The 135,707-nt window shown below is 47.4% G+C and overlaps 44 protein-coding genes across 44 annotated transcripts; 20 read left to right on the top strand and 24 right to left on the bottom strand.

The window, feature by feature from the left end:
- Nucleotides 1–55: 55 nt before the first annotated feature.
- On the bottom strand, nt 56–1,015 carry ARB_02295 (uncharacterized protein; the record flags this gene model as incomplete). The annotated part of the gene is made up of 1 exon (XM_003011399.1): nt 56–1,015. The coding sequence occupies one exon, from the start codon at nt 1,013–1,015 to the stop codon at nt 56–58; it is 960 nt and encodes a 319-aa protein (XP_003011445.1).
- A 466-nt stretch (nt 1,016–1,481) lies between these two features.
- Nucleotides 1,482–3,797, bottom strand: ARB_02294 (uncharacterized protein; the record flags this gene model as incomplete). Its single annotated transcript, XM_003011398.1, has 6 exons — nt 1,482–1,544; nt 1,612–1,886; nt 1,948–2,077; nt 2,139–2,399; nt 2,456–3,697; nt 3,765–3,797. The coding sequence occupies 6 exons, from the start codon at nt 3,795–3,797 to the stop codon at nt 1,482–1,484; spliced, it is 2,004 nt and encodes a 667-aa protein (XP_003011444.1).
- A 1,687-nt stretch (nt 3,798–5,484) lies between these two features.
- On the bottom strand, nt 5,485–6,473 carry ARB_02293 (uncharacterized protein; the record flags this gene model as incomplete). Its single annotated transcript, XM_003011397.1, has 2 exons — nt 5,485–6,281; nt 6,341–6,473. 2 exons carry the CDS (start codon nt 6,471–6,473, stop codon nt 5,485–5,487), a joined length of 930 nt encoding a protein of 309 aa, XP_003011443.1.
- Nucleotides 6,474–7,092: 619 nt separating this feature from the next.
- On the top strand, nt 7,093–11,395 carry ARB_02292 (uncharacterized protein; the record flags this gene model as incomplete). The annotated part of the gene is made up of 4 exons (XM_003011396.1): nt 7,093–7,632; nt 7,755–8,129; nt 8,202–9,692; nt 9,746–11,395. 4 exons carry the CDS (start codon nt 7,093–7,095, stop codon nt 11,393–11,395), a joined length of 4,056 nt encoding a protein of 1,351 aa, XP_003011442.1.
- Nucleotides 11,396–14,934: 3,539 nt separating this feature from the next.
- Nucleotides 14,935–16,242, bottom strand: ARB_02291 (uncharacterized protein; the record flags this gene model as incomplete). The annotated part of the gene is made up of 1 exon (XM_003011395.1): nt 14,935–16,242. One exon carries the CDS (start codon nt 16,240–16,242, stop codon nt 14,935–14,937), a length of 1,308 nt encoding a protein of 435 aa, XP_003011441.1.
- A 4,848-nt stretch (nt 16,243–21,090) lies between these two features.
- On the top strand, nt 21,091–22,987 carry ARB_02290 (uncharacterized protein; the record flags this gene model as incomplete). The annotated part of the gene is made up of 2 exons (XM_003011394.1): nt 21,091–21,100; nt 21,288–22,987. The coding sequence occupies 2 exons, from the start codon at nt 21,091–21,093 to the stop codon at nt 22,985–22,987; spliced, it is 1,710 nt and encodes a 569-aa protein (XP_003011440.1).
- Nucleotides 22,988–25,026: 2,039 nt separating this feature from the next.
- On the top strand, nt 25,027–27,111 carry ARB_02289 (ADAM family of metalloprotease ADM-A protein; the record flags this gene model as incomplete). Its single annotated transcript, XM_003011393.1, has 3 exons — nt 25,027–25,880; nt 25,935–26,700; nt 26,770–27,111. The coding sequence occupies 3 exons, from the start codon at nt 25,027–25,029 to the stop codon at nt 27,109–27,111; spliced, it is 1,962 nt and encodes a 653-aa protein (XP_003011439.1).
- Nucleotides 27,112–27,721: 610 nt separating this feature from the next.
- On the bottom strand, nt 27,722–28,586 carry ARB_02288 (uncharacterized protein; the record flags this gene model as incomplete). Its single annotated transcript, XM_003011392.1, has 2 exons — nt 27,722–28,186; nt 28,245–28,586. The coding sequence occupies 2 exons, from the start codon at nt 28,584–28,586 to the stop codon at nt 27,722–27,724; spliced, it is 807 nt and encodes a 268-aa protein (XP_003011438.1).
- Nucleotides 28,587–29,404: 818 nt separating this feature from the next.
- On the bottom strand, nt 29,405–31,060 carry ARB_02287 (uncharacterized protein; the record flags this gene model as incomplete). The annotated part of the gene is made up of 1 exon (XM_003011391.1): nt 29,405–31,060. The coding sequence occupies one exon, from the start codon at nt 31,058–31,060 to the stop codon at nt 29,405–29,407; it is 1,656 nt and encodes a 551-aa protein (XP_003011437.1).
- Nucleotides 31,061–34,802: 3,742 nt separating this feature from the next.
- Nucleotides 34,803–35,121, top strand: ARB_02286 (uncharacterized protein; the record flags this gene model as incomplete). The annotated part of the gene is made up of 2 exons (XM_003011390.1): nt 34,803–34,873; nt 34,929–35,121. The coding sequence occupies 2 exons, from the start codon at nt 34,803–34,805 to the stop codon at nt 35,119–35,121; spliced, it is 264 nt and encodes an 87-aa protein (XP_003011436.1).
- A 101-nt stretch (nt 35,122–35,222) lies between these two features.
- ARB_02285 (aminotransferase, putative) lies at nt 35,223–35,970 on the top strand (the record flags this gene model as incomplete). Its single annotated transcript, XM_003011389.1, has 2 exons — nt 35,223–35,624; nt 35,683–35,970. 2 exons carry the CDS (start codon nt 35,223–35,225, stop codon nt 35,968–35,970), a joined length of 690 nt encoding a protein of 229 aa, XP_003011435.1.
- A 452-nt stretch (nt 35,971–36,422) lies between these two features.
- Nucleotides 36,423–38,412, top strand: ARB_02284 (uncharacterized protein; the record flags this gene model as incomplete). Its single annotated transcript, XM_003011388.1, has 5 exons — nt 36,423–36,465; nt 36,588–36,827; nt 36,886–37,803; nt 37,863–38,020; nt 38,086–38,412. 5 exons carry the CDS (start codon nt 36,423–36,425, stop codon nt 38,410–38,412), a joined length of 1,686 nt encoding a protein of 561 aa, XP_003011434.1.
- A 731-nt stretch (nt 38,413–39,143) lies between these two features.
- Nucleotides 39,144–40,447, bottom strand: ARB_02283 (uncharacterized protein; the record flags this gene model as incomplete). Its single annotated transcript, XM_003011387.1, has 3 exons — nt 39,144–39,188; nt 39,351–40,114; nt 40,180–40,447. The coding sequence occupies 3 exons, from the start codon at nt 40,445–40,447 to the stop codon at nt 39,144–39,146; spliced, it is 1,077 nt and encodes a 358-aa protein (XP_003011433.1).
- Nucleotides 40,448–41,763: 1,316 nt separating this feature from the next.
- On the top strand, nt 41,764–42,603 carry ARB_02282 (uncharacterized protein; the record flags this gene model as incomplete). Its single annotated transcript, XM_003011386.1, has 1 exon — nt 41,764–42,603. One exon carries the CDS (start codon nt 41,764–41,766, stop codon nt 42,601–42,603), a length of 840 nt encoding a protein of 279 aa, XP_003011432.1.
- A 1,622-nt stretch (nt 42,604–44,225) lies between these two features.
- ARB_02281 (uncharacterized protein) lies at nt 44,226–46,475 on the top strand (the record flags this gene model as incomplete). Its single annotated transcript, XM_003011385.1, has 1 exon — nt 44,226–46,475. One exon carries the CDS (start codon nt 44,226–44,228, stop codon nt 46,473–46,475), a length of 2,250 nt encoding a protein of 749 aa, XP_003011431.1.
- A 256-nt stretch (nt 46,476–46,731) lies between these two features.
- On the bottom strand, nt 46,732–50,989 carry ARB_02280 (uncharacterized protein; the record flags this gene model as incomplete). Its single annotated transcript, XM_003011384.1, has 4 exons — nt 46,732–48,409; nt 48,479–50,439; nt 50,500–50,703; nt 50,765–50,989. 4 exons carry the CDS (start codon nt 50,987–50,989, stop codon nt 46,732–46,734), a joined length of 4,068 nt encoding a protein of 1,355 aa, XP_003011430.1.
- A 542-nt stretch (nt 50,990–51,531) lies between these two features.
- Nucleotides 51,532–55,911, top strand: ARB_02279 (nonribosomal peptide synthase, putative; the record flags this gene model as incomplete). The annotated part of the gene is made up of 3 exons (XM_003011383.1): nt 51,532–55,099; nt 55,231–55,549; nt 55,614–55,911. 3 exons carry the CDS (start codon nt 51,532–51,534, stop codon nt 55,909–55,911), a joined length of 4,185 nt encoding a protein of 1,394 aa, XP_003011429.1.
- A 244-nt stretch (nt 55,912–56,155) lies between these two features.
- On the bottom strand, nt 56,156–57,169 carry ARB_02278 (uncharacterized protein; the record flags this gene model as incomplete). Its single annotated transcript, XM_003011382.1, has 2 exons — nt 56,156–56,951; nt 57,006–57,169. The coding sequence occupies 2 exons, from the start codon at nt 57,167–57,169 to the stop codon at nt 56,156–56,158; spliced, it is 960 nt and encodes a 319-aa protein (XP_003011428.1).
- Nucleotides 57,170–57,900: 731 nt separating this feature from the next.
- On the bottom strand, nt 57,901–61,463 carry ARB_02277 (SNF2 family helicase, putative; the record flags this gene model as incomplete). Its single annotated transcript, XM_003011381.1, has 2 exons — nt 57,901–60,581; nt 60,641–61,463. 2 exons carry the CDS (start codon nt 61,461–61,463, stop codon nt 57,901–57,903), a joined length of 3,504 nt encoding a protein of 1,167 aa, XP_003011427.1.
- A 1,687-nt stretch (nt 61,464–63,150) lies between these two features.
- ARB_02276 (HMG box transcriptional regulator, putative) lies at nt 63,151–65,495 on the bottom strand (the record flags this gene model as incomplete). Its single annotated transcript, XM_003011380.1, has 3 exons — nt 63,151–64,644; nt 64,718–64,890; nt 65,024–65,495. 3 exons carry the CDS (start codon nt 65,493–65,495, stop codon nt 63,151–63,153), a joined length of 2,139 nt encoding a protein of 712 aa, XP_003011426.1.
- A 2,690-nt stretch (nt 65,496–68,185) lies between these two features.
- Nucleotides 68,186–69,563, top strand: ARB_02275 (uncharacterized protein; the record flags this gene model as incomplete). Its single annotated transcript, XM_003011379.1, has 5 exons — nt 68,186–68,461; nt 68,645–68,717; nt 68,888–68,986; nt 69,051–69,375; nt 69,467–69,563. 5 exons carry the CDS (start codon nt 68,186–68,188, stop codon nt 69,561–69,563), a joined length of 870 nt encoding a protein of 289 aa, XP_003011425.1.
- A 650-nt stretch (nt 69,564–70,213) lies between these two features.
- On the bottom strand, nt 70,214–71,460 carry ARB_02274 (uncharacterized protein; the record flags this gene model as incomplete). Its single annotated transcript, XM_003011378.1, has 3 exons — nt 70,214–71,013; nt 71,167–71,258; nt 71,390–71,460. The coding sequence occupies 3 exons, from the start codon at nt 71,458–71,460 to the stop codon at nt 70,214–70,216; spliced, it is 963 nt and encodes a 320-aa protein (XP_003011424.1).
- An 869-nt stretch (nt 71,461–72,329) lies between these two features.
- ARB_02273 (uncharacterized protein) lies at nt 72,330–84,678 on the bottom strand (the record flags this gene model as incomplete). The annotated part of the gene is made up of 6 exons (XM_003011377.1): nt 72,330–72,424; nt 72,486–76,598; nt 76,660–76,755; nt 76,793–80,587; nt 80,655–84,549; nt 84,631–84,678. 6 exons carry the CDS (start codon nt 84,676–84,678, stop codon nt 72,330–72,332), a joined length of 12,042 nt encoding a protein of 4,013 aa, XP_003011423.1.
- A 1,450-nt stretch (nt 84,679–86,128) lies between these two features.
- On the bottom strand, nt 86,129–88,653 carry ARB_02272 (uncharacterized protein; the record flags this gene model as incomplete). Its single annotated transcript, XM_003011376.1, has 3 exons — nt 86,129–88,314; nt 88,372–88,564; nt 88,624–88,653. 3 exons carry the CDS (start codon nt 88,651–88,653, stop codon nt 86,129–86,131), a joined length of 2,409 nt encoding a protein of 802 aa, XP_003011422.1.
- A 2,343-nt stretch (nt 88,654–90,996) lies between these two features.
- On the top strand, nt 90,997–92,134 carry ARB_02271 (uncharacterized protein; the record flags this gene model as incomplete). The annotated part of the gene is made up of 3 exons (XM_003011375.1): nt 90,997–91,036; nt 91,164–91,379; nt 91,500–92,134. 3 exons carry the CDS (start codon nt 90,997–90,999, stop codon nt 92,132–92,134), a joined length of 891 nt encoding a protein of 296 aa, XP_003011421.1.
- Nucleotides 92,135–93,072: 938 nt separating this feature from the next.
- ARB_02270 (uncharacterized protein) lies at nt 93,073–94,218 on the bottom strand (the record flags this gene model as incomplete). Its single annotated transcript, XM_003011374.1, has 3 exons — nt 93,073–93,303; nt 93,372–93,820; nt 93,927–94,218. 3 exons carry the CDS (start codon nt 94,216–94,218, stop codon nt 93,073–93,075), a joined length of 972 nt encoding a protein of 323 aa, XP_003011420.1.
- Nucleotides 94,219–94,705: 487 nt separating this feature from the next.
- Nucleotides 94,706–95,617, bottom strand: ARB_02269 (uncharacterized protein; the record flags this gene model as incomplete). The annotated part of the gene is made up of 2 exons (XM_003011373.1): nt 94,706–95,368; nt 95,438–95,617. The coding sequence occupies 2 exons, from the start codon at nt 95,615–95,617 to the stop codon at nt 94,706–94,708; spliced, it is 843 nt and encodes a 280-aa protein (XP_003011419.1).
- A 192-nt stretch (nt 95,618–95,809) lies between these two features.
- Nucleotides 95,810–97,370, top strand: ARB_02268 (uncharacterized protein; the record flags this gene model as incomplete). The annotated part of the gene is made up of 4 exons (XM_003011372.1): nt 95,810–95,953; nt 96,027–96,246; nt 96,301–96,848; nt 96,906–97,370. The coding sequence occupies 4 exons, from the start codon at nt 95,810–95,812 to the stop codon at nt 97,368–97,370; spliced, it is 1,377 nt and encodes a 458-aa protein (XP_003011418.1).
- A 950-nt stretch (nt 97,371–98,320) lies between these two features.
- ARB_02267 (uncharacterized protein) lies at nt 98,321–99,023 on the top strand (the record flags this gene model as incomplete). Its single annotated transcript, XM_003011371.1, has 2 exons — nt 98,321–98,500; nt 98,604–99,023. The coding sequence occupies 2 exons, from the start codon at nt 98,321–98,323 to the stop codon at nt 99,021–99,023; spliced, it is 600 nt and encodes a 199-aa protein (XP_003011417.1).
- Nucleotides 99,024–99,517: 494 nt separating this feature from the next.
- ARB_02266 (conserved membrane protein, putative) lies at nt 99,518–100,796 on the bottom strand (the record flags this gene model as incomplete). Its single annotated transcript, XM_003011370.1, has 2 exons — nt 99,518–100,654; nt 100,761–100,796. 2 exons carry the CDS (start codon nt 100,794–100,796, stop codon nt 99,518–99,520), a joined length of 1,173 nt encoding a protein of 390 aa, XP_003011416.1.
- Nucleotides 100,797–101,125: 329 nt separating this feature from the next.
- ARB_02265 (uncharacterized protein) lies at nt 101,126–101,943 on the bottom strand (the record flags this gene model as incomplete). The annotated part of the gene is made up of 2 exons (XM_003011369.1): nt 101,126–101,163; nt 101,226–101,943. 2 exons carry the CDS (start codon nt 101,941–101,943, stop codon nt 101,126–101,128), a joined length of 756 nt encoding a protein of 251 aa, XP_003011415.1.
- A 674-nt stretch (nt 101,944–102,617) lies between these two features.
- Nucleotides 102,618–103,517, bottom strand: ARB_02264 (uncharacterized protein; the record flags this gene model as incomplete). Its single annotated transcript, XM_003011368.1, has 1 exon — nt 102,618–103,517. The coding sequence occupies one exon, from the start codon at nt 103,515–103,517 to the stop codon at nt 102,618–102,620; it is 900 nt and encodes a 299-aa protein (XP_003011414.1).
- Nucleotides 103,518–104,226: 709 nt separating this feature from the next.
- On the top strand, nt 104,227–105,880 carry ARB_02263 (MFS transporter, putative; the record flags this gene model as incomplete). The annotated part of the gene is made up of 4 exons (XM_003011367.1): nt 104,227–104,373; nt 104,394–104,846; nt 104,908–105,187; nt 105,384–105,880. 4 exons carry the CDS (start codon nt 104,227–104,229, stop codon nt 105,878–105,880), a joined length of 1,377 nt encoding a protein of 458 aa, XP_003011413.1.
- Nucleotides 105,881–107,551: 1,671 nt separating this feature from the next.
- ARB_02262 (uncharacterized protein) lies at nt 107,552–109,984 on the top strand (the record flags this gene model as incomplete). Its single annotated transcript, XM_003011366.1, has 6 exons — nt 107,552–107,635; nt 107,702–107,824; nt 108,020–108,343; nt 108,393–108,748; nt 108,808–109,218; nt 109,276–109,984. 6 exons carry the CDS (start codon nt 107,552–107,554, stop codon nt 109,982–109,984), a joined length of 2,007 nt encoding a protein of 668 aa, XP_003011412.1.
- A 414-nt stretch (nt 109,985–110,398) lies between these two features.
- On the bottom strand, nt 110,399–111,744 carry ARB_02261 (uncharacterized protein; the record flags this gene model as incomplete). The annotated part of the gene is made up of 4 exons (XM_003011365.1): nt 110,399–110,640; nt 110,723–111,098; nt 111,172–111,397; nt 111,584–111,744. 4 exons carry the CDS (start codon nt 111,742–111,744, stop codon nt 110,399–110,401), a joined length of 1,005 nt encoding a protein of 334 aa, XP_003011411.1.
- Nucleotides 111,745–112,592: 848 nt separating this feature from the next.
- Nucleotides 112,593–113,189, top strand: ARB_02260 (uncharacterized protein; the record flags this gene model as incomplete). The annotated part of the gene is made up of 1 exon (XM_003011364.1): nt 112,593–113,189. The coding sequence occupies one exon, from the start codon at nt 112,593–112,595 to the stop codon at nt 113,187–113,189; it is 597 nt and encodes a 198-aa protein (XP_003011410.1).
- Nucleotides 113,190–113,246: 57 nt separating this feature from the next.
- Nucleotides 113,247–113,849, bottom strand: ARB_02259 (uncharacterized protein; the record flags this gene model as incomplete). The annotated part of the gene is made up of 1 exon (XM_003011363.1): nt 113,247–113,849. One exon carries the CDS (start codon nt 113,847–113,849, stop codon nt 113,247–113,249), a length of 603 nt encoding a protein of 200 aa, XP_003011409.1.
- Nucleotides 113,850–114,736: 887 nt separating this feature from the next.
- On the top strand, nt 114,737–115,258 carry ARB_02258 (sister chromatid cohesion protein Ctf8, putative; the record flags this gene model as incomplete). Its single annotated transcript, XM_003011362.1, has 1 exon — nt 114,737–115,258. The coding sequence occupies one exon, from the start codon at nt 114,737–114,739 to the stop codon at nt 115,256–115,258; it is 522 nt and encodes a 173-aa protein (XP_003011408.1).
- An 805-nt stretch (nt 115,259–116,063) lies between these two features.
- On the top strand, nt 116,064–117,617 carry ARB_02257 (uncharacterized protein; the record flags this gene model as incomplete). The annotated part of the gene is made up of 3 exons (XM_003011361.1): nt 116,064–116,938; nt 117,010–117,174; nt 117,233–117,617. The coding sequence occupies 3 exons, from the start codon at nt 116,064–116,066 to the stop codon at nt 117,615–117,617; spliced, it is 1,425 nt and encodes a 474-aa protein (XP_003011407.1).
- Nucleotides 117,618–118,768: 1,151 nt separating this feature from the next.
- ARB_02256 (uncharacterized protein) lies at nt 118,769–121,754 on the bottom strand (the record flags this gene model as incomplete). The annotated part of the gene is made up of 3 exons (XM_003011360.1): nt 118,769–118,834; nt 118,995–121,628; nt 121,719–121,754. The coding sequence occupies 3 exons, from the start codon at nt 121,752–121,754 to the stop codon at nt 118,769–118,771; spliced, it is 2,736 nt and encodes a 911-aa protein (XP_003011406.1).
- A 1,559-nt stretch (nt 121,755–123,313) lies between these two features.
- On the bottom strand, nt 123,314–124,608 carry ARB_02255 (geranylgeranyl transferae type II alpha subunit, putative; the record flags this gene model as incomplete). The annotated part of the gene is made up of 4 exons (XM_003011359.1): nt 123,314–123,618; nt 123,768–124,368; nt 124,431–124,541; nt 124,600–124,608. The coding sequence occupies 4 exons, from the start codon at nt 124,606–124,608 to the stop codon at nt 123,314–123,316; spliced, it is 1,026 nt and encodes a 341-aa protein (XP_003011405.1).
- Nucleotides 124,609–127,672: 3,064 nt separating this feature from the next.
- Nucleotides 127,673–128,455, top strand: ARB_02254 (uncharacterized protein; the record flags this gene model as incomplete). The annotated part of the gene is made up of 1 exon (XM_003011358.1): nt 127,673–128,455. The coding sequence occupies one exon, from the start codon at nt 127,673–127,675 to the stop codon at nt 128,453–128,455; it is 783 nt and encodes a 260-aa protein (XP_003011404.1).
- Nucleotides 128,456–129,104: 649 nt separating this feature from the next.
- On the top strand, nt 129,105–131,726 carry ARB_02253 (cell cycle regulatory protein, putative; the record flags this gene model as incomplete). The annotated part of the gene is made up of 2 exons (XM_003011357.1): nt 129,105–130,035; nt 130,111–131,726. 2 exons carry the CDS (start codon nt 129,105–129,107, stop codon nt 131,724–131,726), a joined length of 2,547 nt encoding a protein of 848 aa, XP_003011403.1.
- A 675-nt stretch (nt 131,727–132,401) lies between these two features.
- ARB_02252 (small nucleolar ribonucleoprotein complex component (Utp5), putative) lies at nt 132,402–134,944 on the bottom strand (the record flags this gene model as incomplete). The annotated part of the gene is made up of 2 exons (XM_003011356.1): nt 132,402–134,313; nt 134,370–134,944. The coding sequence occupies 2 exons, from the start codon at nt 134,942–134,944 to the stop codon at nt 132,402–132,404; spliced, it is 2,487 nt and encodes an 828-aa protein (XP_003011402.1).
- Nucleotides 134,945–135,707: the final 763 nt, after the last annotated feature.

The following is a 135,707-nucleotide window of genomic DNA, read 5'->3' as shown; positions in this document are numbered from 1 at the left end:
ATTTTTTTTTTATTTTTATTTTATTTTTATTTTTTTTTTTTTCGTGGTTCCGTGATTAGAATAAATGATTCCAAGAATCATCTCTTTCCGCAGAATGCCCACGCTCCAAGTCTTTAACCCATTGTTTGTAGTAGCTTTCCCACTTCGACTTGATGGCCATTCCAGCCTCCGGATTCAGTGAATTCCATCCGTATACACTCAATGCAGTAGTTAAGTTAGGGGACATTTCCACTCGGGCCTCCCTCACTCCCCTCAACTGTCGAAAAATATCCAAGTATGATGGTAAGGCGTCAATAGCCCGCTCGAGGCCATAATGACTATGCCACCATATCGTATAAGTAGGGTCAACAGAGAGTTTCATGCAGGTATCACGAATCAGCGCTACAATAAGCGTAAGGTTGTTAATGGTTGCCTTCTGCATTTCATCATAGAACTGGAAGTGAAATTGTTTGAAACGTTGCCACGAGCCAGGTCGTACTGACAGACAGTGTTTTTTGAGTATGGATATATTTTCGTTCCGTAAAGAAATGTTGCATACAAGTTTTCGATGGAGGAGGTCGCATGCGTCCTGGTAAATTTGGCGATTTACTTGTGCCATGTGCAGGATACTAAAGTACGTATAGAGTGGAACATATTCTTTCTGGTACTCATTGAGAATATATGAGAATATCTGTTGGCGGAGTTCAATCGGTAGACGGATGATGAAGCATGGCAGAGGCGAATCCACATGTTTGGTGCAAACTTGTCGTCTTTCAGACCAGGGTATCTTTTTGAGGCACTTGCGATTGTTCTCGAGCACTGCCTGGCAGCGAGTTACGGTCTCCCCCTGTTTCCGATGAGCCCAGCAGACGGGAATCTTGCGTGAAGCCTTGGTATTCGCTCGGTTTTTGCATGGAACGAAGGAATGTGTCAGAGCTTCACAGGGGGGTGGTATTTTCTTCTCCCTAGGCGTTGCTCCTAGGCTCTTTTTGTCTTTGTGCCCGCGGCCAGTTCTGGAGGAGCTGGATCGTGGCATCCTGGGATCTTTATCGCAGTAATGGGAGGGTATAATAAGAATACAGGATGGGGGAGCCTAGAGTACATAGTACTGCGAGAAAGGACGCTGGAGCCTAGGGCCAAGAAGGAGTTAAGAGCGCGGCTTTGACTAGTTAAGTGGGAGACGCGCTTCAGTGAGACGACGCGGTTGTTTAGTTAACTACTTAGTTAACTAGGCAACTGACTATTGATCATAGAGAGGTAATCTATTTGAAATATCCATGATATGATTGGCTGAATGAGCTTAGGGGGCTATTCTCTTGAGCTACAACGTCAATATTGAACATTTGATAAGGACCAACAAACAGCAACAAGGCTTCATATTCTTGGGTAAATCTTGCCCAGGCTATTTGCATAGTGTATCGCTATTTATATAACGGTTTAAAAGGCTCAGCAGTGCAAGAAAAAGACGATACCTACCACAACAACATCAAGAAGATTCCAGCTCATTTTTTCTTTGTTGCCTCATACATCTCGATAATCTTGGGAACCACGGTTGGATCCGAAAGCTAAAGAGTCATCAGCCACGAGTCACCGACAAGCTCAACGTCTATAGAAGCCTAAACGTTTACTTACCGTCGAGATATCACCCAAGCTGTCGGCTTCGCCGCTCAAGATCTTCCTGAGAATACGTCGCATGATCTTTCCGCTGCGAGTCTTGGGCAGGTCTTCAACGACGTAGACCGCCTTAGGAGCCGCAAAGGGTCCGATAGATTTTCGAACCTGCATTACTAACTCCTTGCGGATCTCCTCACCGATTTCGTTGCCTGTCTTGAGGGCAACGAAGGCGTTGACTGCCTGGCCGGTGAGCTCATCGTGTACACCGACGACGGCAGCCTCGGCAACGGAAGCTACATATTTGTCAGCTTAACTACTTTATACCTCCCTCATCCACAGAAATGGAAGACTTACAGTGTGTGATGAGAGCAGCTTCTATTTCGGCAGTAGAAAGACGATGACCGGAGACGTTCACAACGTCGTCAACTCTTCCTCTGATCCAGTAGTATCCGTCATGGTCTCGGCCAGCACCGTCTCCAGTGAACTATTTCTGGAATTAGCATGGAAAGAGACTAAACTGGCCTTTGCTTATTCAATCTACTCACGTAGAATCCTGGGTAGACATTGAAGTAGGTGTCCATGTATCGCTTGTGGGCACCCCATACTGTGCGAGCCATGCTTGGCCACGGCTGTTTAAATGCCAACACACCCTCTACATCGTTACCCTTCAGTTCTTCACCGGTAACTGGGTCGACGATGGCAGGCTCAATGCCGAAGAATGGCAGAGAAGCACTTCCCGGTTTGGTAGGAGTGATTCCACCCAGGGGAGTAATGACGTGAGAGCCAGTCTCGGTTTGCCAGTATGTCTGTATTTACTGATGTTAGATGCCTGCTTTAGAAAACAAAAGGATCCAATACTTACGTCGACAACTTGGGCCTTCTTCTTGCCAACAACTTCATAGTACCATTTCCAGATCTCAGCTGCGATTGGCTCACCAACACTTCCCAACACTCGGAGATCCTTCATCTCGTGGTGGATATGCTGGTCACCGGCACGCTTGAGAAGTCTGAGTGCGGTTGGTGCAACGTAGAACTGCGTGACCTTGTTCTTTTCAATGACGTCCCAGTATCTCGAGAAGTTCGGATAGGCAGGAGTACTCTCGAAAACGACTGTGGTCGCACCGAGAAGTAGTGGAGCATAGACAACATAGGTATGTCCGGTAATCCAACCAACGTCGCCACCGCAGAAGAATCGGTCTTCCTCGTGGATATCAAAGACGTATTTACCAGTTGCAGCGGCGCCAACCAGGTAACCAGCAGTGGTGTGCATCAGTCCCTTGGGCTTTCCGGTTGAGCCTGAAGTATACAAGAGGAACAGAGGATCTTCCGAATCCATGGACTCAGGAGCAATGTAGCTGGGGTACTTCTCAACCTCCTCGTGCCACCAGAGATCGCGTCCTTGAGTCCATGGAACCTCTGCTCCAGTCCTCTTGAACACGATGCAGCTAGTCACTCCAGGACACTGCTTCAAAGCCTCGTCGACAATCTTCTTGGTTCCAATGAGTTTTCCGCCTCGCTTGCCCTCGTCAGAGGTAATGACAACCTTGGAGTTGGCGTCATTGATACGATCACGCAGCGAGTCGGACGAGAAGCCCGCAAAGACGACAGAGTGCACAGCACCAATGCGAGAACAAGCAAGGAAAGCAACCAGAGCCTCTGGAATCATAGGCAAATAGATAGCCACCGTATCACCCTTCTTCACCCCCTGCTGCTTCAAAGTCCATGCGAAGCTCGAGACTTGCTTGAGCAGCTCGCCGTAAGTGATGCTGCGCCCTTCGCCAGGTTCATCGGCCTCGTAGATGATAGCAACCTTATCCGGATTCTTGAGCGCATGGCGGTCGACACAGTTGTAAGAAGCATTCAGTCTCCCACCAACAAACCAAGCATTATCACCTCCCTTTAAGGAGCCGATGTGCGTCGTGTTGAAGTCTTTGTCAAAGGTCACTAATTCCCGCGCCAGCCGCGCCCAGAAGGTATCTGGACTCGCGATAGACTCCTCATAAAGAGTCTTGTATTCCTCAAAGCTCTTCAAGTGCGTTTTGGTGGAGTGCTGGTGGTACTCCGCAGGTACACCAACGGTCTCGACCTGGTGGGCTTCCACGACCTATGCGCCAGTTAGCTACGCCCTCTTTTGTTCGCTTTCTCGCTTGCATAACACATAATAAACGTACCACCGGGGCCTTAGCGGCGTCTACCTCTGCCATGATCGTCTTCTAACGCAGACTTGTTTGCGTGCGACCAGGGGTACAGATGATCGCGGGGTAGCGGGGTGTAGACAGCTAAGCCGGTGTCAAGAGGGCGTCTAGAGGCGAACACAGGGCCTTGCGCAGTACGACGAAGCCTTCAGGAGGAGAAACAGGAGAGGAACGAAGCGAAGACGGGAGATGGCCAATATAAATAAGAAGAAGAGAAAGAAGAAAAGGCTCCAAAAAAATGGACCGGCTTCTCCAGAGCTGAGTTTATCATACCCGAAACTCCGTCTTGACTTCACCATCTCACTAACCCTCCGCACGCCAAACAGCGCCAGCCACATAAGTCGCACAGCAGCGCCAGGGATCTCGCAGGCCAGGGATCCATGCCGCATACCTTCTCCATCCTCCTGCTTCGGCACCCGCTGTCACCTCCTGAGGATGGTTTCCCGAGAGCGGCTCCCTACTAGTTCGCCGGCTAGCTAACTAGTTAACTATGCGGGGTCCCTCCATTCAACCGAAACAACTCAAGTCGAATCATACTACGCCTATTATAACCGCGGAGCAGCACGGAGCAGTTACTCCGTCCAGCTTTTACTGATCACGATGAAGACAAGACGAAAAACACGGAAGCGCCGAGACCAGAAGATTAATGGGATACGCTTGAGGCCCCTTGCTGCAGTGACACAGGCAAGCCACCGAGGGGCCAGGTAGCAACACGGCATGCAGCAGGGTTACATACATGCCTGTTCAGTACGATGGACGGTTCTGTGAAGTATCCAGCTAGGCGCTCCGCAACCTTCTGCAACCCATTATCAGTTGATCTGTCAGTTGAAGCTGCAGTGTCTCTCTCGGCATTTTATTCCGCATACTCTCTACAACTCCAACTTTAGTCTGCCTTAGTTGCCCACAGCAGTGGATATATCTACGCCCTGACCACCTATCCCACAGGTGTTATTCGGCAGTGCGAGGGCAGAAAATCATCCGGCTTGTCATTATTCCTGCCGTGTTAAACATCCATGAGTATAGAGACTCCTAGTAAGATAAATAGTGGGAATCTTCTACATAGTCAATACCGCATACTAACTCCTTTTCTATGGTTATATAACTCAGAACAAGAATACTTATTGGCAAGATTCAGGTGATTCCCGCCTGCTCCTCCTGTGAATAAATTAAAGAAGTAATTTTCTAAACCATGCCCCTACACTAATACCCCCCACAGTACTCGTCAACCCCCCTATAGTTCTATTAAAATGCCACTATGCTAAAAGGGTGAAGAGGTGGAAAGATAAATTTCGCGCTTTTATGCAGGTTCTTCAACGGTCTAACTCCAGCTAGGGGAACGTATCAAAAAGGGGCTGTTTCTTAGGGATTGCTGGTGCTCTTCCATGGAGAGGTTAACCTACCTCTATATGCAAGGCTGACTAGGTCCAGACGAATAAGCCCATTCCTGTGGTTAGGAGAGTGAAGTTATATTTTGATAAAGGCTTGAAGGTAGACAATATCTACCGCATCCCTACATAATACTTCTTAAATCTAGTCAAGCTTTCTTGGCGGCAGTTTCGGCCCATCGAGGCGGTATTCCTCGAGGTTGTCATACGGCGAATTGATACACAGAAAACATTTCATGGAGCATCATCATCATATATCATAAGTCAATCAATCATAGGCCCTATCCGCCGATGATCACTACGCTCTAATCTTATTCTGTTTTGACCTTTCCCCAGTTATTCATCCATAGGGACCCGATGCCCAGTATAAAAATCATTATCTTGCCGTCCCTTAGAAGGTCAGACAGCACGCGTCTGCCCGTCTTGAGCACACCGATAACACCACTACCGGCTCCATTGCCATCATTATTCATAAATATCTCTCGTGTTCCAATAAGTAGCAACTCGCCCATAACGAGGATAAGAAACGGGTTCTGCACGGTTGCGGGAGGCGGTAGTCGATCGCCGCCACCATAAAGATTAATAGTTGACTGCAGAAGCATCAAGAAATATAAACTTGTAGCCGTTGCAAAGACAATATGAGCGGCTTTCCATATCGAGTTGTTCCGTTGGGCGGACGGCGAGGCGGGCCCAGCTTTGGCTTGCAGAAATATATTGGCCATGGAAGGGGAGATTCCAAGGGCCGAAGCTATGTCATTGGGAGAGAGCTCCGGAGCATCACCAGTCGTGGGCTGAAAGGAAGGTGTTCCCCCTGGGGTTGTCATGCCAGCCCCGGGTGGAGGCATACCAAGTAGATTGCTAAGAAGTTTTGTCGTTGGATCTGCGTTGTCTCCTGCCGAGGGAGGCGGCTGTTGAGATCGAAGAAGGGCCCTTATATACTCCTCTTGCTCCTTGATAGACTGTGGGGAGCTATCTCCGGTATTGGGGGGCATTCCTAGCCCAGGAGATGTTCCCAACGGCGGCTGTTGCCGTGGCGGCGATTGTGCGGGAGGAGAGGCATATCTTGGAGGGCTTGGAGTGTTTCTAGCAGATGGGGAGTCCTCACGAACTGTAACCACCACCATTAGCAAAGCTTCAAAGAGCGTAATTAAGCTGGGAACAACATACATGACATTGAACGGCCACTGATACCTGTTATCTTGTCTAATCGCGCATTTCCAGTGGCCGCTATCTTCGCAGCTCGCTTCTCCCGCCTTAGGCGAGCTGCACGCTGGGTCTTCGTTTCTTCTACCTCAGCCATCGTTACGCTTCTTCTCTGTTTTTCTCTCTGCTTTTCTCTCTGTCACTGTCACCTTTGAGACCCTTTATTATTTTATTTACTGTGAGTGACGTTAGTTAGGGCTGGACAAAAGAAGTGCCACGTGACCATCAAATTGACGCCGGCTCGGGATAATATAACCCCGAAACTGACCTTGAGCCGCGGGCAGGTCCGAGCGCAATATAAAAGCCGATAGGAGCAGATTGGAAGACGTCAGGGGAATATCTTCACATGGAAAATGGTCCGATGCGGAACATTTAACTGACTCTCGATCGTACCTTAGATAGAATCATCTCAGATACCACCGCCACAGCAATTGATCCCAAAAAATGACGATCGATCTCACATAAAGCCGGGATTGGGAGGGATTACTTCATAATGCGTTGTAGACGCGAGGCCACTCTGCCAGGTTTTCGGGGCCAGATCAGCAGCCTCCTTGACATGCCCATCTGCCGGATCCGCTAAATGTGGCATCTGCAGTCTTTGCCCAGTAGATACCAACCTTGGCCGTTTGTTTGGCTCGTGGATAACACGAACGGCAATGGCTCGCCACGTATGACGTCAGAGCCCAGACCTCCCTTCGAGTATCAATATCAAGGATATGGAAGGTCTTATATATAACGATTGCTCAATTAGAGTTGATAAGAAAGTATGCCTTCAGCAGGTTCTGCCTTCTCTTAAAGGCCCATCATCGACTCAATTGCTGTCATCGATCAATTCCATTCATTACTCGAGAAAGGATTTAGAGCTATCTACCTCAAATGATCGGCAGACCGCAAGGAATATTCCTACAATGACGACTCAAAAGAAGCCTGGAGGCTACTGGAGCGAGGCCAATCCCGTCCCTACCATACAGCAATTCATTGCTGAATTAGATGCTGGAAAGGCAGAGCGAGACAGGCAAATTGATGAGGAGGCTCGCAAGAAAACCACGCCGCAGAAACAACCTACAGGGGCAGCTGTTCCGCATAGGAAGCCCGTGCCAAAGACCAAAGCCAAGGGCCGGGTGGTGACTGATCCAACTACAGGCACAGAGGTCGAAATTGACGATGTAGATGAGAACTTCAAGAAAGCTGTCAGGGACCCTCAGGTACGATTTTACCTCTTTTTGTATCCACGGATAGTTAAGGAGAAGGTTTTGGTATGCTGATGATAATGTGCCGCTAGTTATCTGTTCCTAATGCAAACCTTGGATTGCCAACCGTAAGCATAATCCAATTGTATATGTTTTGCCTGCATCATCAACACTAATCCTGGTTTTAGTCTGTTCAAACCAAACCATCGCAAAAACTAGAAGAGTACAAGCATACTCAGGATATCGTATCTCCGCCAGAGCCAATTGCGGCTGGAACTACGAGCGATGTGCCCATTCATGGGGAAAGAACCAACATATTATTTCACCCGACCCCCTCAATCAGCTATGAGCCGATGTTCAAAATATTGGAGAAAAGGGCTGGTGTCCTATGCTCTGTTATCTTCGGCTCCATATTGGTTGCTGGCCGCTTTGCGGGAGGTGAATTGAAATGGATATTCCCGCTTGCCTGTTGTGTTGCAACGGGGGTATGGCTCTGGACTTATGATGTTATCCGTCGAGGGCGGACATTTGAATGGCATTCGGAAAAGCTCCGTGGACAAACAGTATGTTGGTCCCAGATCCTACACACTAGCCGAAGGTTCTTCATAGAATAGTATTATTGACATCATGGCCAGGCAACTGCAAATCTCCTTCCAGAGTCCGCAGAATGGCTGAATTCGTTTGTCGAGATATTTTGGGGCTTGATCAACCCAGATATGTTTGCTAGCGTTGCTGACACCATTGAGGATGTCATGCATGCATCGTTACCTGGAATAATCGAGAACGTCAGAATAGCTGAAATAGACCAGGGATCGAACCCCTTGCGCATAATCAGCTTGAGGTCGTTGCCGGATGGCCAATGTTCAGATTTAATAGAAGGTCTACGCAACTATAATCTGGAGAACAAAGACGAACAGCAAGCTGCCGCTGAGGAGGAAGGTGGCCAACCTTATAACCTTGAATGTACATTTGCGTACCATGCTAAACCTGGTGAAAACACCTCTTCTAGAGCACAAAACATGCACATGATGGTGGTTTTCTATCTCGGAGTCAAGGGTTTATTCGGTGTCCCCTTTCCTATTTTCGTTGAATTGTCGGAGCTCGTCGGCACTGTCAGGCTTCGTTTGCAACTCTCTCCTGAAGCACCATTTGCTAAGAGCTTGACATTCAGTTTGATGGGGATGCCACATATCCGAGCAGGCTGTACTCCCATGATCAAACGAGGAATCAACATCTTGAACCTCCCATTGATATCCAACTTTGTCAACTATGCCATTAGAGCGGCAGTGAGCATGTACGTAGCACCAAAATCAATGTCACTTGATCTTAGTATGATGCTTGGAGGCGATGATATCCAAAAGGATACCAGCGCACTGGGCGTTTTCTGGGTGCGAATCCACCGTGCCAATGGCTTAAGCAAGCAGGACAAGAGAGGAAGCAAGGGCGGTGGCAGCGATCCTTACATCAACCTGTCGTTTTCAAAGTACGGGAAACCGATGTATTGTACTAGGGTTATTTGTGATGATCTCAACCCAGAATGGGAAGAGTCTGCGGCCCTTCTTGTGACCCCGGAGCTTATCAAGGCCGACGAGAAGCTCAGCGTCGAGTTGTGGGATTCTGACAGGAATACTGCCGATGATATCGTGGGCAAGGTTGAGCTGTCTATGCAAAACTTGCTTCAACATCCCGGAAAGATGTTCCCTATTACTTCTAAGCTTCAGGGTATGGATGCAGGCACTGAGATGCCAGGAGAACTTTTCTGGGAAGTGGGATACTTCCGCAAACCACATTTCCGACATGCTCTTCGCACTGATGGCAAGGATGAAACACTCCCTAAGGACTTGAAAGACCATCCTGCTCTCCAAGATGAGAAGGGCAATGTTCCTGAGCCCGAGGATGATGCTGAGGCAGTTACGTGCACCCCTCCTGATCCTCTTTGGCCGAGTGGTATATGCACAATCGTCATCCATCAAGTTGTAAACCTGCAAGTTCAAGATATCAAAGGAACTCTCAAAAACCGAAAGGGCAACGAATATGAGGCCGCTAGATCTTATGGAGAGAGTACTGGTGAGGAAGGAAAGCAATTCCCAACAAGCTACTGCACTGTCCACTTGAACGATGAGCCGGTAAGTAGCAAGTTATCTCACAGGACTGTCAGATAATCTAACTGTTATTATAGATATTCCGCACCCGAGCCAAGGCAGTGTCCAGTAAGCCCATATTTAACGCTGGAACGGAGAGGTTTGTTCGGGATTGGAGATCAGCTATGGTCACCATTGCCGTCCGTGATCAAAGAAACCGGGAACATGATCCGATTCTGGGTATTGTGCCCCTTAAGCTCTCTGATATCCTCCAGGCCAGCTCTCAAGTCACTAGATGGTATCCCCTTGATGGCGGTATTGGCTTTGGACGTATTCGGATATCCCTCCTATTCCGCAGTGTTGAGCTTAGGCTCCCGCCGAAGCTACTTGGATATGATGTCGGTACCTTTAGCATCACATCAAACAAAATCATACTGAAAAACTGCGCGTCTCGCGGTAAGTTGAAGATCAGGACCAGTGGAGTTCATTATTCGGTGCCCCGTTCTGCGTGGAAACCGGATTCCATAGAGGAAAATGGAGGTTTCTTCGACCTCACATCCGACTTGAAGGAGGAGATCATATTGCCTACCAAACATCGTTATCGGTCTGCGATAATATTCGAAGTTCAGCATAGTTCCGGCACCGCCCACGCCCTTGTATGGCTCCAGAACCTTGTTGACAACGAAGAAACGCCCGTCGACTTACCTGTCTGGACAGCTAAAAATTCCTGGCGACTAGTTCAGAACTACATGGCAGAAGAGAACTGGGAGGAAGCCAAAAATAGTCCTGGTTTGGAAGACCTTGAGATGGTTGGACGAATCCAGTTCAGCTGTCGTTTCACCCCTGGTTTCCATCAGACCCATGAGAAGCTGGTCAATAACAATGATTCCAGAGAAGCTTTTGAAACGTGGGAAGCGAGTGTATCTGAAGGTGTACGGGGAGAGATCCGCTCAGAGGTTCCTCCAACGGTGCAGAGGTTACATGAGAAGTCCCTAGTCCAGGAACGGGATATCCTCCGTCAAGCCAGCGCCAAACTCCGAAGGCCTAGATCGAAGGACAGCAACTTATCCTCAATTGATGATATTATCCGACAATCGATGACAGGAAACGCCAGCTCTCGTATCGAGGGGAGTGCAGCATCTGAAGGCCAACACGAGAACCAGAGCAGGAATCAATCTCGTCCAACAACAGCCGGGAGTGCAAATGCAAATGCAAACGCAAACACAAATGCAGATGCAGGTGTAACTGCGAATAGAACCGTTCCAGCGCCCATGACGGTGGGCGGAGATGGCATGCCTGAAAGCCACAATAATCCTCAGATGATGGACTACGCCGACGGCCCTACCACTACTGAAGCGGTTGATAGACCCCTCGGAGAAAGAGAAGTAGCTGGAGCTGAGACTACCGTTGGTGGAGCTATGGCTTCTCATGAATATGATCTAGATGATGGTAGGGTAGATGGCCATGGCGAGAATGACAACAACGATGACAACGCCGACGCTGCACTTGTTGACGGGGTCCTCTCAGAATCAAGCCACGAAACAACGGAGGAGAGGAGAGAACGAATTGGCAACAAGGAGAACCGACGCAGCGAATGGCGAAAGCATCGTGGCGTGATGCAATGGCGCCCAGCTCGTAATGCCGCTTTCGTCAAACACGAAGCTTCGTTTGCGATGAAGAAGGTGAAGGACAAGCTTATGGGCGACATGACGGGCCGCGAGCCAGATATTCAAACCGAAGTCGGCTGAGCCAGATTCGAGTCGGACATTCCGGGGCTCTTTTTGCTTCTTTGGACCGGCTGAGGGTCTTTGCTTCTATCCCCACACTCTTTTAACTCGTTCACGGGCGTGTGCACATACTCCAGATTGATCGTGCAATGTATTGTTGGGCTGATAGTCTTGACCCCGTGGTGCTATCATAAGTGGTAGGAGATCTGATGTCCTCCGGATGTTGTCCGTATAAACTAGTTAACCGTTAGTTACCATGTCAACAGCACTAGAAGTGAATGCCCATAGTTATACTCCGTATACATTGTTCCAATGCTTTCCTCTCATAACTATGGACTGGTGATGCCGGATGCAAGCTTCATCTTAGTATGCCTGCAGCCTCCATTCTTGAAGTGGACGTTGGATATATTGCATATTTGCAAAAAGGAGAGACCGTAAGAGGCGGTCGAAGTACATACTCGGTAGCCCCCAGATATCGTCATGCTTGCTCTCCTTATTCTATAAATAAAACGTCCGGGCTTCTCGCCTCGTATTCTCTTCGCCTTTCTCTCTCTCGAAGAGATGTCTCCCAACGAGCAAGCCTACCCGGCGAGACCTATCAAAACGTTTTCAAAACAGCCTACTAACGCCCTACTTGTCCCTTTTCTGTCGTTTCTTTTGATATCTCTTCCGCCTCTGTCGGTCTGTCTTTGGCCGAATCAAGCAACTTGAACCGTCCGCAGATAAATGACGGCTCATCCAGCACAGACAGTCTGGAGTCCCGTCGAGAGTCCCGTCTGGAGTGATTATCATCATGTGTTTCAGCCCATGGCGGCAAATTTGCTCTGGCTCTCTGCCGTTTTCGTTTCTTTTCTTTTGGATGCTCATGGTTGATGTTCAATGCTCGATCCCTGGCCTTGCATGGCGCTTATCTTTAAACACAGACTTCCCCCTGTCCCTGTCTGTGTAGCAGAAGGCTGAAACGTTGCACCATCACGAGTCAATAATAATATATCAGACTAATTCTGGCTCTCTGGGCTGTCGAATGGAAGGAGTTCAGACAGAAGGATTCTATCCTTCACTTCCAAGAGTGAAGAAAAAGCAAGACGGCCGCCAAGGAGGCCCTTTGCTTCCAGCCGGCCTTCATCTCGTTTCTTCTTCGGCTAAAAAGCAAGGAGAGCCAGTCAAGTTCGGATTTGAGGGTCATCTATGGTGGCTAGCCGTCACTTTCGGGGGCTAGCATTAGCGGCTTCATCGCGGGGGCTGTCAACATACGAGAGCACGGTGAACTGTATGGAGTAGGCAGCGAGAGGATGATAATTTGCTCCGAGCAGACAAATAGCAGTGTTGCAGAGTAAGTAGGCTTAAATATGCACGGAGTAGGTGTGTATTAGTTCTAAGCACCATTTAGAGGGTGTAGGTTGGTATTACACCCTCCGTCCATCCTCATGTTTGTTTACTACCCCTGAAGGAAAAACCTGCCTGTAACTACTTGATAGGGACCTCAGATGGGGTATAGTCGCACCTGAAGAGGCCTATACACATTCACAAATGCAGTACTATGCGCAGAGCAGCTGGTATCATCAGTATGCTCGTCACTAGACATCATTCACTACCGATGGCTTCACAGAATTGGCATTAAACTCCAGACCAACCTTTTCAACCTGCTAAAAACAACATCACCAGTCATATTTAACTATACCATGTACTCTATTTCATCTGCTCGGGAGCACTCATGATCTAGCTTGCACAACTAGGGGTCTGGTTGACTATCCATTGGGTTAAACTCCAGCCTCTCGTACTCTCTGGAGTTGTCGAGCGGCCCTTTGCCAAAGATATAACATCATTCTTGCTTATGTATGCCTGTGGCTGCGTCGTTTTTGATACCCTTGTTATCTCTCTGCGTCAATTCATCGACACGGCAGTTACTCTTATTAAAAGACGGTAAAAGCCAATCGTGGTCCCATCAATATTTGTTCATAATATGAGTGGATATGAACGAATATCCCTAACCACCCCTGCAGTCCACCAAGTTGATCAAACTCAACTACTCAATCTGCCGAGCTTGGAGGTTGTTGGTCGGCCAGAAGACTTTAGTTTATCATAGTCGGACTCCAGTGTTAACTCAACAGGCTTAAACCTGAAGAAATCGCTCGGAAATGCTGCGATGTGAAGTCCGTTTTGTAGAAGTGTACGGCCATCTGGGTATAGTTATGACTGAGAAATTCAGGCCCACTGCTCATAATTTGCGTGTAGTGATTGTATAATCACTAGTAAGCATGAAGATTGCCGTGGGGATAAATTTAGCAGGCTATCATCGATACAGCCAGAATGTTGATTTGAGAGATATTACCAACAGTTTGATAAGCGGCTGCACGGCTGGCTGCTATTCTTAGAAATGTGAGAGGTGGAGTTGGTTGTCAGCGTCTAGACGGCTGCAGGGCGAACTTAGAAGTTCGAACCGTTGGAAGTACTCAAGAGACTCACAGTTAACCTCTGTTCCTCCAACAGCTTGTTTGTTCGTGTTGTGTTGGGGATCGGGCGGTCGGACAGCTACCTGCGTGATATCTCATTCTCCCTTGTCCTTGCATTGACCAAATGGACAGAAACGCACATAAGCAATCCCGGGGTGTGATCCAACAAGAGGGTGTCGGCGAAGATCCGTCATTGGTCCCCTGAGAGGTCAAAGGGAGATGGCCGCAGTGCATCCTGCCCAGGCAGGCCAGTAGTGGGCGACATCAGATGCCACGAAAAAGTGCATGTTGGCTGTTCTCCCGAAGTTGCGAGGTGTTGGTTACGTGTTAGCTGGCTGGGTGGCTGCCCTTGGTGTTGATGCTGGAAACTACACCGAAAGAAGGAGATATAGCCAGGCCAGAAGTGCCTCATCCCCACTCCCCCCCTTTTTATGCTTCAGGCAAAGAACTCTGGTAGAACTTCGAGTAGCCACTTCGGAGAATACTTAGGCGTGATGGGGGAACGGTGCGAACGCCCTCAAAGCCGAATCGTAGCCCCGAGGTGAAGTGACGACGGAAGGTTGGCGGTAAGAGAAGTTAGACGGCTGTGGATGGATACGAGGCGACCGAGTCAGGCGAACTGAACTGTTAGGTGTTGATTTCTTTTCTTTTTGCTCTCTCTTTCTTTCTATATATATACACGTAACTCTTTTTGTAAAGAAAAAAACAAAAAAGTATACATAACGTCATGCGTGTTTCTGATTAAAAGTAAGGTAAATATCTTTATTCTCAATATGTCCAGCTATTGAAAATGTAAGTATGATATTTGGTATTCGAAAGGGAAAACGCTACATGGGTATACAAGCCAAAGCTTCGTTTTTGCTCCCAGACTCCCGCCAAAGAACAGCCAAAAAAACAAGCAAATGGGTGTTATGTTTCAAGGGCAGTGTGATGACAATGCCTCTCCCAAGCAGAGTGGTTAGAAGTAGATAAGGATGGAGAGAAGCAGCCAATCCTGACAGTTAGATGAATTTATATATATATAGAGAATTGTAAGTATGCACGGGTCGTCACGTTCGTTGGCATCGTTATTGAGTAACGGGATTCGACGAGGAATGGCTTCGGCCTTCAACATGTCAGCCTTAAAGAGCCCGGCTTGACAACCGGGCTGGAACATATCCCGGAGCCTTGAGACGGCGGAGGCGTCATGTCAGCAAAGGCTAGGGGGGCTTCATCGTTCTTCTTCTCGGTATGTGGCGTTGAAGGTACCTCGTACGATGCCTCTGCAGGGGGTGTTGCGAGATCGGAGCTTGGAGGACTCGAAGACTGAACATAGCCATCTTTTATCGGCCCCAGAGTCCACCGCCATTCCCGCTGGACGGTCCGTTGGTGTATAGGCGTTTGTGGAGGTAAGCTGTCTTCCCGAGAGGGCAATAGGCCATCTCGGACACCGGCTGCAAGGATTTGTCTCTCGCTGCGAAAACTCTTATGTTTTGATCGGGTCTGCTTCCTTGTTCTCTTAGGTGACTTGACTGCATTCTCTGACTCGTCTTCTGACGGAGTTGCTCCGCTGGATGCGGAGTCGCTGGAATCGGAATCTTCCTCCGACGAACTGTATGTGTATGTGTCGAGCGGGGAACTCGTCCCAGAGGCATCTGTCGATTCAATGTCGGAGTGTTTAGCGGTAAACTTGACTGTCTTTATGATCTCGTCAAGTGGGTATCGATATTTCACTCGTTTTGTAGATGGCGTTGACGCTGTCGCTTCTGGGCTCCCAAGTTGTTCTTCAGCCTGAGCGGGTGATGGGATGGGTGAGTTTCTTAAAATTCCCCGTATGCCCTTTGGAAGCTTGTAAGGCGGCTCTGCAGCCCGGACAGGTCCTGCCCTTGCAGGTGATGACGGCGCACGCTGGCGATTCCTTGATGGGCCTTTTAGAGGTGACCGACATACTGGTGAGTTGACACGGTGGAATGATTCGTAGGCGTTTTTGAAGGTGTTCCTGTTGGTAGGGGATTGACAACTATTGCTCGAAACAGTCAAGGATAGTGCAGTTGATGATTTGCCAAAGGTGACAGGAACACAGGACGTTTGGAGAGATAGTTTGGGTCTCTTGTTAATATTGGGACCAACTTGGTTTCGGATGGGTGTTAGAGGCGGTGCTATCGAGGGCACGCTTGGGTATACCGCTGGTTGGGTAGCCACTTTCAGCATATTGGTGTGAGGCCGGTGGTAATCTTCTGAAGGCGAGATGACGGGCGAGTATGCGGTTGCTGAAGAGTGAGATGAAGAAAAGGACGCAGGTGAGAGGGCGGTTGAAGAGTATGATGAGGATGATGAGGAGAGCGCTGGAGAACTACTTCGTCCAGGAGAGGTGGCTTCTGGTTCCACTGATGTGAGGTTGATGGGCTTCTCACTAGCCATTGGTATAGTGATCATGGCTATTCTTGGGAGAAGGAGGATGGTTTTAATTCAAATAGCCCAAAGAAGAGGAAAGTCAAAAAAAGAATATTGAATCTAGGAGAAGACTCAAAGTCCGACCGACCCGACCTCGAGACCACGCGAGAGGCGAAAACCAGGACAAAAATAGATGGCCCAAGGAACTTCGCTTCCTGCAACGGGGGGATCCGGATGTGGTAAGCAAGAGGCAGTTAAAACAGGAGAGTTGTCATGAGTTGGAAGTTGTCCGCAAAGCACGCGAGGTCAATGTTGATATAGCGACAGGGGAAACAATCTATGATAATGCCAGTTCGAGTGGACCCATGCATCGTGAGAGATGGCGAATATCTGGTGGCGGGTAAATTTCTATTCTTGTGGCAGCTTCATTGGGGTGTCGAATTTCAATAATTGTTTCGATCCTGCCTAGGCGACGATCAGAGCGTGGCAGAGGAGAAACTCTGGCTGGAGAGCGTTTTGTGAAGTGAAGAAGAGAAAAAGAGAGAGAGCAAAGGAAAAGGAAAATGGGAGAAAAGGTAGTGGGGAGGTTGAAGAAGCAGAACCAAGTGTTATAAAATGCAAGTTACCAGGGCGGTTAGCATAGACGGCCTCTCAACCGTCAAATGAACATGCATATGTAACTTAGAGAGAACAGGAATCCTGATCTCAATCATCTCGGAAATTCTTTTCTTTTTTTCTTTTTTTTCTGCTTCATTTTAATTTTCAGTTTGCCAAAGTAAAAATTTAAAAATAAAACGTACAAGATGGAAATAGACAGAGAGGGAGAAAAAGAAGTGTGAAGCGCCCTCACAGACGGAAAGGCACTGGGGCAGGGACAGGGGCCGGTCCTGGTGAAGGCGCACCTATCCGCCAATCGAAGGCAAGGGGAGCGCAGGTCTCTGAACGAATCATGGCGATCGCTAGCGGAGCCACCACGCGCTGCCTATTTATATATCGGCACCACTTGTGGAGGCATCCCTTTTTTTAGGCAAGCGTTTCAAGGCCTAGCTTATTGGTTGGCAGTGGCCCTGTTGACAGATTGAGGAGAAGATCGCTGATTTCCTGTAACACAACGCCAGTGTATCTGTGAAAAACCACTATTAGCATACTGATCAAGAGACAAGAGGAGATATAATATAAGTAAACGAGATATGCTCCCACGATACGAGGACGAGGTTATCCTTCTCCGATCCTTCTTGAGGAGATGCTACCTCTTCCACCATGTTGGGTAGCCACCAGCGGTTCTATCCTTGCAGAATACGAACTCCAGACTCTGTTGCGTCAATACGAGAGAGAGCCCTTATCCATATACGTACATACTCCGTCCCTGCTATTAACGCTCCAGACCCCGTGCATGCCCAGGTATTTCAGGAATCATTCTTTGCCCTCGCTCTGTGTGAGAATAAATTAACTGCCGTGTCTGATTCTGAATCTGAGACGACAGGTTTGGGTGAATATTTGTTTGGAGAACTGGCAGCAGAAAGGCTCTCGGGACGGTGGTACAGAGCGGGGCGATCCGTTCCCATCCACATGAGTTACGACTCTCGTCAGAATAGAAAAATGGGTGCTGAGAAAGGGATGCCTCCTTCTGTCTTGGCTTCTCATGTGCGGCCTCTCATCGCTCCCCACTCCAGAGGTTTGGTCAAGTTGGGTTTTGCTCAAGATCAGAGTGTCGTCAAGAAGGGCGGGCATCACTGGCAATGCTGTCAGAACGCAGAAAAGCGTCACCTGTAACAGGAGAAGCGCGAACGCCACCCATTTCTTTTTTCCTCTTTTCCATCTTACCCTACTCGCCTTTGCCAGTCCATAATATCTTCCGAACAACCGAGAGCTTCATGGAGTCTTTGCATGGAGGAAGTTGGACTTAACTCATCTGGGGGTGTTGGGATGACCGTCACGTCCAGAAACTTATGGTGTGGTTCCTCCCCAATCTGGACAAGGACCAGGATTTGTGACAGGTGCGTAAGCTTCACGGACGAGAGGCCCTATCAGGTAAAGGTCTCGAGCCAAAGCCCCGTTGCCTTTTTATTTATCCTTTCTCTCCCCCGCCATCCACATACATAATTTTCCCGCAGCTATATGCAGTGTGTGCGCATCCACCTTTGCGTCGAGAAGACAAATTCCCTTGGTCTTTCGGAGTCTCTCCACGGCTTAACTTGCCAATGGGGTGAAGCAGCCTGTCATGGGGGGTGATCAGTATCTGCTGCACAAGAGAGCATGCTGTTAAGAGAAACACCTAAATCACACCCATGTCTGAACCGCTTTTTCCTCCGATGGAAAAAGCAAGTGGCATAATTCTGCATACCACAATATATCCTCCTCATTTTCTTTAGGCAGTTCATTTGTTGTCCCCTCGGATCATACATCAGCCATTCCCACTAGGACGCCAGAAAAATAAGCATTTGCTTCGGGACCGAGAGCTGTCCCAGACTGCATCAGGAACTCGTCCGTCCGTCTCTAATTACAGCCCTGCAGTGGTGACAAGACGATGATCTGATGTATAATCCGCTATTTCTGGCTGACGATGATGATGATGATGTGCAATTGACGTTGTGTGAGGTTGAAGTTGAAGTTGTTTTTTCTTCGTTGTTGAAGCCAAAAAGAAAAATAACACTCAAAAAGTCTGTGCGTTGTCCTAATCAGGCAACTCTCAATGTCAGACGTTGTTTTGCACCAAAAATCGAGTCTTTGGCGAAATTCCATCGCAGATTTCGATTCTCTGGCTTTGTTCAGCTGGCATAACAGCGTGTTGCTGCATTTCTACATGTTCGCGCATCAGCCTGCCCTGACTCGGAAAAGAGATGCAGCGTCCTTGTCCCCGGAACCACTCCCTGCCTGGCCTATATTCTTACCCCTTGCGGGAGAGAGTGGTGAATCCATGGGAAGAAACGGCAAGTAAATTCGCTCTACGGGATACCAGGGTTCATCATTTATGCATAAATCTAGATGTTGGCTTTGACTCCTCCGCAGTGATGGTGGCAAAACAAGTAAAACAGTAAAACTCTCTGTCCTTGAGTCAGTATGTTCGATATATAGTTATATCACCCCAGAATCGGTTAGTGATTAATATGGAGTATTAGATGAGAATGATATCACTCAGCAGCAGCCCCTCGGTCATCATTACGGCGAGAGTCCACACCCCATCCACCTTCTTCGGCGCAACTGGCTCGATTCTAATAGGCCGAACGCACTCTTCGGCTCTACCCCTTGCCATCTCGTGCATCATTGTGCATCTGTTCACTCTCCATGGACAAAATCGCCCTATATGAGTGGATCAAGCGACGAAATAACCATCTCGTTGAAATGGAAGTTAGAACGAGGAAAATAATAATAATAGAAGGGCTCATATATATGCAATGCCAAAATCTCCACTTTGTGCACAGCATAGCTGTCGATCATATGAAGAACGGGCTTTCATTCGATGCTGTCAGCCACTGATTTTTGCATGGATGTGCTAGTCATCGACAAGAGTTTAACCCTTCCCCTTCATTTTTAACATTAAAATCCCCTCCTGTGCCCTTTGGGAGCAGATCAACATACAGGGCGGGACGATCGAGACGCTTTTCCCTTTTCTGATGGGCCCACGATGGAGATATTATTAGTATTTCACCCGACCTTAATCTCGGTCCAAGGCAGCGTGCGAGACTGAAACTCCTTGTCTGGGAGTGGATTTTCAGCAATAGCCAGCCGTTGAGACGTGATGATGGTTTCAACTGGCTTTCATTTCCAGGCTACGTCTTATATTTTAATAGCTATGATATTGGGGCCATGACTCGTGCGAGGAGAAATCAAGGATAGCGTGTGGAAAGGAATAGGCAGGGTAAAACCAACCTGGAAAGAAACCTCCGGTTGGCCGTTATGTTTGGGAGAGACGAATCACCAGAATATCATAATTCGTTTGACGAGAGTCTTGGGGCTAAGGATATAACTCCCGATGTTATACTCCGTCTTGGTGAAGCTCCATCCAGCTCGTCTTCCCATCCTCCCTACCCCCTGAGCCTTGCTAAATGAGCTTAGCTGCTTAAGTAAGAGGAGCCTTGCACTTCGGCTTTCTCCGTGCATTCGAAGGTTTCTCGGAATTCTCGACGTTTCATTTTCTAGCAGCCCAAGAGCAGCTTATATCTCCATTCCCTGCGAGGCAGACGGGAAGACATACCTTTCTCGCCGCCGCAGGGTGTCATCGACCTTCGAGGGCATGGTCCAAATTAGACACTTGACGCACACCAAGTCTCGCTACCCGTCTCGGCACTGCAGGAGACGACGAAGAGAGAGAGAGAGAGACAGAAAGGGGGTGGGAAGAAGATAGGCCGACAAGCAGCCTGGGGAACTAAATTGGTGGGAGTACAGTAGTAGTAGGTTGATCCATTCAACCGTGACTTCCTGCCATGTCTGTGTGCATGTAAGTAACCAAGTATATATGATGCATGGCCTGGTTTGTGTCGAACACTTTCCAGGCTACCCTCCATCCCCTTACCCTGCCCGCAACCGGGATGGAAGTTATGACAAACTAACAGGCACAAGGCAGTGGAGTAGGCCGGGGAAAACATCATGGCGCCCTCTGTGCAGAAGCAAGGGGTTCCACCGATAGACCATAGCAGGGTCATCTTACATTTTGTCAGCATTCCCTCATGCCAGATTGTTTGCCCGTTTGCCTTTTTTTTTTTTTTTTTTTTTTTTCCGCCGTCTTCATTTGCTTTGACTCCGTTTTGTTCAACTGGATTTGCCTGGTCTTGTTTACGTCTATTCATCACCTTGGCCAAGGAAAAGGAGGTGTCACGACTGTGTATTATTCCCCATAACTCTGCATCGCTGCAAGAGGTTGCCGGGTAGTGAGAACAAGACTTTTCTATCATGCCTCCCGGTGGACCTTATATCTGCATATCCTCTTATACCCAGCAGACGCAAATTCATTCCAGCATTCCCTATTTGTTCCTCCTTTTTCCGAGACATGAATCTTTCCCGTGGAGATTTTATATTCCCGTTCCCGGACAACCTTGACCGCTTGTTAACGCATTGAACCTAGGACTACGATTGTTTCTATGCCTCAGTCTTTGAAGCAGAAAATCCTGCTCTCAAGACTCTACCGCTAGCTGTGCAACAGAAGCAGATTGTAGTGACCTGCAACTACGAAGCGCGGCGGAGAGGGTTGCGGAAACTACAACTTATCAAGGATGCCAAAAGGATATGTCCCGAGGTTGTCATTGTACTTGGCGAGGACTTGACTAAGTTCCGTGATGTGTCCAAGGGTCTCTACTCCTTTCTGAAATCACTCATCTGGGGTGATCGAGCCGAAAGACTGGGGTTTGATGAGGTGTTTCTGGATGTCACCTCGATGATAGAATACAATCTCCAGTGGCTAGCGCCTAATGTCAAGAATTCTTTCTTCCTGCTAGATAGGGATGACTTTACTGTTGGCTTTGAGTATGATCCAACGGTATATTGTGGCCCAACATATCCTCCGTTGGATGACAAGCTACAGCCGTCGCGCGGGTCATCGCCTTCAGATCTTGGACAGAGATTAATTCTTGCCTCGCATCTGGCCAATTATATACGGAGACAACTAGAGGAGAAACATGGCTATACCAGCACAGTTGGAATATCTACTTCCAAGCTTCTCTCAAAGTTAGCTGGTAACGTCCATAAACCAAGGAATCAAACGACACTTATACCGCCCTTTTTGGATGATGCAGATCAGAGTGATAATTATATCACTCAGTTTATGGATGGCCATGAAATAGGTAAAGTCCCAGGCATTGGATTCAAAATCGCTAGCCGCATAAGAGCGGCAGTACATGGTCATGGAAATGACTTGGAGCTGTACAGAGAGCTCAGAGAGGATGATAAAGTGACTGTTGGTGCTGTACGAACCTTTCCTGGCATGGGTCCTCTGATGCTGGATAAGATACTATCAGGTGGAGGATGGCCAAAGGACATTGGAAGCAAAATATGGGAGTTGATTAATGGCGTTGACCATAGCGAAGTTGCAGCAGCCCGTATGGTCCCTACGCAGATTAGCATTGAAGATTCGTTCCGTCAGCTGGACACACTGGATGCTGTGAAGAAAGAAATGCTTCCACTGGCAAGCAGCTTGATACGACGGATGCACACTGACCTAATAGACGATGATGAAGAGGACAACGCAAATGATCAAGTTTCTGCGCTGTCAGAGAGAAAAAGACGGTGGCTAGCACATCCACGAACGCTGCGGCTATCTACACGGTCTCGGGTCCCTCCTGGCAGCACAAATCAGGCCCAGTCTCTATATAATAACCGCATCTCCAGATCCTGCCCAGTACCACAGTTCATTTTCTCCTTCAACGAGGATGTAAACGCCATAGCTGAACGCCTGGTCCATGAAAGTCTCATACCGACCTTCAAAAGACTTCATCCTGAGAAGTCGGGCTGGCGCATCAGTTTGATGAATGTTGCTGTGACCAATATGGTGGATAGCGCAGGGTCAACGAAGAACAGCGCTGGTCGAGACATAGAGAAGATGTTCAAATCGCAGAATCAAGTCCTTCGGGAATGGAGGATTCATGATACGGATGTTGATACTGCCAGTCATGAAGGGGCCTCCATGCAAGACGGACAGGAATTGCAGGAGCCGGCAGGTGATGAGATATGGGAGGACGATGGGGATTCCGTGATGGGTACAGGGACGTCTTGTAGCGAATGCCATATATGCGGTGCTTCTATACCCAACTTTGCACTGCAGGCGCATGAGACGTATCATTCAATTACTGATTAGGGATGATTCTACGATATGATATAGAATAATCTAGTTAGCGAGGCTATATGGTCTATCTCAAGATATAAACCATGCTTTCACCACTATCTTCTTCTCTGGGCCATATTTTTGACCTAAATTAAATATACCGTTGAAACACGGCATTGATCAATCCCAAGGCTCTATCGGCTCTTTTCTCAGTGGTCCCCGTAAATACAAACCTGCATGGTCCGTCTATGTGCCATCCGCTTTGATATACGGTGGCTACCAAATCGAACAAGCCATGCGTATAACCCGCCCCGTCGACTCGATATCGGCTAGAAACACCGTCACGACAGCCAAGAGGGAAGAGAAGGAGGGACGAGAGAAGAGGCGAGGCTTAATACTATGTCTCTAGCCAGCCTTTCGTCCGTCAATTAGTTAGTTAGCGAAGAACAAGGCTGGCCGCCGTGAACTGACTGCACTGGAAACCTCGTAACCAAATCCTCCCTCTGAGCCTCAACAGCGAGCTTTTGATTCTTCGTCCTCTTGTCTCGTCTGGTAAGTTAGCTAGGCGGAACCGCCAGCCAGGATGTAAGACGCAGGCGAGATGCTGGTCGCTGGTCCAGGAACCCGGGCTTGACCAGCCGGCATCAGTCAACAATCAACACCAGCCACCGTCATGGCATGCAAGCATAAGTGTGTATCTCCAGCACAAGCACCACCGCCGGCTGTCCATCTCGCATGTTGACAATAATCGATTCAGCGTCCAAAGCCCGCATAATTGCTTTTGGCTGTCGCTTTTTTTTTTGTGCGTGAGAGCAGGAGAGGAGGGTGTGGACGCCATGCGGTGCCACATCAGAGAAGGAGGACGCGCATCGCACTGGAGGGTCCAGGGCAGAAGAGAGCGAGCTGCGCCTCAGTGATTCCATCGCTACCAGGAACACCGTCAACCATCGAACACCCGGCCTGCCTCGTCGTTCGCTCGCAGCCGTCGGCTTCTTCTTGTCTCGTGTCTCGTCGAGCTCTTGTCTTGGTCGGGCTCGTCCGGAGGAGGCTGGGGGCTTGCTTTTGTTCTGTCAGCGCTTCTTTTTCTTCGTCATCGCCAGGCAAACGGACGGCGAGACATCCATCCATCAACAACTCGTTTGCGCGGCTTGACAACTTGGCTGCTGCTGGCTCTGGGGCTGATGGGCGGCTGAACGAGGGACGTCTTCTTATTCTCCTTCTTGTCATATTCCTCATCCTGTCGCTGCCGCTCGCTCGCTGACCTTGGGGGGGAGACGCCCGACGGAGTACTTCTACCGCAACATCGTCCGCTCTCACCAAGGGGTACAAACGGAGTACCATCGTCCATCTGCATCTTTCTCTGCCGCTGGTCCTATATCACGATCTCGCTATTATTAGGACTAACGCGTCATCATCTCCGGAGTTATCAGAGACCAATCTTTATTTATTTTAATTTTTTTTTTCTTTCTTTCTTAATTCCTTCGCACTCGTTGAGCAGGCCGGTATAACGCATAAACAATACATGAGCAAGAGGCCCTGAGTCTCGATAGCGGTTGGGAATGAAAGCTTTTAGCTGTCTGCTTTCTGTGATAGCTACGGCAGCCTCGCTCTTTCAGCATGTTGATGGTACTGACTCCCTTTGTCTCTTTTTCTCCCCCCCCCCTCTTGATGGAAACACTGCTGACTGTTAGTTGCACGCAGCTCGGTCTCATGCAAGAGACAAACTGAACAATATCTCCCGTGTTGAGCGGCCGGTCATACATACGCCATCTCGCCGTGTTCATGCCCATTCGCATTTTGACCTCACTTTCGATCTTTATCCCAGGAGCAGCCGGATAAAACTTCAACTGGAACCGAATCATGACGTTCTCTCCCACGATGCGCGAGTGACTTTTCTTGACACAGAGGGGAATGTTGACCGGACAGAACGGATAGAACGGAGGGATCACAGTGTGTTTAAAGGATGGGCTTGGACGCAGGCAAAGTCAGGGGCCTGGGAGAGGGTTGGATGGGCTCGAATCATCCTGCACAGAGACGGAGAGGATCCTCTGTTCGAAGGCGTCTTTACCGTCATGCATGACCATCATCAGGTCATCGCAAAGTCGAAATATGTACGCAAACGGCACCAGCAGGATCCGCCGTTGGACAACACCCCTGGCGAATATATGCTTCTTTTCCGAGGGTCAGATATAGCACAGACCCAAAGCACGGGGAACGTCGAGCGCTCGATCATGTCTTCGCCCTCTTGCGATGCAGATACTCTCGCATACGACTCTAATTCCAACTTTATGTTCCCTCCTCTGCCGGAGGAGAACAACACCAGTATATGGAACTATTTCATGACAAGCATAGGGAAACGCCAGATGACTGACACAGGCGGTGTCGTCCCCGGATCTCGAGATCTAAAGGAAACCATTGGAAGTACAAGCGGCTGCCCCAATACCCGAAAAGTTGCCTTGATAGGTGTGGTTGCGGACTGCACATATACCAACACATTTGCCTCGGAGATGGATGCGAGAGCCGACATTATTTCAGTCGTCAATGCTGCTTCCGTTGTGTACGAGCATTCATTTAACATATCCCTTACTCTTGGAGAAATCAACATCTTGCCCAAGAACTGCCCGGCAACCGCATCGTCCGCAACTCCCTTCAACCAGCAGTGTGATGACCGTGCTGGGGGCGGCTCCTTTACTCTCGCAGACAGGCTAAATACATTCTCTGCCTGGCGTGGAAAGAAGACGGATGACTTTGCGTTCTGGACTCTGATGACGGACTGCACTACTGAGAATCAAGTTGGGCTGGCATGGGCTGCCCAGTTATGCGTCAAGGGTGTTCAGGGAAACCCAGATAGCCGAAACTCCAGCTCTCAGGCTGTAGCTGGTGCTAACGTCGTCTCCAAGACGGATAACACCTGGCAAGTCTTTGCGTAAGTAGATGCCTATCTTCCGCACTAATATTGTATACGCTAACTTGTCAATAGCCACGAAGCTGGCCACATATTCGGAGCAGTCCATGACTGTGATAGTATGCTCTGCCAGAACCCGGCGAATCCAGATAACTCCAGATGCTGTCCTGCAACTGCATCCACGTGTGATGCACGCGGAAGGTTCATGATGAACCCAACGTCTGGAAGCCAGATCACCGACTTCTCTCCCTGTTCAATAGGCCAGATATGCTCCCGAATGGCAAGACGTACCATCCTAACCAGCTGCCTAACCACAAACCGCGGTGTTGATACTATCTCAGGTCAGCAGTGCGGCAATGGCATTGTCGAAGATGGTGAAGACTGTGACTGTGGTGACGAAGAGAGCTGCAAAGGCAACACTTGCTGTGATCCCAAGACCTGCAAATATACTTCCGGGTCTCAGTGCGATGACGCGAACGAAGAATGCTGTAAAGGGTGCAAGTTTGCATCCAGCTCGACCATCTGCCGCACAAGCAGCGGTCCCTGTGATCCTGAAGAAAAATGTTCCGGAAATTCCGGTGATTGTCCCCATGATATACATTCCAAGGATGGAGAGACATGCGGCACCGATTTGCAGTGTGCCAGTGGCCAATGCACCAGCCGAGATTTACAGTGCCAAATGCATCTAGGAAACCAAGTTGCTGGTTCTAGGACAGTGGCTTTTGATTCGTATGGCTGCGAGGTAGCTTGCAAAGACCCAGATAGACCCAATGTGCGGTACGAAGGTAGCCTCACTTTCCTCGACGGCACCCCTTGTGGAGGGGGTGGCACATGCAAGAACGTAAGTAGTTCTATATCCCTTATATATCTTCAAGTTATACATAAAACATGCGTACTAACTGTGTTACAGGGCCAATGTAGCGGCAGCACATTCGGCAACGAGGTATCTGATTGGGTCAGCCGCCATAAACCCATTGTCATCGGCGTAGCAGTCGGTGCAGGCTGTTTACTTCTCCTAGCCATCGCTTCCTGTATCTGTGGACGATCTAGAAGACAGAGACCTAGAAACAGGAAGATGCCACCAATTAACATGCGCCCTATGGCTCCAGTTTACAACGGATGGAATGGGGCACCTCCGAATGCTCAGCAATCGTCGCCGGGCGGTCATCCCCCATATAACAACATTCCTCCGCCTATCAATGCTCCTCCACCTGCATATCCAGGACATCTGCCATCGACACGATATGCTTAAGAATATACCCGTGATTTAGCCATCTTCTTCATCCACTTCTTGCTTCTGCCTATGTTTTATACAGCATTTTTTTATTCCTTTCTTCATTCCCCTCTTGTTTTAGAATGCATGGGCGTGAGTGATCGTTAGCGGAAGATGTTCATATAGGTGCCAAAGTGTTGAGAGCATATCTCTGCAACCTGGCCACTTATATTGATTTCTTCCTAACATCCTGATCCCATCTGATGATTAACGATCGTACTTACAATCGGCGTTCAGCGGAGGATTCATCGTTTACTTTCGCAGTGAATGTACATTCAAAGAGGGAAGAAATCACCTCCGTATATACAGCTGATTTACCAATATCATACTTTGACCTTTCATACACAGCCAGAAATAAGTTAGACAATGAAATATTAGGCATTTGCTACAAGGAACAACGAGTGTCACCTTTGCATCAGGTACATATAACTGTCCATAGAGATCCAACTCCATGCACAAACGAAACTATAATTCGAACCGGCTTTTCCCCCCTGCGCCATAACGTAAAAGCAGAACAAAAAGACAACCAAAAATGGAAGATAGCAACATTGACAACAGCAACAAAAAAAAAAACACCTCTACCAAAATATCACTGTAAACATATACCAACGAAGCCTTCCCTGGTCACACCGCCAACACCCTCCAAATCAAATTCTTCAATCATAGCTCTAAGCTCGTCCTCTTCCAGGCCTGTCTCGCCCAGTTCACGAGCCACGCGCCTCAAGTCCTCGAGGTCAATATACCCTTTCCCTCCTTCATCGAATAGTTCAAAAGCTCGTAATATCTCCTCTCGAGGGTCTCGTTCTAGTATCTTACGGGCCGTTATAGTCTGGAATGAAGAGAGGGGCATTAATAGTGACGAGGGATGCGGTGGAGGTTGCTGCTGTCTTGACTGTTGCTGTTGCTGGGCCGGGCTGGGTGTTCGTGGCACGCCGTATGTTGTTAGGAGAGAGATAAGGTCTGGTTTTGATAGCGTGAAGCCAAGTGCGCGGAACGCAACGCGGAGCTCATGATAGTCGAGGTGACGGTCCCGGTCGAGGTCGAAGAGAGTGAACTATAGCACGTTAGCAAGAGTAGGGCCTCGACTAGCTGGCCCGGGTGAGATAACTTACCGCCTCGTTGATTTCCTCCCGCTGCTCCTCGGAAAGGTCGTTTAATGGGTTGTTCACGTTATTGTTAACGTTGTTATTCCCGGCATTCGGTCCAACGCCCCCCATCACGCCGCCTCCTTGAAGCTGGCCTTGTCCCTGGATCTGCGAGTGTGCTGGAGGTGCGCCTGCCTGATGGCCCTGGGATTTGCCAGCTGTGTCTCCAAAGTCGCCGCGATCACGCCGAGATAGCACCGAGGACCCAAACGGCAGAGGGTTGTTGGTGTTGAGTGGTCTGTCTGAGAGCTTTCCTGCGTTGGCATATACGGAGCGAGGAGCAAATGAAGGATGTGAAGACGAGGCCATGATGTGCCCGTGGTTCCTGGGCTTGTTCGTGTCTCGAGCTGGGAATTAAGTGCTAAACGGCCGGAATTAATTCTGGGGGCTGGGCTGTTATGTATGAAGTGGATTCGGTGCGATGGCTTTATGACTAGGGCGCGGAGTGCCTCATGGAGATGGGGTCTGGGTAAAGTCGGAGCTGCGCGGACTCGAGTATCGCCGTAGACTTGTCGACTTGACGTCCCTGGATGCTCGTTCGCCTGGTCCGCTTGTTGTTCTTCTTGATTCTCGTCGTCGTCGTCGTCGCTTTTCTTTTTCGTGTTCGATGTTGAAGTTTCGCGGACGCGACGCGGATGACTAAGCAACTATTTAGCTGTGTTGATATAGGAGAAGAGGAAGACCATGCAAAGGGTCAGCTAGATATTCTATATTTGAGTCTCTAAAGTGGATGAATGTTATGTCTTATTAGCGAGGATGTACTCCCCGTATTATATAGCCTCCCTCTCTCATTATAGATTACCGTCCCAATTCCGCTAGCCTTGACCAGCCACCTGGCTCACAGCGACAACACCAGAAGTTCCCACGGCCTGGGGATCACCAAGATACTGGGATGTGGAAGATGCCGTCAAGCTTATCTGCTACTCTTGGAAGTGACAGCATGGTCTCTAAGGAAAGCTCTCATCAGCCTGGACTTTCCGTCATTCCAATAGCATCACGGACTCATGTAACACTTGAGACCGTTCCCGTGGTATGCCATTCTCCGGAACCTTGGGCCAAGGGAAGGGAAAACGGGGATGATGACGTCGTTGGCTGATCCATAAATGGGATCAAAACAACAATGGCATTCATGAACCAAGGGCAGGATCGACCTTAGTCCCAAGATCAAGGTCTTCCAGGAAAGTCCTTCCAATAAGCTTGTCAGGAAGATAGTCCTGCACCACTTTTCCATCTTTGTAGTCAGGGTTATATTTATATTCCTTTCCATAGCCGATTTCCTTCATCAGTCTTGTTGGAGCATTTCGTAGATGGATTGGGATAGGCAGACCTGCTATCCCTGGTTCTTCCAAGCTCGCCATCGCGTTAGCTAGGCCCCTGTAAGCCCTGGTACTTTTGGGAGCCAGAGCTAGGGCAACGGTAGCATGAGCAAGGTTGATTCGTGCTTCAGGAAGGCCTATCTTCTCAACGGCAGTATAAGCTGCTGTAGCCAGCGGTAGCATGGTGTTGTCTGCTAAGCCAACATCCTCGGATGCAACCACTATCAGGCGGCGAGCTATATACAACGGGTCTTCACCTGATTGAATCATCCTAGCTAGATAGTACAAAGATGCATCAGGGTCACTTCCACGGATTGATTTGTGAAAGGCTGATATGGTATCGTAGTGCTGGTCACCTGCTCGGTCATAAACCAGTGTCCGTGTAAGGGACTTCTTGAGCTCGTCTTTTGTCATGTTTTCTCTCTGTGACAGGTCCATTGCTAGCTCCAAGAGGTTCAAGGCAGTCCGAGCATCACCATCAGCAAAAGCAGCAAGGTACTTAATCAGCTCATCGTCAACCAGTGCAGAGGGCGAGTAATTGGGTCCCTCAACTCTCAATGCACGATTGAGTATGGCGCAGATATTCTCCTCAGTAAGCTTTGCCAAAGTAAAAGTTCGACACCGTGATAGCAATGCATTCTGGACCTTGAAAGATGGGTTTTCAGTCGTAGCTCCAATCAATGTTACTTGTCCACTTTCGACAGGCCCAAGAAATACGTCTTGTTGAGATTTTGAAAACCTGTGAATCTCGTCACAGAATATGATCGTCTTCCTCCCCGTCAGGCTCAGCTCATTCTTTGCCTCTGCAAATAGCTTCTTGCACTCAGCCACTCCGGAACTCGTACTGTTGATCTCCACGAACCTGCTCCCCACCATGGAAGCAATCACTCTTGCAAGCGTAGTTTTCCCCGTTCCTGCACTGCCCCAAAGGATCATACTAGGAACCCTGTCTCTCTCGATAAGACCACGCAACACCCCGTTCTCACCAACTAGCTCCTGTCCACACATTTCATCAAGTGTTCTTGGCCGCATCCGTTCTGCCAACGGCGCTGATTTTTGCAATGCATTTGACGATTTGACTCTCTTGGCCGAATGATCACTACCACTATCGTGAAGGGGTGCTGGTGAAACGGGGACCCTCAGAGAACCAGCTCCAGGCGTCGGTGTTCCAGGCTCCTCTTGAGAAAAGAGTCTTTTGCCCGTGCCGACCTTGGACGGCTGTGTCTGAGCTGCGCCGTTGGGTCGTTCCGTCAGCTTTTGCGCCGCAGCCGCTTTCCTGGAGCTTGCTGGTTGGAAGAAACTGGGTATGGAGCTGGATGGGCTGGCTTGAGACTGTGACGCGCCATCTCCAGCTAAGTTCTGGCTGCTCTGAGGGGAGTCAACAAAATCCTCACACCCTGAGTCAATGTGCTCGTTGATTTTGCTTGCGTTGACGGGCTTAGAGCAGATTGGACAGCTGGGTCCCATAGCTATCGCCTGTTGTCCTTGAGTCTTTTGTAAATACTAGCGGCCTCCTTGGTGGCCTTGATTGAGCTCCGAGACGAGACTAGGAGCTTGGCCGTTCTCTGCTTTGAATAGCTTTTCTTTGCGGGTCTGGACTCTTCTTGAGATATTGGACGGTATCCCTCGAATCGACGCTTTTATTCCTGGAAAATCGATGAAACCGAGGCTTTTGATCGACCCTCAGCTTCTTGGCTAAGTTAACTAGTTAGTTAACTATTATTGCTGCAAAGTTGGTGACTTTTGTGACTTCAGATCTCCAATCGCTGGAACAAGAGCGTCTTCCATTGACCATTTTGTGACTGGTTCGAGATAACTAGCACGGAGTCGAGGCAGAGGCTTCTCTACCAAAGCGGCAATCAGAGGTTATTAAGGCGCGCTGGTCGTCGTCATCTCGTCGCTGTTGAGCTGCCAATGTCTTTGGTGAATTGAAGTTGCAAAGCTTGCTTTTATTTTATAGCAATAATAACGGAGTCGTTATAGCCCTCTGATTAACTAGTTACGGCGGACTGAATGGACCATCGAGTCAAAATTAATTTTCATTATCCCCCTATCCCGACTAATATAATAAAATAATATGTTCGTAAAATTTTACATTTACTTGACCTGGATTTACTTTTTTCTATAGTTAGCTACCTCTTTTTTATTCTACTTCTACTAGTTAATACTTTCACGGTCAGGACTAAGATTGGCTGCGTGTGAGATTGATCCTGTTTCTTAGCTTAACCATTCAGCAGCATGCTCCACTTCAGGTTTTCGTTCGATGACTGTTATCGACGGACAGCGACAGTGAGACAGATATGGCGTCAACCACATCCTCGAGGAGGGGGAAAGAATGTAGGAGGGGGTATATATATGAACATCCACTGACTCGAAAAATTCACGTATATCTCCACCATTTTCCTTTTCGGCTGTCTGCTTTGAATTAGCTGAATCCACAAATTCTGTCACCGAGTTTCAAGTTCATGGAACCTGAATTTAAGACTGATGAAGCCACTGATCTTCCAAGAGCTGTCGCGCTGACGGCCTGTCTCGAGGGTCCAGCCGCATTATCTTTAGCACGAATTCCTTATCGCCTTGACAAATTTCCTTGCTGGTTGTAAGATGGAATGGTCTTAGGGTCTCGGCAGGACTGTTTTGCATAACCCACGTAAGAATACCCAATCTTTGTTGATCCGCAATTTCTTCGTATGACTCTGGAAACGGACCAAAGCATCTATGGTGTTTCAGGAGGATTTTGACATCGTATTCATCATGACCTGGAGGGACATCTGGCTTGAAAATATGGAAGCCTTCACCGTATATGAGACTGATAACCTGTCGAGTCGAGGTTAATATTTCGATCTCAGCTCGTCGATATCAGGTAAACACTTGCCATTGCACCAAACGACCAAATGTCCGTTGCAGTACCCCATTTCATTTCAAGTTGTGCTTCAGGGCTCCTGAAAATAGGAGTACCGATAGGGTCACCACGTTGGGCATGAATAGAGTTCTCGTGAACAGTGCTTCCAAAATCTGCCAACTGAACATCGGTAAATCGAGATTCGCCTTGACCATAGTTCACTAATACGTTGCTGGGTTTAACATCTATAGCGCATTCCTTCATATTAATATAGTCTTAGCAGAGGGGAATAGAGGCAGACTCGTCCCACCAGTGTGTATAAATCCCTCATCATGCAAGACCGCAAGTGCTCCTAGCACCTTTTTCGCGACGAACTTTACCTCCGGAGCAGTAAGCCTTTGTTTGTCGGAGGCGTTGAGAACATCATCATCAAGATATTTTAATATGAGTGTAGGAGGAGTATCGGAGTCTTCAAGCGCTTCGATGAGTGGGCGAATAGATGGTGTTCGGTGTTGGAAGCCAAGCAGAACATCTCGTTCATTCTGCAATCGAAAATGATGGACGCTCTTTGCGATAACTCTCTGGTTATGCTCGTTTCTGCAGCTGTTAGTATGAGAATATGATAATGCTTTAACACAGTATATGCAGGGCGCTGAAATACGTCGCAAGCCAAACACAGTCCTGGAGCTGTTTTATAATAGTGTAAAGGCCAGCTCGGCTCTTCAAAGTCCGGCCAAGATATAAAGTGGGCGCCATATTCAAGATATCTCGATGTCACTGCCTTGTGTGAACACGCCAGGTCGCATCTAGTGAGAAGAAGACAGTATGGGTTGGGGGGTTTGTGGTGAGAAGTGTCAAACAAAAATAAATCCTGAGAGGCCCTAACTAGTTAACTAGTTATGTATTTGACCCTGGTTTGCCAGTTAATATATGCTCGACGGTGTGAAGAGACCCGGAGGTCAATATTTGTAGCTTTTTCTCAAGCTCACTATCACCGCGGTTCGAAAAACCATGCAGAAGAATATACCTCCAATGTTGATAAGTGCAATGGCCAATTGCTGCAGCAAATCTCCGAGCCGACAAGTTGGTGGATCCGAAACACCCTCAGAAGATGCATAGATGCATGGCCGCACAATTCGAGATAGTATTTGAGGAAGGGTATGGGAGCAGCAGCACAACAAGAGGATTGTTCAACGCTTGCAGCCACTGGATAGTCAGGGCAGGCCCAGTTTTCTTATCCTCCACAACAATGTCCACGCTCGGTTATATCATGGTGTCTTCAAGAGGGTTTGGCCTTCTCTTAGGGGGCAGAGGTGGGTGCGTACTCGCGAGCTAGCCGTGGTTGGAGAGACATCCTACTTGGTGGGCTCAAAAATCAGGATCTTAGGACAGAACCTACATGCCTGCAGATGAGCTGCTATGACGATGTATTGTTTTCCAGCCAAGAAGAATAAATATTATCTTTCATTAATTTAAAAGCTATATCACAAGGCGCAATATAAGCATATCAACTGCCGAAATAGCCGCGGTCTTGGCATGCTCCACGCCCTCAACGAGCCTCAACTTCGTCTTCTTCGACCGTCAACACGCAAGAGAGAGGACGCTGCCGACCTAATTGCATGCTCTGCTACCACTACGCGGTATTGGCCATTGTCCATGCTTGCTCGCTCCGCTCTTTTAAGAAGAATTACACCTCTTCACCGTCCGGTGGTGTGTTCGGGACTAAACATACCTTTGCCATATAAGGCTGCCCCGCCAAAGTATCAAGCCGCCATGTCTTCAATGGCCGCAAGCAACGAGCCTTTCAAGCCGGCTAGGAGGGTCGCCGGTCAGAGACAGGATGTTTGGTAGGCTATTCCCTTTGGACGTATTTAGCCTAGTAGTGCATGATATTTTGGGACTTACACTGCGTCAACAGGTCAATTGTCAATGAAGCCGCGGCTGCATCGCCGGTTCAGCCAATCGTGAACATGGGGCAAGGGTTCTTGTAAGTATAGTGTCTTATGTCGCCGAGTGAGTGGTGTAGGTGTACTTGTGCAGTTTCTTATTGATGTATTAGTGGTTATAACCCTCCCCAGTATGTGATCGATGCCGCGAAGGAGGCGGTGCAGACCGTCGAGTCTAACCAGTATGCGCCCACGAAGGTGGGATCATTCCTATTTGTTGATTATTGCATGACCGACAATACTAATGAGAAATCTAGGGCCTCCCTCGTCTCAAGAAGGCAATTGCCGATGCTTACTCCCCATTCTTTGGGAGGGAGCTCAACCCCAATACCGAGATTGTCGTTACTAGCGGTGCCAATGAAGGTATTCCTACCAATTGACCCGCTTGTATTTCAATCCATGCTGACCATTGTAATTAGGAATGCTGAGTGCTTTCATGGGCTTCATTGAACCCGGTGATGAAGTGATCATCTTTGAACCGTTTTTTGATCAGTACGTCCCTCCTGAGGGAGTCATACCGATACATTGAAGCTGATGTCTCTACTAGGTATATAAGCAACATTGAGATGCCAGGCGGTAAAATAACATACGTGCCACTCCATCCTCCAAAGGACGGTGCTCAGAAGACATCTTCTGCATCGAACTGGACTATTGATTTTGACGAGCTGGAAAAGACTATCAACGAAAAGACAAAGATGATTGTACGTTTTTACTGCCCACAATATAGCTACTTCTGCTAACAGCCATATAGGTACTCAATACTCCGTGAGTAATTAATTGCTCTGTTTCTGCAATATTTGGAAATTCTAACGATATCAGCCATAACCCTGTGGGCAAAGTGATGTCCCGCGAGGAACTCGAGAAAGTAGCCGATCTCTGTGTCAAGCACAATCTCATCATCCTCTCTGATGAAGTGTATGATCGACTCTTCTACGTCCCTTTCACCCGCATGGCAACACTCTCCCCCGAGGTGTCCAAGCGAACTCTCACTGTCGGCTCTGCAGGTAAAAACTTCTATGCCACTGGCTGGCGAGTTGGATACCTCATTGGCGAAGAGCACCTTATCAAGTATGTCTCTGCCGCACATACCAGAATCTGCTACAGTAGTGTTGCTCCTCTACAGCTGGCAACTGCCGTTGGATTCGAGAAGGCAGACGAGATGGGATTTTGGGATGAAAGCCGAAAGGAGATGCGTGGCAAAGTCGAGCGGTTCTGTGAGATATTTGACGAGCTTGGAATTCCCGTATGTATCTGCATTTGATACTCGAGTAGCCTCAAGCAAAGCTAACATACAATCACAGTACTCCGACCCAGAGGGTGGCTACTTCGTCCTGGCTAACATGGCCAGCGTCAAGATGCCAGAGGACTACCCGTTCCCTCCTCACGTTGCCTGCCGGCCGCGCGATTTCAAACTGTCCTGGTTCTTGATCAAGGAGGTTGGCGTCGCCGCCGTCCCGCCCACTGAGTTCTACACTGACGCCAACGCCCACATTGCCGAGGACTACCTCCGATTCGCTGTCTGCAAGCCCGACCAAGTTCTGGAAACGGCCAAGGAGCGGCTCCGCGGCCTCAAGAAGTATATCCAGTAGCTACAGCATACACAGTTCCTATTTTGCGCATGTAGGATATCACTAGAGCTCTCATAGCATTAGATTCACCGTACCATCGACTTCGTAGCACCAGCTCTCCTCTTTGCCTGCTCCCGTCACTCCGGCGCTCCTCGCCGTCCCTGCTCTTCACTGCAGCCGCGGCTAACTTAGTCGAGCTTGGCGCTTGAGCCAGCCGCGGAGCAAAAGCAGAACAAAAAGAACATCCGCCGCTGCGAAGCACAGAAGGGCAGCAAAAATCAATGAGAACCACGAACAAGCCCCAGCAACTCGCCAGCTTCAGTCTTCCAGCCTTTACCCTAAGGGGGCCTGAGACCAGCATTATCCGCGGTGACGCCCAAGTCGGCCGTCCTCGACAAGTCTGACACGGAAAACTCTTCCTGCCCTTAACTATCTCCCAACGCCACGCTCCAGCCTATCGCAGTGCAATAGCTATGGGTGATCAACAGAATATATCGCAGATACTGGCAGCTCTAGGTACATTGTTTCCCGGTCTATTTCATACCTTCTTTGGTCCTCCCCTTTCTTGCGCTTAATCTGAGCCGTCGTTTTGTATCATGCTTGCTAACCGGGTCCGAATTTTTCGCTTTTTCGTTAAGCTGCCGTTCGGCCTGCTGCTGGCGCGCAATATGCTTCCCCTACCGGAGCTACCCCATCAACTGCTCCTCCCCCCTCTACGAATGCTGGGGGATACTCGCTACCTCAGCCAGATAACACCGGCAGCTTGAACATCGGCGGCGCAACTTCTATCAATGCAGGTTCGGTAAGTATAGCAGATGCGATTGCTAAGGCGCGAGGAATCGCTGCGGAGAAGGGCATCACATATAAACCTACGCCAGGTGAGTCTTTGCCATATCCTCATATACTTGAAAGGATATAGCTAACAGCCATGTGCAGCACAGTCTCGAGACACCGGTCGATCGTCCCATCGGCGCTCGCGGTCACCGTCCAGGACACCTCCGCGTAATTCCACTGCTCGAGATGTGTTTAGAGATGGATACAACCCCTATCGAGACGAACGTCGAGGTGCAGATAGGCGCGGCGCTGGTGATCGTGGATATGGGCGAGAAAGGTCATCCTCCCCGAGACCTGGCGCATACTCGCCTCCTTCAAACAGACATTACAGAGCTGGTGGTGATAGGTCACCTCCTCCACGGAACCGAGGGTCGGGGTCAGACGAGAACAACGAGACTATTGAAATAGACAACAAGCACGTTGGATTGATAATTGGACGTCAGGGAGAAAACCTTCGACGGATCGAAAACGAAACAGGTGCTCGTGTTCAGTTCCTTGACAGCGCAGAACATAACAAGACCATTCGGCTCTGCAGATTATCTGGCCCCAAATCAATAAGAGACAAAGCCAAGGCGGAGATAGACCGTATCGTGAGCGAAAATAACCAGGCTCGAAACGACGGTCGACCGATTGGTCAAGATGGAAGGCCTATTGACGCGGACGGCTCTGAGACCACGAAGATTATGGTTCCTGATCGGACGGTTGGTCTTGTCATCGGACGCTCGGGTGAGACTGTTAGAGACCTTGCTGAGCGGAGTGGATGTCGCATCAATATTGCCCGTGATGGAGAGAGCATCAATGGCCTACGACCGGTTACCTTGACAGGATCCCAGCAAGCCATACAGCGCGCCAAAGAACTGATATTGGGCATTGTAGAAAGTGACACAAGAACAAGCGGGAATCAAGGGCAGCGGGAACCCAGAGGACAAGGCTCGGGCGGTGAGAATGGTGGCGGAGGTGAGAAACTGAACGATAAGATGTTTATCCCTAAGGAATACGTCGGCATGGTTATTGGTAAAGGTATGCATCGGTTTCCTACTGTTATATTACATTCATGCAAAGCTGACATATATCCATAGGAGGAGAAACAATAAGAGAACTACAAACCCTAAGTGGCTGTAAAATCAACATATTGCCACTTGTTGCGCGAGAGCCCGAGAGAGAAGTCACTTTCTATGGCGTCCAGACTGCAATCGATGCTGCAAAGAAAGCGGTACTTGCCAAGGTCGAAGCTGCGGTACGCAATACATTGTCCGCCTAAATCCAATGTTCAATTCAACTTCAACTAACAAAATACACTAGAAAAACCGCTCGCAAGGACCTAGACGTGATGATTCCTACAGCCAGCAATCCCAATACCAACAGCAGCAGCAGCCGTATTCTCAAGACTCCAACACCCAGCAGCAACCTCAACAGCAGCAGCAGGGCATGCAAGCTGGTGTAGGTGACGGAACAGACCCGTACGCCATGTATGGAGGCTATGAGAACTACATGGCTATGTGGTATGCTGCTTTGGCTCAGCAGCAACAGCAGCAACAGCAACAGCAACAACAATACCCACAGTACCAAGGTGGAGGAGCGCCGCCTCAATCCGGCTCAGACCAGCAAGGACCTCCCGGAGTATCTTAGCCTACTCTTAGCCTACTGTTTCTCTCAAAGGCAAGAAGAAGGCCCTATATTTATGCCATTTCAATTTATTTTTTACCCGTCACGCAATTGTTGATTGTTTTCTCCCTTGATGAAAAAGCGTGCTAAATGGTTGGTTCAACTAGTTATAGCTCTGAGCATGTTTTTGCCATCTATATGATGTGTACGCAGTACATGATATGACATTGCCATATACCTCTTCCTGTAATGCTACCTACTCTAATTACTACAATATGATTCTCTGTCTTCCTGATCTAGTATTGCCCCTCGCACTCGCACAGGTACAGATAAGCTTGAAGAGTACTAAGACTTCCTCTCTTTGAGCTTCTCATGCAATACAAACGCAGTAGCTGTGTGGCTATTTGGATGGATAAAAGCTAGATAAACAAAACTATTTTATTTTTTACTTTTTAGGGGAGTCCAGCACCCGCATACGTAACTACAAGCAATCAACTCAAAATAAAATGCAGTTAGAAAACAGAGGAAGTGAGAAAATGGAAAGATACTGGAAACAAATGAAAGGTAAAGAGAAGGAGGAGATAGGAAAAATCACAAACAAGCGAATAACAAAACTTAACAGGTAATGTATAGGAAACAGGATAAGGGTCCTCCACTAGCATCTGAGGATACCCTCACCTCTTGAAAAATCTCCCATCTCGGAGCCCATACGTATGTATTAAGTGGGCGGGAAAAATGGGTAGGGAATGTAAGCCTTAAAATTCCTTCAGGTGTTTCCAAGTGAGAAAAGCCTTCTTGGCCTAAGCAAGTGTAGTGCCTCCAAGATCAGTCATACCATGCTGTGAGACTTATTTTTTCCCGGTTGGAGTATTGGGGCGCGAGTTGATGATCTGTAAAGACTTATTAGTAAAATTCGGTTTTCCTTGACTAGTTAAAGTGTGAGTAGAATGTTTTTAACATACCTTTTCCACAAACAAGCTTCGCTTATCCTTCTTTTTGGCCTTCTTCTGGTTAATAATTGCTCTTTCTTCTTTAGTAAACACAGTTGCAGCCTTGTTGTTGTCCGCCATCAATGCTGGGAGCAAGAATGAATGAATTGGCGGATTAATGGACCTGGCCCCTTCTTCGACTAGCTCGCGGAGGCGGTCCGTTGAAGGGTGGGTGGTAGTATTACCAATCCCGTGCCAAGTCTCTTCTCGGATCACATTAGCCATGTAACCCACAGTGAATGCAATCCAGTGCTTCGCAGCTTCAGGATTGTCGACTCCACGAGGACGACGGAACTCCGTGGTTCCGCTGCTCGTCAGGTTCTTGAGGTTCCAGGATACATGCCTGTCCGGGCACAATTCTGTCACAATTATAGCGACGAACTTGCGACCTTTGAGATGGTCAAAAACGTGACTCCACCCTTTTTTGGAGACGCCTTCAACTTTTTGCACGCAGCCGGGGATAGTCTTCTCATTAGCCTGTGCCCAGAGGTTTTCCTTGCGATCTTCGTGCATGATCCGCATCGTCGGTTGCTCATAGTAGATGGCTCCCTTGACAATGTTGTTTACCTGGGAAAGTGTATATTTTGCGCCAGCAGGGGCAACATGAACATGCGTTGCGCAGCCTTTGGTAAGGTGCACGTCGCAATGTCCAAGCAAATTTGCAAAAAGGTAATTGATTGATACTACCCAATCATCATCATGTGTATAGAAGACGGGGGAAATCAATTCGCAAGGCCCTATATTTGGAACAATTTGTCAGTAATTAGTTGTATCTCTTGCTGATGATACGTTGCAAACTTACAGTAACCACCTCCAATGTGGTCAAGAGCTGCCTCATGGGCTATCGTCCACGTATCGTACACACTATTTTTGTCGATTCCAGTTGGGATACCCTGGTCAGATAATTCTGTAGCCATGGCCTGGCGAAAAATACGTCTCTGCTTGGGCTGGTTTGTGTCTTCGGGATTAAATCCAAGCGTCTGCAGTGTATCTATTATCGATTGAGACTTAGGCTTGAGGTAGAGCTCCATTTCAATGCCGAAGGAGAAGTGTTGGGGGTAGGCTGGCATATTGAATGGGAATTGATGAGGAGTCAGGGCTGGCAAAGGTGTGAAAAAAAAAAAAAAAAAGAAAACAATGGTACTCTGAGTTTGGGAATGTTGTTCGATGGGATATTCTCGAGAAGGATGATAGGGAGGGGAGATCTGTTGGTTAAGGCGAACCTTTCACAGGTTTATATATCCCATTTCCCGGTATTTCTTTTTCCTGATATTAATCACATGTTTTGACATTCAGCTCTGAGCGTAGGAGCATCTCAGGTAGCTAGCATGGTGCTATTCCATGTCTCATCTAGATAATAGGCTATAGATAGCAATAATGGACCACAGGGAGATGATGCCGTTTCACATCTGTGTATTTATGCAATGAATGGTCGTAAACCATTGGGTAGAGTAAGATATCTTAGACAATAGGATCCATCGAAGCGTCAACGTCCTGGCGTAGTCAATTGTTGTAGCGTCTACGTGCATGATTGAGCAGGGTATGGGAGGAAGAAGACATCGCTAGATACCAGTAAATATATGTTGGCTGTCTCCACTACCGACTGATGGTCATATAATTGGTAGGTATGAGGATATCAAAGGGTAAAACGGGAAGTGGGAGTTGACATTATCCCTCCTAACTCCAGCCTAAGCGCTGTGCCCATATCCTCGGAACCCGCTAGCCCCCAAGGCGACGGGCTGGATAGGTATTGTGAAATGTCATGCACAGAGGTAGTTTATTTAATGCTGTCAAGGTAGTTTATCAGATATTCCATTCAACCTGGGAGTGAGCCCATATTTACCAGCGTCAGACAGCGTGATGGGTAGTTAAAGGAGAGTTATGTCGTTCGAGCTGGCTCCCTATCTTGAACTTTCTAAGCGCCGGAGCCAAAGGCTGACTCTGTTCCAAGAGCAAGTTATGTATCATGACCAATCGGAAGCTATAAAATACAGCTAGTTTGTTGTTTGCTAAGTAGCCAATCATTATTGCTGTTTCATTGTTATTAATAGTTTTACACGTGACTCCAGCGTCTCGCCGCCCCGCTCGCTGTGACTCTTGTGGTTGGCTCGTTTGGGTACTTGTGAGTTAGTTAGCCGCCGCCAAGAGCTTGTAGTCCGCAGCAACAAGATATACAGTTGGGGCCTGTTTCCTCGTCCATGCCACTTTACCATTACTTGCTTCAGCGATTGTGATATATTACTTTTACACCACATCGACCTCGTCGACTTCTTGTTATTTGCACCGGACAAACATACGGTCGAAAGATCAAAGTTGTCCACACACCTTTCACCCCCTTCAGCCACCCAATATCCTTCATTACCAATTGATACTCCAATCAACCACTATGACAAACCAGAAAGACCTAGGATATGGATGGCTTGCGAAAGCGAAATTTGAGCAAGACAAGGTGCTAAAGGAAAAGTCCGATAGCTGGAAGGCCGCAAGATGGCAGGCATATTGGGAGGATGTCCGCAAAGGAACTGTGAAGCGCATGGTATACCTTGTCCTGATAACTAAATCCGGCCCAATTACATCACCAGAAAAGTTACAGGAGATTGCTGGTCTTACCTCACCACCGGAGGTTTATACAACTGTGAAGATGAAAGATTTCGGTCAAGAGCCACCAGCCGAGCCACGGGAAGAGGAGAAAGTCCAGTACTGCACTGTTGGAAACTTGCAAGCTGTAAAAGCCGCGACTTATGGTGTGCACCAGCTAGTGTGGTTTCGAGATGCCCCGCTGGGCGCATGGCTAGCGTACTCTTTGAAGGCGGATGACCGACAGTGGGAAGATTTTCGCGAAGCATGCCGCACAGGAGCCATTCCATACACTTATGGCACCTATTCCATTATCATATCCAACGCAGGTCCCTTCACATCCCCAGAAAAGTTACAGGAGATTCTTGGTCTTTCAGCACCACCAGAATTGAAGAAAGCAGCCCGAGCGGAACTCTCCGAGGACATGCGGCCTTGGCCAAAAGAGGGGGATTTAATGCAGTATTGCGATGTTGACCTTTGCTACCTGGACAAGGTAGAGGAAGTCTCCGAAGGAGAGGATATCCTCATTTGGGCCAATAGAAAAAAAAGGTGTGGTTGGCTTGCCCACTCTTTGAAATCGAAGCTTGGGGGTGAATATGTTGATGCTAGCAACGGCAAAGAAAAAGCTGGCGAAAGAAGGCTTCGCTGACAGATACTGATACGGATTAACTGCTTTTGGTCTTGCAATTTGTGTTACTCGTACTACCCTCTTCTCTATCTCCAAACCCATGATTTCAGAAAACCCGTTTAATTGTTCTTTGACATATGTAAAGCTTTCAAAAGCTTCTCTTGAACTGTCAAGATGTGTACTCAACTGAAGCTACCTACGCCTTGGTTTTGCCTTGGCCTGACTCTGCGTGTGCAAATCTGTATCCACGTGATCGAATTAGAGCAAATAAGGGTGGTTGTAAAGTCTCGCCTGTAAATTGGTTATATATGGATAGTTGAACAGAGTTCTAGGGATCAACGCCATTGACATCAGTAAAACATTCAAAATGAGGGCAGTTTATCCTAAATTTTTACGGAATGCTTCACGAGTTCCGTATGTCTCCCGCCCAAGGACAGGGCAAACGTCATCAAGTTCTCAAGCATGGATCGTAATTCCCGAATCTCTTAGTATAGACACTTTCGTCAGGAATTGATAGTCGATAGCTAACCGCTGAGGGAGTTCACCAAATGGATATCCTCGGTGTGGTTGTTTCATCCCTAACAGCTCAGGCCCAAATGCTTTGCTCAGAGCTGCCCATCTTGTTGAAGCAATCTCCACTTGTGAGGAATAGCCCTGTCCAGTCACTGCAGGGACTTCATTTCTTCAGGCATCTCGCACCCTGTCGTATCGTGTCCCAGTTAGCGCCCGTCGTCCTGCGTCTTCCTGTTTGTTGATGTTTCTATCAGCTCGTTTCTCTTGCCGCCGGGATTCCAACCAATCAGGTGCCTCAAGCTAGCTAACTTCTCGCCAAGTCAAACATCACGTGATAAACCTAAAAACCTTTTGTCTATTTTTGGGTTTCCAGCGAAAGTTTTCTTCGACTTCAAAGCATCAAAGTTGCTGCTCGCGCCGTCATGGAGACGAGTTTGTGGATTGACAGGCCATTCCGTGGAGTGCCATGGGAACTGGCGGCGGGCAGTGGGCTGTTGCGCGGCCGGACGAGGTGGACTTGGGCGCGAAGTGAATCATAGCTCCCGCTTGGCTTGCGATGACAGCTGGAAGATGGCATTGACTTTGTCCTAGGGAGCTTGCCATGCCATGAACAATAATAAATGCTATCAGGCCCAGGTATTGCTAAATATCTGGCTCTTCTATTTTTCCTCCCTTTCTATTCATATATTTCATGCGTGTCCACTTGATGTGAATTGCGTGACGGATCTATTCTTTTTTCTTATTGTTCCTATTGTTTATTTATTTCCTGCATATACAGTGAAGATACCCCCCCCCCCCCCCCCCCTCTTTATTTGTATCCTTTTACTACAGTTCATTGGAACTATTCATTAATACAGGCTTGTGTTGATTGACAATAGCCTTCTTTTTCTGAGTCTTTCCTTTCCAAACCGTTTCCTTTATTTTTCGGGTCCGCTTAAGCCCTAAGACACTTCATATTCTTTCTCCTTACGTCTTCCTCTCTTTTGCAACGAATTCTCTCTCTCTCTCTCTCTCTCTCTCTCTCTCTATCTTTTGACCCGGGAGGCAGATTTCAAACTTGTTGGCCTACGTACTTGAACCTGCGCTGGTCGCTTTACTACCTTCACACTGCAACCCTCACAGTCGATATCATGCAGTTCTCACGGTTTATTCCCCGAGCAGGGACTCCTTCCCTTCCTCCATATGGCGCTCATGATGCCCCGTCTTCAGCGGACAGAGCTCGTGGTGCTGCTCCTCCCGACGCTATAACGCCATACCTGGGACTTAGAGCTCGACTCTCACAAGTCTGGATCAATAAATGGACTATTCTCATACTACTTGTGCTCGTTAGACTACTCATTGCGGTTGGTTCACTGGATCGCAACATGGCCTCTGCCGAGCGGGAAGCACTGTCAGCGTGCACGAGTGTTGAATCTATGGGCAGCGCCATGGCTTCGATGCCTCATTACATGTCCATGGGTGTCAACGAACTCACTGCCTCTGGAGTGGAAAAGGCAGTTAACGGACTGATGTCGATGCTATCCCTAGTCGTCACGGGCGTGGAAGAGATTGTTCTCTTTGTCATTCATGTCCTAACCAGCACATATCTTTGCCTTATTACCCTTGTCGTCCGTGGCAGTTTACACGTTGCCTTGAAGATCATCGAGGATACCACTGAGTTTCTAAATAAGACTCTCCACGATATCGGATCCGGAATTACCAAAGGCGTCGATGGATTCCAAAAAGAAGTGAACGACTTTATCAAGGGAATCAACACGGTCACAAGCATTTTCGGAGACGACAACAAGATTCCTTCTCTAGACATTTCTGGCGAGGTTAACAAGCTTAACGACCTGAAGTTGCCATCGTCTATTAATGACGGACTAGACAAGATCAACTCCTCAATTCCCACCTTCGACGAGGTCCAAGAGCTGGCCGATACCGTCATTCGCAAACCTTTCCAACTTGTGAAGAAACTTATCAATGAAACTGTTGTCGACTACCATTTCGATCGTTCCCTTTTCCCGGTTCCCGAGAGGGAGGTTCTTGATTTTTGCACTAAAGATGATGGCATTAGCAACTTTTTTGACGGATTAAGAGTTGTCATCAGCACTGCGCAAAAAATATTCATTGGCGTTCTTGTTGTAGCTGCAATTGCAGCCTGTATCCCCATGGCTTATGGAGAGGTTCGCCGATATCGTCGCATGAAGGAACGTTCCCTTCTAGTACGGAAAGATGCTCACGATCCGATGGATGTCGTTTACATTATCTCTCGGCCTTACACCTCTGCTGCTGGGCTGAAGATATCCAGTTGGTTCCAATCTGGTCGCAAACAAGTTCTCGTCAGATGGATGGTTGCCTACGTAACTTCTCCTACCGCTCTTTTCCTCCTCTCTCTTGGAATAGCTGGTCTCTTTGCCTGTCTTTGCCAATATATCCTCCTCCAAGCCGTCAAGAAGGAAGTTCCTGCTCTTACGGGCCAAGTAAGCCAGTTTGCAGACAAAGTGGTTCACTCTCTCAACAATGCTTCCAAACAATGGGCAATCGGCACTAACGGAGTTATCGACCACACAAACAATGACATCAATCAAAAGGTCCTGGGATGGGTCAACCAGACCACTGGCCCTGTAAACGACACTTTGAATGCCTTTGTTGAGAAGACGAGCGAAGTACTTGATAAGGCCTTTGGCGGCACTATCCTCCATGACCCAATCCAAGATGTTCTCCACTGCCTTATCGGGCTCAAGATCGAAGGTATCCAAAAGGCTCTTACATGGGTCTCTGACCATGCCCATGTCGACTTCCCTCATGTCCGTGAGGACATGTTCTCTCTGGGTGCTATCCAAAGCATTTCCAAGGATAACGCTACGAACCCGGATAGTTTCCTTGCCAATCCAGGAGACAAGACAGCGGACAAAATCAGCTCCGTCGTCATCCGTGTAACTGAGGCAGTTGAATCGGGAATCAAAACAGAAGCGCTCATATCCACTGCCCTCATCTCCCTTTGGTTCTTGCTCTTGTTGATTGCCTTCATCCGGGTTCTTACCCTTGCCTGGCGCCGAGATAGAGTACGTGGTGACGGCGGAATTGACGCCGCCTATCATCCTCCTGCTGTTGGTACTCGTGCCGTTCCAAACATTGAACTGAATAACTTCCACGATGTTCCGCTAAATAGTCCTGCGATCGGAACTGGTATGGCCCTCGGCGCAGCTCCCAAGTACAGCGCTACACCTAACCCCCCTGGATCTCTATATCCAACAGCCCCCAGCAATGAAGATGATTACCAGGCTCAAAAGCTTGGGTATGCGGGGCAGAGAGACTATGAGATGGCTTTACAAAAAGACATGAGAACGAGCAGCCACGGTCAAGTCGAGTATGGGACAGATGTGAAGCATGGTTAAACATAAACTGCATGCATAGCTAGCTATTTCCTTTGTGAATTTTTCTTTTTTATCGGAGCATTGAGCATTGTGATATGATTTCGTCTGGAGTTAGGTGCAAGTGGGTGGACGTCTATATGTCGATTAAATAGCTAGACCTAGAGCCTTCGAAGGCAGAGAAAGGACACGGCAGAATATACCCATAACTGCTTTAGTAAAATGATATTTACGTCATTCATTCTTTCAATCTAAATTTGCAAAATATATACATATACCTTTAAATAGACACAAAGAACCCATCACCCTTATCTTCCACTCTCCCTTTTTCAACAAGAGGGTCACAACAAGATATCCTAATCCTCTCCGGAGTTGCGGGACTATCCAAGCGCAATACTTCTTCTGAATTCCACTCCTTTCGAGCAGCCTTCAGCGCATCTCGAATAGCAAAGAAAACGGCACTTCCCATGAACAGAGGCGGCTCACCAACTCCCCGTGATCGTTGAATTGTTCGCAGGTCTTTCCACTCCACATCTTTCAGAAGGCTGACGTTGAATACCTGAGGTATATCCCTGAATCCTGGAATCTTATACGTCCCGGGTCCTCGAGTGAAAATTTGTCCAGACGCACGATGCCAGAGGCTTTCCTCAGTCGTGAATAGACCCTGCCCCTGAATAAATGCACCTTCTATCTGGCCATAGTCAATTGAGGGATTGATACTTTGGCCGACATCCATTTTAATGTCAGCACGTAAGGGAGTCCAATCTCCCGTCAACGTATCTATTTCAACTTCTGCAGCAGTAACACCCTGCGTGAAGTAATAGAACATCTTTCCTGTGTTCTCACCCCATTTATACCCAATCTCAGGAGTCTTGTAAAAGCCCTGCGCCGAAAGGTTCACACGGTCAAAGTATGCTGCCGTTGCCAGCTCCTTCATAGTAGCGTTGGGGTTCGCTTCTCGATATGGACGTAGACGTTGATTGAGTTGCTCACATGCATTGAAAATTGCATAGCCGTTGAGATCGGAGCTTGCTGAAGCAGCAGTGGGAGATGTGTTAGCCACAGTGTTAGTGGCTGTTTCGGAGATAAAGACACTAGATTGAGGGACCTTGAGGGCCTCGGCAGCAATCATGACCATCTTAGTATGCAGTCCCTGACCCATTTCAGTACCACCATGAGCCAAAAGGATGCTACCGTCGCGGTATATATGTACCAATGCACCGGCTTGGTTCAGGAACAGGGCCGTGAACGATAAACCAAATTTGGTAGGTATTATGGCAATTCCCCTCTTTGACCATTTGTGAGTTCTATTATACTCCTCCACAGCCTTTTGACGAGCATAGTAGTTTGATTCCTCAAGGACCTGCTTGTACATCAGTGGTACATGCCAATCAGTCAGTGCCTGATTGAAATGAGTTTCCTCGTGGTCCTTGTACATATTGATCTCCCTCAGCTTTTCTACGGGTATCTTCAGATGGTCTGCAATCTCCGAGACAAAGCTTTCAGCAAAGAACATACCCTGAGGCCCTCCAAAGCCTCTGAACGCGGTGTTTGAAACGGTGTTTGTACGACAAAGGTATCCACGGACGTGAACATTGGGTATTTTATAAACTCCATCAATATGGGAAAGGGCTCGTTGAACAACACCAAGTGAAAGGTCCTGTGAATGGCCACCGTTGGCGTAGACGTCCGCATCAAGTGCCTGGAGTTTACCATCCTTGTTCACACCAACTTTCCAGTAGCACAGGAATGGATGGCGTTGCCCGGTGGTAGCAATATCTTCGTCGCGGTTAAGCATGCAGCGGACAGGTTTCTTAGTCTTCTTCGCAGCAAGAGCACAGATACTAGCAATCTGCACGGATCTGGATTCCTTTCCACCAAAACCTCCACCTAGTCGTTTAACCCGACAAACAACTTTATTTTCGGCAACTCCGGTGACCTTGGCAACAAATGCTTGACTGTAAAATTAATGGTTAGAGAATTATAGAGAATCATTAGTTAAATATTGAAGGTGCTAATTGACTTACACTTCAGCGGGGTTTTGTGTGCTACTGAACACCTCAATCTCATCATCTTCTGGCTTCGGTACAACCACACATGCATGGGTTTCAAGATAGAAATGCTCCTGGCCTCCAATTCTAGTGGTGCCGCAGTAGATGTGGTCTGATGAAGCAAAGGCTGCTTCGACATCTCCTTTCTTAATAGCTGGCGTAATATGCTTGAAAAATGAGTTGTGTTCAATGGCCTGTTCAATAGTTAGGATGGCAGGAAGAACTTCGTATTCAACTTTCACCGCTCTAGATCCAGCCTCAGCCAATCTAGCAGACGTAGCAACGATCATGCCAAGGGGCTGGCCGTCAGTGATGACTTCATTGACTGCAAAATATACTTCATCGGAGACTGGCGCCCCCCACCAATTTGACTCTGGGTTGAGGAGATCCTTGGAGCTCACGTAGTCCACCACACCAGGGATATCTAATGCAGGTGTGAAGTCAATGCTTAAGATCTTAGCTCGAGCTTTGGTTGAAAGAACAAGACATCCAAATAATTCGTTCTTCTGTACCGGGATATCATCAGTATACTGAGCTTCTCCGGTGGTCTGCAGCAGTGCAGAAACAGTTGGCGTTGCTTTTCCAACAATCTTCTGGGTATAAGCGGCCGTTGCTTCGTGATCTTTAATACCGGAAGATAATCCACGTTCAATCTCTGGGACAGCATTTTCTTCACAATGAACCTGGACACCTTGGATAGATGAAAGAACGTCATGGTAGAACCTGTAAAAGAAACCAAAGGCTAAAGTTTTTCGATAAGTAGGCATGCCTCCTGGCACTGATGATGGAAGATCAAAATCTTGACCGAGAGCATCCATTACACCTTCAACTGTCGCAGGGTCTGTCCAATTTTTTCCAACGATATACTCTTCTGCTTTCTTTGCAGGTATGGTTGTTGGTGCCATACCTCCATATACCAAATTTGCACTCATAACGACGTTCGAATCAGAAAGCGATACACGCAAGGCAGCGTTGACAATAGCAATATCGTCATCTTTCCTCTTTGCCTGCTTGTACGCTCGTAGATACTCACCATTCTCCTGGGAAATAGGGATACGTAGCTTTGCAACCACAGCGTTGGCAGGGAGTGCCGTCGTTCGGTAACCTTTGAAAAACTGGTCCATCGGTATCTGAACCTCCTCCTTCAGTGACTTGGCAAAGAGTATCGTGCCTGTTGCGACAAATACTGGGTTGAGGTCAGAAATCGGAGATGCTGTGGCGATGTTACCAGCTGGCGATGCCACATTGCGAATCTGTCGTCCAGCAAAGTACCGTATCTGCTTCTTGATAGCAATGAATGGCTGTGCTTTAGTAGGCCCATACCGCTGAAGAGCCTCGTCACAGATCTCTTCTAGATCTGTGAGTGAAACATTGGCCCCCAGGTCAAGGTAGTCGTCAGTGAAGGTATACTGTTTCAACTCTGGAATGTCGCCAACATATACTGAGTGTGTGTATTGCCTGGCTTTGAACTTGATTTCAATTTGTGTCTCGGAACTCCCCCCTATCACTTTTGCCTCTGGATACGCATCCTTAATCTCCAGGAGCTGGTGCAAGGTTACGGGTCTATACCATCGTTTCCTTTTATTCCCGAAACTTAGTGGTTTCAGCTCATGTCTGTGTAGCTGGGGCGGGAAGATGAGTTCCGTTTCTGGATTGTAGGGGATGAACTCTGGAGTATTGAATGACTGTGGAATAGCCTTTGGAGTTATCCCGTCGGAATCGCCATTCTTTGCACCACCATTGCAGCTTCCACCGTTCTCCTTACAGCACCCCGAGCCTCCGTTTGCTCGTGCTTTGGCACATGATGGGGTGGAGAAGGACTGCGCGGAGTCGAGAATTGACCGGTATCCAGTACATCGGCAAAGATTGCCATCGAATGCTTCTTCAATCGCAAGCTCTGAAGGGGTAGGGTCGTTTCTTAGTAAGGCATATAAGCTCTGGAGATAAACGTTAGCTTCTCAAGCTTTTGCCATATATAGTCTTAGCCTTGCGCCCACCATGACTATTCCTGGAGTGCAGAAGCCACATTGACTCCCATTTCCAACTGCTATCCGTTGCTGGACAGGATGAGGATTTTTCGAATTCCCTATCCCTTCCACGGTGATAACATGTTTTCCATCGACACTAACCAACGGTGCCAAACATGCGTTGACTGAAGCATGGTATATCTTCTTGGTAGTAGGATTGCGGTACGAAACAACCTAATTAACGTTGGCAGGTAATTAGCTCTGCTCTTCTTGATGGATAGGTGGCATGACATACCACAGTACAGGCACCACAACCGCCCTCTGCACACCCCAGCTTTGTGCCAGTAAGTCCAATCCCTCGAAGGTATTCTAACAGGGTTGCTTCTGGGTCTACCGAGTCTAGAGTAACCTTCGTACCGTTTAAGTAAAATCGGAGTGTATCATCGTACTTCTCCGTCACCGCAGCTAAGGAAGCTTTCGATGCGCGCGGCTGTGGCTCCTCTACAATAGCAGGAGCCATGACGAAATGTAGGAATAAGTAACCAAAGGAACGTGATAGGGTAATGATAAATAAGAATATGATAAAACTCCTTTCTTCAGGGCTGCCCTGGCAGCAAAGAAAGAGAGATGGCTGCTTGTGATGGAACCATGGAGCAGCGGCGTTCCTCGTCCCTAAGTATCTCTTTTTCTTCCTCCGCTTCGCGCGGTTATCTTAAGCTTATCTGTCGTCTCTCCTCGGCGTCTAAGCGCTGCGGGGGTTGGGCGTGCGGGGAAACGCGGTCATCGCCACTCGCCGGTATCCGTATTACCAATCCTCATGGTCACGTGATGACTACTATACCGGCGTTTAGTTGATCCATATTCCGATGGCCAGCAGATGATTGGTTCGTATATTTGACTTAGTCAGCGCCGGTACCGCGGTGGTGGGTTGAGTCATTTCTAGATAAGGCAAAAAAAAATAAGTAGAACTTCAACCTCAACTTCGATTTCAACCTGCACAGCTTACCCAGTGAGAGAATAGGAGGCTCGGGCAGCAGGTAGATGAGCTGAAGGGCGTTTACAATGGGAATTGAGAGCGGTGCTTTGCAAGAGCGCCTTGAGAGATGGGCTCAGAGACTGAAGAACCTCACCATCTCACCGCTCACGCGAGACTATCCCGAATCCACGTCGGCGGGGTCAACCAAGCGAGCAATTGAAGCATTTGAGTCGCTGAAGCTCTCGCCAGATGAACAAGCAGCTGTGAAGAAGCTGTGTAAATCTAAGGAATCGACATTCCTCGTCTTTCTCACTGCTCTTGTCGTCATAGTTAGCAGGTTGACCGGGGATGAGGATATCGCTCTGGGAACAAGCTCCGAAAACGATGGCCGGCCGTTCGTATTACGGATACCTATCAACCACAACGAAACGTTCTCCCAATTGCTCGACAGGGTTACCAAGATATACGATGAGAGTACCTCAGACATAGTTCCACTTAGAAGTCTGCGAGCTCATATCCAAAACACCTCCAAGCTCGAGCAGGAGCCAGTACTCTTCCGCTTCGCTGCGTACGATGCACCTGCTGCATCCCAGGATTACCCAGCAAATACCTTTGAAACAACCGATCTGCTCCTAAATATTGCATCGTCTGACTATGAAGTCGGTGGCTACTACAATCAGCGTCTCTTTTCCAGTGTCAGGATAGCTACGATATTAGCACAGATCGTTCGTCTTGTCTACAATGCGTCAATTAACCCTGAAGAAACCGTTGGAAGGATCGAATTCCTCACTGAGTCGCAGAAGGCGCTGCTGCCAGACCCAACAATTGATCTGCACTGGTCTGACTTCCGTGGAGCAATCCACGATATATTTTCCCGCAATGCGGAGGCGCATCCAGAGAAGCTCTGTGTAATCGAAACCAAGTCTCGGTATAACCCACACAGACAGTTCACATATCGACAGATCCATGAAGCTTCGAACATTCTTGGACACCATCTTGTTCAGTCTGGGGTGGAAAGAGGCGACGTTGTCATGGTGTATGCCCATAGAGGCGTTGACCTTGTCATTGCTGTCATGGGTATTCTGAAGGCTGGTGGAACTTTCTCTGTCATTGACCCAGCGTACCCTCCCGAGAGACAAATTATCTACCTTGACGTTGCACGACCTCGAGCTTTGATAAACATTGAAAAGGCCACTCTAGACTCCGGTGAGCTGGCCAACTCTGTTCGCGCCTTTATTGACCAAAACCTGGAGCTTAAGACAGAAGTTCCAGCTCTTGTCCTAAACGATGATGGAACTCTTGAAGGAGGGTTGATCAAAGGCGTTCCCGTTTTGGAAAAGCAGATCCCGCTCAAGTCAACACCAGTGGGCGTAGTTGTTGGACCAGATTCTGCACCTACCCTTTCCTTTACTTCTGGATCAGAGGGCCGTCCAAAGGGTGTCAAGGGGAGACACTTCTCTCTTGCTTATTACTTCCCATGGATGGCGAAGACCTTCAAGCTCACCCCTGACGACCGTTTTACCCTTCTCAGCGGTATTGCACACGATCCGGTGCAGCGTGATATCTTCACACCTTTGTTTCTCGGCGCTCAACTGCTGGTTCCTTCAAGAGAAGATATCCAAAACGAGCGTTTAGCTGAATGGATGCGTGAATACAAGGCGACTGTCACCCACTTGACTCCTGCTATGGGTCAGATCCTTGTTGGTGGAGCTACTGCTCAATTTCCATCGCTGCATCATGCATTCTTTGTTGGAGACATCTTGATTAAGCGCGATTGTCGATCTCTTCAGAGTCTGGCACCAAATGTCAACATTGTGAACATGTACGGCACCACTGAGACTCAACGGGCTGTCAGCTACTTCGAAATCCCTTCCTCGGCAGAGCAGGTGGGATATCTGGATACCGTGAAAGATGTCATTCCTGCTGGAAAAGGGATGGTAGACGTTCAATTGCTTGTCGTTAATCGGTTTGACCGAACCAAGCTTTGTGCCATTGGTGAAGTTGGAGAGATTTACGTGCGTGCTGGAGGCCTTGCCGAGGGCTACCTGGGTTCTCCCGAATTGAATGAGAAGAAATTCATTCCAAACTGGTTCGTCGATCCTCAGACCTGGAAGGATAAGGAAAAGGAACAAGCATCTTCCTCTACCGAGCCATGGAGAGAATTTTATGCTGGGCCACGGGATCGTATGTACCGCAGTGGTGATCTGGGCAGGTACACTCCTACCGGCGACGTTGAATGCTCAGGAAGAGCTGACGACCAGGTGAAAATTCGAGGCTTTAGAATCGAGCTTGGAGAAATTGACACACATCTATCTCGCCATCCCCTTGTTCGAGAAAATGTTACACTGGTCAGACGTGATAAATTCGAGGAACCAACACTTGTCAGTTACATTGTTCCTCAGATGGAAAAATGGTCTTCATGGTTAGAACACAAAGGGTTAAAAGACAATACATCGGCCGAAGGAATGGTTGGAATGCTGACTCGGTTCCGGCCTCTTCGTGACGATGCGAGGGAATACCTTCGTGGGAAGCTTGCATCATATGCAGTTCCAACCGTCATCATCCCACTACGAAGGATGCCCCTAAACCCAAATGGTAAAATAGACAAGCCTGCTCTTCCATTCCCTGACACAGCTGAACTCAGCGCTGCTGCTCCTCGCCGCCGATCCTCGGTTTTGCAGGAGCTCTCTGAGACCGAGCAAGAGGTAGCAAAGATCTGGGCTAAACTTCTTCCAAATACCACTGCGAGAATGATCGGGCCAAATGATTCCTTCTTTGACCTCGGTGGACACAGTATTCTTGCACAGCAGATGTTCTTTGAACTCAGGAAAAAATGGAGAAGTGTCGATATCAGCATGAGTGCTATCTTCCGAAACCCTACACTCAGGGGTTTCTGTAATGAGATTTCGCGTATCCAAGATAGCCACTCCTTGACTGGTGACAGTCAGAACCAGAGTACAGAGGGAGCGCAAGTAGAGAAGACGGTTAATAATGAGTACTCAAGAGATGCGAAGGAATTGGTTTCTAAACTCCCTGCTAAGTTTGCCGTGTCAGCTGAGGCTGCTTTGGAGGAAGGTTCAACGGTATTCCTAACTGGGGCAACCGGTTTCCTTGGAGCGTATATCCTTCGCGATCTTCTCTCTAGGTCCAACCCATCTCTCAAAGTTGTTTGTCTCGTTCGTGCCAAATCATCTCAACTGGCCCTTGAACGAATCCAGTCAACCTGCAAGGCATATGGATTTTGGTCAGACTCCTGGGTTAATCAACTAGAGTGCGTTCGGGGAAATTTAGGTGATGAGAACCTAGGCCTTTCCGCGGATCATTTCAACGACCTTGCAAACCGTGTGGATGTGGTCATCCATAACGGCGCACTTGTCCATTGGGTCTACCCTTATTCCAACTTGAGAGGCCCCAATGTCCTGGGTACTATTGACACGCTACGCCTGTGTGCATCTGGTAAAGCAAAACAATATGCTTTCATCAGCTCTACTAGTGTGCTAGATACCGACCACTATGTGCAAGAATCGGAAAGGATCATTGCCGAAGGTGGACTGGGTATCAATGAATCCGACGACCTCGCTGGAAGCACAGAAAGTCTTGGCACTGGATACGGACAGAGCAAATGGGCTGGAGAATTCCTTGTGAGGGAGGCAGGTAGGAGAGGTTTACGAGGAGCAATCGTTCGTCCTGGTTATGTAACCGGAGACTCCACGACGGGAAGTAAGTTCTATATCTGACGATTCCTTGTATTAGCCTACGTACTGATGGATTGGCATTTTAAATAGATACGAATACCGACGATTTCTTAATTCGGATGATCAAGGGATGTATTCAGCTTTCGTCACGGCCGAACATTCACAATACCATTAACATGGTGCCTGTGGACCACGTAGCACGGGTTGTTGTTGCGTCGGCCTTCCACCCTCCAAAACCGGAGCTCTCCGTTGCACATGTAACCAGCCATCCTCGCCTCCGATTCAACCAATTCCTCGGCACATTGCAAACATACGGCTACGACGTCCCACAGGTCGATTATGTGCCATGGTCTAGTTCGCTAGAGCAATATGTGAACGATGCCCAAAATTCTGTTTCTCAGCATGCATTGTAAGGACCGCCAACTATTATTCTGAAAAGAGAATGAAGTTCGACTAACCGAAAGTTTCTTTAGAATGCCACTCTATCATTTTGTCACTGCAGATCTACCTTCAAATACAAGGGCGCCCGAGCTTGATGACACCAATGCCTCGATATCACTCAAATCAGACGCTGAATGGTCCGGTGCTGATGTATCCGCAGGCAGTGGTGTAACCGAGGAACTAATGGGTCTCTATCTTGCCTACCTTGTCGCTATTGGATTCCTTTCACCCCCAACTGCTGCTGGTGTTAAGGCTCTCCCAACCGTCAATCTTTCTGACGCACAAAAGGCTGCTCTTGCTGGCGTGGGTGGCCGTGGAGGTGCTTCTTGAGCTCTTAAGCTACTAATACTTGCATCCTCGGCTTCGTAACTATTAAATCTTGGTAAAACAAAGCCCTTTTTGCATATGGTTTTGATATAGAGGCCACGGTTCAGATTTTGATATCTTTCTACATACAAAAGCGCCTTTCGGATCCCCATATTCTTGATTATAATTCTTGGTACCCAAAATAACTAAAATAGCTGCTGAAGGAAATAAGTAAAAAAAGCATCTAATATATAACCGTCGCACAGAATCACTTCTCTATTTTCTTAATCTCCTTAACTTTGTTGAATATCAAATCCACTGCCCAGTCTAACAAGCGAGACATGGAACCCTCCCCTTTATCGGGAGCAACAACGATCCCTAGGTCCTCTCTGACAAAAGCTCCATCTCCGACGAGTTCCTTCATCATATCAAAGTCCATATTTTCATCTGAGGTAGACTCTGGTAGCAAGAGCCACGAACAATTTGAGACATATCGTGGCCAAACGATATCATCAACATAGCCTGGGGGATCCGTCCAGAAGTTAACGGGGGCATCATCCTTTCCGTTGCTATCTTCAGCTTCTTCGTCTTCTGGCTTATCCTGCGAGTTATCTTCCTCTCTGAGCACAGGAGTTGGTGCAGGTCCGATGGTAACGTATCCTGTTCTTCCTTCCCGGCGTTGTTTGAGCAGGGGATATGTCACCGGCAAGAAGATAGGGAGGTCAATCTGATCATGGACGGGCCGTAATGGGTGCGCAGGGTCATTCGGGGGAGCATATAACAGGAAACCATCCACAAACACAACAGTTAAGTTGGGGTCATGTTCCCCGAGTCCCTGACGCTGTAGTTGTTGAATTATGCGCTCTTGTAAGGCATGTATAGTGGCTTCATGAACCCCAGAGTCCGTAGCATCATTCAAGTCCTCCTTGCTTTTCAACTTGGGAGGAAATTCGCCCGTTTCACGAATGTGAGACAGACAGGAAACGAATTGCTTTATATCAAAAGCTTCTACTGTATCCCAGTCCTGCACCAATTTGCCCGAGGACGTAGTTGTTATTGGGATCCTGAATAGCTCTGGTTAAAAACGCACTACTAGACTTATTAAATAATTTGCTTACCTGTCGTCGGCCTTGTAGAAATCATCTTCGTGAACAAGAAGGGTCTTAATATTGATATTTGATCCTTGCGTTGGCGTAAACACAGATCGCAAAAGCCGTGCAAGCGTTGTCTTGCCGCTTGAGGATGGGCCGGAGATCCCCACAACGAGAATCTTTCCGGTCATTGTTTGTATGTTCCAAGAGTTATATCTCGAGTGTTTCTTCAGGTCCCTTGCCTCTCTGTTTTGGATATTGAAGACTTGGCTGGACTTGATAGTGAGCCCCTCACTGAATTAACAAGTTAACTAGTTAGTTAATAGAGTTAACCGGTAAGCCGGTTGTTCATGACTACCTGAGTACCCCCTTGGAGCAACCGGTTAGTTAGCTGGATGCCTCAGTTAACTAGTTAATATCTAGCAATTCTATAGTTCCTTAGACTTCCCATATAGATTACTCTTTGGCGCGGAACAGAATTCCCTTCGGCTTGTTGAAAATTTATGCCACATAGTTAAACCCACCTGCTCTCCCCCCTTATCTAGAAGCTCTTCCTTTAACATAGCTATAATAATAAATCTCCTCTCTTAGCTATCTTCTCTATAGCACTTCTCCCTAGGCCCCTCTCGCTAGAGGCTTATCTTACTACTACATGATACTAAGAAGTAAAAGAGGAGCAGCCTTAAAGAGTAGAGAGTAGCTACAAGAGAGAAGCCGGGCGAGTATATCCTTAACGAAAAGGCACTCAGGCGGAGTAAAGTATTAGTCTATAAAAGAAGATGATATCTAGAGTACCTTGATTATAATGAGCCATGTGGAATTATCTCTTACAACTCGAAAATGAACTTTGACCAGATCGTTCACTCATTCCGTCGGAAATCGTCCTACATCACAAAATGCGCAACTAACTAGCCAGGCTGCCTCATGTGCTGGGGCTGCTAGGACTAGAAGAGACGCTAGAAGGCCCTCGTCGCTGTTTGCGGGGTGTCCGGCTTCTAGGGGATATAAAAACTATGCCATTTTCGTTGACAACCTCTTCAGCGTGTGATTCCTTGCGTCGTTTCGGTGATTTTCTTCCCTGAGAGGCTGCAGGCGAGTCGAATTCAAGGAAATTAGCCAATCTCCGTTTGTCGTCAGCAGTCAGAGAGTCAGAAACTATATCTGAGGCGACAAGTTCTGGCTGATGGTCTTGTGCAGGCTTGGTGGGATCAACGTAGTCGTCGGGGATAGGGAGCGTGTGTCTATCAAACAATCCAAAGGGCTTGCTCAGGATAGCAGCGCTAGGGGATGCAAAATTGTCAGGAAGGGGGAGAAAGCCTTCACTCTGGATGATGGAGCTCATTGTCCCATCATTCAGCATGTCTTTCTCTGCATGTTGCATCTCTACGCTTGTCATGGCTTTTCTGCGCCTCAGCATTTTGTCTTCCAACGTATCCTTCAGCACCAAAGTTTCCACGTACACCGGCCGAGTCTGGGATATCCGATGGGCTCGCTTGATGGCTTGGCTCTCGATATTGGGGTCCCATATGGGGTTGACAATGAAGACCCTTGAAGCAATCGCTATGTGAAGACCATGAGAGGCTTGTCGAAGGTCCATAAGGAGGACCCGGACTGATTCGCCCTCATTAAATGTGGACAAATACTCCGACTTTTGGCTGGCCTTCAGAGTATGTGCATAAATGCGAAAATCAGTGCCCACCAACTCAAGGCCCTCGGCGATCCAAAACGCGGTATTTTCGCTCTCGTAGAAGATTATAATTTTCTCTGTGTCTTGAAACTGGAGCACTTTTTCTAGAAGGTAACTCAGCTTAGCCGACACGGTCCCGATGACCTTTGTTTTCTTTAAACTGGAGTCAGACGGCAGACTCTTTTTCACTGAGCTCTTTGTGTCGCTAATCTTCTCAGGCTTCGGTCGATGGGTGGTATTTATCACTTCCTCTGGCTTTTTTTTAGGGGAGGCTTTTTCAACTTGCGTAGGTTTTTGGTATCTCTGCCGTCTAGCTCTGATGCCGGCTCCAGCGAGTCCTTCTCCCGGATCCAAGGAACAGAGCTTCGAGACAACAAATTTCTGTGCCTCTCTGGCAAGGGAGAGGCCAAGAAGCATTGGTTCCTGATGCCCCGTTCTCTCACCTATTTCCCAAAAACCCTGGGCACACTCAGGGAAACCATCCACCAAGATTCCAACTTCTTCCTTTTCACATAGAACATTCCGAGTGGAGAAGCCCAAGATTTTCTCTCCAATGGATATCGCTTGATGCAACAAATTCAATTCCTCACCTGCCATCCGATCTATATTCTTCTGCAGATAGTCTTTACCTACTCGAAGAGTAACATTTTGGATCTCTTCGGTCTCGGCTCCAGGCCACCAAAATCCCGCTAGCCTCAGGTTGTTCATCAACTGGCTGAGATGCTTTCTGTTTTTGGGATGGAACAGGTAGTCATCGCCGGTCCTCTCAGAGGTTATTGCGTTAATCACGATCCGCAGGATGAACAAATTCAACGAGGCTTTGTCGTAACAAGTTGGTTCAAGATAAACAACTTCATTGTGAAGGCTTGGTAAGGGCAATTCCCGATGTAAGTCTTCTGAGCGATGGCGTACGACAAGTGACTGGAGGGTGGCTCGAAGAGACGGGGACATCGCTCGCCTTCCGTCGGGACCAATTGGGGTCATGTAAGTCGTCCAGCTAGCTGGATCTGCTGCTCGAGAATTCGCCCAGGGCTTGAGATTGAGAAAATCGATAACCATCGATCGCAGGCTGTCCAATCGCTTCACTTCGTCATTCAGTATGTTTCCGGCATGCCTACGAGCTTCCAATATTCCTCCAATTTTCTCCTCCTCCGATGTCGAATTAAGGCTTTGCTCGGCAGCAAGGGTGATTTCAACACCATAGAGTCCTTTCGATGGTGTCCCTGAAACAATCCATCGACGTTCAACTTGTAGTTTGTCTAGCATATAGACTGAATTAGTTTTTCCTCCACTACTAGCAAAGTTATGGCCTTCATCGACAATAATTCGGAGCCAACGAAGATATCTCAGCGGTGAGAAATATGTGGGACCTGACCCTGTATAAACACCAGATTCCTTCTTGAATCGGGGCTGTGAAAATAACACGATGTCATACTTTAAAAGATCAGATGCTGGTGGGGTTTTAGCGCTGCTGTCTCTGAGCACCAGGACATTTAAGCCTTCAGTATGTATAGCTATTTCGTTTAGCCAGTGATCGACCAAGTTTGGTGGGACAATTATTAAAGTTGCCGATGTGAGCTGTACTGTAACTGAGCTATCTCTCAGATACGAGCCGCTGCGGTTGCCGTACTTTGGGGCCAAATTGATAGTGTATGTTCCACGGTGTTTGTTGCACATATCGATACATTTGCCGAAGTACATTCCATTAGAGCCAAGGTTTCTAAAATGTGTTTCCCAAGGAAGGGACTTGGTACCGGCTGCAGCCGCAGCCATAGTCATGAGCGATCCAGTTTCGCTTCTAATTGGCGTTGAAGTAATGAATTCAGATGGAATAGAAGGCATGTGACCCCTTGTTGCTAGGATAACAGCTAGGCATATTAACGTCTTCCCGTACCCCATTGTTTCTGCTAAGATGCCTAAACACTTGTTAGCCTTCAATTAACGAGTTCCGGGTGTGTTTGAGTGGGATGTATACCTCCCGACACATTGGAATAGAACCTTGGCTCATCAAATACAATTCCTTGCTCTCCATCGTAGTAATATGTTCTTCCTGTCGGGCTCTGGAGAGCTTGGAGTCGAGGGTCAAGCGATAGCGATGGCTCCGCCTCTTTTTGGATCATTAGAGCAGCAGATCGCCGTTGGTAGGGGTAGAGCCTTGTCTTCAGGCCATCAATTCCGGAGCTGCCATCACCAGCGTCATCTTCATAATCGCCGGAATAAATAAGATTAGTAATTGCAATTTTAGACCAAGGGTCAGAGACATGTGTTGCTTCCGGCTTTGGAGATTGTAATGTGTTGAAGATATAAAAGAGAGATTCACAGCCAGAGCCTGCTTCGCTAGCATTGTTGACCGGTACCGGATGTCGCCGTCTTCCTTCCCATGCATCTGCCGATGCGTCGATTTTAGCCATCACAGCTTTCAAAGCACGCCGGTGGCGTTGGTGTCTGCGTGGCAGTCTCGGGATCCTGCTCTCTGGTATCAAATAGATTTGGATTCTTGCCCATATTTCACCGGGTTCCTGAGCAACGGACAATTTTATAAAGCCATCGTCCTCGAGCAGGTGTAGAGAATCTGCTTCTGGACGATACTCTTGTGGAGCATCTGGCCTAGTGGCATCAGGCAGCCTCCACCATAGTACTCCTATCGGTATGTAATGTTTTAGATCACAATCTGATTGATCCCCCTCTGCGTCAGCTGGGGATGCAGAAGTGTCCGACGATGAACATGCTGATATATGTGAATCCCCTGGAGAGCATGGTGCTGGAGAAGCGGGAGGAGAGATATCTGTTGAAGTCATAATGCTGCGAGCCCTTGGCAAATAGATAAAATTGCAATCGTCACCGTCCTTCCCCGCAACTCCAGCTCTCTGCAAGCTGGTTAGCCAGAGGCCAAACTGATGATATGGATATCAGAAAATGCATGGGAAAAAGACTTTTCATCTGCTGGGTAGCGACTTATAGTCCACGTTTTACATGTTGCTTCCAGCGGTGGCTGGGCAGAGTTTTCCTGTGTTGTATGTGTGTCGTTGCAGTGTTACTCCCCCTCGCAGGCGTTTCTTTCAGGAGGCTGAACTTGATATCACGCTAGTTCCAAAATAGGCAGGTGAGCCAGCTGCAGTTAAAACGGCGGCTATGCATGATTACATAAACATTCAGTTAAGCATGCATTATTTGTCAGCTGACCTGTATTTTTCCAATGGGATAACTTGCTTAGTCACTCGCGATACCAACCTGTCTGGATTAGTCATCCATCCACTGTTAGAACTCCCGGTCTTGGTCCACTTCCCCTTTGTGAACTTGGGGCAGATAGGTTCTTTTGTCCCATGGCCCTGTGGTTCATCTTCTGACATGTTATGAGCCTGGGGTTCCAATGTTGACGGACGAGAAAGACGTCGATCGCTGGATGACGTAGTTACGTTACAAGAATGCTAAGGACCCAACACCTAACGTGCTTAATCGACGGCTCAATTAACTATGTCGCCGCCAGATAGCGAGACATATCTTGAATGTTACAAATTGGCAGATACCTACGTTACCCGGTAGATAACGAACCAGATATTCTATACCCTCTACGAACGAGTAGAGAACGCCAATTTGTCGATAGGAGACTTGCGCAAAGACTAGAGCAAGAGCTCAAGAAGATAGGACTGTAGCTGCACCTGCATCTCCGAAGAGGCCTTCGAACACTCCAATAACCAACAAGGACGTTCGAGAACGAAGAACTGGCCCCCAAATGGAACAACGGCCGAAAAGCATCTCAAACACATCCTTGCTACAGACCCCAAAGAGGGAAGGGGCCTGAGGCCGTACAAGTCTGTCGCAAAAAGCCAGAGCCAGAGCCCGCCAACCAGCCAATCCTGTTCGTTCTAGGGGGTTATGGAGTGAGCCATTCCAACTTGTTTGCAAGAAGTCGGTCGCGTAACTGCTGGGTTAAAACTACTCCTTGGTATTTAAGTAGACTTACTGCTCATAAGTTACTGAGAAATATTAAAGCTCATGAAACTCTCATGCTTGAAGTGGTTTATCTCTTCCGGGGTGAATTCGAAACGACATGGGAGTTTGATAAGGAGGAACGCTACAGTTACAGCTTTTCTGACTAGTTACTTAGGCGTATGGTGAAGGCAAACAGTTCAGTTAAGTCAAGAGAGAGCAATCTATTAATATATTTAGTTGAACGCTGGATAGCTTCCAGTATATAGGAACCAGTGTCATCAGCTTGCCCACTGTCTAAGATGCATTGAATCATGGCTGAGAAAACAAAACTGTCCTCCCAATCCTGTCCCAAGTCGTACATCGTCCGTCTATCAAAAACAAAAGAAAAGGAGGGGGTACAAAATTCTAAAAACTTGATGAAACGCTGAAAATGATAAAACGAATAGAGGGCCTGGGATGATCTGTAGGAGAAAAGGCGACCAAAAAAGCAGTTAAAGAGTCGAGGTGCCGTGAAAGAGGCAAACCTGGCCACGATATACCGCAGATTCCTCTTCACTTTCTGAGGAATTCTTTGACTTCAAACCCAACTCTTCTCAGTGCTTTTTCATCGATCCCCTCAGTACTACCAGCAAGGCGCCTGATGACCAGCGTACGGACGTCATTTAGACGGTTCTCAACTGGGTTTCCTGTGCCATATTTGCTCAGCTCAATTTGATCGCAGTCCCGTATATATACGGTGATGTCCGGTCCGACACAGCTTCCCCACTGCATCGCCATGCGTTCCCAGTGATCAATGGCGTCGTGTGAGCTATTGCGCGGTGTCGAGCCGGCATGGGATTCCGTAGTGGCTAATTGGTAGTGTGGAACTAGAGCGACACGGAATGTCGAGTCATTGTTGCAAGAGGATGACGTAGGAGTATGCACAGCTTCTTCAGGTTCAGGTGTGAAGACAGTTTCATCAGAAGCGGACCGCTCGGTTGAACAAATACTAAGGTCTTCAGTTTTAGGCAAGATTGACTGCAATGAAGAATTAGATCCAGACTCTCCAGGCGTTGATCTTGTAGTCACGGGTAAAATGCGGTCATTGAGGAACTCGATTATGGTGCCCGATATTTTATACCAGGAGAAAATGGTCTCAAGGAAATTCCCAGCCGCCTTTCGTGTGTCCTCTGATGCCGCCGACTTGCCAGATTCTGGTCCTTTGAATATCTTGACATTCCCACCGTCGTCACATGAAAGAGAATTGTTCAAATATTTGGTAACACATGCTACTGATTCAGAATCGCAGCCTTCGATTGCAATGACGGCGCCCTCTGCCTGACCAGACATTGGGGTTGAACAAGACATGAATGGCGGAGATCCTTTGGATAATAGGTTTATCTTGTCTAAGAAAGAAACAGCCTTTGGTTGCTCTTCCAGGCTTGCCAAGCAATGAGGATGATTTGAGGCTGCTATTTTCAATGGCGGAAGAACCAGGCTTGGATCATGGGGCGATCCTGGTACTGAGCTTGAATAATGCGATTGAGAGCCCCAGGTGTAATTAGGCGAGTTAATGCGTTGAGTCAGATCTGGGCGGGGTAAGGTTGTTATCCTGGACAGGTAAGGGTTATCAGGTCCCATATGATGGCGGATCGACGGGTACATCTCCCTTTCTTCACTGCGGCGTCGTTTAATGCACGGTGATTGAGGTGGTATATTTTCATCATGAATTGGAGCTGGACGCCAGCTTTCTTCATACGTGACATTAATAGGGCTAGGTGCATTGTCCAATTTCAGGTGGTGGCCTTGTGTGCGTTGGATCTCTTCGGGGTGCGATGAGTGAACTTGCACATTGTCTATCGAATCATTGAAGTTCGGAATAAAAGGAGTCGACGGGGTTGAAGGGGGTTTCATTGGTTTCCCTCCACATCGACTGCAAATAGACGTGCCAGAGACGTCTACTTTTACCGTAGGTCCGGCAGTATTTGTGTTTCTTCTCTTGCGACCAGGCCGTCGTGGCTGATACCGGTAGCCAGGGTATTTCTGCAAGTGCCTTGCCTTCTCTTCCTGCGCGGCTGTATAAGCATGGGACCCACAAGATAAAATAAAATAAAATGAGAGAAGGGGTAGTTAAGCTTACATCTGCATGTTTCTTCCACGGCTCTTGTTCTTTCAATGGAAGCCCTTTCCAGATCTTTCCGATGATCTTCGATATATCGGGGTTTGGTAAGCCCGGGTTTTCTGCCACAACAGAGCTCTGTAAGTGTTGTCGGAACAGAATGAATGCTGGAAGATAGAAGTTAGAATGCATATCTAGTGGAGGGGTATGAAAAGCCAATTGATTGCTGGATACAAAAAGAGTTGTGTATAATTGGAGCCCAGCGCTTATGGTTGCGCTACACAGTGTTAATCATGTAGGTATATGCGAGGGAAATCATCAACGAACCATTTCTTGGACGAGGAATTTTCGGTTCTGGTCCACACAAGCAAAACTGAACATTGGATTCCTCTGTAAAATCTGATTTAGGGGAATTTGGTGAAGTAGAACACTCTCGATGAGCAGCTTCGGATTTGACGACGGATGCATCTATCTCCATAGACTTCCGAGTTGTGTCTGCTTGAGCAGCCACCGGCAGCGTTGATAAAACGGAGATGTTATCTTGATAATGAGATAGTGCAGCATGGGAGATTGCTTCCATTCCCGTCATCGGCAATGCTCTGGGGGATGGCATATTCTCTTCAACTTCAAAGCCAGAAGAGACTCCCTGGGTAATTACCCTGTGAGCCAGTGGTGTTGTAGACCCAGGAGTCGGTACATCTCGCCTCGAGTAATCATAATATAAGACCGGCTTTGGGAGAAGTCTATCGTTTGGCATAGAGGAAGTTTGAATATTGTCTGGATTGGTCCGGGAAAACATGACAAGAGACGTGAAAGGTAGGATTCGTAAAAGGTGTTCTCGTCCTTCTTGTTCTTGTTCGTAGGTATCATGATGTAGTTATGAATGTGGCAAAGGACTGCCACGACAACGAAGATACTAGAAGGAAGAAAGAAGAAAGAAGACGACAGCGAAGGGATAGAAGAAGGAAAAGAAAATTTCCTTTGTTAATTCTTGGTTTCTTAAACAATTCCGTCATGTTTAAGTAACTTGTTGGATTTGCGTCCTGATTTCCGCTCTTCTCCTTGTAGCTTTCTTTGTTGTCTTTTCGACGTACAGCAAGCTTCTCCTTGCAAACAATTGCAGGTGTCCGATGCATTCCATGGTGATGTATCAACCAGTTAAGGCTATGAATCTTCAGACCAGGGGTGGAGAACGTGAACTATTGTTTTGGGTATCCTTTGTCCCCATGGGCTGGCTGAAAGCGGCGGGATGCACATATTTCTTTACCCGAGACATCCAATGAGCGGTTAGTTAGACACCTGCAACAATGCGATAGGCAAGACTGCCTGGAGTCCCTAGGGCGGGTTTTATTTCGATTTGCCCGACTTCTCTCCATTTTGGAGTACAACGACCGTACAAACGGAACAACTTGGAGGCTCAGCAGTTAGTATAGCTCTCGGAGAGTCGGTGCGCAGTAGCGAGTTAACTAAAATGAAGTGCAAGCTAGCTCCATAACTAACTAATCAATAATAATAAATAACGAACTGAGCAGGAAGAAAGAAAAGAAAAAAGCAAAGAAAGAAAAGCAAAGAAAATCAGATGCAATGCAAGGGAGCACAGCAGGGCCATGCAAAACATTTTCACTCCGCTTACCTGCCACCAACAAAGAGGTTCGCTTCCTAGCCCTTTGCTTGATAGGGAGAAATGTTGGAATAGATTGTTTACTTATAGCAAGGCGGGTACATCCCTCGCTGCCCACCGTCAAGCGGGCATAAACTCCAACAAGCCACAAAGGTATCACACCTTAAAAATAGCTCTCTATCACCGACTTTTCTTGGACGATCATTTGAACTAGGAGCTTCCCGTGGCGCCAGGAGAGAAATGAGAATTGCTCCTAAATAGCTTGTTGAATTCGTAAACACTCTCCATACCTGTCCTGGGCAATGACATGCTTTATCCATGAATGGACCCCTCGGCGTCGGAGGGGCCATTTGCCATTACTCCGTCCTTTACCAGTTGGTTTAGTACATCCACGTACAGGGGTTAGTGATTGTCGCCTAATGATACTCCGTAAAAATCATTAATATTGTAGCGGGAAAGACAACATTCTGCAAGTGAAGAACTAAGGAGAGCCAATTAGGCCAGTGAAGCGGTTTCTTCATTTCCTCCGCCAATGTTACTATTGGTGTCGGTACGGGGTAGGCGGTAGCAAACGGAACATGGGTCGTTGCTTTGGGGCTGAGAGACAACAAACTCCCCACCTCGCGAGTGGGATATGGGAATCGCATTTAAACTGACTGATGTGTTTGAAAGAGACAGAATTACGGTGTTGTGCGCAAACCAGCCACGAAGAGATAAGTAAATTCTTCGCAGGTACGGAGTATGTGTCTCAAGATCCTTGATGAGTGATTTCTTCCGCATGTCTTACGCCACGTTGAGTTCCAAGCTTGCCGATTTAGGAACTGCATCCATTTGTGTTCGTTTTCTTTTTGAGAACCTGGGGTGTGATAGGCAATGCTATATCCATTTTGGTACTATGAGCGCGACCCGAATCTCCCATCTCGGGAAAAGGAGTTCTCCTTTGTAATGCATCGATGAGTGGGTGGTCATAAGGGCCTCTGGTGACTGTTTTGTGCACAACTTGAATAATTTTGTGCTTAGTGTTGTGGCGATGAGATTGTGTCCGATCCCCGGTGTAAACATGAGCATATACATGACCATTGGGATAGAACGAGCAGGCTGTACGGAGTATGGTTATTCATGCTTATACTCCGTAGCACGAGTCCTAACCGAGAAGTGGCTTTATAAACTGATACACCAAGATATAGTGTTCGAACTTATCTGTTTCTTCCTTGGTTTATTCCGGGGAAGTTGGCTAAGTAGAAGGGGCATCAATGTTCAGGCTGTCCACAGGTCAACCGTTCGCCATTATTGTCTGCTGCCGCACCGCTTCTCGAATGCAGCCAGCTAAAAGTAGTATGCCGGGACAGGAAGGGTAGGAATACAGCCGCAGAATTCTAGGAATTCAAGTGAGTGTCTTTGATTCCATTGTAGTCCGCACATACCATAATGAGCCATCGGAGAATATCAAGCCTTGTGCCTGATGCAGATCTTTGACAATCATGAGCCCTCGACGCCGCCCATTCTTTGTATTATTGAAGTACATACACGAGAGATGTGCGTTATGTCCATGTAACAGCGCTCGTGGTGCAACCGTTGGTAGTTGGAACCATGTAGGAGCACGATAACGCGTATCGATAGCCGGCGCGACTCTTAGTTATCGGCAAATGAAAACATATCAGCTTTAGGACACTTGATCCTCGTCCCCCGGGGCCATCATCCTCGTCGTCTCTCGGTGTCCATCTCTTTGCTGCTCTTTGGGGTTTGAAGTTGCTTTTTGGACGTCAAAACAAAGACTATGGCTTACATAACACATGGGTCATGTGATATTAGTCAGCTGACGAGCTAGGGCTGCTTATGTGATCAAGACAGTAACGTGACGCTTAGTCATGGCCCACACAGAAAGTTCGCTACACCAAAAAAAATATCCACCGGATTCAAATTTGAAGACAGCGAGAGAAAGTCGAACTTCTGCTTCACGCAACCGACCACATCGACCACCGCGCGCCCTTTTTTCTCTCCCTCCCGGCCATCTTGACAGCGAGAGAACTTTGGTCAAGATGAAGCTCAACGTTTCCTACCCGGCCAATGGGTCGCAGAAGTTGATCGAAATTGATGATGACCGCAAGCTGAGACCTTTCATGGAGAAGCGAATGGGAACTGAAGTAAGGAACAACAACCCGTGAATACCAGAGAAGAGGGGGATGGAATACGTCCATCTGGTCCTGGTGCTGCCTTCGTTTTGGCGCTGTATTTGATATGGATGGAATGGCCATTGTCGTCTCGATATTATTCCCGAATGGTCGGCAAATGCAGAGGAACTTCTTTGCTGATTCAAGGCTATCTAGGTTGCCGGCGACTCCCTCGGCGATGAATTCAAGGGATATGTTTTCAGAATCACTGGTGGTAACGATAAACAAGGTACGTTCTGCCATTCTTTTGTTTTCGGCGCGTTATGAGTAGATTTCCATTTCAGCATGCTAACAGTCGCGTGATTATAGGTTTCCCCATGAAGCAGGGTGGTATGTACGCCGTCAATCGAAGCATATATTCAATTCATACGATGGTTGTCTGACAGTAGTTCTCAACAGTCCTCCTGCCACACCGTACCAGACTCCTTCTTTCTGATGGCCACAGCTGCTACCGCCCCCGCCGAACAGGAGAGCGCAAGAGAAAGAGTGTCCGTGGAGGTAATTATATCCAACTGTTTGTAAATATGAACTGAAGGATTCAGTCTCTAACTTTTCCCTTCAGCCATCACCGGTCTCGACCTCTCCGTCCTTGCTCTCAGCATTGTCAAGCAGGGTGAGGGTGAGCTCCCAGGTTTGACCGACGTTGTCAACCCCAAGCGCCTCGGCCCCAAGCGTGCCACCAAGATCCGCTCCTTCTTCGGTCTCGATAAGAAGGATGACGTTAGAAAATTCGTTATCCGCCGTACCGTCACCCCTAAGGGTGAAGGAAAGAAGGAGTACACCAAGGCTCCTAAGATTCAGCGTCTCGTCACCCCCCAGAGACTACAGCGAAAGCGTCACAGAATGGCCCTCAAGCGCCGTCGCTCTGAGGCTTCCAAGGAAGCTGCGTATGTTTGACTCATACCCTTTTCTCACTCTTTAAATAACACATACCTCAACATTCGGAGTCTTTGATCATTGCTAACCTTATCCCCGCAGCAACGAATATGCCAAGATGTTGGCTAGCCGTGTCCACGAAGAGAAGGCTAAGCGTGATGAGCTCCGAAAGCGACGAGCTTCGTCGATGCGCAAGTAAGGTCGTCGTTTAGGGTGAAGGGGTTGGAGAGCGTGAGGCTTGAGTCAATATGGGCACTGCACGATACCATGTCAAATCCAAGGGGAAAAAGTCAAACCCAGCCATGTTTTCTTCCCAGCCGTCTCGATGATGAAGTAATGAAAAGAATACTACGACAATGAAAAGGTATATTCTTTTATTCTCTGCGAACGAGCGGAGGGAGAAATCGTGTGACTTATTATTGTGATAATCTTTCTCATTTGTTTTGTTCCTTTATAACGGGAGGGGAGTCAAATAGGGAAAATTATACATGGGTTTGCGACATAATCGAGAACCAATCAAAATTAACCATCCTTCCGTTCTTCGTGTAATAAATCTACGAGCGCTTTGCTAAGTTTTGACACTGGTAGTTATGTAGAGTGAAGTTCTATCGAAATATTCAATCTTATATAGTGCATGAAATGTTTAGAAGTGGTCATCAGTTGTGGTTATCACCTTGTGCTGTTGGAAGAGAATGTACTGCAACTTGCTTACAACACTCCATGGCTTCATTAATCCAGCAGACCATCAGAGTATCTCTATATTAGATGGCGACAAATATTCAGAATCAGAGAAAATAGTATGAAAAAGGAGATAAATAAACCGGAAATTTTCATGCAACCGTTGGATCATTACGAGACAGCATGAGAGAACAAAAAGCTGACGGATTCGCCGTTGTGGGTTCTCCTGCAGGCTTCAGCTAATACAGGGCTGATGTCGATAGTCTCAATTTTCGAGCATTGTTCCTTCTTTTCGTTGAGGGGAACAGTGTTGGTAACCACAATTCGACTTAGGCAGCCGTTGTTCAGGGTCTCAATAGCCTTTCCACTCAGTATACCGTGAGTGACAATGGCAACAACTTCCTTAGCTCCGTGGCCCATCAAAGTATCAGCTGCCTTGACTAAAGTTCCACAGGTATCGGCCATATCGTCAACAATGATGGCAGTTTTGCCTTCAACGCTTCCAACGAGGACCATACGGGAGACCTCGTTTGGTCTTGCACGCTCTTTGTGGATTAAGGCAAATTGAAGATCAAGTCGATCGGCGATGGCAGTAGCTCTCTTAGCACCACCAGCATCAGGACTGACGATGACACAGTTTGTGATATCCAGATTCTGGCGGATCCACCTCAGCATGCTTGGTTCGGCGTAGAGGTTATCTACGGGAACATTGAAAAAACCTTGGATCTGACTGGCGTGGAGGTCCATAGTGATGACATGGTTACAACCAGCGGTTTGCAGCATGTTGGCCATCAATTTTGCGGTAATTGGTGCACGGCTTTTATCCTTCTTATCCTGTCGAGCATACGGAAAATTGGGAATGACAGCGGTGATACGTCGAGCCGAAGCGGTCTTGCAAGCATTAATCATGATAAGAAGCTCCATCAAGCCATCGTTGATGTCATTGGGCTTTGTAGACTGAAGAATGAAGACTTGATAGAAGATGATTGTTAGCACTGCCTTTCATGGAACGCAATTTGTAAACAATCAAAATGAATGACTCCAGCAAGTTGATTCCCAAAATTTCTCGTATTATGAAAAATAAGAAAAGTAAGTCCAGCAGGTCAAGGGGGAAAGAATATTACCATCTTCATCTCGAACACTTTCGCCGATGGTCACACTAGTCTCTTGATTGGAGTATTGCAAGACCATGATCTTTGTCAACTCGATTCCTAGCCTATAGTCATGATATTAGCAACCACATCTACACAGCTGACACGGCAAACTACAAATCTGGTTTACCACCCCCTCCCTATAAACTTCTAGGAAACAAGCACAGGTCCAGGAGTCCAAATAGAAGTATCATACCTGTCTGCAACAAGCTGTGCCAGCTCCGGATGGCTATTGCCAGTCAAGAGCTTTATAGAATTGCTCGCCATCGTCAGAGGTATTGTGGATAGTAGTGTGAGGGATCGAAACAGATCACAGCGTGGCGGCTGAGTGAACAAATAGTTGGTGGAGATTCTGACAGGGAGCTAGCGCATTATCGGTGGAAGTCAAGCTGTATAATATGAAGGGACCCAGGTGGCCGTCTGTCTGTTGTTTGGCTCTCGTATCAACGCACAAAGCACATCATAGCATGTTTGTTTTCTCACCCGCCGCGTCTGCTTCCATCAAACCCGAAACTTCGACGTTTGCTGAAGTCTTTTTCGATTTTTTATCTTTGCCAAAAAGCTCCGACACGCTAGTCCTAAATAAGAAAGTGGCAGATCGCTTATCGATACCTATAAAAATAGTCACGTGTAACTGGTTTATGTAATCTTGACGACCAATGACCGGTCATGGACAATGACGGTACATCAAACTCCAGAGAAGAATTCAGGTAAGAAATGTATTTTTTAGTGGGAACCTAAGAGATGAGCCGATCTGCACTTCAGCTACTCAGAGAGCCCAGTATTATCAAACCTATCTAATGGGGAAAGGGAATGTAGGGGCACAATAAAACACAGTTGGCGGAAAATCAGGGGAAAGGGGAACGACAGAAAACCACCAGACGAGAGCCGGTCGGCCTTCGTTTGAGAGAAAGCATTGTCAAAACATTCTGAAATATACATGGGAATCTTAGGGGAAATGAAACCCTGAGCCAGAGCACGCCGTCCTGATGCCTAATGCTAGAGTTCACATGCGATGTATCAAGGGCAGTCAAGCTATGGGAAGTGGAAGGGTATGGTATGGGAAACAGAGTCATGAAAAGCTGATAAACAGTAGATTGGGATGAGGAGGGGTATGGGTTTAGCCACTGAATCTCTTAAGCGAACCCGAAGTATTCACTGCCAGCAGTCATAGCTGTGTATAGGCATTTGCGTAACGACTCATAGCTGTCATACTCGGGTAGATCGAGCTCTGCAAAATGATGAGTTAGCATGTTGAACAGCGGTAATATGTACTGAAAATGATAACTTACGGTTAAAACAGGTATGCGAGCTCGGAAGCCTGTCTTTGCTACCGTAGTCACGATGGATATTGAATTTGCTGAATCCATTCATTCCCTCAAGCTCTCTAAATCCGTTCAAGGGTACCTTGCTGGTACCAGTGACAAACTGAAGAAGTTTGGCTCTCTCTTCTTTGTCAAATGACCGAACGGCGCGCCAGAACCACTGAATCTGCGGAGAAGATGCAGAATAGTTGTGATACTCAGTGTTGTTCTTCCAATCATTGACATCGATCTCAGGTAACCCAGAAATGAGAAGTTCCAGTTCCTGTTCGTTGAAGATGGAGATAAGGTCTGCTGGTATAATATCGTGGAAACCACGGAGGAAGTGGTCCAGCTGCTCTTTCACAGACCCTGTCAATCGGTGTTCAACAACGTGTTGAACGTATTCTTCCTTGTTCTCCTGGGTGACTGGGATATTTCGGCCGTTCTCTACTAAGTCAATGACACGGGTTTCACCAAAATCTTCAACCTCAACAGAGAAATTCTCAGTAAGAATATCAGTAATGTCGTTTTCTAGCATCCACAAAAGCGACTTGTAATAGTCGAGGTCAAGAGTCTCCATGTCTTTAATGGAGACTGACTTTCCTAGGATTCTCTTGTACACTGCTCTACTGAAGTGACAATCAAGAACCCTACCTTCATACAATGCTTTGCCAATGATGCGTCCGATAAATTTGAAGAACATCAGGTGCTCCTGATTGACGCCACTAAGCCGGTTGGGGTGGAATGTTGTGCGATCAGATGCGACTGGAATGAACAAAGCATAATCGGGGTTGAACATTCCTCGGGCAAGGACCTGGAACCATTCCCTGCTTACGCCACCAGCATCAACACCTTCTTCGCCATGGAATCGAATGCTAAGTTTGCCATATTTCATTTCGTCTGCGGTTTTGAAATATAGAGACTTGAAGGAGTCGAGGAACACCTGGTCACGGCGGACAGAGAGTTGTAGTGGAGGATGGGGATGGCGAACCTCGGTTCCGCGGGAATGGAGCTTGCGGTTGAAGTAGTTACGTTTGTTGTCGAACTCCAAAACCTTTGGATTCTTGACCAGTAGCGAGAATGTGCCGCTCATAAGTCGGGGATTTTGCCGCACAAGCTCGTTGAGGATCTTGCGGTGATCCTCGGTAAAGTTGAAGAACAAGCCCTCCATACCAGAATCGGGAGGTGGGCTTGACACGGAGAACTCGCGGCCTTGCTTGGGGAAAAGGGGAATATCCTTCAGTGTGGTATTCTTGCAGACAACCATGAGTGACTCGATCAATGGGAGAAGGGTCGTCGCGACATTCAGCATCGATTCTTTGCGTTGAACAGCGTGGAGGCAATCACTAAGCTTCGTCCATAAAGGCCCAAAAGTAACACTCTCATAAAGCGCCTTCAGGGTGTTTGCTTTCTCAGAGGCCTCCGCTTCAGATATTTTCTCCTTGTCTCGACTGGGATCAAATAGATAATCAAGTGCTGTCAAAACTCGTAGCAGCTTAGCTTGGTCGGAACTTGCTGGCGAGAATTTCGCAAGAGCCATGCCCTGCACATCAGTACCAGATTCCGCATTGGTAATATGAGGTTTAAGTTCCTCCAAGTCGACCAATATCGATTTGCTCAAAGTTTGTGCTTGACCAACCAACTCTTTCCCAATAATTTCTTTTGCGCCCGGGATTGAAGACAAGTTATTGATGGTGGAAAGCGTTTCTCTAAATGTCCTACCATTGCACTCGCGGGCGGAGAGAATATGAACCACAAGTCGTAAATTGTACTCTGGGACCACGGGAGGGTCAATTGTTCGTACTTTCTTCTTTCTGTCTTCCTTGGAAGATTTGTCTCCCTCGGTATTTCCATCTTCACCTTGCTCTTGTTGGCCGGCAGTATCTGAAGTCGTCCCGGCAGTTGGCTCCGCCATAGTAGTATCTGGTGGGTTGCTTGCCTGGGTTTCACCTGCATCCTGTGGCTGGGTCACAGTTTCGGGTTTCGTCTCAGCCTCTTTAGTTTCGGAAACCTCTTGCTTGTCTGATTCTCTTCGGAGTAGTATTGTTAAAGGATGGGTAATACTGCTAAGTAATCCGGATAGCTGTTCCATGCAGTTAGGACTGTCCAAGATTGCTTTCCGGTCGAGAAGGGACAAAAGAGAATTCAGTGCAAATTTATTTGCCCTGTTTTCCTTTGTCTTCCCTTTACGTAGGGCCTTCATTTTAAGGGCTGAGATGGATTCATGCTCGGTGAGGAAAAACCATGGGATATGCGGGTTGTACTGAGTTAGGAACGAAAGAGCACCTAAGCATTGTTGAATGACAATCAATGGGGTCACATCATGGTTGGCGCCGGGGGCAGGGAGCGACAAAGCCCGTTTGAGGGATTGGGGAGTTCGCTGAGAAGTTGGCGTTTTGGCGCGCAATGACAAATGAGCGAAGCTTCGCTCCACTGCCGAAATATCAGCGCTTCCGTCTTGGAGGATCAGCAGAATGAGGCTGATCACTTCTGATCTATTCTGACGGTTCTGGCAAACATTATGTAGGATATCATTTACATGATGTCTAGCATTCGGTTGTAGTGGCATAAACATCAGTCGAAGTAGAGTGGCTACACCAGCTTTATCGACGACCTGCACAATCTGCCGGCGTTGAGGCTTCTTGGGCTCCTGGGTTTGACGAGCCGGGGGAGGCGGGTCTAGGACCGGGTCACCAAACCGAGGAAGTCTGCGGCCGGTCAATGCCCGAGCTTCCGTCACAAACTCTGGGCCTAGTGAAGCCAATATATCATCAGGTTGGTCAGCCAAGACAGTTTGTCGCAATGATGGTTCAAGTGTTGCTATGAAACTGGCAGGATCCATATCTTCGGCATGAGGACCTCCATTCGCTGCTGCTTGCCGACGAGCAGCTTCCCGCTCTCGACGACGGCGATCGGCGGCTTCTTGCTGTAGGAGTTCCTCTCGGATTTCTGCCGGCAAGGCTTCTAAAAATTCGGGGTTGATCTCACTTGGTTCTTCGCCAGCGACGGCTGCTTGAGAACGTTGTTCTGCAAGTTGTTGCAAGATTACTTCCTCGCGCATTTCTTCTGGGAGTGCCTCAAGGTATTCCGGATCGATTTCCATGCCAGTAATATCAAGTTGGCGGCCGCGTATGATCGTGTGAACTCTTTGAACAGGCTCTGACGGGCCTGCTTCAGGGGCTGCAGCTTCAGTAGAAGGCTGCTCCGCAGCACCAGCTGTAGGCTGCACATCTTCCATTGGCTCAGCATCACCCGCTTGAGCATTTTCCTCTGCACGGCGTTCTTCCTCCAATTTTCTAGCTTCTTCCTCTTCTTCCTTCCGCTTTTTCTCCTTTTCAGCCTCTTCTCGAGCAATGCGTTCTTGTTTCTCCCGCTCAAGCTTTTCTTCGTCCAAACGCTTTCGCTCTTCTTCCAATTTCTTTTGTCGTTGCTTGTCTTCCTCGATAGCTGGGGGAATTAAAAGTTTGAGAATTGATTGCACAATTCGCTGTGCCCTTTCCATATAGAGGTTGTTGAAATGAAGTCGAGCTTCTTCCTGCCAACGATTTAATGTCGAGCCGGTTGGGAAGGCAACAGCCTGGCCTGGATCGTCACGAGAACGTGGAGCAACCGCTGGGGCTCTTCCTAATCCAAGGAGATCCTGGAGACGGCCAGGGAGAACGGATCCACGCTCCACATGAAGGTGGAATCCATCAGGCCGGGGTATGATGCCAAACTCTGGTCCTCCTTGGCCAATTGCTTGCATAATTGCATTCATGAATGTAACAGGGCTATCGATTGACAAAAGCCTACCATGGCTATTTGGGTCCATTGCAGTTACCCAGTCACTAAATGCTTCCGCATTTGGCCCTCGTCTTTGGGCCGGCTGTTCATGTGGGCGACCATAACGGCGTAGAAGGGGGTTAACACCATCATCATTTCCCGGTTGTGTAACTTGATTCCGGTGAGTTCGATAGTCCGGTACTGGTATGATCCCCTGTCGGCTTGCCATCTGACCCGGGAAGAAATTCCAGGACGAAATATTCCGTGAAGGAACGCGGTTCTGGGTCAGAACTGGTTCATCCCAGCTCCATGGTGAGTTGGAAAGGTCCCCATCATCATCTAAAGTACGCTTTTGTCAGTCCTCAAAGCAAGGCAGTGATTGAGTAGTACGGTCACTTACGGTCGTATTCATGGTATATTGCTTGCTCGTCGTCAAACTCATCAACTTCTTCTTCCAGTTCGTCAACTTCTTCATCATCGTCTGGTGAAAAGTTAGCTGGATGCGAGTTATATATTGCATGACTGCACCATACCTTCTTCCTCATTCAAGTCATCCTCTACAAAATCTTCTCCAAGGTCCCTCATATCCATTCCATGGTCGATTTCGTGGTCCAGGCGCTCAACAGAGGCGCCAGTCTCTTCCAGGACTCTCAGAAGATTTTCTATGTGAGGCGGACCGGGACGATTGTGTTCTCCTTGTCCCATGCCACCCCCTAATTCAATCTCGAGCTGGTTCATCATGGCTAACTCATCGTCTGCCTCTTCGGAACCCTCATCACTTTCCCATTCATCTTCTCCATCTTGGAGACTGTTATTGTCATTATCACCGGTAATTTCACCAGCAACAATTCGTTCGTCCAGATGGTCATCGCCGTCGTCCTCGTCGTCGTCCTCGTCATCATCTGCATCATCTTCATCATCGTCGTCCACATCATCCTCATCCTCGGAGTCTCCGTCGATTAAGACTTCGATATCCATTGGAGTATCGCCCGGTAATCCTTCAATTGGACCTCGCTCATCCATCTCCTCCTCATCTTCGTCACTGACAACTTCTCCATCGTGCTCTGGCATGTCTTCTTCATACTCCATCTCTTCATCATACTCATCGTCGTACATTTCCTCGTCCTCTTCATCCTCGTCACTGGAAGTCTCTTCCTCATGTGGTTCAAACATGCCTAGGGTAGAGTGACGGAAAAGATCGGGCGTCTCTTCTCTTGACGACGAAAATTCAGATACCGAACTTGCTGACGATATTTCATCAGAGTCACTTTGATTCGGTTTCGCTTCAATCGAGCCGCTTTCGCTTAAAAGTACGGCAGTCTGAGATAGCTTATTAAGAGGTCGTAGGATATATTTCACGACGCGCTTGGATGATGGGAAGTTTAAGTCAATGTCAGCGATAGAGGCAGTGAAGGCATTGACAAAGTTCTTCTCAAACATTGTCTTAGCGATCTGGCGAGTAGCTGATGAAGTTCGTGGTGTGCCATCTGGGCCAGAACCACCACTGAGCATTTTATCAAAAAGGTCTGCCATGCACATGAGGCGAGCATACTTGGAGTCAAGTGGCTCCCGAGAAGCACTAGCATCCTTATAGGACTTCAGGGCGTGTTCCAGGACGAATTTTCGGACAAATACCAAGTCAGATTCAACCTCTTCTTCTTGTGAAGGAAGAGATCTCCGTCCGCCATATTCAATCGTCTTTGTACATAGGGCGATTATAACTTTCATTGCCCATCCTGAGGTATTAACGCGCTTTTTGAATGGAATGGATTCGTCATGTTCCATGGTTCCAATTGGAATAAGGCCGTGAAGTAGATAATTCAAAATACCGGACCGTGGCTTTGATGGGGTTGTTGCCAGGGGATCTGCCTTGCGGGAAAAGTTGATGAACTCCACCTTGGTGCGGTTATAAGATGACAGGAGTTCCGTCAAGCAATGGAGGAGGAAGCATCTATAGATATAGATAGGATGGTCCTCAGCCTTGAATTGGGGTTTCTCCGGCTTTTTCGTGGAAGTCTCACGGTTTGTGGCCTGAGATGAGGATGAGCTCTCGCCAGTGGCCATTTCGATATCCTCAGCTCGATTACCCGTTTTCTCAGGGGGCGGAGCAGGGGCGGACTCTTTGTCGTCAACATCTCTATATGAAAGCAATTCAGAAAGAAGATAGTGGATAACGCCATCTGGATGCTCAACAATTGGCGTCTTCAACTCCTTGTGTTTCTCCTTGCTTTCTTTAGGTTCATGTTGGTCAGTCTCCTTAGCTGCTCGCGGAGACTGCCCTCCCTCGGTCTTAGCTTCTTCCTGCTTATCTGTTTCTTCTGACGACTGCAAACCATCAATCTTCTTTGGGTTCTTTAAAACAAGTGTTTGAGGCCGCTGGTTTGCGTCATATCTTGAAAGTTTCAGCAGCTCATTTGTCACCTCAACAAAGAGTCGCGGGGCTCGTATTACCAAATGGCTATATTGGCGAACGAAATTAGTAGTGTCTGTCTGGCGAGAAGGCCTGGAATCGAAGCTGGTAATGATATCATTTCTTATTATTTGGCGGATTGTGTCTTCATCTTCAACGATATGTCGGAGGATGAGCATAAATGTATTTTGTAGCTTTTCGTTGGATGGATTGCTCAATTGTTTTATCATGACAAACAAGCGTTGAAGGTTCCTTCGTTCTCCAAGCCTTGTTGCGAGTACACGTTCTCGAGTGAGCATAACGAGCACCCGGGCAACAGACAGAGCGAGTGACTCATCTTTACCGATTCGTGGTAACACTTCCAAAAGGGCATCGAAGAGCTGCGTTTTACCTTCTAGAGAAACAAGAGGTTCCCCTAACTCGGCAACATCAGAATCTTCGGGGGTATCAGAATTTGGTGGATTCCATTGGATGGCCTTAGGAGAGGCGTCTTCAGCAAGTACTTTTTCAAGAATAAGCAGAACTTGACCAATCCAGGGGCAAGGCTCATCGGGAGATTTCTCTGATGTAGGAGGTGGAACTTTGACAAATCCAAGTAAAACATAGAAATTATCTTGGAGTGGTTCGAGAGTGGATTCGTAAAACTGTGGCTCCTGTAGGAGTAAGGCGAGAAGGCTCGCATGCGCTGCAATTTTCTTTCCTCCTGTCAAAAAATTCTCGTCCATTTGAAGAGAAGCTAGGAAATGCAGCAGCGTCTCTCCAATCTCTCTCCTAAAGTTGAAGGGGTTTTCAACCTTGGATGCAGAGTTAATAAGGTCAGCCAGCTCGAAGGTGACATCGTGATGGGCATTCAGAACTTCCAGGCATCGCTCTATTAAATTTGAGCGAATGATATCTCGTTCTTTGTCCAAATCATCTATTGTTACAACTTCTCGCTTCTTTGGCGATCCCGCAGAAGCAGCCTCACTGGCTTTGCTTTCCGTGCTGGCAGCAGCAGCCGAACTTTCAGCTCTAGCATTTGAAGGTGGCGATGCCTCAGAAGAGGTATCACCCTCTGTTTCCATGGCTTCAGTAGCCTCAGCATGTATCTCAGCCAAAATTGACGCAATAGGATCAACCAAATCTTGTGCCGATTGTGCAGAAGGACCTGGGCTGGTATCGTTACCTGTGCGGCTTCCTGAAACGTGATCGCCCTGGGAAGTAATGCCGGGTTTCGCTACTGCAGCTTCAGCATCATAGTCTGGAATGGCACTTCTAGGCGGAGTGCGAACACCTTTTTGGGCGTTGCAGTATTCCTCGGCAGCACTAGAGGAGTTATAGCAGCGGTAGAGCGCCTCTCTGGCAAGAGATTCATCGTATCCCTTTTCAACAAGTTGACCAAGGCGTTCAGGATGAATAGCAAATGCCCTGAGAGCTGCTACTTGAAGTTTCGGTATATTATCTCCGCGACGATAAGCATTATTTTCATGTTCTGCTTCAAGAACCAGGCGAAGGATCTCGATTAACGACTTGACAATGGAACTAGAGGCCGTCTCCACAAAATCTGACGTCCACATGCTTTTCACTAGAGGTAAGGCCTCCATTCGAAGCTCAACTAGGAATTGTTGAGGAAGGAAGGTATCAAATCGCTCTCTATCACGATCATTACTGGCCATTGCTAAAGTCTGAGCAGAGTCAAGAACATATCGAGCAGAAGTCATTTCTGAGAAGAATGTCAAGATTATTTTGATTCCTCCATATGCTGATGCAAGTCTGGCTGGCCGGTCTCGAGGTGATGAAGTGGAGTGCTCTAATGGGGCCAACTCCTTGACTTCTTGGAGAAAGATATCAGCTATTTCTTTCATTTTCTGTATGCCGTTTTGCCTCTTGAATGCGACAAGAATCATCGTCAGGCACTGAGAGTGTGTACGTTCGGTAGCTAATACGTTTGTTAGAGGTTTCATAAGTTTCACTAATACACATAGTAACTGGAAGGTGAGACTTACAGTCAAATATTAATCGCGAGAATGATGACAGTATCACAATAAGGTAGGAAAACCGATCCTTCGTGGATACACACTCATTAGGCCCTTTAAGCTCCAACTGCTGAATTACCATAGAAGCAATTGCACCAGCAACCACAGCTGCTTTCTGTCGTTGGTAGGTGTCGACGCGCCGTTTCGCCACCAGTCCACGACCGAGAGAGTGCAAAAATCCAGTTATGCAAGTAGGGACCGTTCCCAACAGCCAGCGAAGGGTCTTAACGTTCTTCACATTTGCCCCTTTATCCAACTGTGTAGAGGCAGGGTTGTCGACTTTAGGGGATTTCTTAGCTCGGCCGCCCTGTGCTGTCGGTGTGTCTTCAGCATGAGACTCAGCAGCAACATCACCTACTTCAGATCCTCCGTCCGCTGTAGTGGCCGGTGGGGTTTCTCGACCTTCACCCAGCGCTTCAAAGCTAAATCCAGGAAGCTTAGTGACCTCATTCCACGCCTCAGGCATATCTTGCTGGAGTAGTATCTCTTCCCAAACACAAGCAGCATGCAGCCGCCCTAAACGCTCGGAAAGTATGGCATACTTATCAGCAAGATTGACCTGGTGAAATGGTAGTGGCTGCTGTGCTGGACGTGTAGGATATATTGGTGGAGTATAGACTTCGCGGAGAATATTGGTCAATGTTCCAACAGCAACAAGGTGCTTGGCATAATAAGTTCCTTTCATCTTTAATTCTACCTCTTCAGGGCTGGACTCGAAAGCTTGCAGAGGGCTTGTAAGGGGGGAAAAGAAGCCCACTGATCCCAGATCACTGGACCAGAATGGCTCAAGCTTATCGAGCGCAGAGATGGTACGGTTGAGAAGGGGTGGAAGTACTAGGTGAGGTTTTGTCTCTGCCATAAGATGGATGACTTGAGCCAGTTGGTGGTTTGCTTCATTGTTGTGGAAGCTAAAGGGCAAGGACTGGAGGACAGCAAAGTCGAGGACGTATTCAACCCCTCCGTTTTCTATGAAATTGGCACAGATAGCCTGATTCTCGAAGAATGCACCCAAGAATTTCAGCACTGGAAAGATATAACCCGTGACGGCAAGGCCATCCGCATCAGTATCCTTGGTAGTCCACTTGCTGGTGTCTGGTTCCCCAAAGAGCTCTCGATAGCTAGTGCTGGCGTTACCTAGGTTAGGGACGGAGGCACTAGGCCAGTAATCTTCATTCTGAAAGAAATCAGAGCAGAGATCACCGATAGTAGCAGATACACCGCCAGAAATAGATTCCTTTCCATCTTGGTCCTCAACCCAGAGTTTCGCTCCTAGTCCCGATTCCCATGCCTTGTACTTGCCAAGAAGTCCGACACGAGCAACCATGCGCAGAACGGAGCTCATGACTGACGCCTTCAGAGCCGGGTGGTGTCTCACTAGTTCATCGAATGAATTTCCCAACAGTCGAAGCAAATTCGAGTCATTTTTCATGCATTTCACATGTACTGGACTTTCGAAAATATCGAAAAATCTTTCCAGTGCGTCAGATGACTGGAATAGATCGAGGCCGGTCGAATTCAAACATATTGCCCCAAATGCCAATGGTATACCGACAATAGCTTCTGTTGAGGGTAAGATTCCATCCGACCCCTTACGCTCTGGAGCCTTGGAAAGATGGTCCAGGAGATTCTTATTGTCCGATGAAGTAGATGCAGGGTTGAACAAATTTTGGGGTTTGGCAGGTTTCTTATCCCCTTCAGCCGACTCCTCCGGAACTTCTAGCGGCTTGCACATAACGGCTTCGAGGAAGCTTTTGCTGAGTCCGGCTTCAGCTATGACGGCATAACTGGTAGGCTCATTGTGGATGAAGTGGCTCATAATGTTAATGGAGCCGCTCCATACATGCGAGCCAAAGGTCTTTGCATTTTCGATAACAAGGCGAAGTGCACTAAGAAGAGGAGGGGAGTCTATGAAGTTGCGGATCAAACGTTCAAACCCGCCGCTATTATGTTGCATTACATGGTTGACAAATTTGAACAACCATCGTATGGCCTGTTGTTGAAAATAGGGTATGGAATAATCGGTAGATGGAGTTTTAAATTCCTCAGAAATCCCTTTACCCTCTCCCACCATATCAAATGCGGATTTTGTCTCGGTTGCAATAAGGTCAGATATGGCATCGAAGCCCTTGGCAGTTGCTAGAGTTGCCAAAGCATCTCGAACCGAGTGGACATAGTTGTCGAGAAACTCTAAAACTCTGGGGTATACTCTTCGGGCCTTTTCTGTTCGAAGATTCAACATATCCACAAACATGGGGATCAGGCCAGCGGGCATCAATGTTTCCGGAGCTCTTGTTCCGGAACTTGGAAGAGTTCGAAGAAGACCAAATAGGGCATCGCGCCAGTCATCTCCCTCAATGTCATCAACTAGGCCATCTTCCGCCGCCAGTTCGGTAACGGTTTTCCGGACCAGAAACATCAAAATGCCATGGTTGACATTTAAATTTAGGGCAGCACAGACGTCCGCTGATCGCGTCTTATGCTTAGCTAGAGCATCTAAACATGTTAAGGCGAACGACTGGTTTAACATAGATGCGCTGATATCGCCAGCAACCCCGAGATGCACGAAGTCAGAAAGCTGGTAAGCAAGCTGGAGTCGTTTGGGTTCGTCGGAGTCTTGCTGGAGAATTTTCTGTTGAAATATAGCTTCCGGGTAAATATAAGCCAAATTACTGAGAGCAAGGAGTCTGATGCCGAGTAGTTGCCTTCGAGTCTCAGGAGACTTGGCAAGGGCAGCAGCTATTCGAAGTCGGTTTAAGAGGTCATACGCCGACTCCTTTGGCAAGTCGCCCAGATTTTCCTTCAAAAGCTCTTCTGTGCTGGTAGATAGAACTTTAGAGTTTGAAATCTCCAGTATTTTCATTCCTCTAGTAGCCTCTTGTCTCGTTGCTGGTGATTGAGTTGTGGGTGTTGGAGAGTCATCCACGCTCGAGGTATGGAGCAACCTTGAGCTTTGATACTCAGAAGATCTGTGACGCAATGGTGTCGGTGTCATTTGAACCTGAGAGGAGGTATTTAAAGTGCCGCCAGATGTCTCTACAGTGGCATCACGTGGGTAATAAGCAAATCGCACCGTTCCCCAATCTTTCCATTCAGCAGTGCCAATCTCAGCTGCTGGAGAAATATCTGTCATCGTAATCTTGTCAGACGGTACTTTAGTCAGCGAAATCAAGTCGTTGGCATTGCATTTATCACCGGCTGCCGCGCTAGGTTGAGCAGACTTGTCCTTCCCTTTTTCCAACGAAGTTCCTTCAGCAGTCTCAATGAATGAAGGTGGGCGTGGGAAAGGTGACGCCAGTTTTTGGACACGGTCCAACTCAATGTTATAATGAGCCGCCAGTAAGCTTTGATGGAAGTGGGTGCTACTGGTAGATCGTTGGCGGAAATAGTATCGCTGTGCCAGACAGAGAGACAGTCGTAGAGTGCATTGAATTAGACTGAGGGATGTTGAGTTTAGAAAAGCGTTCAAACGCTCGCTGCTGCTGAACAAGCTGCGGTTGCCACACTTCTCTAATAGGAGCCGTGAGAAATCCAGTATTGACTCTACTAGCTCTCTATCACCTTCAGGCCCTAGCCCTAGTTGGTCAAGTTTCCGTTCGCCCTCCTCATCATTAGAAACTAGGCTTGTAGAAACAGAATCTTCGACAAGAACAAGTCGACCAAAGGGCTTCGTCTGAGGCCCCTCATCTAGTCCATATTTCGTGACGACACGCGCCAATAGCTCGTCAAATCGATTCAACACACCAATCCAGTGATATAGGTCCCCCCGCGGAAACGGCCACTGGCGAGGAAATGTTGCGAGGTACGACGGTAGTTCGGCGACAGAAATCTCAATAGCTTTCTTAGAATACTGAGCTATCGCCGGCGACTACAGAATGTGGGATATTATGTTAGCACCAGCACGAACCGAGACGGTTAGGAAGCTTAGGCGGAGAGCCGAATAACTTACAATCGTAGCCTCATGCTTAGAGCTAGCCACCTTCTCAATTCTCCCCATGATGATGGCGTGCCGTACTGGCAACCATGTGAAGTAAAAGGAAAACTATCAGGTTTCCGTCGAATTCAGGCGCAGTGGATTCGGCTAATTCGGTTTCCTTTCACTTTTTCTAGTAAGAGTTTGAGGGAATAAGCGAAACGTCGAACTCTTCGAAGTTGCAATTTTGGTGAAGTAACAGACTAGTTGCCCAGACTGCAGACTGTCTCTTATAAAGAGTGAATGGATATTGAGATAACGGTTCGGTTTTGGTAGGGTTGATGATGTAGGTTGGTGGTGAGGTGGGTTGTGACGAAGTAAGTTGTTTTAACACAACAGGTAACAGTTGAGGCAAAGAATAGGAAGACGAGTGCAGGTCGTCGTCCTATGGCTTTGCACACAAGCTTCCGTAATGGATACTTCGTAACTGTGGGTGAGAGGGTGTCGAAATTTTAGATGTTGTTTGTTGTAGTTCTTTTGGAGTTGAGTTGCGAAGGAAGTGAGAGGGCAAAATAATCGCCATATTGCATTAGGTAAGCACGCGCTTCGGAGCTTTGGCCATTCCAATTTTGCTGCCCGCCCGCTCACTCGGAACGGCATTACTTTATGCCGGTCTAATTTATGGTGGAAGCCTGGGCGCTCTGGCCCGCCAATGGATGTCCAGTGGTCGTATACACGACGAAATACAGGGATTTCAAGGATTTTTGGATAGGTAACTAATAATGATAAAGAATTGCGTATTAAGTCTATAACTTGAAAATAAAAGAAAAGGTCCCCAGGCTTCTTATCCATCTCTTCAAAAATAATAAAACCCGACCATACCCCAGGAAAATCAACATCCCAATTTTCATCGTCATAATCGTCATAAGGTAGTATTCTAGTTCTTACCTGTTTGCTCCCCTTTGGTTGGCGGCAGACTCCCATCCCATTGTACCTTCATGGAGACTGGGAATGGCGAATAACAGCTCTGATCCTCAGGCATGTACTGCATTAGGTCAGCTGGTCCAGGGACAGTCTTGAGATGACCTTGCGGTCCTGGGGTACGTCGGAGGGCTTCTAATTGGCAGAAGACCTTCAACATTGAGATAAGAGCAAGATTACACATCTCGGAACCAAGACATGTATGAGACCCATATCCGAAGTGAATATAAGATCCTAGACTTCGAGTGAGGTCGACTTTGGTAGGGTTCGGGAAAACTGCCGGATCCATGGACGCAGTAACCTTATTAAAACAAATCCCATCAGACGCCTGACGTTCCAGTATAACTATCACGCAGATTAATTCATAAGGACTTACCAAATTACATGTAACACGTTGACCAGGTTTCAGTAGTATATCCATATCACCGTCTTGGACTTCAGTCGTCACTGCAACGTCGCGATAGAGAGCGACGACGGATTTCATCCTACACCCTTCTAAAACACTACAGAATAGTTAGCGTACGGAATAGGATAAAGTCTATCAGTTAACTTACTATCGAAGAAGGATATCATCGGCCTCTGGAGTATCAAGTTTTGATAGCTTCCGAATCTCTGGCAGGTGCACAGAACCTTCTTTAGAAAGGTAGTAATCCAGGCACTGCGAAGAAAGTTGCCCTTGATTCGCAACCATACCTCCAGCGGTAGGCAAGAGATGTGACCAGACGATATCCTGAGGTGGAAGACCTGTATCCAGCAACCGCTGGATCATGTGTATTCCATAGTCGGCGAGAATATTGTCATGTCTATCAATCCGATCAATCAGAGGTGCCAGAAACCCCGTCCTCTTGATTAGCTCAACGTTTGTCATCACAAGTCGACCCAGAGTCTGGGAATTCTCCCGCGCTGCCTCATGAAGAGCAAAGCTTTTCGCAGGGTCAGTGTCACAGAATATGCATTTGAAAACAAGTGCCATGATGTCATAGAGTTCCTTTTCAGTATAGACGCCTCGTGGGTTCTCCTCGGTCTTCAAGGGCAGAGAGAACACCGCGGAGCAGAAATGAACGTGGGCCATGTTTATAACATCACGGACAATATCTACTTGGTTGATAGTGCCACCTAACTTGTATGCCTTGCTGTGGAGAAGTTTTATCGTAGTATCCTTATAGAAAGCTCTAACTTCTTCACGCCAACGATCAATATAGAGGGCGTCATGCAGTATCTTTCTAGATACTGAATTGGCCGGACGATCCCCTGAAAGCATGAAGTCTTTACCAAATGGATGGCCATCTCGCTTCATCAAGTATTCGATGGTTTCACCCCAGGTAACTTTGAAATCCCTCTTATTTCCAAGGACAGTTCGGCAGGCGGAGTGAGAATTGATCATAACAGGCGGGTTCATCCTTCCAGGCTTGTCCCAGGAGTATTTCCGAGCAATTCCCAAGTCAGAGAGGATTTTCGAATTTTCCCAGGGGGTAACGAATGGGAAATGAGCGTAGACAGAATTGCGTTTGAAATGCTGAGGGAAAGCCCTGAAGATAAGTTTGTGGAACACATGTCCCTTGTTGACCTTAAGGTCATAGTTGCATTCATTCAAGCCCCAGTTGGTAAGGGCCTTAGGGGTATAATCAGTAGTGTAGAAGCGGTCTCCACGAACGAGTGCAACCGCATCCGAGAGAATAGCACGAGAGATTGTGAAATTGGGGCAGAGCCCGCTTCCTGGAATCATCACTTCTTTTACCTCCTCGACAACGACACCAGGGTAAAGTTCAACATTATCGGGATGATCGTAAAGATGTCTCAGTTGGTCAGCAATATATGGGTCCGAGTTGATATCTTCGAATGTCTCGTGCGGTTTGAGATGGAAATGTTTCCTAAATTCATTGAGGGTTGCTAAGTTCCATGACCTTGCTTGCATAATTCCCAGAATCTCAACAGGCCGTAGGAGTTTTGGTACGCCCTTGGCACCAAAAGCCCCAGCGCAGTCCTCGATTCCCTCAGTCAGCATCTGAACAAGTTCATCGTCGTTAAACAGGCCGTCAGGTCCGCGTCTGAGGTGTCCCAATCCCCGCTCTTGAGGGTCGTCCGGAAGACTCGAGCTAAATTTTCCCAGATTTCGAAGAAACTCCTCCATTGGGATGGTTTCAGGGTTTCTCCCTGGAAATATCTTGCGGAATATATTTTCTGACCATTTGACATCACGCTCTGAAATACAGGCATGCCATCTGTAGATGAGATTGAATTCCACGGAAACCTGGTTTCCTGTTGCAGAGGCAATTGGGGAGCCTAGGAACGGCTTTGCATTCTCTGCTCGCGGATCAAGACTCCAATCACTATCGATACGGTTGATGTTAAGGATTGTTCGCACATAGTCTTTCAGGATGCAGTTGATATATAATCCACAGGTGATCAGACGACCGGTCTGAAAAAGATCGTTGTCATATTTGGCAAATGCCTTCGCATCTCCATCCTGGGGCTTGGAAAACCTACCACCTTCATTGATGGCGGCCAGGTTGCGAACCACGTAGTTGTGAAAGCGATTGAACATTACAAGTAAGAGCCCAGAGCCGGGGGGTAGCCCATGTACCCGTCTTTCGGCAAAGCTGTCAGGCTTCAGCTTCCCATCTTTGAAGGTTCTTACACTGTCTTGCTCTGTCTGATTTGATCCATATAAAGGAGATAAATCAAGATATGACGATGTTTTAGATATGGTTGGGTTCCGTGGATCAGTTTTGAATAAGTCTTTGGATGGTATTAGAAATGTCTAGAACGTGATATATACAGCGCAGGGAGACCTACCATGAATGATGATTGAAGCGAGATACAATAGCATACTAGAGATCTGGCTAGGGTGTGGTTCAAATCTCTCTCGGGCCATGAGCGAATCAAAAAGAACCCCTGGGTCTGGAAGGTTGACCGGTTGTACAGATTTTGGCTGAACAGTCTTTGCATAGCTCGACCCAGCAGCCCCAACACCCGGGCGGAATATGTTCTATACCACAAGTTAATAATCAAATAACTCATAGATTGAAGCGCCTGGGATATTCTTACATTGTAAGACCCATCCGCAGATCGATACATGTATTCGGACCCAACTGGTCTATCAAGTGCGTTAGTACTTTAGAGAGTAGATGTGTATTGAAACAGAACCTTACGTGAGTGGGGGGTGCTGTAAATCATTCCATAGTTGAGATAGCAAGTCTTCTGTTAACGCGCTGCCATTCTTAGACGTGCTAGGTAGGGATGCCGCCAGCTGTTTCATTCATTCTTCAGCGCGATAAGTCCCCTAATCATGGTATATAAGACATATCGTACCTGGATAATCCTCTCCATGATATAACGCTTATCATCAATTGGTTGGCCAGTCGCGGCTAGCTTAGCAACTTCTGCGAGTGTCCCTGCATCCCCTAGTTTCATGTGGGCAAGATCATCCAAAATACCCGTTGTATGCATCGTTGGAAGATAGGTTCCATCCCCGGACGCAACAGGTAGTGGGCGCAAGGAAGCACTGATAGCTCTACTAACATCTGAAACGCCTTTTTCAATCTCCTCTCGGAGAGTCAGGTGGTCACAAACGTCGCCCATGGCAGCTAGTGTATGATAAGGATGAGCACTTCTAGATAGATACCTAGGAGAAATAGGGACAAGTAATTATTAAGGTGGATGAGCGAAGGGCCCTGAGGCCCGGTCTCAGCGAAAATAGGTTGAGAAAACCAGAAGAAGAATAGTAATAATAATGATGATGATGATAATAATAAACGGATATCAAGGTCTAGAGAACGCGGGTATTAAGATAGAGGAACGGCAAATATGAGAATGAAAGCATCCTAGTCACATTCTTATATTGTCCAGACCTCCATCGCCATCGGCAATAATAGCTTGAAATCTGGCGCAAAAGCAGATGAAAACGTGCCTGGAAGGAAGATCCCGTGGACTTGAACCTGGGAAAGAGCAAGTGACGATTAGTTTATAATCAAACCCCCGTCGTTCTTGTTGGTGGTGGGAAGCTAGGTGCGATTTCTTTGCTGCAAAAGGTGAGAAAGGGTAAGAGGCAGAGATTTCTAGAGTTATTGCTTTTGGATGCGCGACTTGCTAGGCTGGCAAATGCATTTCCGACCCTTGGTTCAACTTCTGATACAAGCATCAAGCTACAATAATCTGATAACACAGATGACTAGCGATAGTGTTTGTAAAACACGACCAAAAAAGCAAAGAGCAAAGTAGTCAATAGAGAACCAAGAGAAACAGCGTTCACAAGCACAAGCTTTGCTGGGTTAGCGTTTCGGTATCAGATAGGCCCGGGGATGCTTTGGATTCTATACGGTCTCGTTTTATTGGTGCGCTCAAAGACCTTGTATGCAAGACTGCCATCCATGTAGCCAAGCTGGGAGCGGACTTGTTTGTGAAGAGGTTGTATATGGTCCATGGGTGGTGGGTAAGCAGGGAGCGTGCTTGAGCTTTTACCTGCTTGGGAGAGAGCACAAGTACAAAGGCCTAGTCAGCATGGATGTACGTAAATAGTACTAAAACGAGGGGGCCATCATGATGCATTTCAGGCTTGACTTTATCAATCTATGTGCAAACAATTACCCCTGTCGCGCAGCAGGCTTCTTTTGAGTTCACCAGCATCCAAGCATGCGTCCGTAAAATATCACCGACTCTGGTCCTTGTACCCGGAATCTCTGGTACGTCCAAAGAACGAACGATATTGTTGCAAAATGGACGGCATGGTTGGGGAGCGCTGGGTCTCCTGTCAGTTAGTTAACGAGCAGGCCAATCATGGAGGTAGTTAGATCGGTAACGAGACAGCTGCAACACAGAGCGTGACCTTCGTTTTGATAGAAAATGACCAGCATCTATGATCCCGCAGAGCCCTGTCCACGCAGCACATTATGGCTCCTGAAAAAGAAACGAAAAGAAAAGCGAGTCAGCGAGAAAACAAAACGGAAAGCTGAAGACAGATAGTTGAAAGATGGAGATGAGGTCGAAGTTGAGGCTGGCTGTTTGCCTAAACGGGACAAGATGCGGGCCGCGACGCTTATGTCATGCTTACTTAAGAAACCATATTTAGACCAAGGCATGCGTTGTTTGTAGATGCAGAGCGGCAACCCGCAGAAAAGGAAAACAGCCGGAAAGATGGCTATATAGTAAACAGCAGTTTGGGCATCTTCGCCCCATAACGAAGGAATCTAAGCAAAGCCCAAGAATCCTTTTTTACGCAAAGCAGACTGACGTAGTAGCCATGGATCAAGGGGCTGGTTAACACGTGATCATTAATCTTACATAATCACTAAGCTCCAAAGCTCCCGCATCCTTTCTGCAACTTCACGATCAACAGCAAATGCGATGGAACCTTGAAATATTTTCCAACTCCCCACATCCTGCGCAATACCTACCAGTAAACGGTGATTGGTACCTGGAGACATGGCAAGCCAAGGAATCTTGCTAGAGGTCAAGCCGAGAGGTAAGTAATGCTCGCGGCTGATGCTTCCATTTCCCCCCTCATCATGGCCATCGTCCAGCATATTCTACTTGTTTACATTCCAAGGTACAAGCTCACTAATTCATCTTGTTTTACTCCCTCTAATTAGGCAAGCCCATATCCAAACTTCCAGAAAAAATCTCAATTGGTCCTGAGGATAGCCTTGCCGCGCTTTATTCCACGGTTTCTAGGCGAGCTGGTTTCCCGGTTACCCGGCTTAGGATCACCAAGGGCAGCGATGGTAGTCTCCTGAAAAACGACGCCCGTGTTACAGTGTCGAGTACCGGAGTCAGAAATCAGAGTGTCATCTATGTCAAAGACTTGGGTCCGTTGGCTCCCCTCCATATCCTCGCATATTTGTGCAAAGATAGCTGTGCTAATACCAAGTAAAAACAAACAGGACCTCAAATAGGATGGCGTACGGTCTTCATTATCGAATACTTAGGACCCCTCATCATTCACCCACTGGTTCTCTATGGCCTACGACCTTACATATACCGAAGTCCTAAGCCACTGCCTCCTATATCTGACCTGCAGGCCTTGACCTGCACCTTGCTGACACTCCACTTCATCAAGCGCGAGCTGGAAACCCTGTTCGTCCACCGATTTAGTGTCTCGACGATGCCTTTTACCTATGTTTTCCGGAATAGTGCCCATTACTGGCTCCTTGGCGGTGTAAACCTCGCATACTGGGTATTCTCACCTTCATCGCCAACAGCCACTGACCACCCTAACCCAGCGTTGGTATATTCAGGCCTGGTACTCTTCCTCATAGGTCAGCTGTCCAACCTCTCGACCCATCTCACCTTGAGAAGCCTCAGGAAACCAGGTAGCACAGAGCGCGTGATACCCACTGGCTTCGGCTTCGATTGGGTGACGTGTCCAAACTACCTCTTCGAAGTGATGGCCTGGGTCGGGGTGTACCTTGTTAGCGGGCTAAACTGGAGTGTCCTACTCTTCCTAGTGGTGGGTGCCGGCACCATGATGAAGTGGGCTAGCCAAAAGGAGAAGCGATACCGCCGTGAATTCGGGGACAAGTACAAGAAAAAGCGCTTTGTTATGCTGCCTGGTCTCTGGTAATCTATGTGCGCTAGCCTTGCCGGTACTTTCTTCCTTTTCCCCCTTGTGAATCCTACTGGCGGATTGTCATTCCCGGCAAGCACCTGCCGTCGCTGCTACATCTGTATGGAGGTGCACAATATGTAGTTCGGGATGCACAACTTCCGGCGTTTGTGAAACCCGAAGCCTCCGCCGCGTCCACCATTACCATGCCACAAGACTATCAAGGGCGTTATCTTAGCCTTAGTCCTTACTTGATCATAACTGCATATCCTAGGACCTAGTCTAGTTGCATAGGACCCGAAAAAAAAAACTTGCTATTTTTAGTTTATGAGTTCTATCTGATTCCAAGCTCCGATTTGCCGGGCCGAACCGTCCCCATCGCCCCGTCAGTAACATCCTGTTTAAATACCCCTACCTAACAATAATACCCCAGCCTGGTTCACGACTGCTGGGTCGATCTAGTGACAGGAGATCGACTAGGTGATGACATCGTGTGGTAATGAAATCGAGATCTGCTAAAGTGGATCGATCAGTGCTGGCAAACTTGGATACTAGCCCCTACATTCTGTGGCTAGGGCTTTAAACTAGAGGCTTAGAAGGTTTTTCCCCATAAGCTAGAAGCTACGAAAGGTATTCAAATTTACCAGCACATATCAAAGGAAAACAAGGATTTAACAAGAAAGCATAAGAGACGTCTATCTCATCCAAGGCTACCAGCCTGCGGGCAAACCCCTGAGCATAACCATACTGTTACATCAAAGTAAAAAAGAAAGAAAAAAAATGGGAAAAGTGACATAAATTATATGATAAAAAAACCGATCCGACACGGTAAAAATTAGAAATGAAAAGGGCGAGGAAAAAGGGAAGAAGACGAACGACGTGTTAAATCAAGAAAGATACGCTCATAAATGCAGGTTACCACAGCTGCCTTACCCCCTAAATTTCCATTTTAGATATTAAACTTGGGCATAAGCCTTCAACCATTTATTCCAGTAAGGTTCCATTTCTTTCTCACAGTTTCGTGCAGGCGTCGTCTCGCATCCGCCTAGACGAACGATGAAATCACCTTCTGTGTATAACCCATTTGAACCGGGCTTCGGAGCTTCATGAGAATAGGCGTTGATAATTTTCTGGGGAATAAGAGCTAGTCTGGCCAGAATGGTCGGGTGCCATTGTACAATATGATCCTAAGGGGAAAGTTAGCTATACCACTCAAAGCATCAGTACCCCTCAAATGAACAAGCATGTTACTTACCAGGGCATGGTTTTCCGCCTTTGCAAAGTTATAGCTCCTGTACAGCGGATCAAACCAGGCGTCTAGGAAATAATTCGCCCACTCGCCTCTCCTGATGATAAAGCTCCCTGGGCAGAGGTTCTCTGCATCCTGCGTGATAATCAGGTCAACGTCGTTTCCAGACAGGTGAGTGAAGGTCTTGATGACACTATCTGGTGGCACAACAGGGGTGTCTTTAATCATGAGGGATTCCAGCTTTGATTTTTCCAGCACGTGTGACGTGAGTGAGATGGTTGGGTCCATGATGACGGAATGGGGGGAGAGATGAAAGAAGTATGTGCTGCCGGGATATTTGGTCATGGCATGTCGCATGGCCGGAACGAGTGCCCAGCTCCGAGGCACCACTGCGCCTGAGGGGAGGTTCATAACAGGGACATAGTCTGCGGTGCTAGCAAAGAAGTTGACATATCCTAGTAGAGATTAGAGATTGCGTGTCAGCTCAACCAACATCCTCCGGGCCGATATAACAATAAACGGAATCGGTCAGGTCATCCGCTGCAGGTGACAATGACATACCATGACGCTTCGCATAATCCTCCCTATTCTGTTTTATCCGCTGTATATACGTGTTGCTAAAGAAGTCCGTGTCAAGAACGGTGACAATAACGACAGGAGGCCCATTCGCAACAGGGGTATCGACTGAAGACGAGCCGGAGGAGAAAAGGTGGAAGATGAGGAAGAGAGCCGAGACGACAATGCAGCCTATAATGGCAAATGACTTCAACTGTCGCCGTCGAAGGACTGTAGGGGACGATCGAGAGTAAATGGGAGGACGAGACGTCTTTCGTGGCGGCAATGCAAATTGCATCTTTAACAGCTGAGAGCGATTCTCCCAGCGCTATCAGTGCCGGGAGACCAACGATATAAATCCTCCGATTCTGTTTCAGCGTTTCATAGCCGGCCCGGTGCGTAAGAAGCAGAAAGCAGTTGAAAAAGCACCCTCCTGGCCTTGTTGTTGGCCTTCTGTAAACACCTTAGATATCAACTTTGAAAGGGCTGAACCTCTTGGCCAGAAGATGCGGCTCGGGGAGAGGTTAATCCGGGGTACTTTGAGGGCTCCATGAGGTCCATCCAGTGCTGAGACATTGCACATTAGTTTAAAGGACACATAATGCGGTTTGGCCTGTCTGTAACTATTTGTCGTATGGATAGATTGATAGATCATCTCGTGTGTTATACAGGTTTTTTGAAAGTGAGGCTCTAATATACAAGCAATGGAACGTAATAAACAACCAGGACCTAAACCAACGCTCCGCAAGCAAAACCCATTGAACATATTTGATGCGAGTTCAAATCTAGGCCGGGTTCGTCCTGAGTTCAGGAGCATTCATCTCTCCCATTGATGCAGCAGTCAACGGTGTAGCCGCCTCGTGGGCCTCCTGCTGCCGTCTCAAATCGTGCTCGGTAGCGGCCTCGATTTTCTCGCTCTCCGAGTGTCGTGCCAGGAATTGTTCAAACGTTTCTGGCTCCTGTAGACCCAGCTGCTGTCTCTCCAGTGCGAATTTCTCCTTCATTGCCAGCGAGGTCATCACCCTCCACCGTAGTTTCCAGCCAAACATGCCCAATTCCTTTATTCTAGCGGGTTTGTCGCCGAGTAGGTATTCGTCCAGCCCTCCCACTTTATTGATCGTTCTCAAAACGCCATGAGTGACCTTGAGCTCTATCTCTTCATCCAAGGCCTTGCTGTAGATTTTCTCTTTTCGCACATTGGGCTTCCAGATTCTTCGTGTCTTGCCCTTGTTCCGGCCCTTGGAGATCTTGTTTCCGAATATTATTGTAGCGCCGCCGTAGAGTCCGCTGTCTGCCTGCTTGAAGGTGCGTCTGGGGCCATAAGGGTATGGGGGGATTTCAGCAGGAAGAGTGGCCGCCCGCTGTGTCGGTAGGGTCGTAGAGAAAGATCGGGTTGCTTGTAGGGAGAGGTTGCTGAAGGAAGCTGTGAGAAGAGAAACGCGAGGGAGCTGTCTGGCGGAGCAAACCGCTGCGTGGAGAGCCATGTTGAGTTACAGCAGTAGCATCGCAGGCCCTACGCCGAGTTCCAAAAGCCGTCTTCGTCTCCGGGCTTCGTCTGTCCAGCCGTGCAATGTTGCCCTGTTCTTCTTCTTCTTCTTCTTGATCTTCGCTGCTTCAAGTTTCTTTCGTTCGCTTTTTTTTCTTCCAGCGACTCCCGGCTTATTCTCCTTTAGGCTTAGCGCCAGAGCTAATCGCATCTCAACTCCAAAAAAGAAAAAAAAGCAGCTCTTCCGGGCGCAAAACAACGAAGAGAAAACCACGTCTTCTGTCTCTGCTCTGATAAGACGAACTGTTCTACTTACGTTTGCTGTGTATACGCTTGGGAGATAGAGGTACGCGGATTTTGGACCGTGCTGGTTTTGCAGATATAAGTTGCTTCATCCACAGCCATGGTGAACATCAGCGAGGTGAAGGGGAGCTCGCGCGAGAATAGGACCGCCGCGCATACTCATATCAAAGGGCTTGGTTTGCGTCCTGATGGCACCGCTGAGGTCTCCGGGAATGGATTCGTTGGCCAGGTCCCTGCCAGAGAGGTATGGATCTCCACCTTTGGCTTATTGTCTGGGATAAGAGCCTGCTGGCTAACATTTATGTCACCACTTCTAGGCATGCGGCGTGATTGTCGATTTAATCAAGAGCAAGAAGATGGCTGGCAGGGCCGTGCTACTTGCTGGAGGACCGGGAACTGGAAAGACAGCTTTGGCGCTCGCTGTCTCTCAGGAGTTGGGAACAAAGGTTCCTTTCTGCCCCATCGTTGCCAGTGAGATCTTCTCGGCAGAGGTAAAGAAGACAGAAGCGCTGATGGAGAACTTTCGTCGTGCAATTGGTACGTCTCACAATATAGTGGCTGCGATGAGATAAGGTTGCTAATACGTTGTAGGACTTCGAGTTCGGGAAACGAAGGAAGTGTATGAAGGCGAAGTTACAGAACTTACCCCAGAAGAGGCGGAGAACCCATTGGGCGGTTATGGTAGAACGATAAGCCACCTGATTATTGGTTTGAAGTCATATAGAGGAACCAAGAAGCTACGACTCGACCCCAGCATATACGAAGCTATCCAGAAGGAACGGGTTACTGTTGGAGATGTGATATATATTGAAGCTAACACCGGGGCATGCAAGCGTGTTGGAAGATCCGATGCCTATGCAACGGAGTTTGACCTCGAGGCTGAAGAATACGTCCCAATACCCAAAGGCGAGGTTCACAAGAAGAAGGAAATAGTCCAAGACGTTACACTACACGATCTGGATGTCGCGAATGCCAGACCCCAGGGAGGGCAGGATATAATGAGCATGATGGGCCAATTGATGAAGCAGAAGAAGACCGAGATCACTGATAAGCTACGGCAAGAAATAAACAAGGTCGTTAATCGGTATATTGACCAAGGAGTTGCCGAGCTTGTCCCTGGTGTTTTGTTCATTGATGAGGTATGCTCGCCCCCATTCCATCTGTCTGCTTTCCGGCTTTGCTAACTTCTCCGACAGGTCCATATGCTCGATATCGAATGTTTTACTTACCTCAACCGCGCTCTCGAATCATCCATTTCACCAATTGTAATCCTGGCTTCCAACCGTGGTAACACCGTCATCCGCGGCACCGATGACATAGTTGCAGCTCACGGTATTCCCTCTGACCTTCTTGCTCGTCTCCTTATCATCCCAACCCACCCATACAACTCTGAGGAAGTCAAAACCATCATCCGCCTCCGCGCCAAGACAGAAGGCCTCCAGATCACAGATGCCGCCCTTTCCAGCCTTGCAGAGCATGGAAATAAAGTCAGCTTGCGCTATGCTCTGCAGCTGTTAACCCCAGCTAGTATCCTTGCACGGGTCAACGGCAGACCAAATGGTATCGAGGAATCCGATATTGCCGAATGCCAGGACCTGTTTATTGATGCGAAGCGCAGTGCCAGCATTGTGGCTAATGAGACTGGCGCTTTTATCTCTTAAGATTTCCGTTTCTGGGTTTCCTTCTTGTTTTATCGTGTATGACCATGTATGCAATAGCTGCTCAAAAACCCTCTGCCTGTCCTCATTCGTCTAAAGACTCTGAATAATTAATGAAGTGCCAGTACTACGACATAGTTCCGTTTCCAACTAGGCTTCAATCTGCAATAAGGTAGTCAAATATCGAGATAGCCCTTGTAGTCTGGGAAACTTGGGGTGACAAGCTTAGCATAAGCTACTATTTGGCGATTGTATATAAAGTAAACTTCAACCCATGGGGGGTAATTTGAGCCCGGATAATGCCATTATTAACTAGGCTACTACGTATTAGGTCGCCGGATGTATCTTTCGAGAACGCCTGCACAAGTACTGATGAATCAAGCCATTAGCATGAACCAAAGACAACCATATATGCCAGTAGCCATAGGAGGTCTTTTAGTTTCCTCATATGCTGATACAAATCGGCCACTCCATTCAAGATACATAACCTTATACCTCTACTCTTAGAATCAAGACACATTGTTGACGTTGATTTTACACCAGGGATAAGTTACGAGCGCGTGAGCGATAATTGCGTGCTTACTTAATGGATCCATGGATCCATTGGTCAGATGTCACGTGCCTTTAATACACTTGGGTCCAAATACGGCTAGTAATGCAGAGTAACATCATCCGTTCCATGATGTAATCCAAAAATACACGACTTACCTTGATGCCTTTCAACATCGTCAACCATCAGCTGTCAGCAACCGACCGACGGCTTGATCAACATTGACCATATCTGCGGCACTCAACAACCCTGCGTAGTGTACAGTACCGTCTTTTGGGTCCTTGTTTCACTTATACTGGCTTATCTTTCCCCGCGATCCATTATCCGTAAAGTCTGCACTTCTCCTTGCCCCCAAACAACCAGCGCATTCCTTCGCAGCAAGACAATACCCTAGCCAACCGTTATGGCCAATACTCTCGACACAGATGCCGGCTCTGAGCTGTTCAGCAGCTACGAGGCAGAACTAAAACTTGTTCAGGCCGATCTCAACCAGAAGCTTGACCAGATCGCTGAAGCTTCCGGGGAGGAGCGGAAGGCGGCTATCAGGCAGGCGGAGAGGGCTTTGGAAGAAGCAAACGAACTTGTAAGACATCTCCCCAAGACTCCATTTAAATTTTATAGCTTGGCCATATGGAATGACTTTTGACTGCCTCTTATTACCGTCGCTAATTTAGGCTTCTGTATAGCTTGACCAAATGCGCATGGAGAAGGAAAACATCCCATCATCGACCCGTTCCAAGATAAACTCCCGCTTCAGAAACTACCTCACAGACGTCGACAACACAAAGCGGAAACTACGCTCGCTGTCGGATGACCGCAAAGCTCTATTCGGAGAACGCTATACCGATGATCCAAACAGTACCCATGACCAACATCTAGAGCAGAGACAGCAACTCCTTTCTGGTACAGAGAGGCTAGAGAGAAGCTCTGCCCGTCTACAAGACAGCCAGAGAGTGGCACTATCAACTGAGGAGATTGGACGGGATACCCTTGCCGATTTATACCGTCAACGTGAGACAATCGAGCATACCAGAGCAGGGTTGTTGGAAAGTGAAGGTTACGTTGACCGAAGCGTGAAGACGTTGAGGGGGATGGCTCGTAGGTAGTAACCCCTACATTCCCGGCTTTACAAATCTGAAGACGAAAACATACTGACTCAGGCTTCTCAACTAGGATGGCTACCAATCGGATAATCACTATTGCTATCATCACAGTGCTGGTCTTATTGATTATTGGTGTGATTTATAGCAAGTTCCGCTGAAACGCAAGGATTTCTTGACTTTTCAGCGTTCTCCCCTTTATGGTACCAGCGAACCCCTTTTATGATTGTTTGTACGAATACATTCCCCTAATTTCTTTTATTCCCAACATTTGGAATACGGTCCTGCTTTTCCTCTTTAGATTTCGAGTTGTGCCCAATGTCTTGTCATCAACTACCCCCGTCGTCCAATTGTTAATGTTTTCATTATACTATATTACTCTTATAAATCATATATATTCAAGTATCCTTTTCAATAGTCGCTCAAAACATGTCAGTCTGCAGGAAATTTCTCGATGGCATAATCATACAGTACCGCAGTGAAAGGCAATCAAGAGCCCTTCAACTCAACATCCTCACTGCCCCGAACCCAAAGTTAACTACCACCCCTACAAATACAGCTAGCCCTTTCCTCCAGCTCCATACCCCTTCTTCCCTTAGAAGCCATAAAGCACAGCCCACAGGCCAGAAGAATCCCATGACTGAGCCCCATAACATATCGTCTAGTGCGCGTGAAGTTCCGGATCCAAATGGGCCACTCCCACCAGTGCTATCGGTATTCATATCCCCAAATATGTTTGAATCTTCGTTATTTCCTCCTAAGCCAGCAACACCAGCTTCAGTTGAACCTTCATCCATCCATCTATCTTCTAATCTGCGCAGTTCTGTACCGGAGGGTAACGTATCTGGAGTATGCGAGAGGGAAAGCAGGGCCAGAAATTGGGACCGAAGAGATGACACCTCTGCTGGTGTGAATCCAGCAGATAACAATCTATCGAAGCCCTGTGGGGCTGGTGTAGGAGTAATATTAGACCCATCACCGCCTGTCGTCGAAGCATCGCCCCCGTCTAATAGCCGGCTCGGTCCTGCAGAGCTGTCCAGACCAGCTGAACCCGCGGAGTCATTAGCAGAGGTGTTCGACTTAAGCGCATCCTGCCCTGAACGAGCAGCACGAGCTTCGGCATCAAGCTCCGCCGGCGTAAGCGTTATATCCCCTATCGAACAATGTATATATATTCTAGGCTCTCCCTGGTCTCGGACCGGAGCTTTCCCTTTTCCTGACGGGTCCGGGGCAGTCTGAGATACGGTTGATGACGAGCCCGAAGTGGCATATCCGCCTTTCAGGAAAGGGGACGCTACCCTTGAACCGGGCTCCGAAGGCGAGCCTGACGAAGGTGCTCGTTGGCCATTCCCATGATGACCACGTAAATGACTATTCCTCCCAACTTTAATCTGTGTTGCTAGTGAGGTTGAATCGTCTAGTGACTTGCCGGCATGAATGAGTCTAAGGCGCCGCGATGTAAGGTCCGGAGGGAGCCTGTCGCGAACTAGACGCTTAAGCCCCGCGACAGTGGTGCTGTTGGGATCGGGTATGTCGAGAAATATATCTGGTATAGAGGCGGAAAATCGTATGGCGAGAAGTAACTCCAGCTCTAGAGGTAGCCGGTTGAAGTCCTCCATCTCCTCTCGTGGGCTGTTCTAGAGATCTGTAATATCTTTGAATCGAAACGTCAGCGTTTGCGGTAAAGGGAGAATACTGTCACGTGCGAGCTTCAAGATCTACGTCTATTATTAGAAGCTTTACCATGTTCTTGACAGATGCAGAGTTCTTGATCTTCATGACAGGCATAGTGAATTAATGTACTTGTAATTGCTGCCAGTATATAGTTATCGATATAGATAGCCACTATCAATCATATAATATGCCATGGTGGGAATTCAAAACATCTAATACAACCATAGTTTGAGAGTTTCTATACTCGTTATATGAGTGGGTATAAAATGCTATTGGAGTGTAATAAGTATCTAGAAATGTACAGAAAGTAATGCAAAAAGTATTGACCCAGCCCAGGCTATAGATAAATCTTCCGTCACCCAAACGCCAATCCAACGCTGTAAATAGCAGAGCAAGCAGCAGATCCAGTAGTATATATAGTGCGAATCCTACAGTTATACCATGAACGATTCACCACAGCCACATTCATCCTCTATATAATAATATGGTTAGAGTTGCATTTGTTCTATCTGGGCAACAAAGAGAGATACTTACTGATGTTTGGGTTGTTGAATACGAAGCGGCTGCTCAGTGGGTCTTCGTGCCAGTCCATTTCACTTCCAATTATGCTGAAAAGAGCCTTAGAATCAATCAAGACTTTAACACCGTCCTGTTCAACCACTTCGTCGAAAGGAGCTGGCTTCTCAACATATTCTAGATGGTATGATAGTCCCGAGCAACCTCTATTCTTCACACCTATCCGGATCAGCTTCGGGTCTGGCTGGGAAACAAGGTCTCGGAGTTTGGATAGTGCAGTTGGTGTGAGTGATACAGCAGCTTTTCTTGCTCGTAGTTTACTCTTTCGCGGCTTCGCTTTCGTCTCCGAAGGTGTGGCTTCGCTGCTGGATACCGGTTGCGACTTCTGGGCTTCGTTTTCTGGCAAGGAATAAGACGATATGGAGGCATTGCCATCATCTTTAGATGGCACCGTGTCCTTCGGTGGTGGGTATGTTGGCGTAGTGTTTAGTCCCGGGATTGCATGGGAGATGGATGTGTCTGGGGTGCCCGCATTCCGGGGAGGCGGAACAACGGACTCGGGCAAAGAGTATGGTCTATAAGCGGTTGCCGTCTGAAGTTCACGTTTCGAGGACGAGTATGTTGGACGGGTGGACGAGAATAGTCTGATGCCTCGTGAGCATTGTTGCTGTCGTCTGAGCAGAACCCGAAGCGCTGATGATGTCACAGGCTTCACGGATGTATGACACAGCGACATGGTAACTGAAAAAGCGGTGACAGCTAGAGAATCATTAACTAATCGCCTGCACGAACGCTCAGAGGGATGGAAGACAACTGCTGATAAAATGCTGCTATTGCACGGGGAAAGTCATTGAGCAAGATGTTTGGAAGACGGACTTTTTGTTATCGTTTTCGTCGCTCGAAGATTGCCGTGATTAGTCATCGAATATTGTCGGTAAAAACTCGGACCGGATCACATGATATAATTCTGACCAATAAGAGCTGTGCAATTATCAACCCTGCGGTAGCTGACTCATCACCCGATCATGCCACTTTTTTAAAGCGCCGAAAAAGGCAAATTGGACTACCAACAAGCAGACAGCGGTAGAAGAGTGTAGGATCAGAGGAACTGCATTGTATTCTTCATCTTGTTTTCTCGGGCTCTCTGTGAGCCATCTAAATCTTCCAGTTTTGCGGCTATGGGGTCCAATCGGCGTTCCAGCCAAAAGCCTCGTATCAAGGAGAGGACAAGTAGGCTTGGCTAACTAGCCCTGCATTCGGCCCGAAGCTTAGTTAGCGTCTTCTCAAGATCTATGCTTGACCCCATCTAACTTGAACAAGGATAAAAGGAATGAATAGAAAGAGAGAAATGACAGAAGGAGATAGAAATGGAGAAGGTACAGGGGGGGGGAAAGAGAACAAGCTACATGCTTAAACTAAGCCAACCTCCATGGGAAGAGAAATGTGGGATTTCAACGAATCGAAAGGATGTGATGGATGCCCCTCCACCACCGGCTTTCGGGTGAAGAAGATGAGCATATCCCTGGTGGCCGGACGGCTCGGGTCGATGGCATAGACTGGGGAAAGGCTGTGCTTTCGTTCGTGGTCGACGAACAGGAGCGTATCCAAGAATTCGCGGTGCTGATGGCTACCCAAGGTATGCTCCGGGTTGACTTCGTTCCAACGCAGAGCATTCTTTGCGCGCATGTCGTGCACAAACGTTGTTGCACTGTCACCGGCCATATTTTCGCTGCCCAGAAAGGTCGTCATGGTGAAATCCACCCCGTCACTATGCACGCCTTCAAGAGCCGGCTCGCCAAGTATATCCGGGCTAGTGACAGTCCGCAGGTTGAACAGGGTGCAGACGAAGTTCTCTGTCTCATAATTCAGCCTCGGGCGTTGCTTGAATGGGACCCCATGGAAGATCAATGCTTTGAATACGAACAGGGCTTGCAGTGTCGAATTGCCCTGGAGATCGTCTTCTACCTCTGCAAATCTCCTGACCTGACCTGAGTCATGCCTGACAAAGTCCTCCTCAGCCGAAAGAATGAAAGGCTGGAATTCAAGACGGCGGACTTTGGATTGCTCAAAATCGAAGCAGAATCGGGCGTTCTTGCTTTTCCGGAAGGGTAGGGTAGGGTCGTCAGGCAAGCTATTGCTAACGGTTTTGATCTTCTCCATGTCTTCATGGGTAGCTCCAAGAAGCTTGAGAATTGGGATCATCCGGTTGCTTTCCACAAAGATGAGTCTTTCCTTGACGAATTGCTCACGCAGCCTGATAAGGTCCGCAACGGCTGCGGTCGACTCTGGGCTGACTGCAGGTATCGCCATGTTGACTTGAAAACAGGCACTGGCGGCCGTATATAGAAGGATAAGGGCAATTTGCGTAAGAAGTATAGTCAGTGAAGGTAGGTGTCAATTGACTGACCTTTGACTCCAGGTCTCTAGGATCCTATCATGATTTTATACTTATTCGGTAGCACCGACTCTCAATGCCTTCCCCCAAGCTTGGTCGGTATTAACATACAGACCTGACATGCAATGCAAAGTTGCGAGATGTGCATGTGGCGTGTTCACAGATGCTAACGGCTTGACCCTTGACCAGGATGTAATTGTTTATACGAGTGGCTCCATATAGTTACGCGTTAAAAGGCTGTGATGAAAGGATCATGCACGTTAATTCAGCCTTCTTGAGCTTGCTCGTACAATAGTCGGGAGAGAAGCAGTATCGGCTCATTAGCCCTGTAACTTCCCTGTCTGGCTGCATTATATATGTATGTGGCCCGTATCCCACGTCGGGTATGGACACGGCCGTATCACCATCCCAGACTGAGCAACATTGATAGGCTAACCCGGGGGTAATATGCAAAGAAACCCCACACATACAACTAAGACCAGCCTAGTACTCCGCTCCCAAGCTTAAAGTAACGACATAAAGTTCCTGATTCCGTTAAACACTATTTAAATAATGGAAATATGAGGGAGCATCAATCTGAAAAATCGCCCACCAATTCCATATCTTGCCATAAAAAGGACGAGAATGGACCTCTCAAGAGAGGACCAACTTGATAGTAGGCTCCCCACCAGCCAATATATCCAGGAGCCTAAGGTCAAACCAGAAAAAATCGGTGGAGAGACTATGATGGGTATGGTAGAGAACCCTCTGGAACCTGCAACTTGGCCCGGTGTAAGTCAGCATCCTCCCAGCTTCCTAAGATTGAAGGACTCGCTTACATTACGCGGCAGAGTAAGAAAACCTTCGTGGCATTCGTCGGTCTTCTAACGCTCTTCAACAGCGTCTTTGATTCCACCATACCCAGTGGGGGAATTCGGTTCATTGCTGCTGCATTGAACGTGCAGGGCGAATCTCAGCTTGCTCTGCCCACTTCCGTTTTCTTGATCGGATACGTGACCGGTCCCCTGGCCTTCGGGCCCATGAGTGAAGTTTATGGCCGACGAGTGGTCATGATTGGGAGCTTTGTGCTCTTTACCATCTTCACACTTGCATGTGCTGTGGCCCCAAGCTGGTTGGCGTTGATCATATTTCGATCATTATGCGGTATCTTCGCATCCACCCCAATTGCAGTCACCGGAGGTATTTTTGCTGACATATACCGCTCTCCTCTGACTCGGGGTCGAGTTATGGCCCTCTCAATGGCGGTAATGATTTGAATCCTTCTCAGCTCCGATTATCCTGCATGTCACTGATTGATCGACTTAGGTCACTGCTGCCGGCCCGCAGTTTGCTCCAGTAATCGCAGGGTTTGTTGCAACTGCGGGATGGAGATGGATTTTTTGGGTGTCGCTCATCCTTGCTGGTGTAACTCTGGTTCCGGTATTGTTTCTCCCGGAAACGTTTCAGCCCGCCCTGATGAAGCAGCCGCAACGGCGTGGTGAGGGAGTCGTCACCAAGGCGCTTGCCCGCCCACTCTACATGCTTTTCTGTGAGCCAATCCTATCCTTCACTTGCCTCTATCTGTCATATGCAAGTGCAATATTCTGTGAGTGTCCACTTTTACCCTCGGAACTATACAACTTTGACTGATTTTGATGAAGTCATGTACTTCGAAGCGTATCCTCTGATCTTTCAGGGAGTCTACGGGATGAGCGATGGCATAGCAGGCTTGGCCTTTCTCCCTAGTATGTGCTGATGCCAAAAATTGAAACAGAGATTGGCTTGCTAACTCTAGTCCATAGTCGCTGTAGGAGCTGGTATCGGCCTGGGAATCTTCTTAGCATATGACTCATTTCTGCAGCGTGCAAAATCAAGAAGAACCAGCTGGTCATCCATCGAGGAATACCAGCGGCTTCCTCTGGCGTGTCTAGGAGGCCCCTTGTACATGGTTGCCCTATTTTGGCTCGGATGGAGTGCTTCGCCAGATATACATTGGATCGTTCCTATGCTGGCGGGTATACCGTTTGGGATGGGGTTCTTCCTCATATTTGTGGCTCTGATTAATTATCTGATCGATGCCTATCATGAATACGCCGCCAGTGCCATGGCAGCTGCAAGCTGTTGTCGCAGTATCTTTGGAGCCGTGTTGCCACTTGCTGCGGTCCCAATGTTTCGCCAGTTGGGTATAGCCTGGGGATGCAGCTTGCTGGGCTTCTTGAGCCTTCTCATGTCCTTGATTCCGTTCGTATTCATCCGATATGGCGATAAAATCCGTTCAAGGAGCAGGTATGGGCATTGAATGTTGCTGAATGTGCCAGGTGTGGGGACGAACGACCCGATATTTTGTTGGATCCCACACTTTGGCTTTTGTGGCTGAATCCTAATCGGCAGCTAACTCGGGGAGTAATTGAAATTAAACCCATGTTCATCGAAATCTTCCTTCTATCTGGTATATGTCACTGGGCCCCGCAACTTTATAGAATAGAGCCTAGATCCGTATCATTGTTTATTAATTCACGCATATAAGAAATATCATATCACATCAAAAATATCTTGAGGACGATAACTGCTAAATGCCAAGTAAAAGGCCTATTTGGCCCCTCCATGGCTAGTCTAATCGACAGAGGCAGGTTCTGCATGCACTAGGCTGGTATGTCCGAGGACACGCGGGCTAACGGAAGAATTTTTGCAGCATTGGAAAGGCTCTTGAGAACCAAGAGCGATAGCCATGCGAGGCTTTCAGTGCAATTCCTGTACAATACTTCATAAAGATTGATATTCCCCAGGCCATGCACAAACTAGTAATATCCTGAAACCATGGGCACCTAGGTATCCTCTCTCGAAGACTGACTCTTGGCAAATAGAGTATCTCATACTTAATATGGATCAAGTGTAAACTCAGACGATAATAGTCATCGGGTGGCTGCATGCTTTCTAAGTGATATATGGCAAACGTCACGCGGTTGAACACATATGTATTGATGGTATCTCCGTATTCAGGTTTTAGGGTATATATCTCAGGAAAGCAGCGGGTAGCTCGTAGATAACTGTATGGTTTAAGTGTAAGGAGAGGTCACACAGCCACGTTTTTGATCGAATCGGAGTCAAACAAAGAATAATGATCAGTAATTCTTGGATTATCTGACCCAAAGCAGTTGGAATCATGAACTGAAGTCTGCCATCCTAGCCTAGATTCGAAATGAAAACTAGGACGTAATATCTGCATAACCACCTCTCCACAAGGCATGGTGTCAATCCCCTCTTATACGCTTGGAAGTCCTAAAAGCACGGTACACGAGCCTGAAAAAGAATAAATATGGCCTGAATAAAGTATAAAGAGTAACTAGGGTACTCTGTAAACGGTGGGATATCATTGTTGTTGATGAATGCTGAGCTGCTTGACGCTTATCTTTTTGCGATGAAGTCGTTCAAAACTTATTAAATATTTATTGCGAAACAAGCTGACTAAGCAACTGAAGCAATCAACTATAAGCCAAAGATACGTTCGTTCATAAAAGAGCGACTGTTGGGAGTGCATCCTTTCTCGAAGCGACAATGGAGAATATGAGTGTCCATGATGTTTAGGTTGCTCCGTACGATAACTAGGTGAATATCCACCTCGTAAACTAATTGACAAGTTACGCGTGTTCCCCCTTTTTTATGCATGCTTATTCGTTTTGATGCTCCTAGCGACACTCGACCAATCAGCATTGCTGAGTAAGATAAAAGGAGAACACTTTAGCATCAACTTCACAAGCAAACGATTCGGAATCAGGCAGCTTGATGATACAGACTTGATGATACAGACTTGGGACATGCTGGCATGCATATCGCTGTGATGTAACTAGGGTTTCTCCACAACTAACTAACTAAATATTCACTCGGCTACCCAGCTAGCAAAACCCATTACAAGTTTGTTTCGAGACAGCGATGCTATCAAAACGAGGCGGATCAAACAAGCGACACCACCATGGAATCCTCTCCTCTAACTCAGCAGACCCGGCCTGAGACGTTTCAGCCAAAGATAGTGAAGCTATACGAGACCTTACTATTTGTACGCTACTATTTAACCTCCAAAAATGATGGTATTGCCGATGGCTGTGCTAACGTATTGTTCTAGAACTCAGACTATGCTCACCCAACAGAGGGTTTTTGGCGGGAGTTTTTCCTCCTTCAGCCAGACAGGGTGTATCTGTCGAAAATGATAGCTAGTATTAGCTCTCATGACATTTTACACCTTCAAGTAAGATGCTGGATCCTTTTTATGCATAGACTCCGGCAATGCTGACTTAACCTAGTCCCAAACACAACAACTCTTTGCTCGCGCCATCAAAGAAGCAGCCTCTGGGAATATTACGACAAGCGCGAATGCATTAGAGGTCAGGTCCGGAAATACCCTTATTCACTGAATGTTTTAATATCTAACGGGTTTTGACAGACTTTAACTGCTTTCCTGGCTAGTGCATTATCAAAGAGATATACCAATCCAAGCTCGGATATCATTGCAGTTCTCGTAGGGCTCGATGAAGTTGACTATATTTGCTCCGAGTTTGTAACCGTTCTGGATTCACTCATACGGAATGGCAGCTCATGTAAGCACTCAAATACCAATATACCTCACCTGAAGCACCTTGTTAACTATGGGGCAGTGGATGTTCGGTTAAAAGCAATTGATACTGCTATGGCAATGGTTGGTGGGGCGTATAAGACAGGAGTTATGTCATACTTTATTCATCGAGATCTTTTTCCATCGCTAATGAAGGTGAGCTCAATGTCAACAACTCTTTGCTGCTATTTCCCGTCGTTTTCAGGCTTTGTTAACGGATTTCAAGTTCATACATGATTCTGATACCCACACGCAAGTATTAAGGCCCTTCTTGTTACTTGGCCTCCTAGCCAATTACAACAAATTCGATTTTCAAAATCCTTATCAGCTACGGCTGAATGACTTCGTAAATGAAACTGCGATACGAAAGGTTGTTAGGGGAGCGGGCGTTGCATGCGCTTCTCTCAGGAATTCGTATATTTCCGTCCAAGATGATCTTCCTGAGGGCTGGAATTGGAATACGACTCTATCATTTTTCAGCTTTGGCTTCCTCGCCCCAGGACGAAGACACCAAAGTCAGCCTCTCACCGTGGAAGAGATGAAGGAGCGTTTCAAAGCCCTGTGAGTGAAGCTGGCTGATTTGCTTGTACGAGCTCCACTATGCTAATGCATTTTTTTAGCCCATCACCAGAAGCTGCTGTTTTGTTGGCCATCTATGATTTCGTAAATGCAAACAAGCTCTTTGGTCACACCTTAGTGACCACCAGCGCCGAGAAGAGATCTGAAGAGGCTCCATTTGCAAGTTTCCTTTCATTGACATCATACTTATTGCAGCATGCATACCGTTCAGCTCGAGTGGCGTTGTATGCAGAAGCCAATCTTTTCTCACTTCGAAACTTAGTGGAGGACCCTGTCATCTGTAAACAAATTTGCAGTGATGAGAATAATGCGAGGGTAAGACTTTGTCGTCAGCGAGCTCCGCACCTCCCATTGGTAAACGGGGAGAGAGTTCTAGCAACTGTCATATTTGACATTCTAGTTGATACCATAAACCATAACCTCCGCCGGAGCCTTGACACATATTTATACAGGTGAGCTCTCTATCTAGCGTATACTTACGCGAGTTGATGTTAACGCCAACTGCACAGCCACACGATCATCGTACTCTTCCGCCTTCTCACATATGCATCCTCCAACAAAGTTCGCTTTTCATATCACTGGTCCGAGCTCTGGCGAGCCCTACTTACGCTGACACGCTTCCTAACCACATATTCAATGGACCTTATGCATAGCCCGCATATCCAAACTGTCACTGCAGACCTGATCGATCTTATTACCTTTTGCATATCTGCTGGCGACACCTTCCTTCCTGACCCGTCATCTTATGATGACCTCTTCTACAAAGTTGTGGAAGCAGACTCCGTTCTCAAGCGTTTCCGCGACGTTTACAAACATCTCTCGGTCACATCCTCCCATTCCACCAATTCAACCCTCTCAATTAATGCCCTAATCAGCGTTTCAACACATTTTCACTCCCTGTTATTTGTGGCTGATTCAGCGGATGCATCCCGACCTGGTAGCAAGAGTGGTGAATCAACGACTGCTTCCTCTCCTCCGCCCGCAAGGAAGAAAAGGCTCAGTCCCAGAGAAGTCCATCAGATTATCAAAGAAGGCTACTCGACGCTTAGCATTCGAGCGAACGATGATTTGATCAACTGGGAAAAGTGGCGCGATGCGGATTGGAAGCCCCAGTTAAAGCGCATCACAAGAACCGCAGTGGAGGATGTCACCACCATAATATCCCAGCCAGAACAGCCAAACATTCTGATGGAGACGAAGCACACATCGGGTGGGTAAATGCTGTGTGGCTCCATTTAGAAATAATCTTCTACTTTCGAATAATTCTTCAATGTTTATATTTGCTCCTTAAAATGGGATTCCTATCAAATTGCCATATTAATTTCTACTTTGTGCAACAATGTATAACATTCTTGACCTCCTGCGCCACACTGTACAATGTGACAGGTATGAGGATAGATATATGGTATAAATAAGAAATTAGGCATGGAAGAGGACTGTTAGTTACTTATTACACAAGGGTCTGTAACAAATGCATTAAAGCCCACCTCGCTTAATAGAAAGAAATCCAGCGCCAGCTCACACAAACCCACAGAAGACCCAGACCAAATAGAACAAGGCCTCTCAAGAGAAAACAAAGTATAAGAAAGTAGAAAGAATTAAACAGCTGATTGCAATCTATTAAACTCAAGTCTAGTCGGATTTCTCTTGCTTGTCCATTTCAAAGAGGCGGGCCGTGGCGGTGCCAGGAGCATCCTGGCTATTTACCCCCTTGGCCTTGTCAATGTATTCTTTGCTTGGAGCATCATATTTGGCAGAGAAGTAACGGTCAGAATGTTTGCTAAGCCACATAGAGAACTTTGACAATTCCTCACGTAATCTCTGCGTAGCCTGCTGGCTCAGCCCTGTCTGAGCAATAAGCTCAGGTAGAGATGCTAAATGGTAAAGACACTTGTTAGCAGTATGCCAGATAAAAATAAATATGGCATGATGGCGGGGATGTTATACCAAACAGACGTGCAAGATGCTCAGCACCGTACACCTCACAGGGCCCTTTGTCGACGTATCCTTCAGCTCCAGATTCCCATTTATTGCTGATCATTTGGTATTGTTGTCTCTCAAACTGGTAAAGTAGAATCTTAGAGAGGGACTTTTCAAAGTATTCTCTAATCCCGGCCACTACCTCTTCGAGCACATCAATATCCGAAGCACTGGCCCGTTTGGGTTTTTCTTCTTCAAAGTAATGATCGAGTATGGTGGAAACCGGTCCTTTCGCTGGAAGCGGAACAAGCTGGTTGTTTTTAGTTACATATTCCCAGTCATCCACAAGGAGCGCCTTGAGGTTATCTGGTATTACTATGCGAATAGATGGGCGTGCATTGAATTCATCCTCCTGATTGGAACAATTAGCACAAAGGGAATATGCTAAAAAAATAAAGAGTGGCAATATCATAGAGCGTCCATACCTTTTCGATCTCCGTGTCTCTCCCCCGTTTCGTTCCCCTGGCTGGGATGGATGATTGTCTGTCATCGTTTCCGATGGTGGAACCCGGATCAGAAGCTGCTGCAGACTTTTTCTTTTTAGATTTCTTGCGCGAGGCTGCCTCTGCCTCACGTCTCAACGTAGCGGCGAGCTCTTTGTTGTCCTCTGTAGCTTTTCGAAGTCGATCTTGAAAAACCCAGTCATCCCATCTGTTTGTAATAGAAAAAAAAAAGTTGTCAGCTAATACCCCCAGCTCATCATCTCCAAATTTAAATTGAGAATTCTAATATTCCTGTCCAACGAGGTAGAATAAACATTTGAAGATTTCCCCTGTCGTTGAATCTATTGAATGAACTTCATAGTGCGTGCTGGCAGGGACGATAAGGGTAACATACGTATGTTTCCAGCCCTTGTAATGAACACGATATTCGTAAGGGCTCTTTCGATCTTCTGGATCACTAAGCCGCAATGCTATTATCTTTGCTTCGTAGAGGATATCATGGTGAAAGCATAGCACAGTCTCATCCTTATGGTATATCGGATGGTTGAGAGGCATTTTTGCGAATAGTGTAAAGTAACGAGGCTGCAAATCAACTCAAGTCGCAAAATCAATGCAGTGATACGTTCTTGACGAACTTTTGAGAAGCCAGCCTGATACTGACGCTATGATGAAAAATCAGGCCAGGTAGAATTCGCGCTCAAACTATAACGGTCTGAGCTACTAAACAAACTTGACAGAGCGCAAAAACAAGCTTTAGCTCGGTAGAAGCAAATTGCACTTTAAACTAGGGACAGATTGACAGCTCTATCACCACAGCGGCCTTTCTTTTGATACCCTTATGGCCTTGGGCTGGACGGATGAATGTCCTAAAAACCCAGTTAGCTCCAGGTCCAGAACAGTTCGAAAACAGATAGGGACAAGAGAAGGTGTACGGGGTATATCTATGACAAAAGCACTTGCCCGCTAATGCTTTGCAAAAAGAGGTATATATTTGCTGCGTCCAGGGGTGTTTGGTATCACTGATTGTGCCCCTTTCACGATGTTGCGAAGAGACGAAATAGGTGAAAATTACGCAAGTGTTAAGTATTCGAAATATTACCGTATTCATGCTTTTTTCGCTGCATAAAGATAGGTTCTAGGCTGTAACTACACCAGTCACGTGGAAATCGCGACGCGACGACCAAGGTTTGAGGCTTCGGCAAGTTGCATATCAAACAGAAAGTCTTTGGATTGATAAAAAGAAGGCCACGAATTAATTCAAATTAGCAACTTAGAGAACACAAAGATGGACTCTCGTTTAGATACGAAATAGGCCTAAATCTATTCAAGTCTTGGTAGACTCCGTTCCTTGGGGAGGAAGTGCGATCAATACCCAACACAATCATCCACATTCAATTTATACCATGGCACCGTCCGAGGAGTCTATTCTCACAAACTTCTTGTTATCCCCTTCTCCTTTACCAACGGTTCTATCACTTGAACAGTTTACGAAGCTGTTTCCGAGGCGGTTACAATCTCACCCGCAGATTAGGACGCTGTATCGTGACTTACAATACCTCCGTGCCCAGGATATCGATTTGGTCCAGGGAAACATTCAAAGAGAAATCAAAAACGGAGAGAAGCAGAAGGAAGAACTGAGGAATGCTCAGCTAGACTCAGGAGTGACCAGTATGTCCCGCGGCGATAAAACTGAGGCTGATATGGATATCCAACTATTTGGCCAGCAGGACGGACTTGTAACCAGGCCAGAAGATCGCCACACTCTAAAGACGCTTTTGATTGATATGGAAAGGGCCTGCGGTGCCATGCAATCCAATATACAGTCCCTTGATTCTGAAACGTCAGAGCTCGCTAGTCAAATTGCAGCCACCGTGGGGGAATTGAGTGATCTGCGGTATGGAAAACTGAACGCGACAGCAGCAGGCAATGCTCTAAGAGATGATGTTATCCTGGGTTTGAAAAACCTAGAAGACAGATGCAGTAACGCTATGCCACGTTGATATGGATATGAGTGCTGTCATTCTAGGCAGGCGTGGACACCATCCTATCTAAACCGATCAGATCTTTCCAAAATCTAAGTCGCGGATGAATGATTTGCCAATATATCTAACGGCGATTGCAATGCTGATCTCGGTCGCGTGGTCGTCGTCCTTCGTCTTCACCTTTCCAACTTTGTCAAATTCGTATTGCGCAATTGGTTTCCGCTGCTTCCAATTCACAGTTTCGTTCGCTAGAACTCTCGGCAAAGGTGGGAATCTGGAATATCCAGATCGGCACCTGTCATCACCTTCGTGTTTGAACTCATCGCGGGAAGGCCAATACGCGTTCTGGCGTCCACTGCCTGGATCGGATAAGGGGCCCCATATTGTTTCAGCTGCCAGTACCAGGCCGAGCCGGTCCCTTAACCTCCTTCCTCTGAACAGCTTGTCCGTCTTCGTGGCTGTCTTGCTGAGCTTTTGCTGCTTGATAGCAAGTGACTGGGCTATCTTGTGCTTATCCTCCATCTTTTTCAAAAGCCTAAGGGCCAGCCATTCTTTGAATGTTGTTGGCACAAATGGTGATCTCGGCGCGACATATGACATACTGCCACGGACTCTCATCCAGGCCTCATACTCTCTGGTCTCTTCTGAAACCCATGTCTTCGAAGTAGTATGGGACATCCCTAAGGTAATATAGTAAGGTGTTATAGCCAGTTGTTCCTCTCTTCTTAGGCTGGAATGCTGGGGCTGGTTAATATAACTAGATGGCCTAGGATAAGGGGTGTTTCTATTACAACTGTTAGTTTCATTCTATCTTCAGAGCTTGTGCCATTCTTTTCCTTGTAGATAGAGCTTACCTTTGCTTAGGATGCGTTATCTTCTCTTATGTGTAGTAGTAACCTCTTCATGTTAGTATGTATATTGGGCCCCTAGTTAGCGTTTGATAAGCTAAAATAGCTACAGCCAGTTTAACTAATTCGCCTGATATAGCTACCAAGGGGGATTTGTTTGAATGATAAGTCTTCTGATACAGGCTGAATTTTCATAGTATTGATAAGGAGTTACATTTAGCTTCACTTTTTCAGGAACCCTCCGAGTCAATACAGAACTTGTAGGAGAGCTGTGAAGGCCCATGGAGCTCTTTAGCTGTTTACCAAAGAGAATATACCTTAAACTGCCCTTCTTTCTCTCTTTTCTTTTCTTCGTAGCTCTTTTCCTGCCTTTCTTTGCGATTTCAATAAACCCTGGGCCGATACCATTTCCTTAGCCTAATATGCATTTTCTATTAGTATAGCAAGCAACCTATTTTTTAAAAAATCCTGGCCTATTATTCAGATGCAACCATTTCAGTAGAATACTCTCTAGTTCTCTGCTGTGTAGAACATGGCATAGAATTGAATAAGATCTAGATATTGAGGGCTCCCCTCCCGTCAGGAGATGATCACATGACTGGGTGTAACTAACTAGTTAGTTATTTTGCTGAAAGGTGGAATATTTTCGACCACCACCAGCACAAAAACAACCTCCTCCACGGTCTCAACTCCAGGGTAAATATATTTATAAGCGACATGCCCACAGTTCCACTCCATATATCTCTATCTAGCAACAGGAATGGGTGCTCGACAGAGACGGTCACCAACCCGCTGCCCCAGCTCCTCCAGACGCCATCTGGTTTAGCCATTCTAGAGCTCCAAGGGACCATTAATCTCCCAGAGAGCGATGACCACGCGATGCAAGATACTATACCCGATGTCTCACAGCATACACGCAAAGTCGAGACACCGATTGGCCGGATCATATTCGCAGACTACGACCCAGCTGCCGACCCATCTGACAGAGGTTGGATGAAGCGTGTGTATCTTACTGTTGGACAACATCAGCGTCTAACAGGCGAAGTTAAAAAACTACCGAAGCCTATAGCGGTCATCCAAAGGCGAAAATTGACGGTCCGCGATGCAATGAGTTCACAATCTGTGGCGCAGGATGGCTATATCCCACACACCCCGGATCAGCTAGAGATCGTGGAGATTATAAAATACAAGATAATGTTCTCCTCACGACCTGAGCCTATCACCAATGAGGGGTTTTGAATTCCAGCCGTTCCGACACGGGTTGTAGTTGGTATCAATTATAGCGCAGAAAATTGACCTGAATGTCGCGCATGGAGGATTTACACAAACAGTATACCCCACACAGGGTGTACAGACGAAGGTAAATGAGCAGTCATTGACATTTTCAACAGTCATGGCTGACTAGCCATCTTCTTACTTCGAAATCTTGCATGCAGAACCAGCCGTTTCCCTTTAATTCCTGCGTTTCGTACGCACTTTTCGCTCCTCTTACGCGATCACCAATATGGGAGCAGAAATTATTCGGGACCCCGCCTGGATAAGTGGTCATTGCCTTGAAATTTATAGAAGCAGAGTCACATAAACGAGTGCAGTTACTCAAGCTCAGCCACAAAGGTTATATATGCTCCCCATCGTTAACTGCAAGATTACCAATGGCTAGTGAAAATCAGCCGAAACTGAATCGTGCTAGGGCTGATCTCTGTTCCCGTCGCCTGGATACATTCGTTACACACGGAGTCAGCCTTTTGCCATTGGTATGTTAGAGTTGAGGTGTATAAGCATCATGCTTCAAACGTTAGTTATGGCTAGCAGGAAAAGAAAAAATAATAATAAGAAACTAAAAGATTGTCGGTTTTCATGTGCTTTTTCAAGGTATGACAGAATCGTGGAACAACTATAGCCCCCTGTCCTTGCCTGCAATCCCTGTCCTAGCCACACCAATGTACTGATGCTCCTAGTGTGCGTGTTAGCTATGTATAGAACGCAGTCCTTGACACTAACTATAATACGGATCTCTTCAGCCGACGGTATTATTGACATCCAAATGAAAAAAAATGGATCTTCGACACTAAGTGTGGGCTTGGCATTTGTTTATATGCAAGGAGGTGGCAATTTCGATCTCGCCATCAAAGAACTCCGTTATACCTTATATAGACTGACTTCATACACACAACACAGACCTGAACTGATACCAACCATTTATTCTTTTTCTCCAACCTTCTTGACTACACTTCATCAGAAGATACAAAACTCCATTACTATGACTTTTATCCCTCCTCAAGAAGATATTGTCCCTAGCCAGCTGGGACCGGAGTATCTGGGTTTCGACCATATTCTTTGGTATGTTGGCAACGCCAAACAGGCCGCATCTTATTATATCACTCGCTGGGGCTTCAAATCAATTGCCTACAAGGGGCCAGAGAATGGTTCAAATCACATTGCTGGCCATGTTATACAAAACGGAGACGTGATATTTGTCTTCATTTCACCGATAATTTCTTTCCCTTGCAACAAGCTGGATTACAAAACAACCTCGGAGGAAAAGCAACAACTCCAGGAAATACAGGATCACCTCTTAAAGCACGGAGACGGGGTCAAGGATATTGCATTCCGAGTCAGCGCAGATGTCAAACCCATTTTCGACAAGGCAATTGCTGCAGGGGGTCAAGCTGTGCATCAACCGACTACTATCAAGGACGCGGGAAATGGAGTGATCCAAACCTGCACAATTGGATCATATGGAGACACAACTCACACACTCGTTAATCGCAGAAACTACAATGGCTGCTTCATGCCCGGATTTCAGCCGGTTGATGAGAACGATCCAATTGAACGTTACCTTCCACAGGTTGAATTCATAAATATTGATCACTGTGTGGGAAACCAACCCTGGGATGGGCTTGATCCTACCGTCAGCTTGTAAGTACCACGTACTCTGCTAGTTAACCTGCCGTAGCTGCTGATTGGTAGCTAATGTGGGTTGAAACTAGCTATGAAAAGTGTCTTGAATTCCACCGCTACTGGAGCGTGGATGATAAAGCCATGTGTTCGGATTATTCTGCCATGCGCTCGGTTGTTATAGCTTCACCAAATGAGATCATAAAAATGCCTCTTAATGAACCAGCTGAGGGCATGAAGAAATCTCAGATCGAAGAGTACGCTTGTCACTTTCCATGCGCCTGTCAATTTGCTGCTTACACTCGTTGTTTCTAGATTTGTCGATTATTACAACGGGGCTGGAGTACAGCACATTGCCTTTCTAACAAACGATATCCTCAAGGCAATCACCACTCTTCGTGAACGGGGGGTTAAGTTCATCTCCGTCCCGAGCGGGTACTACGACACCATGCGCGACCGCCTAGCGCAGGCGGGCATGACCCTTAACGAAGACATTGAAGCCCTTAGAGAGCAAAACATCCTAGTTGATTTTGATGAACGTGGATATCTTCTTCAAATCTTCGCCAAACATGTCGCTGATAGGCCCACGGTTTTCATCGAAGTCATTCAACGGAACAATTTTGACGGATTCGGAGCTGGCAACTTCAAGGCACTCTTTGAGGCTTTCGAACGAGAACAGGCTTTACGAGGTAACCTTTGATCAGGCAACCTTCGCTCTTCGTCTGATGCCGATAATCCATTCCACTCTCTCCCAGTTTTCTGCAATTAATTAACTCTCTTAATGTCACCTTATGAGTATGAATTTGCCCACAGAATACCTGATTCTTCGAGTTATCGGGCCACTTGCCCTTCGGGATATGGTTAACCTGCCTAGTCATGTCCGGGTATGGTGCAGAATAAAAAAAAATAGATAAAGCGTACAGCGTTACTTTAGATTCATGATTAGAAATAGACATACGGATACGATGTTTAAAAGTGTGCTCTGATGCTTCCTGTGGAGATTCCGGACTCTCCGTGCCAGTACGGACGCTACACTTGCTTTGGCTCAGCAAATGGGAATTAGCGAGAGAAAAGGTTGGACAGCGTTATGCAAAGAGACCAGCGTCGTAGTCCTTCGGAGATACGGAGTGAGGGTGTCTTAACCCCTATTTTATTATTGCAGCGTGTGGCCCTGTAAATAATATACATAATATTGGCCCGGGGTTCCTTGTCGCTGTCTGAGTGTATTATTAGGATAACCAACCCGAAACCTAGACGCCTCCATGGCTTCTCCGCCGATGACAACCTGAAGACAGTCATGCTCGTGCAGTAACTATCGGTGAGAGAGCATTGTCCTAGTCTATTTCATGTGGAAGTAGTATCTCATATCGGATGAGCAAAGGCATGCCTGGAATAAGTAGCCATAGCCGATGGTAGTCAATAATACCTCTATTAAGTCCTCAACAATTAAGCAACCGGGGGAAAATAGGTCTATCGGTGCCGTCAATCCCGGTAAGTCAACTCGGAACACAAGGGGATAAACCTGGAGCAGCGGAGTCTATGCCATGCGAGAAATTGATCAACGGACACGCTAAAAAGGGTAACCCAACCCATATACATACAAAGATAAAGGGGGGAAAGGATACATTTGAAGTAGATATGCCCCGAGGAAATCCGGATAGTGAGATAGAGATAGCTAGCAGAATACAGTCTGGGCTGTGTTTCCAAAGACGTAATAGAACAATACATGTCTATACTCTGCACCACCAACACCGGGGATGGATGGTGAATCGAGGTATACACAGTGAACTCTTGGTATCAAGGCTAAACCGAAGTTCAGTGAAATCGAGCGGAGACGGCAATTGAAGTCTATTATTGATTCAGTGTCTTGCGTAAATCTCCGAGCTTCTGCTGCAGCGCCTCATGGCTTTGCGATAGCTAGACGTTTGAAAACCACAAAGTCAGTTAACTACGCAATGTTTAACGGTCCAAGGGAATTTGTTCTTTTTCCCTCCTTCTTTTCTTTTTCTCTTCTTTTGCTTTTTTTTTTTTTCTCGCAGGAACCCGCGTGGAAAGAAAGTTATACGATGATACGTACCTCTGCCCATTTCATCTTTGTCTCGACCAAATCTTTTTCCATCTCTGCCATTTGCTCCTCCATGGACCGGTTTTCATTTTGTACCTCGATATTTCGTTGCATTATACGGTCCATTTCGGTCCGGAGTTTCTCTTCAAGCTCTGCGGGCTGTTTGTCTATCACAGCCTTGAGTTCTACTACCTCGACTTTCATACTCTCATTCATATCTTTGAGTTCTTCGTTCTCGACTTTGACCCGAACAAGCTCGGATGCTATCTGAACATGTTCCTTGTCTGACTTTTCTGCATGCTCTTCCAAAGAGCGGATTCGGCTGGCTTGAGTAGCGATGGTATGTTTATAGTTCTCTAGCTCATCCGCAAGCTCTTTCTCCGCACGGGTCTTCTGCTCCCACTCTTCTGTGTAAGTCTTTATCATTTCAGGTGTCAGGGGAATGGCACAAGCATCATCCACCATGATATCTGCACGGTAGATTTCCTTATCATTTGCCCCTGAGCTGCCGAAGAACCCAGATTCAAGAATCGAGCTAGGAGTTGGCTGCTGATCGATGTATACATCAAATAGTTTTTCCTTGACAAAGTTGGTCAAGGTGGTCATATCATTCATAGCAAGAAGTGTTTCTACATTTCGTTGCATGATGGCGACAGCAAATCGTAAGATGGTGCTTTCAAGGCCCTCTTCGAATATCAGATCGTATATGCGAAGAACAAGTTGGAGCGGGAAACGATAAGCAAAGAGGGTAAGGAACCACTGTGTCGCATAGAGCCCTGGAGAAACGCCTCGTCGATGCAGGTGGCAAGCAAGTGCAGGCTGTAGGTCTTCTAGCAGACGCTCAAATTGATAGAGGTGGAGATGGAGGCCCGGCATGTCCTGAATGAACATGTTTCGCATCCCATACTTGTTCATAAGCTTTACCATAAGGGTGAATGCCTCACCGTCATCCATCTGCATAAGGTTTATGTTAGTTGGGATCGCAGCAAGGGTTGAAACAAGTTCACTTACATTAAACAGGAGTGGCATAGCAATGAAGTTCATCCCTTGAGCATAGCCAACGCCGGAATCGTATAGAGCATAGGCTTTGCAAATATTGAACAAGCCTTCCTGGTTGCGTTGGGACATGAAATACTTTGAATAGCTTGTGCGGGACCCGAGGTCTCGGCGGATTTGCTTCTCCAGCTTTTGCAAGGCAGCTGCATCTTCTTTTGACCGTCTCTTGCGCTCAGCTTCTAGGGCAGCTTTTGCCTTTGCTACTGAGTCAGAGTCCTTTTCTGACGCAGATCCAGTAGCAATCCCATGAATGGAGCTGGTAGCCTGGGTAGAGCTATCAGAGCGTATTGAGGAACGGGAAGAGGAGATGGACTCCCTTTCCTTCGGGCTTCCAGCAGAATTTGCGTTGATAGATACTATGGACGTCGAGCTGAGTGACCGGCTCGGATCCTTGTCTGTACCGCGCGCACAAAGCTCCCGGTACACATGCTCTAACTCAGGATTCCTACTATCCGCAAGTACCTGCCATATTACACCACGAATTGTCTGTGGTATACCTCGTTTGATCGCAGCATTCAATTTCTCCGAGTTTTCCCCGGCTAATGCTTCAGGACCATTATTCACAACCTGTTGCCAGAGCTCCCAGTCGACCGGCGCTGAGGCATCTGTAGCAGATGCTGAAAAGCCGGATACCGTTCCGGGAGGTAGCTCCGGGTTGACTGTGGAGGGAAGCGGAGACGTTGCTATTGGAGACGGTAAGGGAGCAGCCGAAGTAGCAGCTTCGCCTGCGTCTAACCCTGGGATGCCAACAGAGGAGCGAGATCCTTTCCCTTCCCCCGACCCAATGCTAGCCTGGTCGTCGGTTCCAACAGGAACACCTTCATCCTGCAGCCTCAGCAGCTTGAATTGATCTTTCAAACTATTCCGTACCTGGCCTCGGGAGTCCAAACTTCCGGTTTCTCCATCGCTTCCTTCATGGAGTCTCCCGAGGTGTTCTGAGTTGCTCATGATTGTAGACACAGAGGCTCCTGTATTCCTCCTAGCTCCATTCGTAGACGACGAGTTCTTGCTATCCTTTGTATTTCCTCTAGAAAGCCAGGAAAATGGACTGGTGAGCTTTCTTGATGGGGGAGCTGGAGCATTTGGAGGAGCTGGAGGAAGAGCTTTTGTCGTGGGCGGCGCACCCCAAGGAGCAGAGGGGACTGAAGCTGATAGGCCTTGTAGACGGGTTTGGCTGGGGGGTGAATCTTTAGACGGAAGTGTTGGAGGAGCATCCGAGTGTTGGTCAGGAGACAGGGGAGGTCCCGTGCCGTTGGTCTCCTCGTCCTCTTTTGAATTTGAGAGGTTAACGTCGTCGAGGGAGGAAGATGACAGCCGATGGGTAGTCAGCAGCGGTGACTTTGGCCGTCTCTGTTTCCTTGGTGTATCCTCTCCCAGTTGTGATACGGGTGAGGTTATAACGGAGCTCTGTCCATCTTCCTCGACCTCGGAAGACGGTACCGGTAGCGGAGGAACTTCAGTCGCTATGGGAGTGGAAGGAGACCTTGCAGAGCTGCTGGAAGGCCGTCTATCTGTTAGAGACCGAGGAGGCTTGGAGGAGCTTGGGTTATCGCTGTCTTGTGCTGTATCTCGGGCGTCTTCAAAGGTGTCCTAATGATAGTTACGTGAGTCCTCCGTGTCCCAAGGCTGCTGCTGCAGGGCAAAGTTCAGAGAGCACTGATGAGAAGGGGAATTGCCTACCGCTTCATAGTCAGTATTCTCCGGACTAACAACCATAGTGTATAATTATCGTCATATGGAATCCCCAGACAAGAGGGAGGAGGTTGAATTGCAGCGGAGAATTGCAGCGTCTTTGGGGTCCACGGTCCGACTTGAAACCACCTTTTTCCCTAGCCAGTTGGGACAACACGTAACGTTACACTTCGGAAGATGGGTGGAGGAAATTCGGGGTCGATATACGGCAGGGTTGTCGAGGTCGCGTAATATATCAAATAAATACCAGGTTGGCTGACGGTTGTCCTAATTTTTTTTATTTTTTGGTCGGAGTTGAATTTGGCGATGATGTTTGCCTAAAAGGGAAGAGGCTGATGATCTTATCTCTCGGGGTCACGTTCCAACATCTATCAAAAAAAATAATAATAAATAAAATGTCTTAATTTTTCCTTCTCCTCTTGGTCGATGGTTTTGACTGATATTCTGCGTCTCGCTCGTCACAGCCGAGTTATTTTGCTATTGCCAGCGAGGACAAGGGGTGATTACGCACTCTCGGATACACAGGATATCTTTTTTTTATGATCGATCCCCCGACTTCTGGGGCAGGCGGACGGGCTGGTTGGATCCTGCGGCCCAGTCGAAACCCCTTGGCTGCGTCAAGCGCATCTTCAGGCGTGTTTCACCATTCAACTCAATTTACTTCGGTGACGCTTAATGATCCTTGACTGGCTCAACTGGCGGCCGGTGAATTTAGCGAAAGGACACCACCACTCGCATCCGGCACTCGGTTGTGTGGGACATGGGTGAAGACGCAACAGACGGCTCTTCACAGGTCGTCTAAGGGTCACTGCAGCCAAAGGACAATTGTTACAGATTGATGCCCGTGTTCATTCTTTCAGGGAGGATCGTCTTGGGATCTGCCGATTTCTACAGATGCCCCGTATACCGGGAAGCCGGGATACCTGGCGCCATGGTCCAGGGGTTATGATATATGAAATATATATACGGAGTACCAGCTATCTGATCTGTCATAGGCCTCCAATGCACCCTATCTTCGTTATCTGGTAAGTAGAGGCCAACAGTAGTCCCTATCAGCTTCTATCATGAATGTGCGGAGTGGCGAGCCCTTTTTTTTTTTTTTTTTGTAGATTCACCTGTCCTAAGGCCAGCGAGACCTATCCAACCTCTCTTCACTCATAACGACCAGGATCTTCGAATCTTCCCTCTAGGGAGGCTGCAGGTGGCGGGTCTCGTGAGCAAGTTTTGGCTTCCGATACTACAAGGTCGATGCATTCATAGAAGCACTTAACTTCCCGTTATTCATATTTTCTCGGGGAACATTTTTATATGATGCGTAGCTTTCTATTTCATGTCAATAAACGCCTATAAATTTCGTTGGAATCTCCACCTGGACGGCACAGTGTTGATGTCTGCAGGGCCTAGTTAGCCTGCGACAACTGTAGTCAACAATTCGCCATAGCCAGAAGGCATATAATAGGGTCAAAGAAGCCAGTTCTTGAAGGCAGTGTACGCAAAGCGGCCACAGAGAACCTTCGGTTGAAACAGAATTCAGCGTTATATGCAAAGGGGCTTCAATTACATATTCCTTCACCAAGTCTATCTCAATGCTTTGATATTAACGCATCTGGCGTAGCTAAGGACTCCTTGAGATCGTCCCATCGACCTTTTCTCAATGGGTCCAGTCGCATCAATTCGCTGAGCCATGTTGATATCCTTTGTTGCTGCACGTCATCCACATGTTTGTTAATTTTAGCAGCAAGCAAAGTGTAGGTGATCAGCGCTTGATATACCCATTTACAGTCGTTAGTATCCTCCAGTATATCTTCGATAGCTTCAATTTCTTGCTCCAGATACTGCAGACGGTCTTTGGTAGTCAGGTTCGGCGCCATTGTCTGAGAAGAAAGTTCTATGTCGCAGACGCACATTAAGTACTGGTGATAGAACCAAATTGATTGGTCATATGGGTCGATTAATGCACGATGAATGAGGCTCAGCTCTGTATATTGTTAGACGTCATGCACTTTGATACAGTGGGAAGATAAAAGGGAGACAAACCGATATCAAGTGTCTTCTTTCTCTTTTCATCATCAGCTGCACTCTCGTCTAAGACCTTCAGGATCAATCTAGACCGGTTGTGCCATGCCGAGAAATTCGATAGGTTGGTTCCAATCATTTTCATGGTATAATCCAGCTCATCCTGGGTCATAGATTTTGGGGCTTCCTTCCCCGTAGATTCGGATGGTCCATCAGGTATATTTTCAAGTGCATCGATCACCGCCCGTCGGTATCCCCAGCCATGAAAATTCCGTCCATCCTTATTAAGCATTTTCCCTACCAAACCAAGTTCGGTTTCCCAAAACTTGCGCGAAACAGCAGAACTTAGACGTTCAGTGGCTTGTTGTAGAAGCCATAGACGGTGATTCCATATCCAATAACATTTCGGATTCTTCTGTAGCAGTGGCACAAGAAAAACCAGGTCCTGCTGGATAAGCTGCTGAGTATGGTCGGTCGGCTGTCCTTCCTGAGTGGAGTACTCTGAAAACATTGACTGCAATATCATGCGTCTGTAGTTCCATACGGTATAGTATTCTGCATTTTTTAGAAGCAGTTCGGAGGTCTTGTCAAATGCTTCCTTTGAGAATTCACTCTTCGCTTTCTATTTCCCTGTAATCAGCTTGACTTCTCTCAAGAGAGAGAGTACATGGCAAAAAGAAACACCTTTTGAAGTACCAGTGTGTCGAGTGCTTGGTACTCATTGATAGCTGTGAGCTCAGCTTGCCGCTGCGCCTCTGTTCTCTGGTTTGCTGCAGATTGCCGCAGAACTCCATGCTATATAAAAATTAATATCATGTACACGAAAGACACACGGCAGTGGCACACTACTTACGCTTGACATGTTTATGAATATCTGAGTACACGTATCAATGAATATTGGTTCCTTTATTATTAACCCCAACACGTTATCTTCTTCTTTTCCTTTGCGACTTTTCTTTATGCCGTGAAGTTCGTTCTATCTCGTTGTTGATCCTCGATTTATTAGTAACGAACCAGCTTTGCGGGAATGTTATTCGCTGCAACCTTATCAAAAAAGTTTTCTATCTACAAGTTTAATTGGGTAAATTTTAACATTTAGCTGACCAATACTAAAATAGATAAATTTTCATTGGTTCACTTCTAGGACTAACTAGCTAAAGTTGAGTTGGTCAAAAGAAAAGTTACATTTTTGTTTTTGTACCACAACCCAGCCCTATGTAGGAAACAAGATGCTCTCTCTAGCAAACTTTGGGGAAGAAGGTAGTTTGCCGATAGCTACACCATAACTTGAAATGCTTCCACGGTAAGTACACTAGTCTTAACACCACTAACTAGACAAACCAATAGAAATCAAAACGACATGAAAAGGCCCCTCTCCTCTCCTCTCCTCTCCTCTGCAACCTATCAGCAATCAACTCAGCAACATTTCGCTAGCACTTATCCTGGTCCACCCCCTGGAGTATGAAATCGGTCATATGGTCGATCGCAGCGTCCTTATCCGCCGTGGTTATCACCCCATGGTCCACCAATCGATTTAACATATCACCCACAAAGTTCTGGCAATTCCATCCATTTTCGCGGTTGTTAACAGGAGTGTATAGGCAGATATTGCGAACTTCTTTTTGGGGCTTCGAAACTTGACAGATATGTTTGCGATAAAGAAGATTATTACTGGTAAGAGGATCGTATCCTTCCAAACAAACTGCTTCAAAGGTACCCGATGTACCCCTCACGTGGACTAAGTCTCCCCTTTCGTTGACTGGATTAAAGACGAGAAGTGCGACATGGCGGTGAAGCTTGTCATCTTTTCCCTTTGACCCGGGCCAGCCTAGAAGTTGGATATTGAAATTGTTCATTGTAGTGAACTGAAAAGGGATAGTAGTTCGGAAGACAATAGAGTTGTGATGGCCACAAGGTTTAGAGGCTCAACTGAGAGTTTGTGGGAGGTTTGACAAGCGAATGTATGCCTTAAAACGAGGAGACCGGGTGTAAAATTTGGGAGTCAAGCAACCCAGTCCTTGGTTGCAGTCCGTAGGTTGTTCGTAGGGAAGTATGATGAAATAAGATGGTATTGCTGGCTTGGAATTCTGGCTGTTGAGAAATTCCATCGCAGTGGGAATTGTGCTCCCTTTTATCTCTTTCCCAGCCAGCAAGAACGATCCAGGTCTGGGGGTTAGTAAGGGATGCGAACTTCACAAGGAATTGTTACTAACAATAACTTACAACCAGTAAATGGCCCGAATGTCTCTGCGAGTGAAACTAACGGGGCAAGATGAATATAGACATGCATAGCTGGCGGTTAGGCCATGATGCTACCAATGATAACACATATTGGGTATAAGTCTCGGTATAGATGCAACACTCTGATCCCGTAACTGCAATCCCGACCAACAGAAGTGTCCAATAGGACACTATCCCACATGAACGGCTGGCAAGGGTTCACCGTATCAAAATCTGCTAGACGCAAATAGAATAAAAGAGGCAGATTCGGCGCTTAGAAGCTGTCCTAAATGAACCTGCGTCTCTGCGTACGGAATATCGATACAGCTCGCCATTGTAGTGTTTAGGGAACCTACATCTCGCACGACCATATGGGTATGGCTTATCCTATAAAATTTCGCGTTAACAGGTGATTTATTTTGAAAATCGGGGGAATTACACAGTAGAGGATCCTATTCCTTTACTCACCTCTTTAGGTACCCATTCAATATTGTGTTAGTAGCATCAGATATGGCAGGGTTGAGCATTTCAGAAGGCTGCCACCCATCTCATGATTGTCATCAAACGAGCGGGGATTGGCAGCTCGGAGTTGCAGCCCTCTTAGGGGTTGCTGGAACTGCCTAATCAAGCTTAGAATCCTGTGGGTATACTCTGTCCCATGCATGATCATTTCATGTAAATGTTGGCTGGGCGCTTAGTGGATGCAGTTTTGGGGGCGGAGTTGGTAGATCCATGCATGGAGACACGCGTCCAATGTGATTGTCGCCATAACGCTCAAGGATTGAACAAAGAGAATGCACCATCCCATTTTAGTAGCGGACAGTTCCAATGGAAGACACAGTGGACGGCTCATGGGTTCTCTGCCTAACTGCGTAGACGTGCTGTTATTGATTAGCCTAGGTTATTGGAAGTTAGCCAGTCATGAAACAAGTTTACAAGGTCTAGGACAAGCAGGCTCGGCGAATCGCTCACCTGATGGTTGCTAGAGCGGAATGAGAAGCTGATCAACTTCAAGGAGCGGGAGCTTATAGGCGCCGGGTACAGAGTACATGGAATGAAAAGGAACCTGAGCGGGAGATATCCATTCGATATTAATAGAACACCTCGGGATCCTCCTTGTTACGTTTTGTTCGTTACATGATTGGTTGCAGTCCGCCCCTTGCTAACTAAGTTAACTATTTATGACTAAGCAGAGTTTTCCATTCTTTGGGTTATTTAAGGTAGCTGCCGTCCCGCAGAGAGTTCGCCCGAAGTCATCCCGCTGAGTCTAGGGATCCTTATTCACCATCGCCTCTCTAGGGCATCGTTACATTGGAGGCTTCACGGCAGACACCATTAACCCGAATCTCATTGCAATCTTCACAGCTCTGGGGCATCTCTCCAAGTGTTCATTTTAACTGTGCTGCAAGTGCCCCGCACTTCATACTCGGTAACTAAAATGTGTCTCGTCAACGCATCATTAGAATGGGGCTAATATATGTTTAGCTCTCACCCACACTTTACAGAACTGGAGGCTTTAGTTGTAGCTACCTGCGTACTCTGCAATGGCTGATTCAGACGCCGTGGACCCCTTTACTCCTAAAGGTACTATATGGCCAAATCTCAGGACTCTAATATAAACATACATACCGTAGCCTCAAATGCTAATTCAAGTTCAATTAACAGAGGGCTATGGCCAGGAATGTGGATATCCTTTGATCCCAAGGATGCATCCCATTCGCTTGGATGAGAGCCGTGTATTAAAACGGAAGTTTGACGATTCTGGAGAGAGGCAAGCAATGGAGTTGATTGCTAAGACAACAACCATTCCTGTTCCAAAGGTTTTTGAGGCGCGGTACGTCGATAGGGAAGAGGGTAAGAATTTTTATATTGTGATGGAATATATACCCGGCAAGCCTCTAAATGTCGCTTGGAATGACCTAAGTGAGAGTCAGAGAAAAGCTACCTGTCTCGAAATCGATGGATATCTCGCTCAACTTCGAAAGCTGACGGGCGATCGAATTATGGCAGCAGATGGTGGTGCACTAGACGTAGGTCTCTATCAAAGGCGTTATCTAGGACCTTATGATACTGAACAGGAGTTTCATCATGCTTTGGGCAAGGGTGAGCCTCATGACTTGGGCAACAACCATACCATTCATTTTGCCCATGCAGACCTAGCACCCAGAAATATCATAGTCGATGATACAGGCCACATCAACGCCATCGTTGACTGGGAACGTGCAGGGTGGTATCCCGAATACTGGGACCTTGTCCGGATGTATACCGACCCCCCTCTTAAGCGCGAGATGAATGGCTATACCAAACTTTGGAAAACCCTCTTCACTCGCACGTACGAAGATGAATGCAACGCAATGGTGGATCTGGTTCAACGGACAATACCTCCATATCCGGATGGAGTTAGGAGTGAACGGCGTCCTGGTGTTTTAGCCTCGTATTCCTCTCATGCGGAGGAGTTGCGCAAGACTCTTGAGGCAAAATTTGGATAAACGTATCAAAGCTTTGAAGCTATCGTCTTTATAAATTATCTTCTTCCATCAATGACTGACTACGTAGCCTTGAGTGTCCTGTTCAGTTAAAACTCGTCCATTGGCGTAGTTATGTCATCTTGTTACGATACCTTTGTGAAATGCTCTGATGCCTTTTCCACCATCAAGTGAACACGCATTACTTGAATGATACCCATTCAATGACTTCTGCTTGCACTCAGCATGGGGACCGGGAGTGTAAAGGCACACATCAAATGGGATTTAGGATTACACTGCTAGCTAGAGAGCCAACCGGAGCATGAAGATCCTCTACTCGCTAGCCTCATGGTCTTTCCTTTCTACTTCTGTTTATGCCTTTCTGACGGTAACAGCCCCCTGAAGCCCTCCTCTTCGCCTGTCATTTATACAAATAGACTTACTCAGCAGCAATGTCAGAGTTTCCTATTTGGGAAAACACAACGACATCTCTCTTCAAGGGAAGGCGAGAAGCTGTTAACGATGGCGGCTCCGGTCGAGGCGAAACAACCGCCCAGCATGAAACATTCATCGCCCAGCAATGGTGAAGCCGACGCTCTGTATTCTTACTTGTGTACATACGGCTTTCATGAAGTACTAATGTACCCGTTGTTTACGCTGTCAGGCGGCGAGAATGCCATTAAGCAGTGACGAACTAGAGGCACCATTATTATCCAGAGAAAGACCTTCTATCAACATCAATACCTTGTCTACAGAAGCTGAACCTCTCAGACAATCAACCCAGTCCCCTCTTATTACCCCGGCTTCTCCTACTGACACTGAACCTTCGGCTTTGTTTTCACCTGCGGACTCTCACCGCAGCCAACGTACAGCTGCCAGCAGTATTTCTAGCAACGATGTGTTTTTAATCCAGGACCTTGAAGATTCTTTTGGACTGGGGGTGGATACGGAAGATGTTAGAGCATCTCATACAACCTCATCAATGCTATCTTACAACCCCCTGAGATCTCCAGACCGTTTTTTGCCCATCAGGGATCCGCACAACCCATCATCTTTACCATTTAGGCTGTCTAGACATCCAGCTCTGCTCTCACCGGTCGAACGTTCTCGGCGGCTCCATGACCCTGCCAATATCTTTACATATCCTTATCAGGCCGTTCAAAGAGGCGTCGAAATCGGAGATCCTAGAATATCACCTCGCCAACTACCTCGCTATATAAACCATGGCCTTCTTAGTGAACATCCATCCAATCCTGGTGAGATTGCGCACACTAATAGGTCCAGAGCTTATGCGGTTTGGAGCTTCCAAGGAGGCCTAGGAGTCCGACATTCTCCTCGTAATATGGTGTGTGATGGACGGGGGGGTCTCTTTGGGAGCGGCACTGTAGCTCCTCTCTATATTGCAGACTTTCTCACAGACAGAAGCCAAATACAGGATGATCTTGCATATGAAACACGTCTCGCTTACGCAATAAACGTTGACCACGCAGCTCGGGTTCTACATTCAACTCCACAAAGTCCGCTTCAAGACAAGCGTATTCCATCTTTTAACTCTCCTGACAGATGGAGCAATAATGTCTGGAAAACTGATGATTCAAAGTCTCGTAAGTGTGAGTGTTGAAGAGATCTCTATTCTCTTCCCCATGTAGACTTGACCGTATTGTGAAATGAGAATATAGCTATCTCGCTAACTTATTCAGCAGTTTCCCCTAAGAAGCCGGGCCCCAAGCCACCTCGTCCGGTACCATCAACTCCCTTTCGTGTTCTTGATGCACCTCTCCTCAGAGATGATTTCTACTGCTCTACATTAGCATATTGCTATACAGCTCGGGTGCTTGCCGTTGGCCTCGGACACAGAGTTTACATATGGTCTGAGGGAACAGCTGTGAAGCACCCTCCATTCAAGGACTATCCACCTTCGAACTATGTTACTTCTTTGTCGTTCTCATCACATACGGGCGGACATAGTATCCTGGCCGTGGCTCGTCAGGGCGGTCGAGTCACTTTGTGGAGCACCTTCGACTCTGAACCTCGGTTTGAATTGAAACTTCCGCACGGCGCATCCAGTGCCTGCTTCAAGGGATGCACCACACGCAGGACATCAAGCCGGGATGGTTTGACCTCAGTTGACGTGGAGGAGCTTGCTATCGGAGACGAGTTTGGGCAGGTTTGGTACTATTCCGTGGAATGGACAAATGCCAAGTGGAGGAAACGGTACAATTGGAATGGTGCAATACGTCTTCTCGCAAAGATCTCGGCTCATACCCAGCAGGTTTGTGGTATAGCATGGTCTCCCGATGGAAGATTCTTGGCCACCGGCGGGAACGACAATATTTGCCTTATTTTCGACGTCGTTGAACTCACTAAGAAGACAGGATCCGGAGAGTGCGTTGTCAACTCACCTGGAAAAGCGAGGAGTTTAAGTACCGGGTCTACTCTTTCAAGTAAGTTATGCTTACTTCAGTCCTATTTCCACTGTGGGAATTCATGCGGCAGCACTCTATCTGCTGGAACGAGTACGCCGGAAACGGGGGCCCCTAGTCCTCCCAAAGGGGCTGTGGAGGACCAACCTTCCACAAAACCAATTTATATCCCGGCGGAATCAGAGAAGCACAAATTCACTCATGCTGCCGCGGTGAAAGCAATCGCTTTTGCTCCATGGCAACCAACCCTTGTAGCGACGGGTGGCGGCACGAACGATCGATGCATTCGATTTTTCCACGCTATTTCTGGCGCATGTCTAGCAATTATCAATGTCCACTCACAGGTAACCAGTTTGATATGGAGCAAAACCCGTCGCGAGATAGCTGCAACCTTTGGCTACGCGTCTCCCGAACATCCTTACCGGATAGCAGTCTTTGCATGGCCAAGCTGCCAGCAAGTCGTCGCTATCCCTTGGGCGGTAGCTACAGGACATGAACGCTTTGGGAGTTTGAACCCAGGAGATTGTGGGCGCGCACTTTGGGCAATTAGCTACCCTGGTGGGCCAAACGAAATGGCTCGTCAGCTTGCTGATCCTGTATCTCACGGACATCACGGACACGGCCCAAATAGAAGTGATACCAGTTCCGATGACTCCCAGTCATCTGCCTCCAACAAGGAAGGGGATACATGGTGGTCACGCACGGCCGAAGAAGGATGTATCATTGTGGCGTCCAGTGACGAGTCTGTTAAATTCCACGAGGTCTGGAGTGGGACGCCCAAGAACATCGCTAGTACCAGCGGAGTACTGGGCGGGAGTGCAATCTTAGAGAGTCTGGAGGGTATTGAGAAGGAGACGGAAGTTATTAGATAGGACGGGTAGATGCAGCCGGTTGGTAGTACCGAGTACGATGCCCCTATTTTCAACATTGTCACCAAAGGAACTCCCCTGAGCAGCGTCCTCTGTAGGCGTCGAGCGTGCATGTACGACGTCTACTATACCTATACCTTTGGAACCTAAAGTGTGCTGCTTGAATATCATTAACTATTATCATTTTCATTTGTTTGCCCCCGGATAGAAAACTATAGACACGCCTTTCGCCCTTTACATCAACCCTGGAATCTTGGCTGGTTTGCTCCGAGCGATTTAAGTTTCCGCAATTTGACAGACACGTAGCGTACCAAAGCCGACGGGGCGACTCAGTAGAAGAAAAAAGACTAATAGCTTTATAATGCAATAAAGAGATATTTTTATAAGTCAATGAACACAAACAATAGACTCGCAGGCAGAGAGGCAAGGCATGATAAGCAAGTAAAAAACATAACAATGGAATCGACCTCACTTCCTCTGACTTGAACAATTGTAATCGCCCAATAGATACATGCCAAAAAAATAAGATAAAAAAAAAGATATAATCCAGCCTATAAAATGGTGTAAAAAGAAAAACTGGGAAAGAGAAGAAGCCATTCCATTCTATACGGATTTTTAATCTCCATTTATTGCCCTTTTTTATATCTCCTCACTCCGACGTTTAGGAGATAAACCTCTTTACTTACTCTTCGATTTTGTGGCAGGGGTATCAGATACTTCAGACTCTTCGTCTGAATTAGCAAGGAACTCCAACAGACTTGCTTCTTCTTCATAGTTGGGCTCTTCATCACTATCTTCCTCTTCGTCGTCATCCTCATCTTCACCATCGTCGGAGACTTCTGCCTCGACATCGAGAAGTTCCTCCTCCTCATCTTCATCGTCTTGTCCCCCTTCTTCGTCGGACTCGACGCCATTCATCATGGGCATATCTTCGTCGCCATCTTTGTCCGCAAACATGTTATCCTCTAGGATACCGCGGGCGTCCTTACGGCTGGGAACATGTTCATCTTCGGCAACAAGTTGCATTGATTCTGCGTCATCGTCATCTTCATCAGCTATATCTTCTTGTCCTTCAACGTAGATAACTCGTTCTTCGTCAGGATCAATGACACGGCCATCTCGGCCTTGCAGGCTTTGTCTCAATGCGAGTTGGGCCTCAAGCATATCTAGCTTTCCCTTCAGAAGTAAGAGGGAAGGTAAACTTGCTGAACGCTGTTCCATGACTTTGAACAGTGAACTGATTTTCTTGAGAACACTTTTGTTGGAGGCGATGGAGCCACCATGGGCAATACATGTCCATTGTACCCACATTAGTAGATGTCCGTACCGACCTGGACGAGTGGACAGACGCTCAGCTAGTTTTTGCAACAGGGTAGCTGCAAGGGATGAATCGAGCCGCTGAACGGTTGTCTTTACTATAGCCATGTCCTTTGTATGGAAACAAGATTCTAGTAGAGTGTTGTCGTTTGTTTTGAGAGATTGAGAGAGGACAGTTGCTAGGGAGAGGCCGGCAGGGAGCTGATGAGATTCTGTGGGGAGAGCTTTTGATTGAAGCAGGGAGGTCTTGTCCATAAAGTCTGCGGAGACACTGATGGTCTGGGGAGCAGAAGCCAGAAGCTCGCCAAACGAGGGTTCAGCTGCATCCTCCGCATCTGTGTGGTCTGCCATTTCAACATCTTCATTGGTATTTGTTAGGGCATTGGAAGTTGGGTCTGCATCGTCCAGCTCTTCATCTGAGTCATCGTCGTTTTCTGACTTTTCGTCCTCCTCTGCCTCATCATCGACGCCTTCGGCGAATCCGCCTTGCTCGACAATGGCATGGCTTTCATCCACATGAGTCTTGCCTAGATCCTTGACACCGTTCATCATAGCGTTACCAATGTTAGAGGAAGACTTGCCGCGCACCAACTCCGTTTCACCATTGTACATCAGCTCCTGCGTTGTTTCATCAAGCCACGGTATCCTATCAAAAACCAGGTCTATGCCTCCCTCAACCCAAACAACCACTAGGTCTGCACCATCAAAGCACACGGAGACCACGGGAACAGGTGAGCGTGTTTTATCGGGCTTAACCAGCTTTATGACAGCGTCTGGCCGACGGGTCATGGATTTTCGGAGCGATTTGAGACTGGCTCCAGCGGTACTGGAGGCAGAGCTGTCACCAAATTTATGGAAAGGGTTGGAGAAGATCTCAATTGCGCCATCACGAGTGACAACAGCTAGCTGTTGTTTCTGGCCTGAGTTTTCGCTCTCGTTGCTCCCTTTGTGAGAACCAGGATATAGGGAAACTAGGTCTATTTCCTTATCCGCAACCAATGAGCCAAGAAGCTGTTTAAGCTTGGGATTGAAGACGTTGATATAGCGGTCAGAATCAGAGGCAAGGAAGGGCCCTGATAGATCGGTGTAGTCGGTGTTAGAAGAGATTAGAGAATGAACGATATTCTTCATCGAACTGAATGACGGTTCTGTATTGGTAGCCTCGTCGTGTGGGCTGATTAGGTAGGGTGTTTGAGAAGCACATAGTACCGGTGGGTTTGCTGGTACTGGTCGAGCCAGGGCAGATACGGAAGTTGACGGTAAGGAAATCACTCTGTAAACAAATTAGCCCTGGATATCACAAACACAACGAGGCACAAATACACATACCTCACGTAAATTCCCTTGCGCAAATTCCACTGTACTAGCTTCCCATCACCGCCAATACTCCACCCTTCCTGCGCAGGCCTCTTTAGGGTGAATTTGAAATCTCTGATCCCCTTCTCATGTCCTCCGGTAAGAACACCGGTGACCTTGTCTTCGGAAGGGCAATACATCCTAATTTCAGATGTGCTCGTACCGAACGCAACGACAATGGCACCCGCATCGTCTTCCGCTCCAGCAGCAATACCATTGACACCAGAATGTCTCTTGCGCCTCTTTTTCATCGGCTGGTCACCCCGCGAAGCTTCCCCATAGTATCCCCAGTCCAGAGAAGTAACTGATTCCTTGGGATTAACCGCATGCTCGCACTGGAGACGGCCCGAAGAAGTGCTGTGTATCCGGATATGGTGCGCATCTAGACCCTGGATGACGGACGCAAAGAGCGCCAATTGGAATTCTGACGGGGAAAAGGCTGAGCGAATGATGGACGATTTCTTGATATTCACAGTCGCAGAGGCCGCGGAAGGGGCAGCGGTAGAAGATACCCTCGATACGGCTCGAGATGAACTCTTCTTCCCCATGTTGAGCAGGTTGTATAAATTTTTGAGATACTCTTGTAGTATATCAAGAAGAAGAGAACAAGTCTTCCAGTGTCCGTCCGCAGCGTCAATGGGCGGTCTGAGTTCAAGTCAAAATGAATGAATCCCGCTCCGCAAGACCTGGGAGAACTTCCGACCTTTTGTTCGTGGTCAACGAACTCGCCTGCTCACGATGTCTTTTTCTACTGCAGCTGCTACCATTTTTTTTTTCCTTTCCGCTATCCGCATCATAAAAAAAAAAAAAAAAAAAATTAAAGTGATACCACGTGAGTTTAGCTGTTTTGGGATTAGCTCAGCAGGCGTTTGGGCCATGCGGGTTTATATAACTCCGTCATCCCGAAGGTTTAATTGGAAGCTTCTAATTGGATGATGAATACATCATCGACTTCGTTCCCGTCATCATTCCAGGTTATGTAATAGACACGTGATGATGAATTTGCCATAGCGGATAAAGTATGTTTTGCGGCACTACTATCTTCCGTAGAGACATAGTGGCAAACACTAATAAGTACTGATAAGGTACTAATACTAACTAATAATAATATTAATATAGTAGCTATTAAGAATATTATAAATATACTATATTAAGAAAAGATATATTTTTTTTTTAATTTAGTACTATAATAGCTTTTATAATTAACTACTTAATATAAAAATCTCTTAAATTTAAATTTTATTTATACTTCGTCTCCCTTTATTTTAACTTCTAATTCTTTAACTTCTAACTATCTATATTCCTTACTTA

Source organism: Trichophyton benhamiae (genome assembly GCF_000151125.1).
Source record: "Trichophyton benhamiae CBS 112371 chromosome Unknown Abenha-G-c-321f20.f1, whole genome shotgun sequence".
Taxonomy (NCBI): domain Eukaryota; kingdom Fungi; phylum Ascomycota; class Eurotiomycetes; order Onygenales; family Arthrodermataceae; genus Trichophyton; species Trichophyton benhamiae.
Note: the sequence above shows the minus strand (reverse complement) of the source record. Positions and strands in the feature narration are given on the sequence as shown.